This window comes from Poeciliopsis prolifica, unplaced genomic scaffold, assembly GCF_027474105.1.
Source record: "Poeciliopsis prolifica strain line A6 unplaced genomic scaffold, Auburn_PproV2 SCAFFOLD016, whole genome shotgun sequence".
NCBI classification, from domain to species: Eukaryota; Metazoa; Chordata; class Actinopteri; order Cyprinodontiformes; family Poeciliidae; genus Poeciliopsis; species Poeciliopsis prolifica.
The window spans coordinates 7,030,547-7,172,596 of record NW_026562391.1 but is presented as its reverse complement, the minus strand read 5'-3'; the positions used below and the strand labels follow the sequence as shown (position 1 = coordinate 7,172,596).

General features: G+C 40.0%; 8 protein-coding genes across 13 annotated transcripts in view; 5 read left to right on the top strand and 3 right to left on the bottom strand.

The window, feature by feature from the left end:
* LOC129367211 (neuronal acetylcholine receptor subunit alpha-3-like) overlaps window positions 1–16,825 on the bottom strand; it is a 17,179-nt gene extending 354 nt beyond the window's left edge. Inside the window, exons 1-8 of the mRNA XM_055041514.1 lie at window positions 16,595–16,825; window positions 8,362–8,501; window positions 7,575–7,619; window positions 6,170–6,279; window positions 5,678–5,885; window positions 4,477–5,088; window positions 3,258–3,530; window positions 1–1,992 (exon numbers count right to left, since the gene is read on the bottom strand). The exon at window positions 1–1,992 is cut by the window's left edge and continues 354 nt beyond it. Coding sequence (XP_054897489.1) covers window positions 1,867–1,992; window positions 3,258–3,530; window positions 4,477–5,088; window positions 5,678–5,885; window positions 6,170–6,279; window positions 7,575–7,619; window positions 8,362–8,501; window positions 16,595–16,652 — 1,572 coding nt within the window. The 5' untranslated portion in view covers window positions 16,653–16,825 and the 3' untranslated portion in view covers window positions 1–1,866. The remainder of the gene's footprint in view (window positions 1,993–3,257; window positions 3,531–4,476; window positions 5,089–5,677; window positions 5,886–6,169; window positions 6,280–7,574; window positions 7,620–8,361; window positions 8,502–16,594) is intronic.
* Window positions 16,826–23,225: 6,400 nt separating this feature from the next.
* Window positions 23,226–36,097, bottom strand: LOC129367294 (neuronal acetylcholine receptor subunit beta-2-like). 2 transcript variants are annotated; one of them, XM_055041631.1, is made up of 8 exons: window positions 35,896–36,097; window positions 32,040–32,185; window positions 29,068–29,112; window positions 28,869–28,978; window positions 28,206–28,732; window positions 27,125–27,594; window positions 25,858–26,003; window positions 23,226–25,045 (listed from the first exon to the last, which is right to left on the bottom strand). In XM_055041631.1, exons 1-8 carry the CDS (start codon window positions 35,939–35,941, stop codon window positions 25,030–25,032), a joined length of 1,506 nt encoding a protein of 501 aa, XP_054897606.1. In that variant the 5' UTR covers window positions 35,942–36,097; the 3' UTR covers window positions 23,226–25,029. The 2 variants fall into 2 exon arrangements, with proteins under 2 accessions (XP_054897606.1, XP_054897607.1); XM_055041632.1 differs by lacking the exons at window positions 32,040–32,185; window positions 35,896–36,097 and adding an exon at window positions 30,921–30,966.
* A 6,594-nt stretch (window positions 36,098–42,691) lies between these two features.
* On the bottom strand, window positions 42,692–65,600 carry rnf38 (ring finger protein 38). Its single transcript, XM_055041415.1, has 13 exons — window positions 65,530–65,600; window positions 63,949–64,630; window positions 53,175–53,236; window positions 48,175–48,377; window positions 47,103–47,484; window positions 46,849–47,013; window positions 46,438–46,602; window positions 46,042–46,218; window positions 45,852–45,955; window positions 45,658–45,742; window positions 45,459–45,580; window positions 45,268–45,367; window positions 42,692–45,132 (listed from the first exon to the last, which is right to left on the bottom strand). The coding sequence occupies exons 2-13, from the start codon at window positions 64,544–64,546 to the stop codon at window positions 45,070–45,072; spliced, it is 2,226 nt and encodes a 741-aa protein (XP_054897390.1). The 5' UTR covers window positions 64,547–64,630; window positions 65,530–65,600; the 3' UTR covers window positions 42,692–45,069.
* An 8,419-nt stretch (window positions 65,601–74,019) lies between these two features.
* On the top strand, window positions 74,020–80,378 carry LOC129367043 (cysteine-rich protein 1-like). The gene is made up of 5 exons (XM_055041249.1): window positions 74,020–74,082; window position 74,731; window positions 79,492–79,586; window positions 79,695–79,761; window positions 79,846–80,378. The coding sequence occupies exons 1-5, from the start codon at window positions 74,020–74,022 to the stop codon at window positions 79,854–79,856; spliced, it is 237 nt and encodes a 78-aa protein (XP_054897224.1). The 3' UTR covers window positions 79,857–80,378.
* Window positions 80,379–83,150: 2,772 nt separating this feature from the next.
* pi4k2b (phosphatidylinositol 4-kinase type 2 beta) lies at window positions 83,151–95,311 on the top strand. Its single transcript, XM_055041530.1, has 11 exons — window positions 83,151–83,707; window positions 87,972–88,123; window positions 88,420–88,500; window positions 88,717–88,836; window positions 89,618–89,749; window positions 90,850–91,003; window positions 91,226–91,290; window positions 91,453–91,555; window positions 92,673–92,806; window positions 92,900–92,959; window positions 93,950–95,311. The coding sequence occupies exons 1-11, from the start codon at window positions 83,350–83,352 to the stop codon at window positions 94,121–94,123; spliced, it is 1,533 nt and encodes a 510-aa protein (XP_054897505.1). The 5' UTR covers window positions 83,151–83,349; the 3' UTR covers window positions 94,124–95,311.
* An 822-nt stretch (window positions 95,312–96,133) lies between these two features.
* LOC129367339 (serine protease HTRA3-like) lies at window positions 96,134–103,182 on the top strand. 3 transcript variants are annotated; one of them, XM_055041703.1, is made up of 10 exons: window positions 96,134–96,866; window positions 98,412–98,517; window positions 98,727–98,949; window positions 99,325–99,519; window positions 99,716–99,748; window positions 100,563–100,677; window positions 100,792–100,842; window positions 100,930–100,978; window positions 101,064–101,159; window positions 101,873–103,182. In XM_055041703.1, the coding sequence occupies exons 1-10, from the start codon at window positions 96,338–96,340 to the stop codon at window positions 102,039–102,041; spliced, it is 1,566 nt and encodes a 521-aa protein (XP_054897678.1). In that variant the 5' UTR covers window positions 96,134–96,337; the 3' UTR covers window positions 102,042–103,182. The 3 variants fall into 3 exon arrangements, with proteins under 3 accessions (XP_054897678.1, XP_054897677.1, XP_054897679.1); XM_055041702.1 differs by having other exon boundaries at window positions 100,774–100,842; XM_055041704.1 differs by lacking the exons at window positions 100,930–100,978; window positions 101,064–101,159; window positions 101,873–103,182 and having other exon boundaries at window positions 100,797–100,842.
* An 8,782-nt stretch (window positions 103,183–111,964) lies between these two features.
* gpr78a (G protein-coupled receptor 78a) lies at window positions 111,965–114,517 on the top strand. Of its 2 annotated transcripts, none has more exons than XM_055041385.1 (4): window positions 111,965–112,539; window positions 112,702–112,815; window positions 113,783–113,936; window positions 114,067–114,517. In XM_055041385.1, exons 1-4 carry the CDS (start codon window positions 111,967–111,969, stop codon window positions 114,234–114,236), a joined length of 1,011 nt encoding a protein of 336 aa, XP_054897360.1. In that variant the 5' UTR covers window positions 111,965–111,966; the 3' UTR covers window positions 114,237–114,517. The 2 variants fall into 2 exon arrangements, with proteins under 2 accessions (XP_054897360.1, XP_054897361.1); XM_055041386.1 differs by having other exon boundaries at window positions 113,783–113,979; window positions 114,067–114,213.
* Window positions 114,518–115,847: 1,330 nt separating this feature from the next.
* Window positions 115,848–124,983, top strand: cpz (carboxypeptidase Z). 2 transcript variants are annotated; one of them, XM_055041508.1, is made up of 13 exons: window positions 115,848–116,123; window positions 116,603–116,638; window positions 117,045–117,096; window positions 118,205–118,527; window positions 118,640–118,855; window positions 119,700–119,896; window positions 121,659–121,820; window positions 121,905–122,063; window positions 122,162–122,297; window positions 122,388–122,527; window positions 122,647–122,746; window positions 122,880–123,025; window positions 123,262–124,983. In XM_055041508.1, the coding sequence occupies exons 1-13, from the start codon at window positions 116,030–116,032 to the stop codon at window positions 123,463–123,465; spliced, it is 1,965 nt and encodes a 654-aa protein (XP_054897483.1). In that variant the 5' UTR covers window positions 115,848–116,029; the 3' UTR covers window positions 123,466–124,983. The 2 variants fall into 2 exon arrangements, with proteins under 2 accessions (XP_054897483.1, XP_054897482.1); XM_055041507.1 differs by having other exon boundaries at window positions 119,700–119,935.
* Window positions 124,984–142,050: the final 17,067 nt, after the last annotated feature.

Here is a 142,050-nt window from a genome sequence, read left to right as displayed (position 1 = left end):
TTTACATAAAACATTTTTTCTTCTTTCTTTTTCAAAACTTGGTTTGACAAACTTTTGTGCTTACAGGTAATTCTCCACACTCACTGGCCTTTTTATTAGGTACACCTCTCCAGGACCAAGTTGGACCTTCTTTTGAAAACTGAAAGTAAGACTCAGTGGACCAGCTAACACTTTTCCAATCGATTGTGTCCAATTCCAGTAAACCTGTGAGAATTCTAGCCTCCTTTTCTTTTTTTTTTAGCTGGCGCCCATCTGCATCAAGGATCAATGTGTTGACCTTTCAGACTGTAGTTTTCATTCGTTAGTAGCTGCAAGGCGATGTCAGAGCTACCTTTACCTTTCTGTCATTGCGAACCAGTCTGAACATTCGTTTCTGAATTTCTCATGTTCATCTACTACGTTAATGGCGCCTACTTGATATTTTTCCGACACTATTCTGTGTAAACTTAAGAGATAGTTGTCACCCTCAAAGTAATTAACATCCCCTTTTATCGCCATTTGGACGCTGATCTTTTAGCAAGCCAACTTTACCACATCTAGAAACCCAAACACATTGAGTCTCTGTCTGTTGCATTATTTGTGCTAATTTTAGTAATCAAATGAAAAGATGGACCTACTATAATGGGCTGTGAGTACCTTATCAAAGGTGAATGATTGTATTGCTTTTTGCCTTTTTAATTTCTCTTCTCTTTTGGTGCTTTTTTGCAGAGTTAACTGGAAACACACATCCTGAAGTACAAATCCAAGCATATTCACTCATAGAGAAAAGATAATCATGGGTTATTATTAGTTACAGTAATCATTAACTCACTGTATCACCGAGCTCTGGGGTGAAAGGATTCGTCATTTTTCTCATGCATGCATCTTATACATTTTTGAGTTCAGTAATAAGACTAATCCTGAGCGTCATAAAAAAAAGTGTTTAAATATTAGCCATGGAATTGGGCATCAGGAGCCCTCTGATGGAATCATAAATGGGCTGCTATTTTAAGACAAACTAATCAAGCATAATTTCACTGAGCATTTACAAAGCCATTCAATTAGCTTATAAAACAATAACCAGACATGGCAACAGTAATGACATATTTTGTAATTACTGGAAATAAATAAATAGCCAGAAACAAAAAAAAAAAAAAAAACGCCTGCAGGAAATGCCTGAAATGTAAAAGGAGAGCATAAATTATGCAAACCCACAAATAATTAGAATTGCCTTTCACAATAGACACTTGAGTTGCTTGTGTTACAGTTATCCAGTTGTGTACCTCATTGGACGGTGGATGCATGGTTGAGTTTGACAGGTTAGAGAGAGTTTGTGTCATGTGCTTGTTTTGAAAGTTTCACTGGAAAATACTGGATGATGTTCAACTTCTAAGTATCATTGAATGTGCTGCTGATTTCAACCCAAACCAGAGTAATCATCTATTAAAATCATTCATTTTGTTTAAAAGTATATGTTCTGATCTCATTTAAAACAGAAGACGAAGGTCTGATCATTGCGATTTTGCACGATTGGTGTCAGAGGCCTGCAATAAAACCCAACTTCTAAGTCGTGCTGCTGGTGCACTACCCTGTTATTTTACGTAAGCCAGAATTAAGATAATCTACTTTGGTAAAAAATAAGCAGTCATCAGATACATACATATTATACATATTGTAATAACTACATTACAATTGTCGCTACCATATTGCAGTACACCAACAAATTAAAAAAAGATTTTCTCTTGACTTTGCGATGCTTTTATTGAGGAAAGGCAGCACATCCAGTGATGCTTTAAGAACTGCATCCAGTAATGAGTTGACTGAGAAACACAGTTCTCCTAGTGTTGGTTGTCACAATGTGGCTGAGAACCCTGAGTTTTACAACGGTTACGAGACGAAACCAAAAAGGGGCTGGATGAAGAGGCCCAAGGTTCCCAGGATGCACACCGTCACAAAGACCCAGAGGAAGATCCTGTCAATGACCATAGCAACATACTTCCAGTCATCTTCTACCTATAAGCAGAAAAAGACAAAAAAGAAAAAAAAAACACTTGTGGTATTATGCATGAAATAATATGTACATATTTCTTTTGTAGACAATCTGTTTTGCACAGTAAGCAGGAACCAGGCGACTCAAGATTGAAATATCAACTTTGCAGCAGGACAGAAAATGTTTAAATCAGGAAAGGAGGAGAAAGTTTCTAAAAATTTCATGAGTCAACATAAATGTGATACATTATTTACACATGAATTGATAAATATGATAATTTCAAACACAGGAACAGGCATTTTGAGAAATCCGTCTGAGCCCTGAGTTTTTCGTATCTCTCAATGGGAGACTCCATCCTCTTTATTTATAGGCGCCAGACAGTGAAGCTGAAGTGCACACTCTGCTCTAACCTGAACCGTTGTTAACTCTCGGAGCAGTTTAGGTTCTGCATCAATTCAGGGAAGCTTTTGAATGCTGTTCTCCCACAGGCCTTCAGTGCATGTGTTGTGTTTTTGCATAAAACATTATGCAAAAGAACCCCTGCAGTGTGTTTATTTTCTACCACCTTGTACATACAAACAATGTATTTAAACAATAGAAAGAGCTGTATCTCTTCTACACTGGATCATTTTTAAGACTTTTAAATTTGCACAGTGCAGTTTTGCACCAGGAAGCTGTACGGCATATGCTTGGATCTGAAGCATATGCTGCACATTGTAACATCATTGAATTGATGTTACAATGTAAGGTGAGAAAAAAAGGGAAATGAACTCACCTGTAGAACAAATAGAGAATGGTGAAAACAGCAACATGGCAAGATGGCAATATGTCAGAAATGCATGTAAAATAATGCAAGAAAACTGTTTTCCTGCATCCTTCATCAGCATCTCTCTGACTTGGTTCATAGCCTATTAATTAACATCTTGGAGTACTTAGTACAAGATGGTAATACATATTTTAATAAATTTTTAAAATAAATTTAAAATAAAAACACTATTTTGACACAAATCTGGGAGTTTTTGTAGCACTATGTCACCCTACGCAAGTTGTTTTTCTGCATTGTGATAGACAAGTCCCATAGCAAAGCACTGTCTCCTGTTTATCATTAAAGATTGAATGTTCAAAATTTACGATACAAATTCATACAACCTTCCATCAGTCCACCGACAGACTCCTTCTCCAGTTTGTAAACCCATATAGTACCAAAATAGACCACTTGAACCATAAAGGCAGTAAAGAGTAAATCCTACGTCACCCAAAATTCAGATAAGCTGGAAAAACACATCACCTCCTTGGCCTTGTTCCTGCTCCTCATGTTCTCAGCTATGTACTTGACGCTCTCGATGGCCTGCCTGATCTCGGGCGACACCACGGAGAAGGCCATCACCGTGTTTATGTTCTGTGGACTCAGCTGATGAGGCACCTTTCCGGACTCTGGTGTCTCTGGGGTTTCCCTCATATGCTGGCAGGGGCAGGGACATTTCTTGAGAGTGCAGTCCTCCATGGCGGTGAGCGTACTGTCGCCACCGACCTCCAGACAGTTGAGAGGACTTCCTCCAACCTGTTGGAGGGACACAAGCACAACTAGAAACTAGACTCTGTTTGGGAAAGATCTTGGATGGCAACACATCACTCATTTCAGATTTGGTAAAACCAAATGACGCCGTAACACTCCCTTGTTGTCGTACAACATCAACTGGGGAATCTTAAGAACAGATTTTTCTGAAATACTAATAAGCAGAACCTTCTCAACGAGCTTATTGAATATATCCCTAGAAAACTATTCCCACCATTGTCTTCTGCTTAAACAGAGAATAATAGCACATTATCAGAAATCCTTCATTTACATGTTACAGTATGATTAAGTGCTAATTTATTTAAATGAAATGCAGAACACACTTTTATTCAACAACAGGCTGAATGTGTAGTGACATGAAAATGTGTGCACACCTTTTGGCTGAACTACTGCACAAGAAAAATCGACCTGCTGATTCAGTTTCACAGAAACACTAAAGAGTCTTGGAAAGTAAGAGCTTTAGCTTGATTCATTACATGCTGATAAACTGTTTACATTCTCATTGATTAGATCACACCTGACACAAGAGCCTCTGGTGTGCAAGCGGATGATAGGGAGAGCCAGCTTTGATAGGAAGACAATAAGATTCAGACTTCTGTCTTTAAACATTAATTCCCTGCTTTGTGTCCAATTTTCATCAGTAGGTACTTCCTGGTGAAACTCTGGGAGGGGAGATTCCTGCTACACTTCATAAAGTTTTTCTACCTTTCTGGTGAGTTAAAACTTGAGCAAAACATTATATTTTAGTCTAAACATGTAGGTTGATCCAGTGAGCCAAAGTAAACCAGGACGTGCACCAAGGACTGGTTGAGAAATAAGAAATGCAAAGTCTCGGGCCGAGTCAATGGCCAAGGTCATGTCAAGGACTAATAGTTGGATACAAGGAACCTCCTGGACATTATTCATCAAGAAGTAATAATTGTGTTCATACCTTAATCAAGCTGTTCTTCCTCTTCCTCTGTCCTTTCCCTCCTCCGCCTCCTCCTCCCCCTCCACCTCCTCCTGCTTCCCCACTGCCGTCCAACCACCCGGCCTTACCCTCCTCGTCTGTCGGCCTACGCATCAGCATGATCCTGGGCAGCACTTTGAGGAACACGGAGCGCACCCAGCATGGCATGGTGTGCGTCATGGGCGTGCGGTAGTGCACGTTCAGCACGAACACGGTTATGACAATGCTGAGTGTGACGAAGATCATCGTGAAGAGCAGGTACTCTCCGATGAGGGGGATGACCAGTGACGTTGAGGGGATGGTCTCTGTGATCACGAGCAGGAACACAGTGAGGGAGAGCAGGACGGAGATACAGAGCGTGACCTTCTCTCCACAGTCAGATGGGAGGTAGAAAACCAGCACTGTGAGGAAAGAGATGAGGAGGCAGGGGATGATGAGGTTGATGGTGTAGAACAGCGGCAGGCGGCGGATGTAGAAGGAGTACGTGATGTCCGGGTAGATCTCCTCACAGCAATTGTACTTGATGTCATGTTTGTAGCCTGGAGCGTCAATGATTTCCCATTCCCCGCTTTCCCAGAAGTCTTTGAGATTTACCTAGGAGATGAGTGGGATTTCCAAGCTGAATGATCTACTACCAGAACAACAGAAATTCATTTTTAAAAATGCCGTAAATCGTAGAAAAGTTTGATGTTGTTGGATGTTAAAAAGAAAGTACGATCAAAGTGAAGCTACTGAATAACCCACAAGTCTCATGAAAAATATTAAAGCGATACAGTCGAGTGTGAGCCGACTGACTAATGATTCTAGTAGGCTTCCTTGGTCTTCTCCTGTATAAGGTATACATGAAGTCATGTAAAGGGTTGCCAAATAAATGGTCTTTTGAGTTCTTTTGAATTCACTAACTACACTGAATCTGGACTCAGATTAAAACTGCAGAAATTAGTTTTAATAATTTTATAAACCTTTAACAAGGAGGTTTTGTCAACAGCTGATTGAAGACTCATGAAAAACTAAATGGAAACAAAGCAGCAGAGTCCTGACAGAAGAAAAGAAAAGAAAATCGATGGATTTAATGTTTGGAACAAAAATGTCTGTCTTAAGAGTCCCTTTAAAAAAAAGAAGAAAATAGTAAATCATTAAATATTTTCATGACATAATATTGGAAATTGACACACGTACTGACCTTGGACCCAATGAGTACAAGGTCAATCTTGGCTTTGTCATAAGTCCAGGAGCCAAACTTCATGGAGCAGTTTTGATAGTCAAAAGGAAAGTAGGTGATATCCATTGGGCACGAGGATTTAAAAATGGCAGGAGGAACCCAAGTGATCGTACCGTCATACTTCAGCAAGGCTTTGGTCTTATCCTCCACCAGGAAGTCACCCACAGCACTGCAAGGTAGCAGTATCAACACGTTTCCAAGACAGCAAGGGCATCAAAGGACACGACACAAGTGTGGTTGAAATAGGACACAAAGATGGGAGGAAGGGGATCGTTTCAAACAATAAGAGGAAAAATAGTAAATGGAGGCACGGAAGAAGAAATGTTAGGCTAGAAGTTCTTCATAGCACTGAACAACTGCCTTTGCTTAATCAATAAGTAATCATACACACATAGTTCTTTGTCACTTCAACGTTATGTCAGTACAGACAGATGATGATGAAGAAAGCCTCACTTGTTGTAGAGAACAATATCAGGTCTCCAAATCTTGTTTGATGGAACTCGGATGAATTCAATCCCATCAAACTCTGCTGGCGTCCATCTTAATTTGTAATCGTTCCAAATCTGGAAGAGAAAAATCCAACAGTCCTGTTTCTTCTTTTTTAATATACCTCTTAATATACACCTGTAGTACAACAGTTCGCTTTGGGAATAATACAGTTCGCCTGTATAATTCCAGAAATTCTAAGAATTTTTCTAAAATGATGCGACGAGGATCTGCTGAAGTGTTGGGATTCTTTGAGAATTTGTGAATTATATTTTTATTGCTGGTCTTCATATGAAGCAGGGTAGTTGACGAATCAGCTAAGGACATTAAATATAATTAATGTCTGAAAGATGAAGATCCAATTATGATTATGTAACCAGTGTGAAGCCTAGAAGTTGACATTCCAACAAGGTTTTAATCTTTGTGAGAGATTTTTTGTTTACATAAAAAAAACATATTCAGGAAGTCCCAAACCACATTCTCACAAAACCAAATGATAATATTGATACCATAAACATTATACATTTTCTAAAATTGTTTATTGAAGATGTTGCATCTCTTTGTAAATGAGGAAAAAATACTTGTAATTAGAACTTTTCCTCTGGCGTGGAAAGCCATGTAAGTACAACACCTTGCAGTAAAACTTCACTGATCATCACTCTTTCTTTTGCCCCTGCAATACTTTCGAAAAATGATTTTCTTGGTTCCAGTTTTTTTTTAAAGAATGAAGCTACCGACAGTAGTCATGCCTGCACAGACAGTATCTTCTTCACTGGCAAATAACAGATCATAATACCTGCAGGTAACGTTTTATGAGCTGTGGATCCATTAGTCTTGGCTATTTGGATGTCGCTGTAGATGATTTTCTTTTTTTTTTTTTATTAGCGAGACGGATTAATGCTCAGTCATGACCTGGAAGATTTTTAATTAACCAGTTTATGCTACACCGGTTTTTCCATTTATCCATCCACCGAGTTTGCATTGTGATTGCCAGGATAATTCTCGATGGACTCCGGTATTGTAGATTATTGTGGCCTTGAGATTCAATCAAAAGGCAAATTTACTGTCACAGAAAGCAGCTGGTGTTTTACTTGAGATTAAAACAAAATGCTGAGCTTGATTAGCTAAATTGTTACTTGGAAGTATGTACTGTATAGATCTGAAAAATCTAAATAAATGACATTAAAAATGTAATTAGAGATGTAAATTTAAATTCATCATAAAGTTATCTGTTTGATGGTGAGCTGTGGTACGTTTTCTTATGCATACTTAAGTAGTATTATTATTTATTTCTATTTTTGTAATACAATATGAGCATCTGACTTACAGTATGTGATAAACGTTTTATAATCCTTGTGTATTGTGAACTCACATGTCGGAGCCATAAATTTGTTTCCATGATTTGATTCACCTCATCCTGCACAGAAACAACAAAGAAAAATAAGAAAGTTAGATGTTGTTGTTGTGAAAACCCAACGACAGCATTGGAAATTATTAGGAATTTACAAAATTTAAAAATGACAAAAAAAAAAAAAACTTTTTTCAATTTGTGTTTTCTGGTGCAGAGGTTGTTGAGCTGAAAAGGTCAACTTAATAATGCATAGAGGTGCAGGTGTCAGTGCCTCGCTGCCATTCTCTATATTGACCATTCAGGTTTGACTTACAGTCCAGTGATTCTCACGACTGTACACAAGCCACCCAGAAAAGCCCATCAGCCAGAATCAGACCCACATTTGTCAGAGCTCACACACAGGTCAATACTCTCGCCTTCACCTTGCTGAGCATGCAGATACACCTACATTTGAGTCCAATCTGAAAAGTTTCTTCCAGGTATTTTTTTCTCCTATTCTGAAGATAGTTTTTGAGGGATTTAAACAAAAAAGTGCTTTCAGCCACCAAGTCACAAATTGCCATAGCAAATTCCAGATCCGCATCAGCCTCTGAAATTGGACAGACTATAGAAAGACTAGAATAACATTGAGCGTTTTTTTGCAATGCTTCTATTTTTTTTTTCTACCAAAAGCTGGGCAACGTGACGATCACGGAGAACACATTCCTCTTCACCAAGACCGATCATGACACAGAGTTTAAGTTAAAACATGACACGTGGATATACTGAATTCTCTGATATGTGTGTCTCCAAAAGAGGAAAAACTTACGACTTTAACAAGCTGTGAGATGGAGACCTCAAACTCCACGGTAACAGGATCAGAAACATTTTCCACTGGTCTGATGAACGGGTTGTACCGTCTAAAAAGCCTCTTGAAGAGCCGGTCCTCTGCTTTGGATGCGACACAGTCTGAAATTAGAAAAAGAAATGAAGAGTTGACAGAACAAATTGTGACCAAAAATGTAAAAAAAAAATAACAAAAAAACAAATTAGTAAAGAAAAGGGAGAGTTCAATGAGAACCTGATCAGTTGCAGCTATCCTCCACATCCCTCTACTGCCCATCTAATCAGACTCAGTCTTGTTGGGGACGACTTTGATTGAAGCCAGGCTTCGTCTTCTTCTAATTTTGATGCAGCTTCTCATTAATGAGCTTTTTGAGTTTCTCCCGTTAATGTTTCACGACATTTGATGAACCGTCTGCAAGCTTTTCTCTTTAGAGTATCTCTTCACTGATGAGATCAGAGTAAGAAGTTTTCTTTGAGCAAGTCTGAGATGAGGGATAACTTTCAGTGTTCAAGAGCCAAACGGATAAAGATATATTTACTTTCTTTGATAAACCATCTCAGGGAAATTATCGCCTCACTCAGTTCTTGGTGCCTCATTATATTTTATGTAAATGTAGTTGATATTTTATCCAAGTATAGATTCAATGGGTTAGGGTGACCCAGCTTTATCTTTATCCTAAAATTTGTTTAGTTTTTCCTTTTATTTTCAACATTTACTTCCTGCACTCCTTCCATGTTTAGCTTCATAACAGCTCCAAATCAAACCCTGTCAAACCAGGAGACTCTGCCTTGCGTAGGCACACATTAACTCTTGGATATATTTATTTGAGCAGGTATTAAAATACCCAGTATGTCTGGGATTAGTATTTACAAAAGAAGTAAATAACAGTGAAATAAGCTCTGACAAGCATATCCGCGCTCTCCTCCCGATTAATCCTGTACGGCGAGTTCATCCACAATATTTCACAATTAACCTAAAATAGGTGTGTATCTCCCTGAATTGCTCATTTCATGACTACATTTAGCAAAACATATTTGCAGTTGTATTTACAAATTGTCCTGACATAGGTTGCCTGAGGGACAATGTGAGGATGTCAACCAAGGGGAAGAAGTTATTTTGGCCCAGCGAAGAGAAGTTGGCTAAAGCTTGTGGATAAGATATGAAAGATTTGTTTAATTTGGTGCAGGCATAGAAGGTGGGGGGACCAATTACTTTCTCAGGTTTTTCCATAGTGTTTTAGATTTCTTTTGCTTGCTTTTCTTTGAGCAAAGCTTAAAACTTTTATGTGTGTGAAAATGAAATGAATGCTCAAAGAAAAGCCTAGTAATATTTTTAGAGGTTTCTATACAAATGATCCATATTGTAAGTACTTTTTTACTGTGTGTAAAAGCATTGGTGTCCCTATTATTTCTGGATTGATAACAAAAAACTACTCTGGTGGAAGGATTTGAAAGGCCTGTTCCTTTGACGATGGGCAGCAAAGAGCAGAGAAAACTAAAAGAACATACGAATAGGAAGCATGATATGAAAAGAAATCTTGGGTCGCTTTCAGTGCTTGGCTCCATAACTGTTTAAAATACCATCATCATTTGTCTAAATTAAGCTGGGGAAGAAAAAAAAGCAAAAAGAATAGAGTTAATTGGAATGGACTGCTGATGAAATCCTGCCGAGCCTTTTTTCATCAAGTTCCCGCCTTCAAACACAGAAGATAACCTCTCGTCACTGCACACAACAATGACACCATGAACCCTGCTGATGATGAACTCTCGATGGCAGGCCTCCAGAGACAACACAAGAGTCACCCAAAAATAAAAATGAACACATATGAAAAAAATTATTTAAAAAAACTAGATGAAAAGAACAAGTGAAAAAGGAGAGAAGCTGAAAGCAAAGCCTTCTTAAGATGTCACTCAGGAGACTCAGGAGCCTGCTGTCTGATAGATGCTGAGTATGTGGCAGCGCTGCTTTAAATGGAGTTTTAAAACGCAGGAAAACTTCGGCGGTGATTCCAGCTCTGCAGAGAAAAACATTAAGTTGTCATACAAAGTTACAGAAAAGAATTTATAAGATGACACCATATAGTGGGAAACATAGTCTGTATTTTTAAATCAAAGAACAACAAAATGCTGTCATGATGCCTAATCTTTGTTTTAACATATAGAGGAGAGCATCCACTGATTAAATCCACACACATCATATTGGACAAATAACATTTAATACGGCAGGATATTTATGTGGAGAATCAAAAAAGACCATATGAAGAACATCCACAGGTGAATTACTTCTAACCATCAATAATTCATATGATGAAGTATCAATAATTACGCCTAGATAAATATACATGTTGTGATAAAGACTGTATATATATATATATATATATATATATATATATATATATATATATATATATATATATATATATATATATATATATATATATATATATATATATATATATAGGCAAGAAACAATTTTTTTTCTACAAAAGCACTTGAAATGTGAAATTATTTGCCAGTAAGCAAACATTAAAAATAGGAATACTGCTTTTAACATATTCCTGTCCGTGTACCTATATTGAAGAAGTTAGCAGCACTAACCCTCCTTTACAACTAGTCATGGTTGAGCTGCTGAACAAATTAATTTCATCAAACGATTTTTTCCTCTACTGAAGAGGCGATCGAGGGAGAAGAGCAAAGGAAGGATGAACACAGCATAAACAGCCAATCTCTGGCATTTTCCCATAAAATGTTACTTTTAAAGCTGAAGGGGAATAAAAACAAAAGCAGGAAATGATATATAAATACGGATCTTTAACATTTCAGAATCTTGGCCAACAGGTAAGATGAAAATGAACAAAGTGCGTTCTTTCCTCAAATTTTTCAAATTGTTCTTGTAATTTTTGCCACAATTTTCGACAAAGAAATGCCTCACAAAACTTGAGACAAAATTCAGATTTTATGTCTCCCTTGTTTTATATTTGTGATAGTTTTCTATGCAGGGTCAATTCAGTGTGTGTGTTTAAAACTGTGGAGAGTTATGAGCACGTTTATAAAACCTTTAAAGGTTTTTGTTTTAAAACAAGAGAAGCAACTTTGCTTTAAACTAGGCTGAAATATCACCAAAATTATTCGAAACAAATTTTGTGAAATTTGTTGTCACAAAATGACAAGAAATTTCTTACACTTTGCAAGACTAAAATCCAACTCAAAACCCCAAAAATAGTAACCATACAAGGAATGTTATTTAGTTGGTCTAGTAACATAAACAGTTTCAAATTGCATACATTTTGATTTGATCTGTATTTTATTGACATTTTCTCCACAGACTGAGAAAGAAGGGTTTTGTGAAAAGACAGCAGTCTGACAGACATAATCCGAAAATAAGATCGTTGCACTAAGTTTGATTGCCTTTAATGAAAGTATATGGAAAGTGTTGATGTTTTTGTCATTTTTAAAAACTGTGCAGGTCATTGCTGTCTTTGTGATTTTTTTTTTTTAATGGCCTTCAGGAGCTCAGATTAGGATGGAAATGTTTTGTGGAAAAGATACGTGGAGGAGTAATTAGTAAATCAAGGAAATGCATTTCCATTTGATTCCATGAGTGTCTCACTGTAAATCAATTAAATGTTTCCAGACAAACATTATGTATCTACCAACCTTGAGCTAGGAGCTAATGAACCACTGCTAAGACTCTTTGATTGAATTACAGCTGGGCCTTTTGCATTGAGTTTATGCGTTTCTACATGACTGTGTAGGTTTCTAATATTGCTCTGGTTTCTTGCCACAGTGGAGGTTCTTCTTATAACCTTTGATTTTTAGCAAAAATCTCCCAAATTTGCAGGTCACATTAACCGTGTGCGGGCCTTTGAACTTTAATTATCAATTTTTATACATGATGTGCTTTACAAAAAATAAAAACCTGTATCATTTGAACTATTTCCGGACTGACATGAATGGGCGATTAACAGGCTTCTGCAGCACATGATGGCACGCAATCATTTGAATCATTTGTGCTGGAACAGAAACATGGAAATACGCACATCTTTGTCTGAAAGGAAGTCTAATTGTACTTCCATTGGACGCTCCAATAATAGTGTGTTTGGTGTGAATATACCATTACGGTGTGTTTCCCACAAGGCAATAAACTACTTTAAATATGCAAGATTTACAGTCCTGTCACCACTAAGTTACCGGTATGACTTTCATACCTGTATTGACCACATTTCAAGCTGAAAAAACAGGTCTTGCAAATATCGGCAGGCTCATGATTTGCTGTGCCAATATATGCATCCCTGCTAACTCAGACAAATAGTAAGTCTTTCTACATTAGCACACCTATCCTGTGAACTACTGAGTTTCATGTCAATAGGATTGTATTTGTGGGAAGTAGACAGATTTACTGTTTGAAAGAGAATTTACAGTTAATGCATTCCACTGTATATTTTCAACGGTTCAACTGAACATGCAGGCAATGCCAAAACCAGTGCAGAAAGCCAATCTAAGTTATGGAGGCTTCATAAGCAGCTTAGTTCTGGATCTAGATGTAAAAACTGATTCAGACAAGAAGACGTTATGCCAGCATTTAGGCAGCAATTATAAGAAGCATACAGTGTAAGTGCTGCATCCTTGAGTAGATGCTGTTAACATTCCAATTTTAAAAGGGAAAAGAAATGTTTTCAGCTCCAATTTGACCTGAACTTGACCCGAAGAGATTAAATCACAAGACGTGTGGAGGTCCGCCTGCATCTTTGGAGCTTTTACTGGGAGGAAAACGTGGTTTACAGTCTTGCTGGCATTTGAGAGTGGGGGTGAGTTGCAGCAAGTGACGGAAAACAAGAGAACATTTTATGGGTTGTGTTGAAGGGTTGCATTAGGGAGCCATTTGGCCTCCATTCTCCCCTGAGCATGCAAATGGTTTCAAAGCAGACTGAGTAGGAGAGACACAGAGAGGAAGGGAAACATAGATGGGCATGAATGAGGAGGTCTTCTTCTCTCAAACAAATAATGCATATTTATGATAAAAACACGCCGGTAGCAAACGCAAGGAATTCATCTGAAGACCCGAAGAAAAGAGAACAAAGCTGAAGAACAAAAAGACGACAGCTTCTGAACCTTGGAAACTTGTGAGTGAAGAGTTGAGCTGGGATCTTAAGATTGTAAAAGAAAAGTAAAAAGAAACGGAGAAGGTAAATAAATGCAGCACACAAACTCAGCAGGTTAGTCTCTTAATATCCTTCCAAGAAAAGCTGTCGATACTAGCTTTTCTCTTTTGATCATTAAAGACAAATACTGCTTCTATTATCAGGAAGAAACTGGTATGGAAATCAATAGATAGATTTGTTTTGGTTAAATGCAAAAAAAAAGAGAGATCTTTGCGATATTTTTAATTTGTGTTTTACTTTCTTCAAATTCAGAAGCTTTCAGTTGAAACCAAATGTTTATATGTCGTGAATAAATAATACACACATTTTTTTTTTCTTACTGTCTGAGGAGAACTCACACTAAACTTTTTTTTTCAGATCAGTCAGAGTTACCTATTTGCTAAATGCCACAAATTATTGATGACAAAGTGAAATTTCCCATAAGCTAGCTTAGCTGAATAGTAGGTTCAAAAGTTTTATGAAAGCTTTGCATTTTATATATTTTCTTTTTGTTATATGGCTGTTTTGCTTTTCCCATTGGAAGACCATAATTACATCTACATAAAACCTGAAATGAGTCAGAGTCCTTATTCTTTGGTTCCAGAATTTTCTGCAAAGTAAAAACCGGTCTCAAATGTGGCATCTAGAGAAGTTGTGTTGAAATGTAAGCTGATATAACCAGCAAGTTCAGTGGCAGTGAAACTGTGAGGGCTGCAGCAGGATATATACCTTTGTGACTCAGTTTGTAAAAAATAAAATAAAATAAAATACCACACACCCTTTTGTTCTGTGTTGCTGTTTTATAAATACTGTGACTTTAACCTTGCTACCACACAACTGCACAAACACACATCACAGCTCACCAGATCATCAGTCATGCATTTAAATCTGAATGCCTCTGTTTCAACACAATGAGCAGTTAGACAAACACATTGCTTAACTTTAAAATCACCTCAGGCATCGTTGCAGTGCACCATCTATGTATATTCAGTTTTTTTGGGGTCTTTTTCTGTAATTATATGTGCATAAAAGTCACCGATAAACATCCTCCATCTCTACATCAGGCTGTGAAGAACAGGATGCGATGTCTATTTTCATGTAAGGAACAACCCTCACATTGATCGCTGCATCGCAGTGCATCAGTCTGTGGTCTGACGTTGCATAATGCATGAGCGTGGCATACTCTCCCATGGACTTACACAAACATTTTCCTGCGGTGAAAAAGTTTGTTGAGTGCACAAGTTCTGCTTGAGGAGAACGAGGGACTGTCTGTTTTCTACAGTTCTAAAAGAAAATATCTCTATGTTGCTCCAAATTTATCTGTAACACCACTAACTCTGAAGAGCAGCTTCTGCATTCTGAGTGTCAGTCGTTCGTTTGTGGTCATTACCATTAATTAAATAACTGGATCACTGCTGCGACCTTAATTGCTTTTGTCAGAAGAAATTATTCAAATGCTTTTGTTTCTCTCTCTTTGGGATGCTGCAATGATGTGTATCATGTTTTCTTCTTCGTTTTAGTGGCTATAATTTGATAATAAAGGCAGCAGACTGAAGAAAAATCAACACTTATACGCTGTCAGTACAGTTAATTCATTATAATCAATAATTTGTTGTTTTAATTATCCCAAGAGGACTTGAGTCTGAAGTCAGAGGGACAACATTTCAGTTATCACGCTGATGAATGAATCATTCTTTTCATTCTTTTTGTCTCTGGAGAAAAGAATGAATCAAACCACTGGAGACAGAGAAAGAAAGAGTGAATATTCTTTTTTAGGGTTGATGTGAAAGATGATAAACCAGAAGAGAGACCATATGAGGCCACCATGATGAATCTGCTGTTTTTGCCCCAGGAGCAAATGTTTACCATGAGACTTTGATGCGCCATGCTGTCACAGTGCAAACATTCCTGCAGTTCAGAACCAAGTTTTCTCCAGCAGTGGTCAGCGATTAGGATCCTGTGTGGTTTCCAGGATCCTGAGATCATTTTCCCTTTATCCCACCTTTTTGCTAAAATTCTTCTCCAGACCCGAATCATATTCATTTCCTCTCATTTTTGACCTAATGATTCAGTTTATTTTCTACTCTTCCCATTGATCCCTTCCCTCTCTTCATCTCTGCCTGCCATCATCAGTCTATTTTTTTTCCTTTGACTCCTCCTTACATTTGCTCCTCTTTCATGCTGTGACTTTTTCCAGACATTCTTCTTTTCTTTCTTTGTTTTTTTTCCTTAATTGTTTGTGGCCCTCTGTCATCCCCCGAGCCCCCTGACAAGTCTCAATTTTCTTGAAAACAAAACCAGCTCGTTTCTTCTCCTGACGAATAATTTCACAAAAGATTCAAGGAAAACTGTGTGTACGTATCCAAATGACTTAAAAATCCATGTGCAAACACTCTCACCATTTCAGAAAACTGTTTATATATATATAACTGTGAGTATAACTAAGGTCATCATATTTATGCGGTGACATTCAGCGCTGTGAGAAGGTTTTATATGGTGTGCCTTCAGCTGACTCAGTCTCCTGACTGAAGACATCCCATCTACTCCTCTGCCAGAGTAAACTATGTGCCCTGTATAAATCAGCACCTCATCAGAGGGGCTGGCAGAGGGGGGGACATGGAGAACACGTCCTCTAAAGAGATTATTAATCTGCATGGCTTCATAAAATCTTGCCTCCGAGCAAAATTTGCATTCATCAAAATTCATTTGCCTTCACTACCATTCTATATTCCAGTTCAGTGACCCAGTTTGTGTCAATGGGAGGAGTTTTAATGGTGATAATTAGGATCCAAACGGGGCAGATTGGTGCGCGGTGATGGAAATGACATTTTGAAGAGATTCGAAAAGAAACGCAAAGCAAGAGGCTAAAACTTCCAGCCACTAAAACGATTCAAACAAAACTTCAAGAGGAGGGATTCTTCATGGAGAAAGGATGCATGCTGAACAGACTCCAGCGCGCAGAGCGCGCAACGTATTGCTAATTAACCCCATGCATTTCATCTGAACTCGTGATCGCTCTTTTAGAGCTGAAAATCTAGCCGATCTGCAGTCCTGCTTTAGGCAAAGACCACTCACCTCGAGTCTGCAAATCGATCAGAAGGAACAGCAAATTCAACCCCAGGGAAGGTTTCATCCTTCTCTCCTGTGTGCCCAATCAAGGATCCACCTATACTTACAAAAGAAAAATGGAAAGAAGAAAAAAGAGAAAAAAAGAACCAGGACAGCAGTCAGTGCAGTCAGTGGGGGAGACAAATAAGATGGAACAGGATGAGAAGATGTTCCGTGTCTCCCCTGGTGCCGTCGCTCTCACTGTGGCCGCGCGCTCCTGAATCCAAACTTGACTTGGTTCGTCCCTCCCATATGAGCGCTCAGCTCCCCTCTGGCGCATCCACTCTGACTTCAAGCGCAGGGAGGAGATTAGATTCGGGGAGCGGACAGATCTTTAAGATTATATCTAGGAGTTTCACAAAACAACAACAAAAAGGATTGACTGGTGTTTTAAAACTTTGAAGAAAATCGCATTGCTTCTCTCCTTTTTGTTGTTGTTAATATTATTCATTCCTAAAGTGCAGCTTTTCTGATGCCATCGAGTTCTTGAAAGTCTCTTCAAAACGTGTCGACAGATGTTAAGATTGATGACTTGCAAAAGCAGAGGGAAAAAATCAAATAAAAAGCTCATTTTTTGTGCTATGGAAACGCAAATGTTTGTGGTTTGTGGACGGACTTTTGAACTTCTTTTCACTTCACATCCGCGATGGGTAATTATTAATAGTATCACAATCATCGTGCGTCACACAACTGTCACAAGCTGAGGTTCAACGCAGAGTGCTGTGTCTGTTCCCAGCCACTAAACAGCAGCACTGCGCCGCGTTGCGCAGAGGAGGCTGCGCGTCTCATCGCTCGCTGTGAGCTCCCCTGGTTACAGGCTCCTAGATCAGGATGACTGGGTTCATTTTAGTCCCTGACTTTTCAGTCAGAATGGCTGCGTTGCACTGAACCATGTTCAGACAATACTTTTAGCAGAAAAAAAAGCACACAGAGCACAATCAAATCACTATTTTAATGCCGCCTGTAATTATTTTTTTAAAGAAATACTGAATATTGCTGGAAGAAAAAAGAAACTGCACCATCCTCACTGTAAGACCTGGGGATACTTTTCTTGAGCAGTGACAAGGCAGCTGGTCAGAGTTGATCGGACGGTGGATCCAGCTGGATAATCCTGAAGAAAACCTGTCAGAGGCTCCAACAACTTGAGACTGGAATCGAGGTTACAAAGTATTTACTCAAGATCTGAATACAAATACATTTGTCATGGTTTCATCTAAAAACCTACGGAGAAATATTGAAGATTATGTTTGTAATGACGTAAACGGAGAGAAACTTTAAAGCACGCGTACACTTTTGCAAGGCATTGCAAACAACATTTGAAATTTAGAGACAAATTCTGACTAAATGTAACCAATAAAGACACATACTTTGATTCAATAATGGCAAACTCTGTGCTAGCAGCAGAGCAACTATATTGTCTTTTTCCAGATGAATAATTTAGCCTGTGGTCATCTTCCTCCAGTAAGAGTTGACTCTCTTGAGGCCATGTGACGTGAATTATAACTCAGCCCAGAAATCCTCGCTGAATGTTCACTAGAGGTATTACAGTGTCACATCTTCACCATGAGGCTTTAACTACCAAGATGGACATAGTGGAGAAAAATAACACTGTAATATGAAAAGAGATTTCCTGAAACAATAAACTTCTATTAAGGTTGTGGTTTCGAAACATTTCTGATTCCCAGATGTTAGCAGTGCACATCTATCACCCCGTTTCACCACTTCTTTAGCTGCCCATTTCTTCTCATGTCAACACATCCAGAACTATCAAAACAATGTTTTTTTACTTCCCTTTGTTCAGCAGGAATCACTTTACGCAGTCTGATCCGGTGAGACGGTAGCTGCACAAAAGGGACGGATGAAGAAAGAAACAGGACAAGCGCAACGTGGATAATGTGCTTTTGATGTCTCCTGCTTTTGCCACCCGACGATTGCTGTGTTCGCAGTGTGGCGTCATGACACACTCATCTTTGCCAGCCACATTACAGAAGCGGTATAAGAACGGGGGAACTGGGCTCAAAATCAGTGTTTCTGCCAGGACTCTTTGACACGTTGCCTCAGAACCTGTCCTGCTGCCCTGCCATGATATGTTTAATTCACATCTGTTGTGAAAGCTAAGTCCCGAATCCTCAGATCCCCTGTTTTTCGCTGGATTTTCTTACAGTTCATGCTTCCATCTCCTTCCACTTTGCATACCTGCGGCACACTTCTGCACCTGCTCTCGTTCGTTCAGCTCAAATGTGTGCCATCTTTCTTCCTCTAGTTGAACACAGCACATAAAAAAATATCCATCTGCCTCGCTGGAACTTTTAGCCCGTGCTGAATTATTCACACCCACATATCTGCACCGCATCCCCATGACCCAGAGAAGAGCTTTTATTTTGAACCCTAAGCAACAAAATCCAGATGGGGTGGTCCTCCCTCCCCCTTGGTATGATTGTGTCACTGAGGAGAATTTAATGGAGTAAAAGGCTGAGGGGTTTCGAAGAGATTCGAGGAGGTAAGAATATAAATATCTATACTTTACTATGAAGGTGAGGAGGGAAATACCAGCATTGGAGTGGTGAAGAAATAAGGTTGGGTCTGCCACAGGGAGAGCAGGAAGTGTGATTCTCAAAAGAGATCAAAAGTTCTCCATTCAACACATCACATCAGGTAACTCAAACAGCTGTCTTCTCCTGCAAACTGCTGCAATCTGATGCAATAAATGGCAGATATTCAGTTTGCAGGAAGAAGACAGCCTCTGACAACAAGAGGAGGATGAAGAAATCCTACCGGCAGTCACAACAAAACAAAATACAACAGGCGACTGAGCAATGAGCACAGGCACAAGAAATTTCCGTGTCCAAGAAAATGATGAAGAGACAAGAAAAAAAAACATGCAAGAAAACCTGGTAAATTAAAACAGCAAAACTGGAATAAAGAACAAAGTGAGACTCTGTGAGACCCTGTACACAGTTAATAAATGAGGATCAGACGTGAAAAGGAGGCGGAAAACATAACTAATGAAATCAAACCAGAGTGAAAGAAAGCACTGCAGCAAACAGCCAAGACAATGTCATCAATAGCTAAACAATTATCTGTAGTCAATGGCATCCACAGTCTGTTCTTATTTGTAACCACACCAAAATTCAAATCTCTTATGTTGATGGTCCAAAAAAAAAAGTAAAGAAATTAGTCATTCTAAGCCAAATGAAATTGTTTTTTATAAATGTCTTAGTTGTTGCTGTTTGGTATAAATTAATCACTAAAGGCTGATTTTTTTATCCCTCTCCTGTGTCTTATGATCACTGCAATTCATTTAGTTTAAGATTTTTTATTTTCCTTTTACCTAAACTTGATCCAAACTTTTTTGTGTTTTTATCAAAACACTCGCACCAATCTCGCTCCTGAAAAGAGGATTAACGGTCTGATGCACACACCTACACACACATGCATATGTTCATTTGTTTGACTGAGTAAAGCAACGATTTGTTTGTCTCTGCCCACGCAGGCCTATACGGAGTTTATTGCCTCTTACGACGCTTTATACAGACCCAAGTAAAGACGTACATAAGAATGATTTACATCCCAGCAGCACGCATCATATTTTCCTACCCAAATGCAAACTGAACACTCATGGACGTTCATACTTGTGTGATTCAGTGCTTCTTCTTCCTTTCCTTTTTTTTTTGGTACTTGTTTTGAATTTCCCTCAGGACAGAAAAATGTGATGTCTGCAATATGTTGTCCAAATGTAGGTTTGCTCACTCTCACTTTAACAATAACAAATCAAACTGGTGACACCAAGTTTCTTTTTTGTTTTTTGTTTTTTTGTTGTTGTTTTGTAACCACAATCATCTTGACATGAACATGCAAAGAAATTGCTGAGCTTTGCATTGGGACTAAAATAAAGCTCATTAGTTTAGAAATTGATGGCTGCATTTTTGTGAAAGAGATGCTGCTGAAGCATAACCAAAGCCCTCAAGTAAACTTTGCTTGTCTACATTGAAGTAAAATTACATCTGAAACTTTCAGACAAATACAACAAATACATCCTGTGAGACTCTTCAGATGCTTGAATAGAGAAGAATTTGACATTCTGGGATTTGACTAGAGTACAAAGAAAATGAGATGTTTGTTTTTCTTTGTGGACTTCTGTCTCAGAGCTGTGTTTTGTTGTTCCTGGTCATCCAAGAATATGTCATTCTCACCCTAATACACACACACACACACACACACACACACACACACATACACACACGCAAGCTGACATGCAGAAAGATCAAATGCCAAGTAGAGCTGGAAGGGGGTTATCCAGAGAAACACTGACATAAGTCATCATGCTAACCTGGCGATATGTGCAGGGGACACAAAGACACACAAGAGCTCAACTGGGCGAGAGAGAGAAAGAGAGAAAGGGAGGTGGGTGGGGGGAGGGGGTTCTGTCGTCTGAAACTGGAGTGTACATGCTGCACATGTCGAGTGCCGCATCATTTTTCATTTTCCCTTTTCGGCTTTTATCTGTTTGAAGCTGGAAACTTTGCGGTCCGTGTACTGAACGCCACCGTACACATCTGCATGCACACAAATGAGCAAGAGTTCAGATTTTCCACGCAGCTTGTCCCACGTTTTCAGCTGTTTGGGTGTGCAGCGTGAAAAAGGACAGATAATTGGGTTTATCACAGGCATATTTTTAGTCCCCCGTTTCTCCACACACAATTTACAGAAGAACGCAAAAGAGCAGAAGGAAACTGCAGGGAGAAAGAAAAAGAGGAAGGAAAAGGAGAAGGAGGGAAAAATTAAAGACGTCAAACAGGGTAGAAAGAGATGGGAAGGAAAATGGATAGCAAAGATGGAATCTGGCAAGTGTTCAAGTTTTGTGGAGTGTGTGAAGGGAATGCTGTTCCCACCCTCAGGCAGTGTGCAGGTTGATAGATCTGACGCGCCCTCTGGTTTACCGCAGGATATGTTGGTGGTGGTGTGTGTGTGTGTGAGGGGCTGTGGGGGTATCAAGGGGGGTAATGTGTGCAGGGGTCCAAAATCCTGCTTATTAAGGAGAGCAGCCTTAGCCAATGTAAGCAGCACAAGGATCTAAATTACCCGGCGTGATTCAGATGTCAGCTCACACTGACACATAGCAGAAGACGTGGAAATCTAAATCTCCTGGTCGCTGTGTTGGCATCAAGCATCAACGTCAACTCCAGGGCAGAAAAAGAACAAAAAGTATCTGGAGCAAAAAGAGATTTGCTTTCTATCTGTACTTTAGTTTGGACATTGTTTTTGGGAGTGTCTGTCCGTTCGTCCCTTCCTTCCGTTCCTGAATGAAACCTCAGACTCAGTGACATTCTCTTTTTATTTTGGAGATCACAAGATGAGCCCGTGCTGGAAGGGATATGTCGTGTGTCTGACCATGTGTCTCCTCCCAGACATCAGATCCACCTCCGTTCTGCAGCTCCTGGCGTGGGTTTCCCATGCAGCCATGTGAAGGAAGACAACTACCGGTATGTCTTTTATGCTTTAAGCTTTAAGCGCTAAAATGCACTTTTATGTATTTTTTCACATGGAGTTAAAAATCAGATTTCTTTGTTTCAAAATAGATCTGTGATTTTCTTATATTATTGAAAGCTTGGAGATTATTTTTTTTATCCTTTTGAATTTTGTTAACTTCCACTTGAAGAAACAAATCATTTAAACCCTTTTTTCTTTCGACCTTACATGACACCAGAGGCCCAGAAGAAGAGAGACGACGTTTAAGGGTTTTATGGCTGGAGTCATCTTCAAAAGAAAAGATTCATTGTTAGTTTTTCCTTGTTTTTCAGAGGTTCTAATAAGACAAAACATAAACTATTTTATTCAAAATCCCTTCCACAAAATGATTTGAAGAGGAAATGCCAGAGGTACTTATCTTATTGGATCAACTGTGCCTTACTCTGCGGTTCCAGGTCAAAACTGATTTATCGCGGACAAACAACTATTACATCCAGTTACTCAAACATTTTTACTGTAAAGAAGATGAGTGTAGAAAACACTCCTTGTTTTCGTGGATAAATGACCCAGGCAGCAATTCGCCAATTCAAGCAGAATCATAATGTGGTAAAAGCAATAATCTGTAGCACACGGCTTTCCCAGCGAGTCTGAATCCGTCTTTCACTGACACACAGCAACAAGGATCTGTCACTGTCCTTCCCCTGCCAACCTTATGCTGATATCAAACACACTTACACACACGATATATACAAACACACAAACCTAGAGGGGCCACAATAAATATGCGGTTGGTCGATAACTGTCGACCAGAGCAGAGACTCGTAGTTTTTTGCTGATGTGCTGACTTCAGGTCAGAAATCAGTGCTCCACTTTTGCTGAGATAAAGAATTTGGACCCTTTAAATCTTACCATCATCCCCAGTGTGTGTGAGTGTGTGTTCATCCATGCAATAGTGCATTAAAAGTAACTGTCTGTCTTCAGGGTGTGCTCTGAGACAGAGTGTCATTATTTTCACCATAGAGCGCCTCCTGGTTAGCTGATTGGGTTCATAAATTGGAAAATGGACGCTCACAGACTCACAAAAGCACTCGGCTTCAATGGAGCAAAGAGCATTTATTGTTTTTGTCGATTCCAACTCACCACCTCAGCCATTAACACACTTTCTGAACCTAAAGACCGAGCAGGACAAACCCATGAAGCATTTCAACATCTGCAGGAAGAAAGCAGCCATGGGCACATTCATAAACCTTCACACACACGCTGACTGATGCTGACGTTTTCAATCAAAACCTGCACAAAACAACTGCGGGAATGTTAAAGGCAGCACACCATATGCCTTCATTTTGGTCGCTATGTTCAATTTTCCAATGTGGGAATTTACTTTAGCCACTTTTTTGTCAACCTTGTCAGCCCACCTGAGCCCTGAGCACATCGTTTAATGTCACCTTGTCACAACTCATACTTACAGAGTCTGCAGAAATTACATTATGACATAATGTGCCCTTATTTCTCACCCCCAGGCTCTTAATGTGACAGCAGCTCTTCCACATTTACTCTGCTATCAATATTTAACACCAAAGAAGTGTTGGCAGACATGAAACCTGCTCTGTGATGCAAAGATTAAAAAACTTTGCACGTGACATAGCATGTCAGGGTGGAGTTTTGTTCACAAAGAGGGCTTGTGATTAATCATAAATCTTGTCAAATGAAAATCTGTCATGCTTGTGTATTATACATGGAACACTTTGAACAACTGAAATAAAGTAAAAACATTTTGTCAGCACGTCATTGTAGAGATTCAACACTGATTTTTTTATTATTCAACATATTGTATTAGAACACAGAGTGAAAAATCTTTTAAAATCCAATCATCATATTTTACACGTGCAACATCGCATTGTGTACATTTGCATCGTTCCAAAAAGTGTATCTACTACCCTCTGTTTAAATCCAAAAGGTAAAAAAACAAAAGGAATAGACAAGACCCTTTCAAAACTTCTTCTGTCTGTAATGTGTCCTACATCCTGCACAACCAACTTGTTACAAAAATGTGCCGCACACACGTCAAATAATTTCTGTGGATCAATCTTAAGAAAGTAGCCTCAAATCACAAATCAGCTTCCAACGTGTTACTCTGTGGGTACGGTGGCTGCAGCCAATCACTCTTTCACTGCTTTTACATCACTTTTTGTCATGTAGTCTTTCGGGGGAAGTTTTTGTGAGTCGACTCTGAGATTGTCTGACAGGCTTTTTGACTTAACATGTCACAAAATGACAGACAGACAAAAAAAACTAAGTAGAGAAGAAAAACGCAGAGACGGAGACCAGTAGCAGAACAAGTAACATCCAAAGTAGGACAGACGATGGAAATGAAGATCTCTCTACGGGAATGGTGGAATAACAGTTTTATAATAAAAAAGAAAGGTGAAAAAGACACAATGTTCCAGTTGTTTGTCATTAAATATTGGTTTGAATGGGCAGAAGAGAAATAATTATCCACTGCATCATCTCACCGTGAACAACAGGCTTACATGTTCAGAGAGTTTCTATATGCGCAACGTAGCAAATGGCAGATGACTTCACAAGTGCCACAGTGTGAATATACCAGTCTGTCTTTGACTTGAACCCAGTCCAAACTTTCGCAGTGGTTCAAAAGTATGAAAATCTGTCGGAAAGTAGTCATTTCTGGCCAATTCATCAGTTGTAAAATCTGCCCTTCCTCTTGGACGTGTGATCAAGCTTCAATCTTTGCACAAACACTGGTTCACATTTAAAGTCCAACGTTGCGAATGCAACAAGTGCAGCAGGCTGCCCCGATCAGGCTGAATGCGCTTCAGATCTGACCAGCAGCCGAATTACGTTTGACAAGTGTTCAGCTTCTTTTCTTCTTTTGATGCCGATTCGACTGTTTCCTCTTTGGTGCCACAGAAATCCTAGAAATCTCCATATCTGCAGGGAGAAAAAAACAGCATGATAAATGCATTTGTGTTTCTATATATAACTTTTTATGCAAGAAACACTTCGAGTTAGATATTCCTGGGAGTATTTGGCATGAAGAATGTTTGAATGATACTGTTTGAATGTTTTCTACTGAGTTGCGAATGAAATATTGAATGTGACAATTACACCTGCGAGACTTTTGATTCTACCAAAACATAAAAACAGTTTTGTTTTAGGCCATTCTTCTTAGCTTCTTCAACTGCTTTGATATTTTGTCAACATCAATTGTCAAGTCTAGTCAAAAATTTTGGATTGGCTTTAGGTCTGGACCTGGAATGACATGATGATTTTATCTAACATGTTGCTATTGTGGCTCTGCCCGGCCTTTCTGTCTAAGGGAAAGGAAAGAGCATGCACAGCCTTCCTCCATCTGTATTGTTTGGCATGTGGGCTGAAAAGTTCAATTTGTCTAATTTGAAAGCATCCCATTCTTCATTTTATTGCACATTTAATCGCAAATATTAGATTGAATCTGCTTTGTTTCTCCGTCATTATGCATTCATGGTCCATTCATATGCAACTTTACAACTGTTAAAAGTCATTTTTATTCCTTCGTACCACTACCCACATCAGTCATAAAATGGATGATCTGAAGAAATAGATATTTAGGAATCAGTGGGGAAATTAAATCTAATGACAAACTGTTACTCACATTGAAGACTCAAAGCACTTTATTTTATGTGATTTTAAGTCATTTTAACTGGAGCCTTGCTAGTTAGACATTATGTCAGAGTTCATCTGAATGAGTCTGCCTGACTTACTCTGTGTCATCAGCTGTCGGCGTGTTGTAGCTCTGGAAGAGAGGCTGCATGAAGAGTCCCAGAGTTCCCGCCACACACACCAGGATGAAGATCCAGAGAAAGAGGCGATCTATCACCATTGCAACGTACTTCCAGTCCTCGATGATCTGGAAGCCATGTCAGAAAGTCAAAAGTCGTGACGGGTTCATTTGAACGTGATCCATAAGTTTTAAACCAATCACCCTGAAGTCACTTTTGATAGATTTTTGCACCAACAGTTTGTCTGTTTTTAACATTACTTTAAAATACTTGCTCTAAACAATAAACTCTCTGCTGAGAGGTTTATAAGATAGGAAAAACAGACTAACAGGAGTTTGAACATCTGATGTCATGAAGGTTTTCAGGTCTGTTGCCAAAAATATCTGTAGCTATAAAACATATGACTGATATTAAGAGGCTGGCTAAAAAAAATTCTGTCATGATCAACTGTGGCTGCATAACATGCCGGTTGAAAGGAAAGTTCAAAAACCCAAGGCCACAAAAAAGGGGTTGGTGCCAGCTCCTTGGTAAATCTTTATGAAAGAAAGACCAGATTTCTATTTTTATTCATCACTTTAAGCATTCTGACTGTTCCAGACTGAGACAAAGGTTCGCAGAGAGCCTGAAGCTTTGACTTGAACAAAATTACAGCACCTTGGAAAGGAATTGATGCCTTTTTAACTTTTTACCAGTATTCTGAAGATAAATTTTATTAGAAACTTATGTGATAGATTGAAACAACATAGTGCATTTGTGAAGTGAAAAGAAAATTACACACAAGTTACAGAATGTTGAGAAGTGAAAACCTGAAATGTGTGGCATGCTTTTGGATTTCACAACTTTTTATTAAAATTACAGCAAAGTTTTTTTTTTATTTTGCCCCTAAGTTTATAATGCAACTGTACTTTAAACTTTACTTTTTTTTTTTCAAATTTACATTTAAAAATTCCCCTCATCCCCCAAAAATGCTAGATGTTCCCCAACTTTGCTTAATACAGTTTTTTGTGGAATTGCCCATATAAATACATTGAGGTTGTTATGTAAAATAGTTCAGGAAGTAGGAATATTATTTCAAGGCACTGTAAACACTGTATGTTTAGAGAGTCAGACTTTTTCTATAGATCTAAAATGTCACACATTAAAATTAGTTTTTTCATCTTTTCTTCAGCCCCAGCGTCAAGAGAGGAGCTGACGATATAATGACAATTTTCATTCTATCTCTTTATTTCTCTGTACTTCAGCTCCTCACCCCTTCATTGCTGTCTTCCATCTTCATGTTTTCAGCGATATATTTCACTCCATCCACTGCTTCTTCCAGCTCCGCATCGGCTGTCGGCCTCCCAAAGTCGGGGGAGTCTCGGGCGTCGCCCATCATCCAACAGCAGTTGTACGCCGAATCCTCATTAACGTAGAAAGAGTTGCAGTCTGTGGGGATTCCTCCCAGTCTGCCGTCGGTGTGCTGCCTCCTGCCTGCGGCGCTGTGGAAGCTGCTTTTACTGACGGGGTTCCTGCTGGTGAGCCTTTTGTGGAGTTTACTGTGGACATTGGAGGAACCCGGGCGTCTCATGAGGAGGAAGGTTGCAAGGCGAACCAAGAACAGTTGCTTGACCCAGTCTGGCATGTAGTGAGTAGACGGGGAGCGGTGATGCACATTGAGGACACAGGCCGTACTGACAGTGGAGAATGTGACCAGAACCATGGTGAACATCAAGTATTTACCTTGAAAATGTTCAGAAAAAGAGAAAAAAGGGGTAAAACAAAGACATATTAGTACTACTGTATACTAATGTGTGGGGTGAGAAGCTTAGCCCTCGACTGACACGATTCAAAGACTTTAAAACATGAATTATACATAATTGAAAAGTAATTATCTCTAACAACATAAATCCTGTGTTAAGGTACAAGGAATTAGCTCATAAAGAAATCATTTTAAATGATACTCCCATCCCAACATCTGGAACAGGATGTTTTACATTTTTCTTAAAGAATTTGTTGTGCCTCCACTTCCAACATTAGTGTGCTTTTTATTTCTCTTTCTTGTTCTCCTCTCTTTAAGAAGGACATGAGCCTCTTAAAGAGACAGAGGTCCAATTTCAAGGTGTCAAATCACAAAGTCAAGTTTCTTCTAAGTCACAGTTATGATATACAGCATTTTTATAACAACTGAAGGAAACATAGTTATTTGACTGTGCTATAAAATGGAATATGTGCCTGAAAAATGCATGAAACCACCACTGTAAAACTCTGCAAAGGCCATCGATATTGTGGAAGTGTTTGGTCTGGCCTTGAATCAATTCAAGGAGCAGCAAGCAAACATAAACTAAACAGACCTATGAGCGGCACTGCCAGAGAGGTGGGTGGCACGATCTTTGATATCAGGAGCAGGAACACGGTGAGGGCCAGCAGCACCGAGATGCACAGCGTCATCTTCTCCCTGCAGTCCGAAGGCAAATAGAACACCAGGATGGCCAACGACGTGATCAACACGCACGGGATGATCAGATTGATGGTGTAAAACAGAGGCTTCCTCTTGATGACGAAATCGTAAGTGATGTCGAGGTACGTGATGTCGCTGGGGTCCTCGTTTTTGCGTGCCGGGAGCGAGACGATGTCCCACTCCCCGCTCGGCGTGAAGTCGTCCCGGCTGGCGAAATCGCTGGTGAGGATGAGGTCCACCTCTGTGTGGTCGTACGTCCAGGAGCGAAACTTGAGCGTGCAGTTCTGTTGATCGAAGGGAAAGTTCTGCACCTCGATGGAGCAGGCGGACTTGTAGATGGCTGGGGGGAGCCAGAAGATGTCGCCCGTGTTGGAGACCACAGCGTTGCAGTAGAAGGAAACTTCATACACTCCGTCGGCACTGTGACATGTTTAGAGATAAGCCACAAATATTCAACAGTGAGCAATCTGTCCGTTGAACCATACAGCCATGGTTATCTAACATTTTCTCTGCACCTTCAGCTCATTTTATCGGTTTACTTTTTCCCCCTACTCACTTGTTGTAAAGCACTATGTCAGGAAGCCAGATCAGTTTGGAAGGTATTCGCAGTTTTTTGATGCCTTCATATTTTTCCGGGTCCCATCTCAGTCTGTAGTCATTCCATTCCTATAGAGAGAGCAAGCGCTCTAATCAGCAAACCAAAAAATGTATGAACTGTGATGCAGACAGGGAGTTAGAGAAAGACTGTGCAGTACCTGAAACAGCCACACATTGGTGGTCATTATCTGCTCCCTTTCATTCTGCAGAAAAAAAAAACACATTTATTTGAAACATTGATTGGATTTCTGCCATTTTTTAGTTTATCTGGTCGACTTTAAGCACTTTTTAGCAAAATATGTGAAAGTCCAACCCACCGTAACACAAGGTCACAGTTTGATGTCGAAACACCACATTTTTTAATAGTTCAAACACAGAGTAATTTAGACACATAGTAATAACATCACTCTAACCGTATTCACTGTGTTTCATAGCAACAGTTTTCTAAGTTCAGGTCAGAATTATGAACCATCAAGTAGGGGGTCTGGAGATGATCTCTCAAACTTAAAATAAATTATTTTCGTCATTATTAACAGCAATAAAAATTAAGAAAACAGTATATTTGCGGAAACTTTGTTAATTCTATGCTCTTGTTCAGTTGGTTTTTAATGAATGTTTTGCACATTATGACCACAGGTAATCAGACAATCAGACAGATGAGAGAAAAACTGAACTATTTGATCTGCATATAAAGCGTATTGGATGAAGGCATGCTCTTCCGCACATTAGGCTGAGCACATCATCCCAACAAGGAACACAGAGGCATCATCAGGTAGTTTGAATTATATTCTTTGGGCCCTCTAAACATATTTATGATTTAGAGGGCCTCACTTTCCACTTGAAGATCACTGTTAGCAAATGTTCTCTATCCAACCTCATCTCTTTGCAAAAAAGGAACACACAGAAAATGTAGACTTAGGATGAGCAAGGTTGGTTGAAAAAAAACAAAAACAAAAAAACATTTCAAAATAAAATAACCACCTCACAGCCCAGACGGACCATCAATGAGTCATTCGGTTTTACAAAAACCCAGACATCCAAATAAAAGAACGTGTCTACAAATTCCGCCTTGTATTCTGGCAAGTTCTTGTTCTGCGTCGAGTTTGCAGCCAATGCAAAAATCAAATGGGCTGTCGCTGTTCGACCTCAACATGTCAGTCACGTATCACCGGGAAGACTCAAAGAGACGGGCAAGAAGACTCACACTTGTTCCCAGCCAGCGGCAACTTCAAGCTGTCACTTCATCTAACCCGCAAGCCTTTTTACTGAGACCCTATGATGCAGAGCTTGGAAGTTTGCATGATCACATCTCCATCCTTGTTTTACTGTTTTTTTGTTATGAAATGATTATATATGTATGTGTGTGTGTGTATGTATGTGTGGTTTTTATTTTGTTTGTTTTTTTTTTTTAAAGAAAAATCCAGTTAATGCAATGTAACCATATCTTCTGAAGAGGTAAATGACCCTCATTGGCCCAATGGGGGGGTTCAGGTGATGGAGCAGTGGTTAGATTTTATGCCATGAAAACTGTGTAGCTATTTAAACCAAATAGGTTTTTATTAAATATCTATGCAGTCAGATACAGAAACAGAGCAGGTTTGTTATAGAGATCTCATCAACTACAACTAGTAAAGCAGCACAGAGTCTGTTAAGCTGTATTTCATACTAGAGATATTACCTAACTCAGTTTTGCATAATCACTCGTCTCACACCATAATTTATATTTTGGACTTTTTTGTCTTCATAATTCAGTGGAGCCTCCTGAGAAACAACAGAAACTCTATTTGTCTGGAAAGGTGCTTTTCTAGTATATTAAACAGAAACCTATCAGACATGATGTAATAATGGAGTGGGAGGATGAATGATCATCTTAATATCAAATTCTTCAGTTCGATGTTTTGTTTCATAAAAAAACCCAAAGGATTCCACCAAAGACAAGAGTGTAAAAGAGCTGATTAAAATCTGTTTCCATTCCTCTTCTCTCTTCTTGTGTTAACAATGGTAAGCTCACATTTTTAGTAGCAAAAACAATGTTGCAGTCGGTTCTCGTCTGGAAATTAGACGCTCGGCAGCCTCTCCGGGTCCAAGTGGCTCCGTGTAAGATGGGCTCAGGGAGAGCAGCTGATTAAAGATGCATTGCATCAGAGACATTGGGAAGTTGTCTGCTCAGAGCCCAAAGGGTTTCAAAAAATAACAACAGCAGAGCCCATTCTGCTATAGTTTACTCACGATGCTGCCTTATGTTGGATGATAGGAAAGGATCGGCTCTCATGTCACCAAATTAAAACCTGATTTCTGGGTTTTTGACCCAGCATCACCTCGAGTTGAAAAATCTGGATCCACTGAAGTAAAGTTTAGCTCTCCTTCACAAAGAGTGGCCCATTTTGTGGAAATCTGGAAAATTTTACAGATGACTTATGGAGAAGTAAAACTAAAAAGTCTCATTTAAATATTAAAATACTTGTTTACATTGCAGCATTACCATGGCCTCTTGGCTCCTGGTCTTATTGGAGCGCTGAGTCTGTCAAGACGGTGATGTCTTGGAGGTTTTTCAGAACAGAGGTTGTATAACTCTTTGAGGACAGCTTGAGAAAAAAAGGCAACTATTTGCAAAATTTATTCATGTTTATTAAGCAAGACTATTCTTTGTTCAAAGTACTTACTAATGTTGTGACATGGAAAAGAAAATCTAAATAAAGCTAACTTGATTTTGTCAGGTAGAGTAAACAAAGCTAAAGTTTGTATAAATTATGAAAGGTTTAATGTAGTAAATAAAATTTGCAAGTACACTTCTGAGTATGTTGTAATTCTTTAATCACCCTTAAGAAGAAAATGCTTTATTGAAACACTTATATGGGTATTTGGTGTTTTGAAATACCGAATGAAACACCGTAAAGATAACAAGATTGTTTTTTGTTGTGTGGAAGAACTTAAACTTAAACTTACCTGAAAATTATTACACATTATTGGCAAATTAGGAAAAAGTTGAAGGGGTAGAAAAACTTTTGCAAAAGCACTACATAAAATCTTCATACTGTAGCAGAAGTATTATAATCGGTCTTCATTGTACCAATGAAACTTGCCCCAAAACCCAACTTTAACGATATTGCGTAGCACAAATTATACTCACAACACTGATGAGCTGTGACAGGGAAACCTGTATGGAGATGGTGACCTGTTGGCTTTTATTCACCGCAGGTCTGATCAGCTTGTTGTAGCGCTCCGGTCCAAACAGGTGGTTCACCAGCCGCTCCTCAGCATTTTCTGCTCTGCTGTCTGCAGGCAGAAGAGCACAGGCAGCAAATACACTCTGAGTGTGTTTAATTTCACATGACTGCAGGTTGTTTTTTCTAAACAGCCACGAGAAAAACAGACACAAGCTCATTTGAAAATATTACATCAGTCAATCAATAAATGATGTGATAGATAAATGCCATTTGCTCGTCCTGCAGTGAACCGCAACGTCAGGAAGCTTCATTTTACAAAAATAAAATCCCATAAAATGAATCAGCTTCTCTCATGTGTTAGACGCCAGTTGGATGTGAACAATAAAGCTATCAATGCCTAACCCTATCACTATTACACCATATTTGCTTTGTCAATGTGATTGGCTGAGCATTTTGCAGACTCTCAGAGAAGAAAACAAAAAAAAAACCAAACAGAAATCCAGTCATGCATCCTATGAGACAACCTCTCGAAGCTTGTTGTTTGCACAGCTTTAAATGATTGGTTATGTAAAAATAGAGCCCAGAATAACTTGCAGGCAAAATGTTTTTGTTTTTTTTTTCGTCTCGTGACATTTGCTGCCGTCGTGCCTCCATTGTCAAGCAAACTTACAAAAGCAAAGCGGGCATTAAATATCTAGATGGCTTGCTTCATTGTGCCACATGAACGGTCTTTCCCTCTTTTTTTCAGCAAATTGAGTGCAGCAAGCGCAGACGTTCTTGTTACAGATGCACCATGCCGTTTTGACTTTTATGTCAGGCTGGGTGTTATTTGTTTCAGTTCAAATGGGGCGAATGAATGCATTAAAGCTAAATGAAACAACCAGTTGTCAGCTTATTTCAACCCAAAAGGACAAATAGTTTGCTGTACCGCTTGCAGAGGAAAAATTGGGTTAAACTTAAGGATGACGTATTCTAGTTACCCTAACATAACTAGAATACTGAGCAAAAACTAAATTATCTCCCATTTCTTTCTATATTGTTTGCATGGAAAGAGATGCCCTTGCAATTTAATTTTTTTTTTTTTTTTTTGCACGTTCATCGTCCCTATTTCATTAACTTTTGCAACAACAGATTGCCAGAGAGGTTTTTACTGAAAAAACTGCCATCAGGTTGGTTGAAGTTCTCTCAGACTTTTTGCGTTGAATGATAACAGCCTGATGTAAAGTGAATGGCCCAGATGGTTACCTGTCTTGAATCCCATTTAAAATATATGAAAAGAACTGAAATGGGAGTAAAAAGAAGACTCAACAAGAACGTCCCGGATGAAAGCATTTTCTATAGAGATTGGGTCAAAATCCCACCTGAGCGATGATGCATTGATCTTTATGCTGGGTTTTTTGATCAGAAAAATGATTTTGAATTACACGATACTGAGACATTCAAATAAACAAGTGTTCAACTTGTATTTCCTGTTCTCAAACACATAATTTGTGGACTCACTTGTTTTGATTTGATTGTATTTGTTGGTTGCCTTTGGCTGTTAGAGACGTCTGCTGTGAATTTTCTATCAAAAGGCAGATTCAAATATAAAGTACCTTGTTCATACTTTGCTGTTTGTGGCTTCAAATGCCTTAAAGCAGCACAGAAGGACAGAATCAGTGAAGTTGTAGTGCTGCCGTTCACAATCTGTGCATTTCACCACAGCTGCTGTTAAACACTGCCGCTTTGAATGAACACTGGTGCCAAATACAATTACGCAACACTAATCCAGCACAAATCTTCTGGCCTTTAAGGAAACACAAACACAGAGAGCAACACTGTAAAGGACACAGAAGGCTGCTCAGTCTCTCTGAGTTGTACAGTATTGCATCCTATAAATTATTCAAAACCCTGTTTACAGAGAATATGTATCCTGATGGATCCAATAGAACAATACGTAACCATTTTTTTTTCTGTTATATTTAAACGTATCAGCTGTAGTGAGTTGTCTGTTTTACTCAGTTATGCTGGTAAGAAGCCCTCGCTGTTTGATTCTGACCCAGAGGAAAACGCTAAATGTGTCAGTTTAGTGATAAAAGAAGCCAAAAACACAACACTCCACAAAACAAGAATCCAGGGCAGATTATTAACAAAGAGATTCTTTTTAAACAGAGAGCCACTCAAGTGTGCTCTCAGAGAGAAACGACGCGAGGCTTTCTTGGATACATGAACAAAAGTAGCCCTCAGTGAATTATTCAAACGGCCCGTCTGCTTTTACTTTTGAATATTTTTAGAGTCTGCACACAACAACTGCCCAATCTTCCAGGTAGACGGAAGAAAACATCTCCAGGCTGATGTTACCCAACCTTGAGCTTCGATTAAAAATTAAGTTAGGAAATAATTATTTTCAGCAACATCTTCGCATTAAGAATTGTTGGAAATTCTGCCGCTAATTCTTTGTGCAAATTTCTTTTTGTCAAAAGGACAACACTTAGCAACATGGATCTTTAACCACTCAATCTATTTCTTCTAAAGTCTTTTTGAGGAGGTCTGGATGAAAATGAAAGAGGTTTTTGTTTGGGTACCAATCCTGTTTGAAAGACCTAATGGCAACTCATCTTTAACTTACGGTCAAGGTTTTCCTATTTGTATGAAAATATTTTTCTCATAATGCATTAAAAGCAGCTATAATGCCATTGCAGCATCTCCACTGGCTTAATGGTGGGCATCCCTTGTTTTATACCAGACTCACCTGAAGTGTTTCTTGCTGAAAAGTTTAATCTTCGTCTCCTCTGATCAAACACAATGATCCAGTTAAAAAAAAAAAAAAAAAAAACATTTTTTATGACATTACTCTCATTATGGGCCCTCCTTCAACGAGCTCTGGATATTTATTTTACCTCATCCAGTGCATGGTGGCACGGTGTGTTATGGCTGCTTCTCCAACCCAGAGGCTAAAAGAAACTGACCTCTGCATCACTTTCTTTTTATACCCCACAAACCAAGACAGTCGTTGGTTATTGAAACATTTCTATCCACGGAGATCAACTTTAAGATTAAATTATTCAATCAAATAATAGATTGGCTCACAGATATTATTTTAAGCCAGGATTGATTTTCTTTAAAGGATAGTTTGTCAATGTGAGAATAAATAAACACTGGGAAATCATGCCACAGCAATAATCGGTTAATTGGAATGTAAGCTTTCAACACATCTATAGCACTGCTGCCAACGAATGTGTCTGTGTTTCTAAAAATGGCATAATAGTGTCTCAGTTTTAAAACCGTGCACCTGAAGTTGGTGACTGAAAGCATTTCTTTAGCCAAAGTGCAAAAAAAGTTATTAAATGAACGATGAAGAAAAAGAAAAAGATTCCAAACTGAGCAGTAAGTCCCATAATGCGTGTCCCAGTGTCTTTGTTTTTGTTTTTTTGGGCGTGTGTGTGTGTTTGTTTGTTTGTGTGTATGTTTGTTTGTTTGTTTTTTAAACTGACAAAAACTCAAAGAAAGTGAGGGATTTTTGTGCAAATCAAGGCTGTGGTGCAATTTTAAAGAAACAGAACCTGAACATCGTTCATGTACAAACTTGTGTGTGTGTGTGTGTGTGTAGGTAGGTGTGTGTGGGGGGGGGGGGAGAGGAGGGGGGTTCAGAGGGGGGGCAATAGTCCAGAGATCTGTGCGCTCACATTGACATCAGCACCACGGTCAGCGTCTGTTTCCTCCCTCGGATCATAGCACTAAATGAATTCTCCACTAAAACGCTGCTGGACTCTAAATGCATGCTCTCCGTCGTAAAGTTGTTTTTTTATGCTTCAATGCGAGGAATCGAACATGACTTACTTGTAAGCGACAGAATGAGGAGCAGGAACAAAGGGCTGGGTGTCATCTCCTCCCCGCTTCTTGGCACAAAAAACTTGTTACTTTCCGACGGCGCTCTTCAAAACGAGAAATTTAAGTCCATTTAAAGACAAAATTCAATCTGTGTAGTCCATCGCGATGAAATGGGATTTTCTTTCCCACAGTTTCGGGTTTAGATTCTTGAATTTTTTTCTTTTTTTTTTTTTTTTTTTTTTAGAATATTAAAAAGGACAGCATGGGAACATGGAGACCAAAAAAAAAAAAGGGTTCGCAGCCTTAAAAATTGATTGTCAAAATAAAACACGTTGTAAGTCGCTTTATCTCAGGGCGTCAAAAGCCACGCTGTATTTATATATATATAGCCTATATATTTTCATTATAATTATTTTTCCCGCCGCAAGCAGCCACTGTCACAACGTCGATCCAGATCAAACAGCCAGAGATGAGATCCACTTTGGCGTCGCTGTTGTCTCCAGAAATGTCAAAAGCAAACTTCTGTCCCTGTGACTTGCTTCATCTTCAACCGGCGGAAGTTTGCGGATCTCTAATGAAGCCTCAGACGCGCTCTCGCTGCACCCGCGGCGCGCACCGGGAGCGCGCTTCAGCTATCAGGTCCGACGAACAGAACCGTTTGTAGCCGCTTGGAGTCAAACTCACTGAGACTCACTGAGACTCAGTGAGGGGACTGAGCTCACTCAGAATGAGCAGTCACCACTTGACTTTTAGTTTGCGTGCGTGCGTGTGTGCGTCTGTGCGCGTGTGTATTTACAACTTTGACCTTTGCAAGGAATCTGGCAATTTAGATTAACATCAACAGAGCTTTTATTTTAAAAACACATTTTTATATTTTCTATTTTTCTATTTTATATAAAAAGGAGGATGAGTCAAATGATAATCTTGTGGTAACAAAGGTTGATATTCTCTCACATTCTCTCTTTTCTGTTTGATAAAGGTTCAACAATCCAGTTCAGAGGACGTTTAGTCCAGCAAGTTGTTTCTGGAGCAATTAGTTTTCCACTCACCATCAATCAGGTGCCAGGTGGGGCGCACTCTGGACTGTCCTCCACAGGGACACACAGAAAAGACAACCAATTTACACGCACACACACACAGCTAGGGACAAATTACACAGACTAAATAACCTATCAGTCATGTATATTCACAGGGAAAGGAAACCAACTCACACAGGAAAAACCCACGCAAGCAAACTCCATGCAGAAAAACCCCGGGTTGGAATTTGAACCCAGGACCTTTTTGCTAAAAGGCAAGAGTGTCACCAATTAGACCACCATGCAGTCCAAGTTCTGAAGTCCTGGTGTGAAAATAGCATGCGAGACTACTTGACTCCAGCTTATTTTACTCACCATTATACCTGACAGGAGCTTGAGAGACATTCTGATTCATTTGCCTATAGTTAGATGGGCTGGTTCCTTTTTGGGTTTTTATTTCATTTTCCGGACTGTTCAGAACTGGTCAGTCATTAAAAGTGAGTCCCATTCTGTCTTCAGATGTTGGTTTATTTTTGAGCCAATAGGAATGGATCATGCCTGGGCCAGATCTTCTTACCTTCAGCTCTTTGTTGGAGCCATTCAGGAGATTCACATTCACCATTTGAACATGCTCAGAGGCTCAAAGCAGAATAGAGCAGAAAGTTCTGCACCTTCTCTAGAGCTCTTCTGCATATGGATAAAACATCTCGGATTCAAAACATCTCGGATTCAAAAGTACAAAAGTGTCTTGATAACAGGGTATGTTTTCATGCTGCTTTTTCCAAATGTTCTGTCTTTTTCTACTTTTAATGAAAACATGGGATTCGTACCTCCAGATCAGGAAACAGAAGATTTACTTGGGTGACTTTATGGACGTAGTTTGGATGTGCATATATCCATCCCGGATGAGGCCATATAACCAGCCTTTACACGGCCCAGTGGAGATTTCAATCTGCTTTAATGGAAATCCGTGTCTGCTTCAGTCAAGTTAACTGGCACAAGGTTGCCACATTTCATGGCAGTTCACAGCACACTCACTCACTAAGTCTCCTTCTCCGTCATCACTTTCCACTCATCCGTGCAGATTTCGGGGTGAGAAATAAGAGCAGAGATAGGGCGAGCCATTTCTGTCGCCTTGCACTCAGGACACAATGCATTTGCTACCAATCAATACATAAAACAGGTGAGTAGCTACAACAGTAATGTTTTATGTTTGTTGCTCTCTTTTCTCTCTCTATTTTTTTGTTTCATTGGTCTGTTCTGTTTCCTGTTATAAATATAATAGTTTTATATTGACATGTGCATCTTAGTAGTTTAGAATTGCATTGAAAACTTGCATTTTTGTCCTTCACTTTAAAAAGTAAGACTTGTATTTTCTAGATTCATTTCTCACAATTAAAATGTTTATTTAATTTTGGTGATCTTGGCTTGCAGATTATAAAAACTAATTTTAGTTTCAATAAAAATTGAAATATTACATAAGACCGATGACTTTTTATATGGTAAACAGAAGTGTGCAGTAAATCGGTGACCTTGCAGCTTTCCAGATTTTGGTCACTTACATTTTATATGAGGAGGGTTACCCATAAAAGACGCAATGAAAAACTTCACTGGAAGAAAAAGGTGCGGTTGAAAAAAATGTGGACAAGTCATAAGCCTAACAGCAACTGTGAAAAACGATGCAAAGCAAAACCTGTGTGAACTGTTATCGATTCACTGAGGCTGCAGCTGGAGCAACTTGGAGAACCTTAACAATTCAGGAATAACAGAAGAAGGAAGAAGTATTTTCCTTCTTCTGTCATTCCTTTCTTTTTTTCCAATCAGCTGTTGGTCACAGCAGGTCGTCACTCTGCGTTTAAAAAGCAGTAATGCGAAGGTTGGTTGCAGGTCAACTTGATAATTGTTCAGAGATGATCTGAGGTTAGCTTACTGACGTCCATCGCCTCAGTTTGAGGGTTGGCGATTACAATGTGGAAATGTGGATTTGAGTCAGACACGTCGACAGGAGTGGGATGTTGTGACAAACTCAAGATGCAGATGGATTTCATTACGGAGAGGAATTAAGCGCCCCCCACCACCACCACCACCTACATGATAAGTGCACCGATACAGATCTGCCATCCATCATCAGTGAATTAGATTCCAGCTTTTATGTTGTCAACAAGTGTCTCATTTGTGTGGGGGGCTGCAGCTTGGATAATTTCTGAATTTTAAGGAAAGACCTGCCAGACCTCTGCTGCGAGTTTGCATTTTCAATATTCTTCATTTTAGATTATATATATATATATATATATATATATATATATATAATATATATATATATATATATATATGCCAATATATATATATATATATATATATATATATATATATATATATATATATATATATATATATATATACTGCTCAAAAAAATAAAGGGAACACTCAAACAACACAATATAACTCCAAGTAAATCAAACTTCTGTGAAATCAAACTGTCCACTTAGAAAGCAACACTGATTGACAATCAATATCACCTGCTGTTGTGCAAATGGAATAGACAACAGGTGGAAATAATTTTCATATTTATTTCATTCATTCAGATCTAGGAAGGTAATACATTTACCTAAACAAGAAAACACTTCCAGTGTTTAAAAAATGCTGATTAGTTTAATCTTTTAATTTATTCAGTAACTCCATGTAACATTGTCCAGTAGTTAACATTTGAGGATGTTTTACCACGTTAAAAACCCCTCTGAGTGAATTTTAAGGGTTTTTTTTGTTTTGTTTTTTCCCTCCCGAAACAAGAAACTGATGTCCAGTAGTTTTAGGAACTGATGTTCCTAAATTTGATCCTATTTGACTAGGCTAACTCTTGTCAAATTTAACCAGAGCATGCTTTGGTTATCCCTCTAAGTCTGAAAGGTCTGGCAGATGACAGACTTTACATACACTGGCTGGGTGTCCGTCCAATCAAGCTTACTGGTGTGATTGGCATTTTTCATTACAAAAGGCTTAGACTCTCCAATATGTGACAAGTGACAAAAACAAGAGAACTGCTTTTGTACTTTTTCCAGAAAGCAGACTTCTGTGTCTTTTTATGAAGAACAAAAACAATTATCTCAGATTCCCAGAATGCCTTTCTTTCTATTAAATGTCTAGTAGAAGTTTCTCTATGAAGTTATTTCATAGTAGTTAGGGTTTCACTTTGTGAATGGCGTTACTGAAATGAACTAACGTTTCAATAATATTATAAGTCATCACATGGGTCTGTAATCTTTTTCTTCCATTAAAGGGGAAAAAAGGTTTTGGAGAATCATGCAGTCTGATAAAACTAAACTTAAAGTTCAGTGCTGCAAATGCTGGTCAGTTTTGACCCAAAATCTTTCGGTGTCTGCTCAAAAGCTGAAGGATCAGGGTGAGTCTAAGCATTCATAAAAATGACTTTATTTGAGGAAAATTATGCTTTTGAAAAGGTCAAACCAGAGGGCAGAAATGCTGATTAACTCAGTTAATCCTAAATGGCATTTATATTCAGCTGAATTAGAGCAAGGTTAAGTTATTTTTATTTTAAAGATAAACACACAAAAACATAAGCATCAATCTTTTCTAGAATCTGCAAGTTGACATATTGGAAATAGTTTGATTTTATTGAATCTTTTTGCAACAATATAGACTGTAACGCAATAATACCCTGAGTCGAGGTGCACCATCATAGCTAATATGTTTAAGTCCAACATCAGAAGACAGAAGACATGCTTCTTCAGACCCCGTTTAGTTATTGTGGAGCAGATGCTGCAAAGAAACGTCACACTTTTCAGCACAATCTCATTTTCCCTCCCCTCTAATTTGTTGGCCTATATTTCCAATACTTTCAGCTTTATTGTGCGCTCCGCTTGGGTTCAGTCTGGGGCCACAAGTGAAAACTATGTTTGTCTGGTCTCAAATTGCATAAATCAGAGCCTTTCACGGGTGTTTTATGACAATAAATCCGTACCGTAAAAAACGGTCAACTAGCATGAGACGACATTTCTTTAGATGTCATGAATGAAAACGTGCATCTATAGAAAGAACAGCTGATTGAGCAAAGACAACATTGCAGTTATGTCAAAAATATCATCAAAACATAATGAAAGCTGCTCATGTTTATCTTCAAATAAACTTGACATCCATCTTTTATCTCTACTTGCTCAAGATCCGTCACAAGACAACAGAGTTAGGAGCAGGATCTGAAGTTTTACAGGCTTTATTTTAAAGTGATTACGAAGTTTAGTAGGACCTAAAAGCAGAAAAGTGACTCACAGATCAAGTGAACAATGGAAATAACATAAAAACCTTAAATACAAATTTCTGACTATCATCTATAAATCTTTGCTCTTCAGTGCAGTAAGAATTTTAAAAAGCTACAAAAGCTGTTCAGTACATGTCAGAGGTCTTTTTAAATATCCTAAAACATTCTTCACTAATCAGTGAAGAATTTAATTTAAAGTATAAAACTGCTTTCAAAAGAAATGTTACAACAAAAGGTTTTAAATTGGCATTAATAAGAGAGTAGAAACAAAAACGGTCTCCCAGATGGCGCTGTTTAGCTGGACTGCAGCACAAGCTTCCTGGTTAGGGGTAGGGTTAGATAAACATAATGACTTGGTGCCCAGGCAAGAGCCTGTTTCATAATCGAATGCATGATGTTTTATTTTTAGCAAGACAGAGGCACATCTCAATATCGTGTCATCACTCATTTCAGAAAGTGAAGCTCATTTATTAAACAGATTCAGATTAAACAAATCTCTAAAGTTGGGTGTATTGGTCTGGTGTGTCTCTGATCAATCTACTGATGCCACTCCTTAAATCAGTGGTCTTCAACTCCGGGCCTCTAAGTCTGGTGCCAGGCAACTTTTAGATTTGCCTCTGCTTCTGCAAACCCGAGGCAAATAATGAGGTCATTAGAAGGAACTGAACTGTACATTGAGGAAGCGGGTCATTTGGTTCAGGCGTGTTGAACGTCACTAAGTTAAGGGACACTGGCCCTCAAGGACCGGAGTTGAAGAGCCCTGCCTTGGATTCTCATGTGTCAAGTCCTGCTGGAAAATAAGATGAGCATCTCCATAAAGCTTGGAGAGAGAAACATCAAGTTCTGAATTTGGATTTTACCTCAAGTACCTTGGATTGTGTGCTGCTCCACTCTTTCCAAACTCTGGGAACTCATTTTTTAAAATCTTTTGACTTATGAATCTCCTCAAAACCCTTACGTGAATTTTTGCTCTATACTCGTCTCAAGGCTGTGCTTGTCTGGGTTATTTGAGCACCTTTCTCCTCTCACACAGCTTTTCCATTATTGTATTTAAACACAACACTAAGAACAAGTATTTTCTTTAGCGGTGCACTTTTATGGTTCAACCTCCTTGTAAAAGCTTTTTGCCTCCTGCTGGATATCCGTCAAGCCAACAGGGTTAAACTGTGATCCTTAAGCCACATGAGGAGCTACTGCTACCATTAACGTTACAGTTTATTGAGCAAAAATAAATAAATTACTGCAGTGTTTGTTGTCTCCTCAGAACTTTCATGAAAAAAAAAAAAAACGGTGGTTTTGTGCATCAGAGCAATTCACGAGTTTCGCATTTCGAACAAATTAAGTTTTCTATGATGTTTTAACTTTTTGAGAGGCATCTAAAGGGAGCCATCAAGGATGACAGAACTACACTGCCACCAAGAGCTCTCATTGTGAAATTACTAACAGCTTTGAAAACCTTCACTGATGATGAAATGCAAAACATGAGCTCAAGACAAAATTCACAACAAGCTAGAAGTTAGAAGAGGATGTTATACATTTATTATTGAACCAGCTTTTGAAATCCAAAAGATGGGGGTTGGGGAAGTAAAGGTTTAAAAAAAAAAAAAATCATTGCACTACTTAATAAAGTATTACCATAAGTAACTCTCATACAAAATGTACAAATGTTTGTTAAAAATTTCATCATCATCATCATGATCATCATCATCATAAGCCTTCAAATGGTTTTGGTTACAGATATAATACATAACAAAACTAATATAACACCATTTGAATAATACAGTTTCAGAGTTCGAAGGAAAACTTCTCAAACAACCCAGCGATCAGAATGAAAGCACAAATCATACCGTTTGCGCCATTTTCTAGTAGATAAAAATAGTGGGACTGAGGTAATTTGCTAGTGTACCAGAAAACAAAACAATGCAATCGTACGACAAAAAAAAGGATGGATAAAAATCACACATTAGACAACTACAAACGATGCAGTCCATACTGATTCCAATGATTTTTCTAAACGGACGATGCAGAGGAAGAGCGTACATAAATAACAGATTTAGACATTACTGTAGTTTGCACATAATGGAAAGAAACAAAACAAAACACAAAAAAACACATCTGGTTCGAATGCGTTGGTTGTCCTATGATGCGAGTTGGACCTGGAGAAGACGCATTGGTAAGAAAAAGGCATTTCTGATGCCAGCCTCTAAAGCTGGCTCAACAAACTTTTCAGAGCACTTCATGTGGTGTCTCCACTTCATGTGGCGTCTCCTGCACATGTTGTGCGTTAAGATAAAATAGGCAGCGAATACAACCTAACAGTAGTAGTTTGAATGGAACATCTTTTTTATATCATTATGACGAACCAACGTAAGGCCAACAGGAAACAAGTAGATTAACCCCAAAATGTTCCAATGAAGGGTGGGATGAATAAATCTGAAGCTTTTGCTCCTAAATCTAACCTCAACTGGTGAGCTGACAAGCATAGAAAGCAATACTTGCCTTTTTTTTCCCTTTTTCTCCTGAGAGTTATTCTGAATTGTTACCATTACCAACAAAAGGACGCAGCGTAATCTTTTACTTGATCTCTTTTGGACAGATTCAGATTTAAAACCCCTTTGCCTGCATCTCAAGCAGAACAGGTCAATACATAAAATAAAAAGAGTCAGAAATAAACAGGTGTCTCAAGGGAAAGCCAAAGCCAGTTTTGATTTAACTCAAAACTGGTTTGTTCAGAACGCTAAGAAAGCAACGCAGGAATTCAATCACTGTAAAGTGCTGAAGCCTCAGATCTGCCAGTGAAACAAAGTGGAGCCACTTAAAACCTGAAAAGAGAGTTAAAGTTGTTCCTGGTAGATGATGAAAAAAATTAACTGGATCGCTGCCTGCACAGAAGGTAACCAGCAGACACAATAACGTACTTAAATGACTCGCTCCAACCGTACGGAGAATAAATTAAGAGTTTTGCAGAACATAAAGCTCGATTTGAAATTCAACTGCATTTAAATATTTCTGAAGATCTGTTCACAGACAAGACTGAATCCATATCTTAATATCAGATGCAACGTCAGTGTGAGCTTAATGTTTATGATTTCCAAAAACCAAGAAAAGTCTACTTCCCAGAGGATAAAAACCTCACTTCAGAAATTTCCTAAAATTTTCCAAAGTATTCTCAACTTCCTTTGAGTTCAAATCAGTCTGAGAGGGGAAAACAAATTCTGCAGGTGTGGTTTATTTAGTTTCCCTTTGGGATCAAGAAAGCATTTTTGAATTTGAATTATGAACTGTTCCAATAAGGAACTTTACTTTTCGTCAACAGAACCACAGTGACTTGCACAGAAAACAGTGTCTGTGCAAAGTATTTTATCATCATTCCACACAGTGAAATAAATCTTTGTTTCCCTCCAAACAGGCTGCTTTAACCGTCAGGAAAACAAGAATAGTGAGAGATAAATCTCTTGCCTTCAGTTCAACTGCCTCACAAAGAGCAGTTTTGTTTTTCACAAAATACAAAGGCTGGATTAAAATAGCAAAAATGTTTGTCATAATCCTTAGAAAACCAACTTTTAACAAAGACATCCTTGAAAACAATAACACGTAGGTCCTATGTGGAGAAATGGAAAAGTGTCCATGATGATGTTAAAAATGGATTTGCAGCTGGGTGAGTTAAGAAGGTAATTCACAGCAACCGTCAGAAGATGGCAGACGAGAAGATGAGTTAAACGAAACATAAGTCTTCAGAAGTCCAAGTATAAAGTAAGCAAGATTAAGCAGCAGGTTTTGACACCTAAATGCTGTTTCATGTGCAGTGGTCCCAGTCGTTTGACAGAATGAGTCGGTTCACTTTTTATGGTTCACGCATCCAAAACAGGGTTTGGGGATTGTGGTTGTCTGCGGTCACTCAGAGTCCCGCTGGACCTCAGAGGCGTCGGCTCGACAGATAGGGCAGGTGCGGTTAGCCTGGAAGGAAACAAGGACGTTCCGACAGTGAGAAATTAAACTTATGACTTTGTGTAGAAAAAAAGGAAATAACATTAAAGACAGTTGCATTCAAAACTGATTTTTCTGTTTTACAATAGCGAAAGCACAACTAACCTTAAGCCACTTGTCAACACATTTGGCGTGGAACTCGTGATTACAGGGGAGAACCCTGAGGAGCTGGCGGGACTCGAAGTCACACATACAAACGACACATCTGCAGTAAAAAGAAAAAAAAACAAAAAGCTGTTAAAACTGCTGCCTGCTGGGACTAGAGGAAAAGAAAAAAAAAAGAAGAAGCTACGCACAGTGTTTGCTCCGACTGATGGTTGTTGGGGTTAAACCTGTATGATGGAAGCTGTTCTATATCTGCCTTGGTTAGACCCCTGGGTTTGGCTTCCCCCAGACGCTCGGCGAGGTTCAAAAGGGCCTGAAGGTTTCATATAAATAGAAAATGTTCATCTTCTAGTTCACAAATACATTAAGTTGCAGAACTGTTTGTCCTACCTCATAGTTTTCCACCTCTCCATCATCCACGTCCAGCTCTAGGCTGATGGCAGGAGCCACATTCGGGGGAACAGGAAGCATTGACCTACGAGTTAAAACAGATATCAAAACATGCTGCTGCTGACGTCGTCACAATGAAGTGTTCACCCAAAGCATGGCTTAACACGAGGAAGGGGGGGGGCGAGAACACTTACAAGAAGTAAGGCAGGAAGCTGGGGTGGTAGGGAGACGGGGGCACGGCCTGCTGTGAGCGGTAACGGCGACTGGCGAATCGCCGAGGCATAAAATGAGGATATGGCTGCAAAATGAGAGACAGCAAAGCAACAGTTTAATCGTTGGATCGATGTGGGATTTAAAAACAAAAGCAAAAAAATATCCCCCTACCAGTGTGAAAAGGTCTTGCGACAGGGGGTCATGGTGTGAGAGGAACTGGAGCGGCGTGGAAGGCGGCAGGGCAGAGGGAGGCTGGTGATGGTGGTGATGGTGGGCGTAGCTGAAGCTTCCACCAACAGGGAGCTGCTCTCCCACTATATCAACCTCATTTTCAATCCTCTGTAAGGGCTGAGATAAATATCCACAAAACCAAAAAAATGCATTAATATGGAACAAACTGCTTTATTTTGTGGTAAATCTGAGCAAAATGAAGTACTGTTGTGAAATTTATTATATGACAATTTCATATTACTCTGGAGTATGCTATAATTCTTGCATGGCTTGTATCGCAATTTTCAAACTATACAAAATAAGCAAATGTAAAAGGTAAGCAGATTGTTCGCATACCGATCTTGGCTGTTGAGTCTGAAAAGGCAGGAACTGTGTAGGCAGGTGGGGTGGATGGTGGGAGAGATGAGGTGGAGGAGAAATCAGGAACTGAGGGTCACTAGACAGTAGGGAGGGAAACGCATAGGAAACCGGCAAATGATGCATTGAACATGCCTGTAACATCTGGAAAAGAGGTGAGTAAGAGAAAAAGGAAGTCAGTCAAAATAAAAAGACACTACTTTTTTAAATATCAACTGTAATGTGCCATCTTTGCCACAAGGTGGCAGCTGTGACTTAGAAAACCAACTTCCTCCTCCAAACTGGGAAACATTAACACATGATAAGCCACTTCCTTTAAAGCGCAGAACCATGGAAACTGCAAACTGTACAAACAATGCCACATGTTGTACACTGAGGAGTTTCTCTCACCGGATGGTAATGTTGTCCAGCGCTGAAGACCACACTGCAGGTGGGAACCTGCTGCTGAGAGGAGCAGGAGGGAGGAATGTGCTGACCGCTACACAGAGGTGCTGCCAGGCCATGTGGAGGGACAGGAGTCACTGTGTAGGAGACGGGTATGTTGCCCTGCTGCAGCTGAACAAAATACAAGCAGCTCACATTAAAACACACACACTAATCAACACAAGTAAATGTCTCCAACAGTTCGACAGATGCAAACTAACCCGATCGTGCAAGTCCAACACCATGGCTCCTTGCTGCTGTTGTGTTGCATGATGTTGTTGCTGATGGTGAGGATGGTGATGATGGGGGTGATGATGGGCAGCCGGGTGCAACAGTTGCGACGACAACGTGGGGGGGTGGAAGGCCCGGGGCTCCTCAGAAGCTCGGCCTCCTCCGCCGGCTGTGGGGGTCTGAGGATAAGTGCTTGGAGTGTGTGCTGGGTACGTCGGATGTGCCGAGGGAAGAGGGTTGTGGTGGTAGTTTTCGTCCTGACGCTCAGACGGTGATGGGCGAGGTGTAGGTCCTTGAGCAGAGGGATGGTGATGAAGAGGCGGGTGGCGGGTCGGCCTGGAGAGACGGCCGCGTTGGCGCCTCGCGGGTGGACTGCAAGAGGGGACAGCAGATCGTTCGTTCCATTCAGAGTCTTACAAAGATATTTACACAGCTGGAGATTTTGCGCATTTTGTGACGCTACAGCCACAGAAAGGAGTACATGTGTAGGAGGAAAAACACGATTTTCAAACTTGTTTTAAATCCAAAAAGTGTGGTTTGTCAGCTTGTCGGCCATGTGTTCATGGGTTTACAATTGTACCATATTTGAGTTTTGAATGATAAACTGAACAACCCTCAATGCCGTTCAAAGCTTGAGATATTATATCTCACCCTGCTACAAACTTTTATTTCTGCTGTGTTTATTGACAAATATTTGATTCCTTCACAGAAAAGCTGAATTTGTAACAAAACAGAAGTACACAGGTGGATTTACAGATTAGAGGCCTACTAAGCCAATTGTTTTTTTAAAGGGATAAAAGTGAAAATGAGTGGTGAAAACCAACTCCTGCCACACTTTAGAGATTTACATTTGCAGTACAATTTAAAAACCATGGATTTCAAACCTTCCATTTCAAAATTATTTTCTGCTTTGCGTTGATGTATCAAATAAAAGCCCAATGAAATATGTTAAAAACCAAAAGCATCAATGTTACAAAATGAGAGAAAAAGCTTAATGGCTGTAAATACTTTTGGAAAAACACTGTAGTTAGGAGAGTGGTACAAAAAAAAACAAGATTCTACCTGCGTCTAAGTCGTGGAGGAGTGAGGCACCTCTCCTGGTGGTAGTGTGTGTGAGGGTGAGGTTGCCGCCGACTCGGAGGTCCTGACTCCCATGGGCGGATGGGCGGCGACGGCGTAGATGGCAGGGGCGCAGATGAGGTCAGCTGCTCTAAAACGGACTGACTGGACAGCCTCTGGCGCTTCGGACTGGGGCTTTCCTCGCTCTGCACAAGGGAGGGGGGGAAAACAGGCGAGTATTGTGTTTAGTGACCCAGAGAACTCATATCAAATACATCTAGTTCACCACTCTTTGTCCCTCTGGGGTACAGTCCAAACTGCTAGAACCTAAAAACCTTTGCGGCATACCTATATGGTCCAAAGCATGCATCTTTTTCCAGGTTTACTGCATCTACAAAGGGGAGCTTTTTACACCACGAGCACACAGTGGCCCAGGGGGTTCAAAGTTACTTCCTCTCAGAGTGAGGAAATGCAAACAGGAGACAAGCGTGTACAAGCCCGTGTGCCAATAGCAGGAACACACCCTCAGCTGGACATGTACTTTCTTGAATAGTCAGACTAAATACAAAAAAAAAAGACAGTAATGTACGCAAACACTGCAAAATAGCTGCGTGTGTAGTCATTCAGTTAGCACTGACTCAAGAGTTATCATATAGCGTTTCCATCCCTTCGACTCATCTGTGAGTCACGTCACTTACAGTCAGCCAATGACTCTCACACTTGGCACATGGTGAGGCAAGAACACACACAGACCTGCCCGTGTTTCAGTTGTTACTCATTCTCCCTCACGATGAGTCTTGTGGTACTCAGCAGGACAGCAGGTTCTTACACACATGATTTCTACATCTACCTTTCCCTCATGCTCCCCAAAGGACGCCCATTTCAACAAACCTTCACTCAAAAGTAGGTAAGTCATACTGTGGAGTTTTATTTATTTATTTTTTTTAAGTGACTCAGCGAGCAACTTTTTCTTGCACCAGATCAAACACATGTACAGCTCAGCAGCCCTGAGAGCAGCAGTACGATAGCTAACAGGAAACAGCTGGAGAGCAGACTGCAGAAACACGCGCAGTTATGGAAACGCCTACAGACATGCGCAAATTCACACGAGAGGTTGCCACTGTTTCTGCAGCCCATAAACACGACCTTATGAAGATCTGCAGAGGCAAAAAAAAAATCTAATGTGTTTGAACTGTGAGGCCATGAAGAGTTTATACTAATAGTTTTGTCAGAGTGCTGTGGTTTGATGAGAGCCTGAAGACTTTGTTGGATGTAGCAGAGCAATTTTCTTCAGTTGGGGCCAGATGGCAAGAACTAGGAAAGTATTGAAATATAAAGACTTAGAGATGGATTGAGTTACAGAAAAAAAAAAAAAAAACATGAAGTAGGGGTCAGAGATGTAAGGATCACATTTGAGAGACCTTTTCAAGCCTTTCTGGTTGTGAGCAGTTGCCACGCTGGGTGTGTAAGTAGTGGCTGTAAAAGACTGTTTTACTGTTTTTAAACAAGACAAAATGATTACTCTGAAGTAAGCTTCAGGACAATTTATTCGTTTCTATTTTAAGAAACACTTTGTAAAATTACATTTCAGGCCATGTGGCTACTTTTAGCATTAAAAAAAAAAAACTGGCCACAAAAATAAAAAAAAAACTCCAAAAACACAAAGTGGCGTGGGTAAAATGAGTAACATCAGTAGTGCCTCTGTTTTACCACCCTAAATTAGCAGCTGGCATCCCTCTGTAGAAAACTTCCTTTTAAATAGCTTCCAACAGCTTTTAAGATGCATGTTTTTTTTTTTACCCCTCTTTAAAATATATAACCCACTGAAAACAGTCAACTGAGTATTATTCCAAAAGCAACGACTTCCACACTAAAGAGTGTTGTGGTTAGTACAAACGAGTACTGCTAAGATATGGTGAGTTTACTGTCCAGGGATTTTTGAATTTCAGACCTGCTGCTCACCTGTCAGGATGGGCGAAGTTAAAGATGATGCATGAAAGATCGGAACAGTTCAGTTTTCTTCTTCTTATTATTATTTTTCCTTAAAAATAATAAGTTTAATAATAAAAATAATAATAAAAAATGTATGTACTTTCCAGGCATATCAAGTTACCTTCATTTGTTATGAACGGTTGTATATATCAAACATAACTTAAAATAAATTTGACACCTTGTAATTGGCCTATGTCTCTTTAAAAAGCTCTTCCCAAGACTCTCCCCTTCAGCACATCATTACAACAATTCTTCTCATTATGCCATTTCCAACAGTTCTTAGAAACTTTGCTGGACTGAGAAGTAGTTTGTATGATAAGCTCACTTGCAGGTATGCAGTTTGACCAGGTGCTTCCTAATTGCTGCTGCCAATAGTCTGGGGAGCAGCTCCAAAGACAAGCTTTGTGGAAATAGGTGGCACTTTTTAAGAGCAGAAAAATCAAGTATTCCTCAAACATGACTGAAAGAATCAAAGCAACACTCCAGGTATGTTTTCAATGAGGGAATGATATTGTAAGATTATAATATCTTATAATATCATATAAGAGCTCAAAAAAATTAATTTTACATAAAATTGCTCCTTTAAAACATGTTTTAAAGGAGCAATTTAAAACATTCTAGAGTCAAGAAACAGGTCACTAAAACTGCAAAGCGTTTGCCTGCCTCTAACTTCAGCGACGCCTTCAACTTGCGTTAAATGACCTACTTTTGCTTTGGTGAACATACTGAAGAAAGTAACGGTATCAGAAACAAATTTGCACTTTGTAAAAGGACAGAGAACACCTGTTTAGGGTGATTCAATTACAGCCAGTCCAGAAAACAACATACTCATCTCCATTACAGAATAAAACAGCATCCTCCTCTGTTCTCCGTCCTTATTGGTTCCTCTTATCCACCCCATCACCCCACAACCTCTTTACCAGCCTCGGCCCCAACCCCAAAACCCTTGGGACATGTACTGTGCCCATTTTCATATCTGAGTCAGACTCACCAGCGCACTCTCCCTACCCCGTTCAGCAATCTCTACCCACCCCACCCCCTTGCCCTTCTATCAGATAAACTAAACCCATCTTCACCTCCCCACCTCCCTTATTCTTTTGCTCCTTCTTCTTGTTTTATTTTTTCTTGAGTCTACCTGACTTGTCCCGCACTCTGACTTGAAATCTGATGGGACAAGAGAGGTTGAGAAGAAGGACAAATGAATAGGTTCACTCCACAGACATGCAGACTATTTCCCATTAGTATGAAAGTTTGATGGGCCTGTCTCCCTCCGTTAGAGGGAGGGGAACATCATCAGACAAAGGAGTGTACGTGTCCTCAAGCAATATGCTATAATTTGGCCTCATGTTCCAAACTGCGGGTTTGTTTGCTGTGTTTCAACATATTTTCACAAGGCTAAAAAAGGACACAAGATGAAAAGCTAAACCAGAAGAAGCAAACTAAAGTGCTCTCTGACTGATTTTAAAGCAAGTCTTTGAAACTATGCACCCATCCATCCACTTCTCTTCACCGTCACTGTATCCAGTGCATGCAGAAACCAGGCGGGTCAGATATCCTGACACACCCTTCCACATTCTATTTCACAACATCCCCACTCGGCGTACATGCTTGCATCGACTTTCTCTGGCCTCCAGCTGTTGTGGCTTCCCCATCATTGCTTGGAACCAAAATAAAGCCGGGCCTGCCGAGATCATGCAGGACGAAACGACCGAGTCCACGGATTTTGTCTCTTCAAGGGAGTCGATTTTCTTTCACGAAAGCGCACACTGAGCAAATATGGCCGTTTTTTGTTTGAGATTCATTAATATTTACAGACATGCTTCCAGTAACGCTAATCAAGACGATTTCAAAGCTCGTCTTTGGCTCTTCCACCACTGTCCCTCCCTTCCTCATCCTGCTTTTGCTTCTCTCACTCCAACCAAGTTCCACAGCTGGAGACTGAAATCATTAGCAACACCCCTCCCCTTTCTTCCCTTCAAGCTTTCTGCAATACTTCAGTGTCCAGCCTCTCCACTTTCTCTATTTTCTTGTTAATATATGCATGCTTTTAAAAGGCGTTTACTTGTGGTTATAAAAATCATTTACTGAGTTCTACTTGAACTCCTTCAAACATACATAGCAGGCTTTTTTTAAGACACATTAGGTCAAACAAGCGTTGAAGCAATGTTTCTTTTTTTTCCAAAAAAACTTGAAAGTAACTAAAAAAAAACTCCTTCACTGATATAGAGTAACTAAACGTTGTATTAGAGGAAATTGCGAGAAGAACTTCACATAGAGCTATTGTCAACATCAAACCTGATCTTCTCAGGATGGCATTGTTGTTTTCAAAAGAATGACGTTCCAGCTCAAGCAGTTACAATATCCAGCACGTTAAGGGGGTTTTTTTATATTAAATTTATTGCTTACCATAATTTACTACTTTGCTCTTGTGAGATCGTCACAGGTAATAGAGGTTTAGCAAACTATTTTGTTTGTAAATAATTTGTCAATATATTTAGAACTACTCAGTAATCTATCATTCATGGCTCTCTTTGCGAACACTTTTTGTTTTCAACACAATCATGTTTTTAGCATCTCACACACCGCATACCTGCAAACCTCAGTCAGATTCTGTCACATTACCATATAAATTGCACACGTTTGAGTGAAACAATTGTTTTACTTTTTCCTTTGATCAACTAATTCAGAATCGAACATTGGTCCACTTTTCCATTCACAACAGATTGGTTAAAACATTATAATGAGCGGTTTGATTACGTTACCCAGGAGTAGATTTGCTTAGGTTGGGGTGTTGTGATGTACACCAACCAATCTCTTGGAATGTAAAAGATAAAATCTCTGGATTCATTCTTTACTCAAATGCCAATTCCAACATTCTCCTGAAAATATTCTTCACTCAACTACCATAATATGATTTCTTATCCATATTGTAGTTAATTATCCAAATAAGCCCTAATGATAACCTCTTTGTTGAATAATTTGGCCTCAACAATTAGTGAATGTTGGCTTACCTTATCCCTCTCCTCTCCATATGCATGGTCAGGGTGGCAGTGATATGCTCCACCAGAAGTCCCTGCACATAACGAAAACAAAGCAGGTCATGAGCTGTGGGAAATCATGATTCAAACATGATAAAGTACAGTTCGCAGATTCCTTACAAAGATTACATACAAATCTTGGAGTTTTATTCTGACATTTATGATAGCTGAATGCCCTTTTTTTTCATCTATGCCAGACTGTCAACCTACAAATGAGCCATAAAATGAGTTATTACTGTAAGGGGCATTATGGAAATAATGTAAATATTTGTATATTGTTGGACTTGATAGATCAATGTACCCAGTTATTGTGCAGTGAAATCCGTTTATCTGCAGTTTACTTAATCCTTTTGTTGTCATTTTCCTAACACCACCTGGAACCGGAACACAACAATGACAACATGTTTGCGAGAAAGGCCACTGACCACGAATGCAGCATAAAAGTCACTGAACCACATATGGTGTTCTCTTGGCTCAGTACGTATACATACACAAACAGAACAAACACAGTAATCCAGGATTAGGGGAGCTTTCAGATGATACTGCCGCTTGCATCACCGCTAAGACGTTTACTCTTTTGTTTTACCACAATCCTTTCATCTTTTTTATCGTCTTTGTCTATTTGCTTTGACTTTTTGTTTTTTGGGGGGGTTTGTTTCCCCCTTTTGCGGTGGCTAAATCTTTGGTCGGGTACGTCCTGATCACAGATGGTGGCACCGGTACGCGCTCCAAGGGTAAACGCTCCCAAGGGCACGCCAAGCAAAGCAACCTCTACAATAAAAATGAAGAGAGGTAACCGAGAAGGCATGTGAGAAGAGCCCTTTATAAAAGAGCTTTACACCCATCGGTTGTTTGTGAAGATTTTTTTTTTCTGATTCTAGTCTCCGTCTTTGAAGAAAAGCTCTGACTGACAACAAAGTAGTGCAAGTAGAGGAAATGAAAGACGAGGCAGACAGAGTGAAGGTTTTCAGAAGCCCTCAATCACTAAAAAAAAAATTCTTCTCGTTCTTTTATCTGGATGGGAAGCAACATAAATAACGTAAAGCTTTTCTTAGTGAGGTAAGACTATAAAAAATAAATAAATCAATAGCTAACAACCCAAATCCAGTGAGACAATTCAGGGCCGGAGAACTGACGAAGCATTCATGGGACTCGCCGGCTGCATAGCTCCCCTCTATGCAGCACTCATTCACTGATCACAATGCGCCAAAAACCAGCTTCCTCCCTGAATATGGTCTCACTCACACATTGTCAGAATCCTGTAAATTGAGTCAGAGGCGAGTCATTCAGTTAGACTCACTCTATAGAGGCAACACTGAGGCAACAGAACATGTTTGAATGACATCATACCCGCTGTTGGGGTAACAGACGACACACTATTTAGCTCTGCAGTCTGGGGCTGGAGGACGGCTGAATAATAGGACTGCAGTGTCAATTATAATATGTGGGGAGACCGTCAGTTCTGTCCCTAAATCTAAGAAAGTTTAATCAATACACTGAACTCGGAACAAAAGAAGCAGAAAACACAGTCAGCACAAAACTAGAGGTTCTTGAATTGCCTGTACTTTGGTGAAAGTAGACAGATGTCAAGCGCAATAACAACAAAATAGTCATGTTTGTCTAGTCTTGGGTGTAATTCATGGGTGAACATCAGAAAAAGTAAGAACTGGTCTAAGAAGAAAACAAGGAGGAGGAACAACAAGGTCCCTGTGGACGTCAAACATAAGACCTGATAGCAGCAGATGTGTCCGCTTATGATCCAGTGTGTGGATCCACACACTGGAAACAACTTGTCCAAACATCAAATGGTAATACAGGGTAGGTTTCAACACAAGCCAATCACACATTGTACACACAAACAATCCTTTTTTTGCTGAAAAACTATTATGAAAGCATAAAGTTACACATATAGTGTAACTTCAAAATGCAGCATTTCTATTTTCAGTCTTAGTTTTCTATTTTTTCCCCTCACTTTGTATGACATTAAGAGCACAAAAAAATGACCTGCTTGGGCTTTATTGCCACCAATCACTAAATAACTCAGTTTGGTGGACAGTGTATCTAGTCCAAAAGTCATTAAATATCAATACTTTGATAACTGTACAGTGAACTAAAACAATTACGTAGTTTAAGCTTGTGGTACAAATTCCAGCCAGAAAAAAAATAACATTTAATTCAGTTTTATTAATATTGCAACTATTCACAAATAATGTCATCTTCAGGCACTTCACAAAGAAAAAAAAAACATTTCAGTTAAATTATACATAAATCCCAATTGATTCTAGTGATCAACCAATACAGTACACCCAATTAATTATTCAAAGTGGTTTAAAAAGTTTCTATCCAAGTTGTGTTATCACAAAGTGACATGGACAAGTAAAATCAACGTGGACATACTTAAGGAAGCCTACTATTTATTATACGTCAAGAACTCCGCCTTCTCTCTCAATTTTGAAAGTCAATTTAAAAATATGTTTGAGTTTGCAGACAGGAGATTTTATTGTCTAAGTACACGTTAAACTACCACCAACTTCATTCTGCAGCAGAAGATGCAGAGCAGCTGTGGAGGAAGGAAAACGCCGGTGACAGGAAGAGGGCAAAGCGGAGGTGAAGAAGAGGAGGAAATGGATGCAAGAGAACATTAAAAAAGTGTGAGAGCTCCGAGGAGGAAAGTTTGACAGGAAAGGACGCGGAGTGGAGGAACAAACACGAGGAAAACGACTGGAGGAAAAGCGGCAGTGGAGGGTGTGGAAACAGCCAGACGGAGCAGAGTGGGGGTTGTGGCTTCTGCTCTTGACTGCTATTGATTTTCTGTACGACTCGGAGTGCATCAGCTATTTCTATCCATTTCCTCCACTTCTCCCCTCCCTTTCTCATCCCTCCCCCTTGCACTGGCCAAGGTACCCTCCTTCTTCGTACGCCTCCTCCTCCTCCTCACACTTTCCATCCCTTCATTACATCCCTCCCTGCCAGCGATCCATTTCCCTATCAGCCAACCTGTCTGTCTCCCATATATTCCAGCCACTTTATCACACAGCATCCACATTTCCTGTCCTTGCCCTATCGCGCCATCTCTGTCCGTGATCCCCATCACCCCCCTTTTGCGCTCCAAGGTAAACTACCTCTTCCCGTTCCGGGCGACAAAACCACTGGAGAGAGCAGCTGGTTTGACGGATAAGAGCCGAGATAAGAAGCAGGCTCTACTGTAAGAACAAAACAGCCCGACGGACAGAACACCGACTGATGCAGCGCTTGTTGAAGAAAACTGAGCATATGTGAAACACAGACCCACACATATATGCACGCACTTCTCACATCACCCCGCCTCCTGAACACATGTCACTGCACATTTCACACTGAAGCGGAAAGCTGTCACAGAACATGCTGGTAAAGATTGCCCAGATATTGCTTGTTTTGAATATTTGATGACACAAATATGTGTCCATATTCCGCTTTTTGTATATTTTCCTGTCAAGTAACATCTCTACCGTCGACATGTTCCTTAGCTGCCACATTAAAGTTGCTTATCCGTCTTTTGTTCTTGGGAGTAAAATTAAGTATTAAACAAGCTGTTTGTGAGCAGAAGTTTGTGCATTTCACATTGAGAAGCCTGAGTGCAGAGGTAGCAACTTGAAGCTAGCACACAAACCCATTTAAAGGAAAGATAAAAATAAAATAAATCACTCTCCAATTTAGAAAAAAAAGTTAACAGGGAAGCTCTAATCAGTTGTGTGCGTCCACTACTACTCTAAGGAAAGACAATTACCACAAATTTGACATTTTAAACCATTTTTAGCCCCTTATCCTGGTAATTAGCAAAGTTAGCACACAGCTACCAATACTAAAACATCAGTCTTTGTGTGCACTTTCAAGAAAACACAGATATTCATCTCAACTCTGAGATTTCCAAAAGACTACGAACACTTCCAAAACCACCCTGACTAAAAGGTTTCTAGCTCAAAAGGATAAAACAGAGCAGCTCTTACTGCATTTCATTTAGCCTTCCTATTATCTGCCAAAAGAACCACAGTCAAGCCTCCACATTTCAGAGAATAGCCTCTTACATATCTGTGCTTCAACCAACTTCATTGTGAACTCCTGACTGATGCTGAAAACGGCTCATTTCGAGTCTTCCTCTCTCAGCAACATCTACACAGAACAGCAGTTGTAAGCTAAAACAGACACAGATAGGAAATAGATTCGATTTTTTAATTTGCGACTGTGCCATTTCTCTGAGCAATTGTAGTTAATAGTAGCTAATTAAGTTTGTTATTTTTTTTTAAATATGCATCAATCCCATATCACTTTTAAAGTTGGAGCCAACTTTAATGCCTAAATTGACACTGTGTATTCAAACTGAAACGATGTATTTGAGTATAAACAAGTCTCATTTTGTGACAACTACTCTTGACAAATCAAAAATATTCCCTGTCCAAAGATGACAGATTTAATTTAGAAAGCACCTTTAACAATAACACAAGGCCTAGCCCTGGCAGAGTGCATGATGAGGCTCATCCAGCTTCAGAAGAAAATCTATGACAGTATTTCCACCCGTCATTCATGATTTCCCCCCCCCCACTTGAACTTATTAATTTAACTGCAACATGCTGCTGCTTTCCCTGACATCTTTTCAGAGATCTGTCATTACGACCGTTTTAGAAGTAAAGCCTTACACCTGCAAGCACAAGGTTCTTACAGTCCCCAGCAGCGCAAGTCACTGAGGAAGTGTGTGATACATGAAACGCACGAGGCTAACCACTCCTTCAGACCATATGATATTACTCACTCTAAATTCTGCATTCACAGCCATAATCTCCCTTCTCTATCCCATAGATACAAATATAAAACAGCTGATGAGCTGTGTTTTTAGACGGCTGTGGTGGGGAGGAGACACCACTAAAACAAAAAAGAAGTGCTCCAACTAACTTCAACTCTATTGTTAAAACACAATTTGAACTTGTGTCAGAGTGTTTTTAAACCACAGCGCAATTTATGTGCTTTAAAATTGAGTACATGAGACCTCACTGCATATTGAATTTCTCTCAAAATGAATGGATATTTGTCAAAGTGGGGTAGGTGTATGAATTTATAAAATAGTAAAAGAAAAAAAATAATCTTCTCCCGTAACAGTCTGGTTTTAAAGGTTATACATCGGAAACTTGTGATTATTTGACCGTTTTCTACCATTCCTGCAGCATGTTGGGCCATATGCTCAGTATGTTCCGCTGTCTTTATTTTTTTTTCTTTTGGCAGCAATACAAACACAAATTTCTAAAACTTTCTAAACTGGGTGATATCTGCCATATATTTACCTTGTTAGCTTGTGTCATAGCCATGGATTATAATACAGGAAGGGCTTGAAGAGGGAAGAGTATGTTACACTTGACTAACTTTTTAAAGTACTCTGTTGAACTTGTTTGAATAGTAGAGTCCTTTCTAAATTATTCACACCCCTTGAACTTTTTTATGGTTTGTCATGGAAAAAAAATCTGGTATATTTTACACCTTCTAACAAAAAATTGAAGAATTTTGAAAACTTTTTTTTTATCTTATTTGTGTTTTTCCCCGCTTTTTATGGTTTTTAGTCATATTTTGGAGGCGTGGTGGGAATATTTAAAATATCTACCAGCTCCTATGTTGTATGCTCTTTACAAAACTAAAGTTTATGGCTCTTTGAGAGAGCAAGATTGCATTACTTGCTCTCTCAAGTAATGAGAGGGCAAGCCATTGCCATTATCAATATATTACTTGAAAATGGTCTCAAAACAGCATTATTGTTTATCACAATGATTTCTGTCGTCATGACAGGCCTAGTTGCCGACACTACAAGAAGAGATTCTAATGCTAAACTCGGACTGCTTTGATTTTCTACAACCTGAAGATCCACTTGGATGCCAGACTTGCTAAAAAATCTTTGAAAAGTCACGATGTCACTCCCATTTCATGTTTTATTTTATTTTATTTTTTATACAACATTAGGAAATTATGAGATACGTTTCCCAGAATAGGGTTATAAAACCAAGTGAAATTTTTAAAGACCACATCTCAGTCATTGTCCTTCTGAACTCCAGCCAACAAAACAGAACGCAACAGATTTGCTGCCATGACAGAACCAGGCCTCCTCTCCCAAACAACTGGCCTGCTTAAATCAACAGAGACAGCCGGTCAACATGCAAACAGTCGGGGCAAACAGCACCTCCTGCCCATCCCTCTTCCTCCTCTCGGCGCTCAGTCAGGGGCTGCTGTACAGGTTGGAAGCTCAGAGGTTGTTCGCAAGTCAGGTTTCCTCTCTGTGCTTTGCTTACAGCGTTGCCCGCGATATCCCCCTCCTGAGAGCTCCGGTTCGTGAGGTTTGCTCACATGCTCCCTTTTTTAATACTCCCAGACTTCCATCTAATTAGTTCTCCCTTTTCTCTCCTCAACCTCTTTCTGCACCTGACCCTTCCTTTATAAACAGAAAATACGTGCTGCGCTTCCTCGCAACTCCAGTAAACCTGCCAAATCCCACACATGACGTCTTTTTAAACTAACCCCACTTTTTTTTCTGGAACATTTTTTGCACTCTTACTGGCCTTTCTCTTCTTTTTATATTGACATTTCTTAAGGCTTCAACTGACCTTTGGCATTCTTTCCCTCTTAGAAGTACTTTTTCCAAACCACAACAAAGCCCATCTCTTAGATTTTAGGCCACATTTAAGGTCACCGGTCCACTCTTCTAGGAATCCTCTCCTCTTGACCAAAGTGACTTCTTTGTTGTTTATTTGAAGTGAAAGAGCATCACGAAACCCCTACTAGTTGGTAAATCAGAGTGAAAGGGTTTCTCTTCACACTGCAGGGGGTTGCCTGGGCACCAAGACAAAGGAAAGTAAAAAAAAGCAGGAGGGAAAAAAAAAAGAACTTAAACAATGTGAATGTTTCCCGTTCTGTCAGTGACAGAGGGATGAGAGGTAAATGTAGAGTGGCTGTAGTGTCTGCCTCTCTGCTGCTTTGGGCAATCCATTAAAACGATCCCTCCATTAGACAAATGTGAGGGAGGAGGCCAAAGAAAATGGATCGGAGGGGTACAGAAAGGGTTGAACGATCTGGAGGGGAGGGAGAAGGGAATGTGGCTAAAAGAGGACAGGCTGTGACAGAGGTGGGACAGAATCAGGACAGGATATCAAATGCTACAGAGAATGTTTTTTTTTTTTTTTTACCCTTTTTTTACTGGCAGCGCTTTTTGCACACTTTGGGAACACTTATGTCAGTGGACGTTACAATTCGAAAACCAGGTGGGCGCAGTCATATGCGCAGCAAACAAGACGGTCTGTCAAAGAAAAAAGGGAGCACTCAAGACAATAAACAAGAATGAACAAATGAGGTGGGGAGGACAAAAAAAGGGACCAAAAGAATTACAGCAGGCTACAAAGGGAAGAGAGGAGCGAGGGAGCGGGGAGGGGACTGAAGAGTTACAGAACAGCTTTATCTTTCATGTCCAATGCAGGTGACTAGCATGGGAAGGATGGATTAAGTATCTCTTCTTTTCTTTCACGCTCAGCCAACAAGGAAGGCCGATTCTGGGAATGAAGCGACGGTCTAATAAGGGGTGTTGTGCTGGGAAGAGTCCAGATAACCAGCTGCTTTACTCTGCTAAAAGAATAGTCAACTCCTAATTATGCTGAAACATTTCTATCGTCAAATGAGTGATTCAGATATTACTCAGCAATAATGCCCTTTCTGTGAAATAAATTTGAGAAGTTTCAAATGCTAAGTGAAAAAAAAATAAAAATAATGCTATTAAAATGTGTTGACAAATTTGTAACTGTTGTTTAGCATATTGCCTGTTCGTAATGTGAGAAAAAGGATGGAGGAGGAGCCCCGACAGGGAGCCAGAACATGACGGGGAAACTGGACTTTGGTAATACCCCTGTTTTTATTACGATAAAAACACACCAACAAAAAACTAAGTTTTACCTTAATAGAACCATTTTGAGGCTGATCTGTCCTGTCTATCCATTCAACAGGATAGACAGGATGAATGGATGTCAGAAGCTCAACACACAAATCCTAATTAGCACCAAGCGTTAGTCTGACAACACCACTGCTCACTGTGGAAGTTGCTTCTGAGGGAAGGGGACTAAATGTTAGATATTGTCAATATCTAACATTGAGGGAGTCTTCCCAAGGGATCAATAAAGTCAAGTCTAAGTCTAAGTCTATATGGGAGGTTTTCAAATCAAAGAAAAAACAGAAACGTAAGAAGCTATTGATGAAGGAAATATTTTCTACTACATCAACCATTCATTCAGGCAGCAAGAGAGAGCCACACCTTCAGGAGATAACAGGAAGGCATAAAGCAACTTTGCTGCTCTTAAAACATGCCAACATCTGTGTGGCAGAGTAAAAAAATTTCAAAACAGGTTTACTCAGCTAACCAGAGGTAAAGCTTTGTATGAAAATTACCTGCAGGCAAGTTTCTGATTAATGGTACGAGAGACCTGAACTGCATGAACTTCCTCACCCAAGTATAGATCAAAAAGAAGAAATAAGTTTCTACAGAACAGTGACAAGATAAAATAGAATAACAAAAACATCACTGAGAAAAAGATTTCAATCACTAAAGGTAGTTTTTTATGTTAGCCTGATAGTTGTTTTTTTTTTCTTTAAAACATATGATGCTGCATGACGCTGTATGGACTAGACAAGCAAGCCGAACACACAGGGAAATGGAAAAGCTCCATGTCTGTGTCCTTAATTGCAGCACTGCAAAGATCTAACAAAAAAGAACAATGTCTTTTCTCCTGTCGATACTCAAAAAAAAAAATAAAATAATCACTCTTTTCAATATATAGTCAAACTTAAATAATCCTAATTTCAGACAAAAAGCCTCGACCAGAACAGCCCTGCCACCATTTTTATAAGACATCTACAATAGAAAGTAATGAGTGATCGTCTCCCCTGCTGATCGTAAAGAGATTTTAATAGAGACCAGGGGAGGAAATGACACAGGTAATCAGGTTTAAATGCTGCAGACATTTGTGTTATTTGAGTCACAGCTATGGTAAAACTCAAGTGCAGCCCTGTGTGCAGGTTCTGGTTCCCAGCTCAGACACTCTCACCAAACATCCTAGCAATGCCGCCTGCCTTCAACTGAATTCAGCTTGGATCCAAGAACAGTTTATTCATTCCATCCATTGATTCAAGCAATCCCACATGTCGTAAATAAACTATCTTGACAGTAAAAATTACAGGCTGCTAACTCTGATGACGACAAGAACATAAATGATGCAGCCTAGTGCGGCAATTTCTTAATTGTCTTTGAATCTCTCTCCCATGTCACTCTAAAGAAATACAGACAACTCCTAGACAATCAGTAGGCACGACACTGCTCAGAAAATGTGCACGGGTCGGGGGCCTGTTTGCTTAGAGAGGTTCAGCTGTTTTAGTCTGGCTCAGCAGGACAGGTAATTCCAGTCTCAATTAAATGCTGCAGGGTTCTTTGAACACACCAACAAGCACTTTCTGTTTAAAGGTGCTTTTGTTTTTATTCTAATGAAGCTTCAAAGACTGATTTTATATCATTTTTAATAGGAGGTTTTGGTAAGCTGAGGGCTGTTTTGCCAGATAATATGACTGAGGAAGCAGAATTTAAAAATAAATGAACATAGTTCAATATGAAAATACAAACAAAAAAAAATAAAAAATAAAAATAATATATATATATATATATATATATATATATATATATATATATATATAAATACACAGTTTCCAGCTTTAACTTTATGACAAGTTAGTTAACAGCCATAGCATCAAGATTCAGGTTGATGAAATGTGTTCCCTCATAACTTTTTGGAGTAGTTTGTGTCTGAGTTAGACAAAAAAAAAACTGAATCGTTAACCACGCTTCGTAGAAGGTGAAACTCTAGCCGAGGTGTTTCTATGTTACATGGTTCACTGCACTTGAATTGCTGTCTGAGAGTGACCCTGCATGTACACCCAGCAACAACCCCACACTCAAAGTTGATGTTTGTCAAGGAAAACGTAAAAACATAAGTTACCAAGGCAGCTGCTGGTAAAAACATAACTCCAAGCATCTTTAGAGCCAACACAAACTGCAAGTGAACAGAACTTTTTTTGTAGACCTGGACACAAACAAAACTGAATGCATCATAGCCAGAGCTACATTTTCAGTTACATTCTTTCAATAAAGTTAATACAGTATGTAAAGTGTCTAATCGTGCATAAACAGCCTAATATTACTCCATGTACAAAGGCACAACCCCTTTCTCCTTTGGACAAACTTTAGCCTGTGCACAAGGAGTCTTGTTACCTAGCTACAGAAGTATTTGCAGAATTGACTAAATGTGGAGGTGCTGCACCACTTAAAAAAAAGTCAGGTTTACATCCTGTTCTCAGCTGTTCTGTAGGCTTGAGGCTACCCCAGTCTACACACACACACCAACTAAAATACGGATGCTGTTCATTAAACTACTGGATGAGTGTTAACTCTGCACCGCCCAGACAAGCCCATGTAACACCCCATCTAATTAGAGCACATCAAACGTCTCCGCATATACACAAACAGTACTGTCATGCCAGCCCTACAGGGCAGTCACCCCCTCACTGTTTCAATTTGGCTCTAAAAACACCCCCGCCCCTCCCCAGACTGCCATTCATCCCTTGAAGGCAGAGGCTCTGTGAAAACAAAAGTCCAATAAACGTCAGACTTCTCTATCACTGACAAAAGTCGAGTGGGGACATGTACCTGTCATCGGGATGTGATGCGCCCCGGGCACCGAGGGGAGCCGGTGAATGCCGGGAGGGGCGTTGCTTCCCGGTGCTCGCTGCTGGTTCTCCGGGTGATTGCTGTGAGCTCCGAGCGGTGCGCAGCCGGCTCCGAGCTGCTGCTGCTGCTGCTGGTGGTGGTGGTGGTGATGTAGAAGGTGGTGGTGGTGGTGTTGGCTGGATACCGTAACTCCGGTGTTGTTACTCCCAACCCCGTACTGCTGGTAGTATCCAGACCGAGAGCGCGATCGAGTCCGAGGGGGTTCCATAGTCATTTGGTGGGGGTGAGAGACGTGGAGGAGGAACGAGGAGGAGGCGGCGGTCGGGGACTGCGGCGGAGAGCCGCTGGTCGAACCGGGCTGCACAAAGCTCCGAGCGCCGCTGTGGCTGAAACTGAAGCCCCCGAACCTCGCTCTGCCCCCCTCGGCGGCCCCGTACTCTGTACGCTCCGCCGACTCCGCCGCCCCCGCCTCTTCGAATAAATCAGCCCCTTTAGGGACAGGCTCCGGGGTGGAGGGCAGCCGGGGGCAAACTCTGGGCTCCTGAGTCGCTGGCTGTCCAGCGGTTGCGATTGGCATTTCCTTTCGGGGGATTTCCTCTACTTCTTTTTTTTTTTCTGAGCTTTTTTTCTCGTTTCCTCCCACAGTAGCAGCTTTAAGGGGCTGTTGGGAGAAAAAAAAGTTTGAGAATGAAATAAGTTAAAAATGTACGTTAGGAAAAGTTCATGCTCAGTAGAGTTTCGTCCACTACACACAACAAAACCGGTTCAACAACTGGCGATAAATCCCCTTCACACAAACTCTTGACACAGAGACGAGCCACGATTTTTTTATCTAACACAAATAATCGTGAATGTAAGGTTTTAAAGTAATAAAACAGCCGCTCTGAATCGACATTTGTCAAACCGCTCGCTGACAACGTTTACTTAATGGGAGTTTAACTTCGGGGGAGGCTAACGCTGGGGGAGATGCTAGGGTTAGTGCGCAGAGATAAACGCGGTGTTACAATTTTCTAGCCAGTTTAAACAACCGCGTTTCTATACCATTTCACCTCGTCCTCATTGTGTCTTCTCCTGAGTTCAGTTTACATCCACTTTCCACTTTATTTCAACTTGTTTAGCCAGTGTGCGTAACGTCGCTCGTTAGCTTGGCGAGCCTCGCCGACCAACCGACCAACCCCTCCTCCAGCAGCGACCGACACAAGAGAGGGGGAAAAACATCCCGAAGCTAACGAGCAACGCCACAAATCTCCTGAAAATGCAGGGTAACTGGTAGCAAGACGTTAAAGAAAAAAAAAAAGAACCAGAAATGGTTTAAGTTTTGGTTCTTGGCGTTAGGTTGAGTCGCCGGGTGGCGGTGAGTCCCCCAGCTGTGAAGACGCGAACAGCGAAGCGCTGAGCGAAAGATTAGAGGGGAAAAAAGTGGAGAATCTCGAACTGGAAAGAAAGAACCGGGGCTAAAATTAACACGGTCAAGAGATAAGACCCCGCCTCGGAGAACCCCGCTGAAACCAGGTCAATTCCCCCCCGTCCGGAGTACGTACTTTACCAGAAAAGTCATACCTTCAACGCGCTCCTATCGCTCGATATTATTGTGAGCCGTGTGAGTGTGAGCGTATGAGCCCAGTGTGAAATGTGACAGACCGTCAACGCTCAAGTCGGATTTCACCACGCTCGACCAATCGATGCCAGAGAAAAAGATCGCGTTTGAAGTCTTTCTCTCTCTCTCTCTCTCTCTCTCTCTCCGCTCCCATATCCACAACAATTGCTATGCTCAAAGAAAACCAGCGCTCAGCTTATTTATCTTGCTTTCTTCTATTTTCATTCGTTCTGACGTTTATGCTGCACGTTTATTTCTAATCTGCCGAATCCGAGTTCGGCAATTGATTCATCTCCCCTGTTAAATCAGACGCTATGGATAGCAGAGAGGTTGGCTAAAAGGGGCTTTAAATTATTTATTTACAATTGCTCAGCCTACCCATTGCAGCTGTTTCCTCAGGAGCCGAAAGTTCGCCTCAAAATAAGATTTTTTTTTTTTTTGCTGTGCATGCAAAAAAGTTACATGCGAACCAATTCTCAGTACACATAAAATAAGAGGGTTGTGTCCACCTCAGAGCGTGGAACATATGCACGTCTTGTTTTACTTCACGCCACAGAGCAATTTATCTGCCTCGAGTGGGTTTGTACGTTGGCAATCAAACTTAAGATCGGTGTAATCCTTTTACGCGTAGTTTTGGGACTGATGATAAAGTGATGTCATCAGTTATAACAATGAGCTACTCATTCACTAAATGTAATCTTCTCCTCGCCTGCATAAGTTGCCTGTCTAGATATTATTGACTTTTTTTTTTTTGCTTTGTTGCCCGAAGGTGAAAGCCAAATTAAATACACTGAATATAATTGCAAAGTTTATTTATTTCAGTGGTTAAATTTAGAAAGTATAACTGATGTTTATGAGGAATCATTACACAGGGATATATTCAATGTGTTTACTTCAGTTAATTTTCATTCAGGAATATGAAGAAGAAAAACAGCTGTAAAAACGTTTTTAAATAGAGAAATTTCAACCCACTGAAAATGATAAAGATGTACTTTTACAGTATACACACTCAATACTCGCTGCTCCTTTTGCACGAAGTACTGCATAAGCGCAGCAGGACATGGAGGTGATCAGACTGTGGCTTTGTTGATGAGCTATTTTGCTGTGGGTTATCTTCATTGCTGGGTCTGGTGTTTCATCTTCCACTTGTCAATGCCTTATAGATTTCCTGCAGGGTTTAGGTCAGGTGAGATGCTGGTCATTTCAAAAGTAATTATGCCTTAAATCAAGTACTTTTGTCAGTATGGAGTTGTGCCAAAGCTTGATGGAAAATGAAATTAGCATCTCCATAAATATTGACGGCAAAGGAAAATGTGAAATGTTCTTCAAGTTCTAAGCTGGTAGCTTTGTGGACCTTAGACATTATCAACACTGGACCCCAAACAAACTGGACTCTGTGTCGCCTCGCTTTTCCTCCAGACTCTCAGATCTTGACTTCCAAATTAACTGCAAAATGTATTTTTTTTTTTTGTACAAAAAGATGTTAGGCCTCTCACCTGAGCTTTTCTTCTAATGCTCAGGTGAGAGGATTATCTGTTTTAGCATCAGGAATGCAACATTTGGAGTCTCGTACTTCAAGAGTCACACAAACGTATCCAAGGGACGTTTGTGTGACTCTTGAAGTACTCACTCCAGCTGCTGTCCAAACCGTGTAAATCTGCCCCAAACTCTTGAATACATTGTGCTAAGAAGCTCTTTCCTAAAAGCTGTATAGTTTTCTCTTTTGAATATCCATATTTCCACCAAACTTTTTCCTTCCACCCAACTTTACACTAATATTTACTCTGTAAAATGTCAGCTCAATAGCGTTAACATTTCCCTACTAAAAAGCATTATTTATTAATTTAGTTTTTTGGTCATTCATAATCTTAGTGTTTTCATTTACTGTGAATTATAATAATCAGAACTACACAGTCGAAGTACATCACTCAGTGTGTAATGCATAATCTACTTAACACGTGTTTATTTATTTATTTATTTTCAATTTACTGAAATAAATCACATTTTCAAAGATTTTTTATTTTTTTTCTAAAATGCACCTGTACTGCTGGTGCTCTTTGCATGTTTGTGTATCTATAGAACTGATTGCATGTGAAGAGTGTTCTTGTTTTCAGACACACTCAACCCTGAACCTATCAACACCACTCATAACACTCACTTACAGCCAACAGACACACACACTTTCTCTCTCCTCATTACACTCCCTTTCTCTACTTTGATGATATGCAAATATCCCTCCCACCTTCCTTCCTCCCACCCCACCCTTCCTCTCTCTCACACAAGCCTCTACACACACATACACACTCTTGCATATACACATTTCACATGCAGGCTAATGCGCTGTGGCAGCGTCCACAGACAGGCGGGGAGGATCAATTTTTCACCCAGTGTGCTACCGATATTTATAAGATAAGGCCACAGAAAATATAGAGAGGGAGACGGGATGGAAAGATGGAGGGAGAAAAGAATGGAACAGCACAAAAAGGGGGGATGAGAAAAATATTAATAAGTGAGTGAAATGAAGGAGAGGGCCCGAGGAGGAGAGAAGCAAGTGTGTCCAAGAAGAAGGGTGAGTGGGATGAAGAGGAAGAAGAGGAGAGAAGAAGAGCAGGGGGAGTAGTTACTAGGGAGGGTGAGCCACGGGTGAGAAAGTATCGAGGGTGGGGATATCTCGTGGGTGTGTGGGAGGGTGGAGGCAGGATGAGTAAGTGGGTTAGGGGTTAGTTGGAAGGGGGATGGGTGTATTGAGGGCTCTGGGGGATGGTATTGGGAATGGATAAAATGGTAAGGGAAAACGAGGGATGGTGTGGAAGAGAGGAGGGTGGGGGTTATTTAGCTGACATGCTCTCTTATTGGCCTGTTCAAATGCTGGGGGAGGGGCAGCCACAAACCATACTCTCACCAGCTGTAGGGAAGAGCAGGGAAACAAAGAGAGGGAGAGAGGAAGGAGGGGTGACGGGTTATGTGCTTCAATGTTGATATTCTGCTCTAATTAGATTTCTGTCTGAGTGGCGGAATGAATGGCAGCAATCTTACTGGGAAAAAAAAAAAAATACATTATACAATAGGAGGTAGGCTTTATTACAGTCTCACAAGTTTGCATGTTGTTTGTGAGAAGTAATTGATCCTTAATTGGGATCATTTGTTTGTCAGCATGTCTTGTATACATGCCAAGACGCACATATACTAATTTATAAATACTAAAGTTCTCGGTGAAGTTCAGGAAGCCACACTTTAAATTCAATGTTGCTTCAATGTAATGTAAGATGTTATCAAAGGTGACAATGGCAATATTTTAAAATGATCCATGCCAAAGGATTGTGGAGAGGCTTTGCTAAAAACGTGTTATCTTAACGTCATATCTTGCCTGCAGTAGCTGACTCCCTCGACTTCCTCGAGATTGGCTGGACTAGTTTGAGGAGGCTGCGGACCAGAATGTACCCCGTCTGGGCTTTTCCTTCTCCCATTTGTACCCATGTTCTTAACCATTGCAAGTTAAGCGTTACACTAAATTCCTCGGATTACAGAAAAATAAATCCTCAAACTTCATGTGTTATTTGAAATAATTGATCCTGTAAATGTTTTTCCCCACTATAACAATGCATTTCTTACCTTTTTTCCAAATTGTCAATGTGCAAATGAATTGTTTGCACCTACAACCTTGTCATGTAGGACACTGAAATGCTGCTGAGCAAAGTCAGACTTTCCTAGTTAGGATTCTGACAGCGGGAGGAGTTTTTGTTGACCTTCCCACCAAAGACTCAGGAAATCCAATATTTGAATACAAAGAGATTGCATCAACGATGAGTGGATAACCACCTACTGCAAACGATCAAAAGTTCAGCAAATAGCATTAGCACATAAACCATGATATATTTGAGATTACAGTTGTTTTAAAGACTATACAAGTCCACTTTAGTCTTGTCCTCTGTCTGACTTGACATTAGCTCCAGCCTCCGGGTCCAGCTAATCAGAAATCAGGCAAAATAAAGACACCTAAAGAGTTGCCTCGTGAGGGTAAGATATTAACTTCTTACCTACTTTTTAAAAAAAACTCAAAAATCTCAAATCACCCAATTGATCTATTTGTAGGGAGAGCGAGATCAATTTTTTTTTTGTCTTTAAGCCTTCAAGCAATTGACATTTTGAACACTAAATCGAGAGAAAAGCTTTTACAAAATGTAAACTGAAATATAATTCCAGCACACAGAGGAAGGCAGACTGAGTGCCATGTGTTTGTGGAGCCCAGCTGAACTCCGCCTGCTAAACCAGTCGCTGGCTGTGACAGACTGTCAGGCAGGGGAGTACAGAGGGTGTGCGTGTGTGTGTGTGTGTGTGTGTGTGTGTGTGTGTGTGTGTGTGTGTGTGTGTGTGTGTGTGTGTGTGTGTGTGTGTGTGTGTGTGTGAGTGTTTAAATAACAAAAAAAAAGCATGAGAAAATGAGGCAGAGAGTCAGGCTGACCAATCCAAGGAAACACAATTACACTTGAGACAAAAAAGACACATGCAAAAGTCTGTGAAGGGAAGAATCATAGGACTGATAGTGAGGAGAGTGCATAAACATGAGGAATGAAAGAGAGAGAGAGAGAGAGCAAAGAGAGGAGGAGGCCAAGCTTTCTGTGGCTTAGCCAGACTGGAGCGGTGGGACTTGGCTGCTTGTGGACCCTTGGCTTCTGTATTAAAGCAAGGAAAGGAGGGAGTGGGTTTGGAGGTGGTGGGGAGAGAAAATCACAGTTAAAAAATGAAAAGGGCAACAAGCTATGCCAAGAATGCACAAGCAAGAAGTAACACATTGGGTTCTTTCCTTCTGCCTGCCTTTCTGTTTCCCCAAGCAGATCTAAACAATAGGTGGGAGCAACCTTGAGAACCAAGCATTATAAAGTCAGAACCCTGCTGAGTGAGTTGGGTTGATTCTTGTATAATGAGCATAACATCCCCTAATAAATGATATAAGGCTCCTTTGTTCTATCTCGTTAGAAGCTTGAAAGTAGACAAAAGGCTTTTTTTGCCCCATCTGAAATCAAAAGGAAATATGACACATTCAAGCATAATTTCAGGCACACTTATGTCTTGGCAATACTTAACAATTATTATTATTATTATTATTATTATTATTTTATTATTATTATTTATTATTATTATTAGTAGTAGTAGTAGTAGTAGTAGTAGTAGTAGTAGTAGTAGTAAGTATAGTAAGTAATAATACTTACTATTATTTTGGGTTTCTTCCATATTTTCCAATAAAAACAATTAGATCTTGAGTTCTAAGACTTGCTGCATTCAGCACATAGTAAACTCTTTAATAAATGTCAGAGTTAGGAGCTAAATTCATGACTAGGGCAGTATTGATATATTTATATTAATATCATTTGATATCGATGCAAGAAGAGAAATGTAAATGTTTAGACATTTCATGTTTTGATACTTATAGGTTTAGATCCCTATAAACCCATATTTGATAAACTGCGTATTGTCGTTGACAGTGCTTCACGAAAGCTTCAAATGTCCGTAAAATACAAGAAGGCAGAAGATGGGACATTTCCAAGACTTTTCATCCTGACCCAAACCAACTTGTTGTTGCTGGCATGACATAAATGTGGAAAAATTGTCAGCTTGTCATCTTCTCTGCTTAAGCTGTGGTCACACTGGTTCTTATCTTGCCTCGTATGCTGGGGTACCTAAAACCACGTCTTATGTGGCTGCAACCAAAATGACGAGTCAAAGAAGGACAACTTCTAATTTGCAAACTTAGGTGTATAAATACATGCAAAATATTTTAGGTTTCAGACCAAACAAAACATCAGACTTTCACAAAACAGTTCCTGAAGGACATTTGGGTCAACAGGGTCCATACAAAATTGCCAGTAATGTTGCTGCTTGTGCAGATTGAAGAGATTTATAATGATTAACATACTATGAAGGAGTTGATCATATTCTTGTAAAAATAAAATGAAATGGAGCAATTGATTAAAATATTGTTTTGTGAAAACGGAGATGTAATTTTATTGATTCATCCACCAGATCCGGCCTGTAGTGCTGTTTGCATTATAACTTTAATAGTTTTGTTTGTAACCCTTGTGATAAAAAAAGTCATTTCTATAGTACTTAGACTCAGTCCTATTTGCACGCAGGGTCTTTTACCCCTAAAAACAGACTGAACTGAAATTAAAGACTTTATACATTTAATCCAAAACCAACTTAAATATGACCTCATCACTAATCCTTCACTTAAACTTTACATCTGATCAAATCAGGACATGAAAAAGTGAAAAACAGAGGCATATTGTCACACGCACCAACAAACAAAAACATTCATCCAAAGGCTTTTGTTCAGACCTTCCAAAACAACAAAACATCCCATAACGCAATCAGACTGACTCAGCCACTCATGACTGCTAATCGTCTAATAATGGCTGCCATGCTGTAATCATATCACTCCACAGAAGCATGAGAGGATTTAGGGGCTTTCCCAGATTAATACAGGAAAAACAAGGAATTATTACCCTGACTTTTATTCACTGATATCTTCAGTAGAGGATTACGGCCTTTGGACCATCTGACTGCAGGAAGACTAGCACAGCAGGGGTAGATTTGTGGGGTGAATGAAAGAAAAAAAAAACATCCCAAATATGGGTCACCACATCACAACATATAGAATTCAAGAAAAATTCATTTGGCAAGTCATCATCAAAAAGGCAAATTGAGACGAGCTATGCCTTGTGATAAGGAGGCAATATAATGTAGTAATAAAAAAAATTCCATATCAAAGAGGGCAGTAAATGCAACTCAGAAAAAGTTTAATAAAAAAAAAATGAACATGATAAAAAAGTTTTGAAAAGTTATCTTCACATGGTCTTCACAAGCGGATGAAGACAACGTCTTCATCCGCTTGATTTTCTCCACCGCATGTCACGTACTGTGAACGCAACAGCGAGCGTGTTGCTGAGACGAAACCCCAAAGCAGTGTCATATTCTGGGCTTGGAGGTGTAAGGAGGATGCCAAGAGTTGAAACAGGATGACTCGTGACTGTGTGAGTGCAAGGTGGAAAAAAGACACCTTTCGAGGGCTTTTTTTCTGTTATGTCTGTGTGTGTGGTGTGTGTGTGTGTGTGGCTGGTGAACATTCATGTGCATGCATATGTGATACATTCAAAGTGTGTGTGGGAAGAAGGAATCCTTCCAGCCGTTTTCTTTCTTGAACCTCTTCCTGTGTTCCAACCCTTCAACTCCTCCCAGCCCACATGCAGTTCTCAGAGCCACACCAGAGGACACAGAGGAGAGAGAGCAGCTTGAGTTCTCTCTCTCTCTCTCTCTTTCTGTCCTCCTCCTTTCCACCAGTCGCCTGTAAATCCCTCCAGTTCCTGCCGACACCTTTTCCCATGTCTCTCCATCCAGTTGGTGTTGCTGTTTCTCATATGACTTGGCAGAAGTGAACCGTGCGTGTAAGTGAGCGCCAGTGCGGGAGTGTCTGTTAAGAGTTTTGGCAGTTTTCTCAACACGGCCTCAGCTAAAGATCCACTGGGAAATGTGGTTTTAACGCCCCCTCTCTTCTCTCCTCCTGTTTCCGTCCTCTCTCTCTCTCCCTCTCACTCTCTTTCTTCACAATTGCGTGAGTCCCCTTCTCAGTGCTTTGCTCCCTCTTTTGTTTTTTGGGTTTTTTTTTTCTTGATTTTCTCATTATTCCCTTAATTGTGTTTCAATTTTATTTGAAAGCAACTGGTGGAAATCTTCTCTCTCAAACGGCACCAGTCTCTTATTATTTTGTGTGCATATTCAGTGGCTGTTCTTTATTTAAATCCCAACATCATAATTTGCATCAAAAATCATTGTGAGTTGTGCATGCATATCAGACGCCAGCGATTCAGGATGTAGCTCTCCAAGTGCTGCCTGTCCACACACAATGAATGCTGATGGAGAGACATGATAGGTTATCCTTTAGGGAAGCCTGGTCAAATGAAATAACTGCTTGGTATTCTATTCCTCTGCAAAGCCTGGCACACAAGAGAAGGATGTTGGCAAATATGCAAATGAAGACATCCTGTATATATCAAATGGCCCTATAAAGTTCAGTGAGAGCCACATGGATTTTTGGAAGAAAACCTGGGGGGCACAAAATCTAGGACATATGTTTTTGATGTGTACAAAATGACAGCAATGTATTTCAAAAGGTGGATAAAGCTAAAAAAACAAGTTCCTATTGCAGGTTTTATTTCTGGAAAAACTGAAAGTTATATTTGAACTCATATAAATTATGAAAAAAAAGAAGAAGTGCTGGCTCGTTCTCGAGCTACGGAGAGCGAGCGGATGAAATATTTGTTCAGAGACATAGCATGTCTTGTGTTTTCCTTTACAAACTCAGTAAAAACTGGACATACTTGAAAATGTAGCTTTCCTGCGAATCGCGGTGCTATTAATTATCGTGTAACCCTGACTCGACTCTCCGCTTAAGTGAAATGACTGTCTCCCCAGAGCGGCAAGGCCTTGGGGCACCAAAAGCACTGAAGGAAAAAGAAAAGGTAAATTCTTTGGTTGTACCCCGAATAAGTTTTCTAAGGTTTATTTGCATGTCTGATGAGTAGGGAATGGAAATCATTTCAAATTGTGTGCATTATAGCACAGAGTGACTGGACTATATTTTCCACAGTATCGCCACATTTATCATATTTATCTCTGAAACGTAATTATTAATGTCATTCTGAATGTTTTCTATAGAATAAAAGTCTGGAGATTAGACTGTCTGGTGTATAACACAATTCTTGTTGGCCTGGAACTGAGATGGTGCTGATTTCTTTGGAGTGATTGTCAGGTTCTAACATTTCAACAATATAAACACTAGAAACCTGTAAATGACAATAGCCAATCACTATTGTTTATGTTATTATTATTATAATTATTATGATTGTTGTTATTTGAATATGGTTTGCGTTCTCGTTTTCTGCCCTGTTGTACGGTTTACAGCTGTCATGCTGCGTGTCAAGATTCCTATCTAAAGAGTTGCAACCAGAAGTTCTCTAATTTGAGATTCCACTTTTAGCCTCTGTTCTGCTCTGTAATTGTTAGGGCTATCAGCTGAAATCCATGGTTAGACCAGAAATGGTATGTATTCAGTATAAGATGTCACAAAATAAATGGAAGGTCAAAAATAAATAAATAAATAAATAAAGGGTGACAAAATGCACATTTAACACTTCTCCTGGGTTTGGAGTGTTGTCATTTGATGTGAGCATTGCCCACAGAAATAGCCCAAATAAAGGTTACGATTACTCAAAGAAAACCTTTAATGGCTGTAAATCACAGCGTGCCAAATTCTGCAAAATTCCAAACCACAACACCCCAGCACCACTGAAATGACAAAACTTCAGAACATTTTCAGCGCGTCATCTTCCTGGTACATAGATTATAATGGTGTATGTAGTTTATACACATTTAAAGAAATAAAAATTGTTCAAGTGTACGTCAAGCTATTCAGCTTAAACTTATTACTGGCAAGCTTGCAGATATTTCAGACCTTCAACTTTGGAGACGAGCTCCGAGTCAATGAGTTTGGAAGCCCTTCATCTCATCATTCTAATTTTTAGCTACCTTTAAGGGTTTTATTCAAATTTGATTCAAGTCAGTTGATATAACTTCCAACCAGCAGAAGCTTGCAAGTAAAATTAAAACATTAATCTTGCATCACACATTTTTACTAACAAGACTGTTGTCTACTGTCTCGATATGCCAAACGTGTGTAATCCATGTTTTGTCTTGTTTTTCAGGCCATTAATTCACAATACCATTTCCATATCTATGGATCTGCACTTTGAAAACAATATTTGTTCATGCAGACTCCTGTAATAATAAATGATAGACACTTTAAAAATGAAGTCAGGTCAGCGCTGTTGTAGCTGCTGGTGGGTTTAAATGGAAATGGACCCCAAATAGATTCCTGCTTAGAGCCTCATCCACGATTGGGTCGGCCACGCTTGGCGGCTGTTTTTTTTTTTTCTTTTCTCTTTTTTTTGGAGTGGCGGGGAGCGGATATTACCTGCTGGAGAAATCCTAAAAGGTGATATCACTTTCACTAAAGGAAAGCACCTGAATGTTTCTTCCTTCTATGTTTTCATGCGACCAGCCAGTCTTCCTCACTGACTTCACCGATCCTGTTCCACTCCGTTTTTTTTTTTTTTTTGTTTTTCAGAAGTTTATGACAGTTCGCCTGCTCTCCCCCAGCTGAGCTGTTTCTGACTACTGTTACCTCGCCCTCCCTCTCAGGGTCTGCCTCCATCACCTGTCTCGAGGGGATAAACGCCACCCCCATCCGCCCCTATCTACCCCTGCAACCAACCCAGCCTCTCCGTGCCTCACCCTCTTTTTGTGACGTCATTGAAGAGAAGTGCAGCCTTTGTGTGTGGTTTGTGTCTGTGTGAGTCATTACACAGCCAGTGTGCTTGTGTGTGTTTAAGTATGTGACATACAGAGAGAGAGAGAAAGAAACAGAGAAAGAGTGAGAGAGAGAGGGGGGGAATGGACCGACAGGAAAAGAAAGGGAGAAGTATTAGGTTTCCCATTTTGATTCAGAAGCTCAATTCGTTGTTTGGAATCTAGAAAATAGGGAGAAAGGAGCAAGAAAGAGGAGAAGATAGGTGGGAATCTAAGCTCCTGACAGCTGGTTTTTGTTCCTCCTTTCTTCACTCCTCTTTCATTCCCTCTTTACAACACCATCGCTGTGTATTGGTAAGAAGCCATAGAGTAAAATATCAGCATTTTAGACCCTTTGATGTCTTTCAAAATGATTGCAGGATGTGATCAGACACACCACCTGACTCTTTTTTTTTTTTTTTTTTCACAGGCGCCAGCTTCTCAAATCTGAAATCTCAAACTTTACTCTCTTCCTGTGACGTCTGGCCCACCGCATCCGGATCTGACTTCACAAGATGCTGACATACTTGCAGTTAAACCGTTTTCCTGTCGAATTTTCAGTTCACACTTGCACGCACACGCATGATCTTTGTACCTGCACGATAAATAATTACAGACCATGGTAGGCTACTGTCCAATTTGCGGAAAGCCTGTCTACTTTGGTGAGTCTGACCTCTTTAAAATTTTACACTCTGTCTCCCTACGCCTTGGCCAGCATAGATGTCTGTTTTTTTCAGTTTTTCATTTTTTTTTTTTTTTTTCCGGGTTGCAATGTGGTTTTGTCCCTTCTTAATACTTGAGCCTAATATTGTGGAAAGAATGTGTTAAAAGTAGGAGTATGTGGACATTTTAAGCTCATGCCTCCATTTCCAGGTTATAATCATGTGCCTGTAGAAGTGAAATTGATATCATAAACAAAGACAAATGTAAATGGGCCACGACCGTTGTCATGTGTTTGTTTTTCTTGTGTTTATTTAGGGCGACAATTAATGCTTTCTTATTTTGTGTTCTGATGGAAAGCCTAAATATTTATTGTTTTATTTCGATCAGGTTTTTCTACTTCTCTTTGAACCGCTCACACACACACACCTAGATTCAAACCCCGGTATCCATAATAACAACAGGATGTGGGTCTGCCCAAACGAGCTTGCACGCTGCTCTCAGGGTTTCCTCCTCACCTTCAGTCTCTTTTAGTTTGCCGCACGCAGAGCCCTCGCTACATGTAGCCACGCAGCAACGGCTGCAAGTCTGCTTTGTTCTTTCTCGAAACAGTTTTTGCTTGCCCATCCATTTGCCTGGGAAAGTTCAGATTTTCTAATGTGACCCAGCCTTCTCATCTCTTTTCCCCTCAATGGCGCAAAGCCTGGCCTATTTGTGTTGGGGGACGGGGAGCAATCACTTCATCTGGATCAATTCCCTTTTTAAAAGATGTACAACTAGTCATTTGATTCATTCAATGAATTTTTTATTTGTAATTTTCTAAAATATCACCTGGATTTGCGGAAGTTCGTATTATGACTGACGGATTGCACTTTTTGTGTGCAGTGTGGTTTCCCTATTGATTTATCTGGTTTTGCTTTTTTGTCACACTTCAATGTTTTAAATAATCACAAAGCGAAATTCCCGACAAAGATGACCCGAAGGAAAACAAAATGCCAGAAAAAGCTGCCCAACCCAGCCTGTCCATAGCATGCTTGGGCCAGTTGTGGTCTGATAATTGGCCTTTTACATCACTTTAGAGGAATTCTGACCCAATCTGCTTTCTTGGACTTTAGCGATACTGGACGCGTTTCGAGAATGAAAATCACTCCAGTCATGCAACAGCATCTAATTTAAGTCTAGGTCCTGACTCCTTAATTATTATTTTTTTCTCAGTGTTTCATATGAGAACTTGCTGGTGTGTTTCATAGGAGGTTCTTTTCGTGAAACGTTTTAGAACAGGACACACTCCTTCCAGAAAGTTCCACTTTTGTCTCGTCAGTCCACAGAATGTTTTCTTGAAAGTCTTGGGCATCATTAAAATGTTGCCTGAGGAATGGGGGATGGGCTTTTGTCTTCTTTAGTCAGCTGTAGTTTTGGCCCATGGATGGCATCTCTTGGTTTTAGCTCTATATGAAGCAGTGACTGTAGCTGAGTCACTGTAAATGTTGTTCTGCGTTCTTTGGAGAAACTTTGGCAGTCTGGCAACTCCTGCAAGAGTTCGCCTCCGATTCATATTTACTTAATTCTCATCTGTTCTTGAATTTCCTTAAAAATCCTAATGATTTTTTTAAAAAAATATATTTTTTAGTGTTCTACATGTTGTCAGACAACTTCTGTTTCAGTGATTTCTTTATTGTACAGTACAGGGAGACATTAAATGCTGTGGATGTGGCTTGGGAAACCAAACCAGAAAATTGTCCTTGATGGCACTTATTTCATGACCAAAAAAAAAATGCAACTGTGTTTTCGCATAAGGTTACATATGACTGAAAAGCAAGAACAGATTAAATTTGTAGAGGATGGAAATAGTTTCTAAGACCTTTCCCAACCCAAGGATATAAACTGTATGTAAAAAAAAATAAATAAATAAAAAATTATAATGTAAGTTCACTAAACACACTGACTGTCTAAGATATCCCACTTAAAACACACTTTCACCAAAATATTTAGTTTTAATACTTAGTAGTATTGTTAATTATTTTTTGCGACTCTGAACGACCAACTTTGTCTTATTTACAATCAGTTTTTCAAAATATGTTATGCCCTGTAAACATTTGAAAACAACACTCCAAATCTCTGCTTCGTAGAAGTTGCATGCAGCAATCTTGGATATAGAAATCTTCCCAACATGTTGGAAGACAATGAGTCAGGTTTTTGGTTTCAAAGGTAGATGTCTGACAAACATGCATATCAAGAATTACAAATTGCTTTGTCATTAAAGCTGCATTAAATCTGTTCTGTATTTAGATAGACAGATAGATAGATAGATAGATAGATAGATAGATAGATAGATAGATAGATAGATAGATAGATAGATAGATAGACAGACAGACAGACAGACAGACAGACAGACAGACAGACAGACAGACAGACAGACAGACAGACAGATAGACAGATAGATAGATAGATATAGATAGATAGATAGATAGATAGATAGATAGATAGATAGATAGATAGATAGATAGATAGATAGATAGATAGATAGATAGATAGATAGATAGATAGATAGATAGATAGAATTTATTGTCATTGAACAGGATTCAACGAAATTTCTATTGCTACTCCCATGCAAAAAGTCAAATATATACAATATTAAATAAACAAACACACAATAATAATAATAATATATACAACTAAAATGAACTAAAGGCACTCAACCACACCAAAGAAGAAGCAGCAGGTCTAATTATGGTAAAGTGCAGTGCAGATGATGTGAAGCAAGTAAAGACATATTTCATGTGTACAGAAAAAAATATGTTCCACTTTAATAGAAAAAACGCATAAACTGCTCCTCATTTAACTGCTTTTTGTCTTTGGTGCAGGGGAGAAGAAGAGGTCCTTAGGGAGGGACTACCATCCTCTATGCCTGAAGTGCCAGAAGTGCAACAGACAGCTGACGGCTGGCCAGCATGCTGAGGTACATAAGGAAGATAAATGAGAGAATTTAAGAATGAAAAATGAAGAACACAATCTGACTAAGAGAAAACGATGACGCAGTAATCATGTACCGATGATTGCATTGCAGTACGATGAGAAGCCGTACTGCACACACTGCTACTTGAAGATGTTTGGCCCGAGATGTACACTTTCAGGTGACACTAAGAACACACATGCACACAGTCGCACACACACGTGATTTCTGACTCTTTCTCCCATGTTTGAATCGTTCCTCACAGGCAGCAGGTGAAGGACGTTTCCGTAGGACAGGGCCGTGGTCTTCATCTTTGGTCTTCATCGCCCAAACCAGACGGAAGCTCTACTAGTAAATACTGACGTCTAAGACCAGGCAGCTGAAAAGCCACAAAATGTAGAGGCTTTAATGATAAATAATGATGAGCGTAAATCTTACTGTTGTTCTCTTTAAGAATTGAATATCTACGAATAAGGGGTGGTTGCTTGAGTTTTATCATACTGATTGTAAATTTAAACTGACTTTTTTGCCTTACATTTTCAGAACTTTGTGACTGTATTTGTTTTTTGTTTTTTTTTTTTTGCTGTATTTGCGATTATATTTTTGGTTTTGAAATCACAAATCAATAACGCCATGCAAAGTATTCACACATCCACAAACCTTAATGTATTTTATTTAGATTTAATGTGAGGGACCAACGCAAAGTAATGTCACATAATGGTAAAGATTGTTAATTACACATTGTTTTTGAACTCTCTAAAATAAAAAAAATGTGGAAATAAAGCCCTATATGCAACACATTGCCTTCACAACTCCCTGTCTCCTTAACAATTAACAATACAGAGCCCTCTTGTGTGTAATTTGATTCAGGTGTTCTGGGAAGGCTTTGGAGGAAAACATCAGACAGGTCAGAGAATTTTAAAGTGGGGTAAAAAAAAAATGCACAAGCTTTACAAAAAGAGAAGTGTCCAACCCATTAAATGCAAAGTGAAAAAAATAAAACTAAACTAAGACGATACATGTTGGGAAAGGTTTAATTGATTACTAAACATTGATTGGAGAAGCAACCAAGAGGCCCCATGCTAAGAAAACAACAAGAAGTTCAGTTTTCTGTTTACCAAGTGATGCTCAGTTTGAAGGAGAACAAATCTGAACTTTTGGGACTACAAGAAAAAACAAAAGTGTACAAGAAAGAACTGAAACCATGCCACCGCTACAATGAAACGCATGATTACTCATGTAAGTGTGCTTTTCTTCAGCAGAGAAACGATGAAAAGCTAGATGCGTAGACGTGGGCTCATAAGTGAGTCAGGCGGAGGTTCACATTCCAGCAGGACGAGGCCTCCTAACATACATCCTTACCCCTTTCTAAAGTCAACCGAGAATCTGTGACAAGACTGATATTCACTCTCCCTCCAATCCAAAACACACAATTCTAAACAATGATACTTGTAGTTGTAGCAATACAAAATGAAATATATATATATATTTAAAAAAAATCTTCAAGGGGTATTAATACTTTTGCAAGCCAACGTACATGCTGGCACCTATTTGGACATGCAGTGCACCTAGATTCTCTCAGACACACTCCAATCACAGATAAAACCCATGCAGATGAAAAATGAGTGGAGCTGTAGGGCTCTTTCTCTCTCCCTCATCAGGCAGCCAAGGGGGGAAAGAGGGAGAGGATAGAAGCATGGGATGGATACGGGTGGTTTCTGTTGGCAGGGTAAACCACATCTTTTGCCAGCAGAATCTGCTGGAATGAGCGCTACAGGGGAGGGAAGGACAGGTCTCTCACGCTCTCACGCACGCACGCATCGGGGCAGTCGTGTTCTCACTGCTGCGGGGGCTTGTCACCCATATTTCCAGTACTCGCCCATGAAGGAGAAAGGGATATTGAACTGAAGAACGCATAAACGATTGAATGTGAATAAAGCAATAAGATTAGACCTTCAGAAACAATAAAACAAAAGCTACCAGTCATGTTTTATTACTGTCCATCTCCCTCTTCTATCCCTCACTTCCCCCGCCTTGTCTCCTTCACCTCCAAACCCTCTACCTTGATCATTTGGCTGCTGTGTTACCAGCTGGCTGGCTGCTTATTTGCATGAGTTTCAGCTAGCCTGCCTCATTAAAAAAAGACAAGCACTTGGTGAAAAGGCTGAGTTTCAGTCCTGACCGATACATTAGTTTGGTTTAAAGAAGCCAGGGCGTCTTCTAGTCTTTTAAAATGCTCTGGAGCAGTAGTTCTCCAGACTTTTGTCTCTACTTTCAAAAGTTTATGTGGTCTATGAAACCTATTTGGTTTAAAATGGCCTATAAGGGATGAACAAGTACTGTAAGTATGCACAAAAGAGATATCAGTACCAACAAATACATATTTAGTATTAATTTTCACAGAAGGTCAACTCGTTATAAGAGTTTGTCCGACACCAACACAAGTGGACACCCATTTTAGTTTGTGAAATGTCAAAGTATGACAGTTTTAAACACACAAACAAAAAAAAATTTGAACAATATGGCTAATCATAAAAATCAGATCGGATAAGCCAATATTTTTGCGTCACAATACGATACATGGACGTATTTAGGAAATTAGACAAATGGAACTTTGAGAGGAGCATCAGACCCGAAGGGGTGAGAAAATACAAATGACACAAAGTTCAAGTGGTGTAAATACTTTTGGAAAGTGCTGCACATATTCAAGTTTTGCTGGTGTTTATGCTTTAATGACGCATGTATTACTGCTCGTTGGCAGTAATACATGTGTAATACGTTTTACACAATAAGGTGTGTAAAACTAGTCAGAGAATGGATTTAAATGAAAAACTCTGTTATAATATGGAGCTAGTGAGAAAGACCTAGAGGCAGAATCGGTCACAGTGTCTACATGTTCTTGAAGCTGATGCTAGCCAAACATTGAAAAACATGATTGCCTAGATAATGAAAACAAAACAAACAAACTGAAACCGTAGGGTTCTATGTCTGGTTTCACTTGTGAATCAACATCGACATCTACTGGTCAATAATAGTAACTCGCTTTCAGTGAGCTTGCTTTGCCAATGACACAAGTATGGGAAGCCATGTGTGCACATATTGCGTATCCTGACAATCACCGCCGTTTTGATCAAATGTTGTTTTTTTTTGTTTTGTTTTGTTTTGTTTTAAACATCAATTAACAAGTAGGCCTACGTGATAATCCTGGATGACGGGGCCAATGTTATCGTCAGTTTGCTTAGTAGCGGAGTTTCTACTAGAAAAGATTAATTCAAAAAAATTAATTCCTAGCCTACTTGTCTTTCTCAATGTTGCACAGTATTGAATTAGAGCGAACAAACGTAACATGTGTAGGAAACTAGTTGAATAATTTTACAAACAACTTGCTATGATCTCGAAGAAACTTCAGAATTGATTTAAGTTATTTTTTACACTTGTGATGTTGATAAAGTGAAAAGATAATAAACAGATTCATCGTGGTTATTAGAAACTTCGAGTTCTGATGTTTTATATAGCACCTGAAGGCATCTCCAACCTACGACCATCTTGCACATGCGCAAAGAACAAGGAAGGAAAGGAAAAGGCTTGACGACGGATTATGTTGGCACTCTGGGGGAGCGAAAGCAGCTGCTATCAGGTGATAACGTTTAGGATTACGTCCTCACCCAAACATGGAATTCGTTTTAAAATGAACGACTAATAATTCGAAGAAAAGAAACTGCAACCAATCCTTCATTAACTGTAAAATTACACAAAGAAGGAGCGAAAAATGATGACAGAGTGCGATCTAACAGAGACAGAAAGCGGCTTGCCTGCGCTGGACACCGGGGCGGCAGCGGCAGTGCCCGAACTGGACTCGAACTTTCACTCCACGGGACCCTTGAAGGTGTCATTTGACAACAGTAGAAGAGGACTGGGATTCGTGGCCAATCCCGGAGTCGCGGTCCGTATCTCGGACTCTCGTGAGAGCGTGTTGACCGAGCTCGAGACGGACGGCTCCGGCGAAGAGGCGCTGTTGTTACCCTGCTTAGCAGGAAGCTCGACGTCTCCGAAGGGCGCCCGCGACAAGAGGAGCAGGCGGAACAGACACAGCTCGTCGTCGGATAAAGACACTTTGGCTTCCCCTGGTAATTATTTAGACTTAAACGTAGCTCCCGCATGTTATGGAGAGCAAGAAATGTCGTCCTTACTCCGTGGCATATGGTTGTAAGTGCTACTTTTATTTTTTTTTAAGAGATAACAGTGAATGCAACGTGGGCAAATCGATGTAATGTTATGCAGTCACTCAGGAATATTGATCCAGTATCATCCGACCGAGCCCTACGGGATTTTAAAGGCCCGATATTTTATGCATTTCCATTGTTGTTACGTCTAGTCAAGACACAGTTTTAATAAAGTTTCTAAACTTTATTAAAACTGTCCTTTTGACTTCACTGGTTATTTGGCTCATTGCAAATCCTTTGGGAGTTGATTATAATCGCACGTCTAGCACTTTGCACCTTTGAACTGATCTTTTGTTATTAACCTGTAAATGATGTCACCCTAAAGATTATGTATCTGCTATTCTACAAAATTAAAACACTACAAGGCGCAGCATGGCTAAAAAAGGTTTCATGTTGTTTTCATGGTTTAAAAAAAACATTTTGTTGAGTTGTCAAAAAATAATGTTGGAGTAACCATAGATTTATCTGGCTGATTGGTGCATAGAGTCAACAAACTGTGCCCCTCTCCCAGGTGTTGCTGAAGGAAACATGTGTCTCTACATATAAAGCAGTTTCTATGTCAAAAACATAAACAGTCACCATGTAGATAGTGAAGGAACATGTTTAGGAAACACCATGCTTGTGAAGTGGAATGGTGCAACATGATATTCTGCAAAATAAACAGAATATACTAAATTTATCCGGCGTTCTGGGCCCCACTACTCTCTGCTAGCTTTTGCCGCTCTATCTGTATCTATATATATATATATAGATATCTATATCTATATATAGATATAGATATAGATATCTCTCTCTCTCTCTCTCTCTCTCTCTCTCTCTCTATATATATATATATATATATATATATATATATATATATATATATATTTTATATATATATATATATATATATATATATATATATATATATATATATATATATTCATCAGGTGGGGACAATTTAGACAGGTGGGGACAATTTAGACGAGTCCCTCAAACTATCCAAATATAATTTTGCTATGCAGAGTATGACTGAAGTACTTGAAGAATAATCTTCTACCAAACAATTTATCCAGGCAAATACAATGTTTCAAAGATGACTGCAACCTGAAGTGCGGCTCTACTCGGGGGTCTATTCTGTATTTTTGCTTCGGTCTAAAGGTGGAAAGCAAAATTACAAAGTTAGGACTTTATTTTATAAACAACTGGTTACCCATTTTGTACATTTTTGTCCTGCTGATACTGTTCTTTAGGTCGCTCCAATTTCTATTTTTGAGAAAAATATCTTTATTCCTACTTAATTGAATTAGCTTAGCAGTGCAATGTTTCAAATAGATTGTCTTTTTTTGGCCAATTCGTATGTCCAACTTTCTTGACCTGTTGAATCCAACTTTGTTTCAAGGGCTGTTGCTCATAAAACAGTCAAAATGTGATGCAGTGTTTTGAGAGAGGTAACATTTTTGAGGACTCCTGGGAATGAAAGGATTTGTTTATCCATCTTAGCATATGTCCTTAACATTCATCAGATTTAGTTTTTTCTCAAAAAATTGCATTGCAAGTGTGTTCCTTCAGCTCTGTCATTTCTTCAAAGTTATGTTTTTGGCACTAGGGGTCTGTAGAGGCAGTGTTTAGACAGGAAACAGGCAGAGGAAGAAGCAAAAGTCTCAGGGTCGGGAATCAAACCCTTGACAACTACGTTGAGGACTAACATAGTCTGGCTCTACACCACACACCACCCCTGTCAGCATTCATAGATCAAACCAGTCCAAAATGATTTGAACAGAGTCTAACACAGGAGGAAACAAAGAATGAAACATGATGCAGTCTGCATGGAAGCGGCACATTCAATTTTTTAACTCGCATGATACTGCCCACCTTGTTTCTTTGTGTCTTTTTTTTTTTTTTTTCTTCCAGTGCTTGTTATCTCCAATTGTTGGAATCTATTGTTGGACCATTTTTAATCAGGGTCAGATATCTAGGCCACAGGTAGAGAGAGAGAGAGAGAGATTGAGCCACAAATGGCAGGTCTCTGCGTCCCAATTTCTGTGTCCTTTTAACACAAATGCGGTGTAAAATTACAACATCGCTCTATAAAATTAATACCTGTACCATTTACTTGCTCGCTCTCATTGGTAATTTCTGCATGCGGTTGAGCTCCAGTCACAGCAAAATACTAAAAGCAGAAAACAGTGTTTCAATTGTACTTTTAATTAAATTTTTATTTTTCATTCTGATGTCCTGTACTACTCAATTTCACTAACAATCTTATTTTTAAATGTTTTTTTTTTTTTCTTTGTTTTGATTTGATGCGTCACTCTTCACTCCGGGTCTCCTGCACTGCAAACAAAGGAGTTTTCCATTCCCTAAAAACTGAGCTGGACGTCTGAGAGGCTGCGATCAAATATGCATCAGGCCACTTTGCAGGTCGCCTCACAAAGAGTCTGTGGTGCAGTGCTGGTGCTCTGTGCTGAAAACGTAAGGATAGGAGAGAGAGGAAGTACTTCAGCTGTTTCACGCTCACTCAGGCTTTCTGTCAACTGAAGTCAGTAGAAAGAGATTAAACAAGAGAAGAGCTTTGCTTCTTTCTGCTGTCAGACTCCGGGATGATATAATTTTAGACTTTCAACGCAAATGCAGACCAGGAAGCTTTCATTCTTATAAGATGGCAGCTAAATATATGGACTGAACACCTTACAGGAGTCGCCACGTGGCTGTGCACCAGCTACAAACACTTTCTACTTTGACCTGTGGGTGAATCGGTCTTTCTTTGATTTCCTGCATGGTATGCAGATCACTGTTACTGGTGAAATAGTATAACACAAATATTAACAGATCTTTTCTCCGAGTTATCCTTTTTTAATTGCCACCTGCTTTGTTTCTTCAAGTAAACTAGCGTCAAAGTTACGTTTTCTTTTCTTTATATTTCTCTAGCAAATGACTGGTTAAGTGTTTGTCTAGACCCTGCATCTGCTCCTCTCTGTCCGGCATCTGTCCCTTTCTTTTCTCCCTGCATCATGTAGTAACATGCTGTGACTGACGCAGAGCACACACAGCCTCCCTGTCAGCTGACTGCTCTGCTTCTTGCAAGCTGAAGAGGTAGGAATGTGTCATGTCATGTGAAAGGGGCCTTTAACGGAGGAATAATTAGCAGGGCATATTAACCAGAGAGACTTCGCAAACAGATCTGCAAAGCAGCTGAAATATTTTGCCAAGTGATGAAATGATTCATCCAGTTTTGTTGCTTCGATGGAGAAATGTCTGCAATTCAATTCCATTAAAATTGATGTACATTTGATCATTTTCTGTGACTTGGGCCGCCGAACATGCTTTAAGTTTAGAGTAATTGTGACTTTCAAATACCGATATCGCATTCAAGACAAAACTAGTCATAACCAAGTGTCTCTGTCAAGTCTGAGCTAAATGGAAACTTAAATGATTTATTTTACTTATTGGGAAGATAGCAGAGGAAATATTCTCTAGCATTAGCTTGGAGATCTAACAAATTGACAACTTCATCAGGGATTTAACTGCAGTTAACTATAGTGGCAACTAAACTGGTGAGGAAAACTGCATTAAAATATATTAACAACAGAAACATAGTTTCTACCAGTTACTGTCTTAAAACTCCCTTCTACTTTAGATTGAGCAATGCAGTTGTTGTGCAAGTCTCACTTTTCCCCACATAATCAGCCCCTGTTCACTCTTGGGTTTAAAACTTCACCACAGTGATGTAGGTGCCCAGGTGTCTGGAACAGCTAGTCATACTGCATTGGTTGCAATGAGTTTCCCCACAAAAATGTGTTCTTTGGTCATAATAAGTCAATTTAAGGTATTTAAACACATGACTGGGTTGGGAAGTAGCTAAAATACTTAACAATTACAATTAATAATAAAAGTTAAACATACTGGTGGAATGCTTTTAAGAGAGATGTTATACATTTATTAGATAAGACAATCCGTGGATATCACAATACATTTTGTACAGAGGATGAATTAAAAATTAAGTCAATGGTACAAGAATCTTGTGTTATCTGATAAACTTTATGCTCACAAACAACACCTGCTGTTGCCTAGTGAGTCTTGTCGGCTTCCTATCCTGCTCGACCTTTTTGTCGTTGCCAAAGTATGAATCTTGTCGGGTCATTTTTGTTTTTCCTCATCAAACAACTTTTTGTTTTTTTCCAACCAGGAACAAACAGTGGGGACTTCAACCATTTTCCAGACGATCCAGAGTTTGCAGATTTCATCCTGAGGGCAGAACAGGCCATTGAAGGTGGTGTTTTTCCTGAAAGGATTTCCCAGGGGTCCAGCGGGAGCTATTTTGTCAAAGACCCAAAAGGGGTAAGGTTACAGTCATTTTTCTCAAAACACAAAAAGTACAGGAACATTTACTGCACAAAATTCTAGGATATTGATCTATGATCTATGAGCTGTTAATTATTTTTAATTGACTCAACTTTCACTTTTGTCATTGTCACTTCACACTTTTTTTCCCCCTTTTTTCTTTTGAAAAATAATGAAGCAAAAAAGATTTTGTCTTTGATGTTGTAATTGTCTTTATTCGACAGGCAACAAATGACTCTCAGCTGATCTTTTTGAGCATAAACTTGGTCAATGTTGACTTTTTATCTCTTCAGAAAATCATTGGCGTTTTTAAACCAAAGTCAGAAGAACCGTACGGTCACCTGAACCCAAAATGGACCAAATACTTTCACAAGGTAAACTGTGTACCATATGGTTGTTATTGATTTTGAAAAGAAAACAGATGGACTTGTGGATTTAATTTCAAACTTTTATATGAACTAGTATTGCTTTAATTTATTGAGTTTAGTTTTGTTCTTTTGATAGATCATGATGTATCAATGGCTACAGTCACGTAGGAGTCATTTTTAAGCCCCTACAAATGTCTTTCTGTGTCCTGTCTTTGTCATTAGCTCTGCTGTCCGTGCTGTTTTGGCCGAGGCTGCTTGTTGCCCAATCAGGGTTATCTGTCAGAAGCCGCAGCCTCCCTGGTTGATACGAAGCTCGGCCTTGGAGTGGTGCCCAAAACAAAGGTAACCTCTTTCAGTACACTCATTAGCTAGGCATCATGTGCCTGAAAATATGGGCACACGACCATCTACCATCTCAGAATGGTCGCGTGTCATTGAAAAGTTAAAGATTTCAGTAATTCAATAAATATAAAGCCTTAACACGCAGAGATATATTTCAGTAATTTACCTATGATCTTATTGTGATCAATACGGCTTGGTGAAAACTCTCATTTTCACCTAAATTAGCTTTCCTTATGTTAACATGCTTGTTTAGCGCCAGTTCTCTGTTTTCACCGCCTCAGGCACTGATGTTGCTGCTAAAAAGTGTTGCCGTGCCAGCGTCAACTCTGTGCTGGGCATAAATGTGATTCTCAGAAAGTTGTATTATTACATAACAAAAAAAACAAACAGAAAAACTTTAGCATTCCCATTCCTCCTGACAATATCCTGCAATATCCTGTGTAGTTTCGGTCAGATGAGCGTGCAGACTGGAAGGAAGATATTTATGAAATTAAAAAAACACCAGAAGGATGCTCTAAATAGAAATCTGCAAAGGGGTATAAATGATTTGAGATTAACTTGATATAACAAATAAATTTAACTTTCAGTTGATTAAATAAACAAATGTTTACATTAAATACAAAGTAACCAAGAAGTTTTAAGTTTTTTTACTTTTTTGTTCAAAGCCTTGTGTTTTAACTTTTCATTCTGTTTTTCAAAGTAAATGGGATTTGTGTTTTATTTTTGTGTTAAGAAATGCTTTCTTCTGCTGGTCCAGGCTAAATATAGTTCTTGCCTTCAGGTGGTGTATTTGGCGAGTGAGACATTCCACTACAGCGCAATAGACAGAGCGAAGTCCAGAGGGAAAAAGTACGCCTTAGAGAAAGTCCCGAAGGTGGGACGACGCTTTCACAGAGTGGGCCTTCCTCCAAAGGTAACAAACAACCACACCTGTCAAAACACTTTTCTTTCCTGACGTTAACATGCTTGTTTAGCGCCAGTTCTCTGTGTTTTCACCACCTCAGGCATTGACGTTGCTGCTAAAAAGTGATGCCGTCTCAGCGTTGATTCTTTGCTGGGCATAACTGTGATTCTGTTAACAAGATTGTTAACAGAATCCTGTAATATTGTTGATGTTAATAGATCCTGTCTTCAGTGTTGCTAAGTTTACAGTCACAGGGCTGCTGGTACTCAGATCAGGAATTGGCTTGTTAGGACTAAAATAGCCTTCATTTGATCAATAAATGATATTGTTTGATAAGTTAAGCTTCCATCTATCACAAATGCTCAAAACCAAGAGAGGATCAAACATTAACTGGATGATATGTTTTTATAGTAGTGTACGAACTGCTACTTTTACCCTTTAATTCCTTTAAATTTTATATATTTATACTTTATGCTTGAAAGTCAAACTCAAATTCCTTGTTAGGACATACAGCTTTGGCCGATGAAGATGACTGGTTCTGACATAATGACGTGTCAGAATTAGATCAATGATTCCGAGGTTGAGCCAGTTTTGAACCAGTTTTGCAGAAAACCCCTAAATATTCTTAAAATATGTTTTGTTTTTTTTAAAAACAATATGTTTTATTAAAAATAACATATATAAAATATGTTCTATTTATATAATCTTTATATAATCTGTGAAAAAATCCAGCTCCCTTGACTCCTGCTAGAAGCAGCCAATCATAGTCAGGGGGAGGGTCTTAGCAATGCCAATCATGATTGTGTACTCGTCGTGGAGAAACAACCTGATGTTACAGGAAAACTATCAGTGTTTGGTGTTCACGGCAGGCTCTGCATTGAGGGAGGAGCTGTAGCACTTAGCCTGTTGTTACTATCAACAGGCTAAGTTCACGGTTTTCTCTAAAGAAAAACACCCAACATCTTTCAGGTCTTTGTTGCTGCTTTTCCGCAGTTTATAACATCATCGGTGAACTTCCTGTTTTTATAAGCGGAACTGCTGCCGCACACTCAAGCATTTAGTTTATTTGTTTCGCGTGAAGACGTCATGTTCTGCCTGTTTGTTTGCAGGTGGGCTCGTTTCAACTGTTTGTGGAGGGTTACCGCGAAGCCGACTACTGGCTGAGGCGCTTTGAGGCCGAACCTTTGCCGGAGAACATCAGGAAGCAGCTGCAGTCCCAGTTTGAGAGACTGGTGGTGTTGGATTATGTTATCAGAAATACAGGTGAGGGCATTTGCCTTCATGCAGTGGAGAGCATTTTGTTGTATTTCCTATTTTTACTTCTCTTAATTTAATTGTTTTGCAATATGTCTCCTGACCCTGGAGGATAACTGCTGCTTCAATTGTCAGAGTTTTTTAAACTTGGAGCTTTAAATTGTTGTCTCATGTGCTTTAAGCACTTGCGTCATCCAGGCACGGCTAATGTTCTGTTTTCTCCCTCTTCAGATCGAGGCAACGACAACTGGCTGATCAAGTATGAGAAGCCAGGAGAGGGAGACGAAAGTGATAAGGTATGCTGCGTTAGTAGTAATGCTTCATCCTGGACGCAGTTACGCTACAGTCAAAGTAAAAGCGATTATCGGTCATCATCAGCCACATGTTGACTAATAAGTGTAATTAATTAACTTAGTTTAAATCAATCGTGTTCTCGATGTTCTCGATGGTCGTTTCAGGACGCTGAGTGGTCGGATAACAGCACAGATTCCTGCATCAAGATAGCAGCCATCGACAATGGCCTGGCCTTCCCCTTTAAACACCCAGACGAGTGGAGAGCATGTATGTCTGTGACTTGTGCTTACTAAGTCTATCTCTAAATTAACAGTTTGAAAGTCTGACAATTATTATAATTATAATGGAAAAAAAAAAATTAATAGAACCTATCTTGCAGGGATTACTCATCGTGTTTCATGTTAAAGAAATTTAAAGACAAGTTAGCCAGTCTGTCAGAGAAGCTGCTTGACATTTTGTCAAATGTCTTACTTACCCTAATCTGTCTGCTTGTAATCAGAAACACACAGCAGATTATTAGCTTAGCTTCAGCTCAAGACAAAGGAGGAAATTATCCATCCTCCTTCCTCTAAAGCTGATATTTAACTTGTTCAAATTCCCTCTTTCTTTAGTGTTTTGTTTTTACTGCAGTGCTTCACAAAGCAAAGTTTAATCAATGATTGTTAAATCAAGTAGAGGATTACACTTTTTGTCTTGATGAATGGTTGCATTAACATTCTTCTGAATTTCATGCCTTCCTATACATCTTACAATTTTACTTGTTTTATGTTTGTGTGTGTGTGTGTTTTGGAGACAAACATCTCTATTCTCTACCTGTAAAATGCACAATACAAAACACTGCTGTGCGATGCCTCACTGTGAAGTGTGCAAGATATACTGATACGTAGGACAGCTGTGAAGAAGAATGGCTCTGGGTTTGGTTGCTGTCTAATGTTGGCTGCCATCCAAAGTTTTATGCTAATGAGGTATTCAGGAAACAAATTTCTGTCTGTTCTGAACCTTGTAGTTTTAGGGATATTGCTGAAGATTCTCCATTTATATTACGTAATGTGCTCATTTTGAGTCGTGGTCACCTGTGATGCACTCAACAAGAATCCTTAGGTTTTTCTACTTTGACTTGAGTTTTGTTTGAAAAATATCTATTGTGCTCTTTTTTTCCAAGCTTCACTTAAATCACTTTTTTACACTAGTGTTCAAACGATACTTTCTATTCCCTGAAGTTCTAAATCAATAGTGATGCTCGTAAAGTTTATAATCTTCACTGCTAGTTAGTCACTTGGTTTATCAAACAATAAAATAGTTTTGATGGTAATTTCTTGTCTAAAACACAAATTATTTGTAAGGAATGAAGTTAAAGTTGATTGTGCTTGTGTCCATCTTTTAGACCCCTTCCACTGGGCGTGGCTCCCTCAGGCCAAGGTGCCTTTCTCCCAGGAGACCAGGGAGCTGGTGCTGTCCCGCATCTCCGACATGAACTTTGTCCAGGACCTCTGTGAGGACCTCTATGAGATGTTCAAGGTGCAAATCAACATGTTTCCAAACAGAGCTGTTGCAATTTTTTACATGGCAGTGCTTGTGCTCACTAACAATAGTGATTTTCTCTGGTTTCAGGCAGATAAAGGCTTTGATAAAACTATGTTTGAGAGACAGATGTCTGTCATGAGAGGACAGGTGAGTTGACAGACTGCTTGAAATAGGTTCTTTTACTTTAACACACACACATATATTGTTTTTATAACAACTTAAGGTGACACTGTTACTTTATCGTTCTGTCTGGAAAATAAACAATACTACTCCTTTAATGCATAAAAAGAAATACAGTGTTACGACTTTGCAAAGCTAAAGGTTCTCAGTCCTCCTGTCCTCCCTTCTTTATTGTTTTATATTATGTTTTTGACAGAGTAAAACATTTTGGTAGTCTTTATTTGTCTAAAAAACACCACTATAATCTTTTGAAGACAACTGATTAAAGTTTTTGTCAGGTTCAGTGTGACAAGCTAAAAAAAAAAAAGTGATCAAATTAATGCTAGTGAGCTGGAGAGAATCAAGACACAGCGAGGTTATAGTCATTTCTTTAGGGATCAATCAAATAATCAGTTTGATAAAGCGGCAGCAAAAGATAAAAGAATGTGGGGGAAAAAGTATTGAACCAAGATCACAGAAAAAAAAAGAATAATTACAAAGCTTTTTAATTAAAATCTGCATGGAATGCAAACGACACGTGGAATATTGCTGTGATGAATTTTAGTAGTACCCGGAAAAGCTAAAATTGCAGCTAACATTTATTTCCGTTTGTTGAAGAATAGCATGACGAAATAGAAAATAAGTACATATTTTGGCTTCAGTGTAAAACGGACAAATGAAATCTGTAATGGCTGCTTAATGTTGAATCAGGTTGATTCTACAGGCTGCAAATTAATAGGTTTGCATGAGTGCAGGCCAGACGACGTATGATACACATTACGGTTTTTCATTTTATGTACAGCTTGATTTTTGTTGTTGTTGCTAATTCTGCCTCCTTTTGAAACATTTCATTTTTAAAAAAATAATATGCACGCAAACAGGACGCGCTGTGTAGCGGCATATTTGATTAACCTTTTCTGTCGTAGGTCCCCAGTCGGCTGCTTCTGCCGTTCACACTGTAACTCTGTGTCCCTGCAGGTGTTGAATCTGACTCAGGCGCTTAAGGATGGAAAGAGTCCCATCCAGCTGGTGCAGATGCCCCGTGTTGTGGTGGAGCGCAGCCGCTCAGGCGGCCAAGGACGGGTGGTCACTCTGGGCAATGCCTTCACACAAACCTTCCACTGCAAACGGCCATTTTTTTCATCTTGGTAAAGCGAGAAACCCGAGGATGAAAGCTAAGGGCAGACTTGTTGGACAGCCTGTTGTTCTGTACCGACATCAGTTTTTGTAATAAGGGAGGATTAAATGAGGGCAGAGATTATGAGACTGGGAACAGTGCAAATCTGTCTTTGGAGTGACGGGAAAGTGAAGGCAAGCATGGATAACAGATCATGCATTGAACTGTATGAAGGGAAGCTAAGTTGAGGCCATTTAATTTAATTTTTTAAGAGAGTGCAGCAAAACGTGGAAGCTGCAGAGATTAACATACCTCGATTTCCTGTCAGTGAGACCCTTTATGCCATTTTGGCGCGGTTGAATAATCAGCTTTTCCACAGAGAGGGCTTTGTTCATTGTTTGGAAAGCAACCTTCTTTTTTTTGTTGTTGTTTTGCAAAAATCCACTCAACTGCATCTGCTGAAGTTTCACATTAGGTCTGTTGGTGGGGTAATTGCCAAAAAGCAGCACTTACACACCGCAACACACCACTTTAGAAGTTAAACAGTGTTGGGTTTATCTAAGGACTGGTCTGTAGGTCTCTCCATTATGGGATTTATTCTGCAGTTTGGAATTTGTCCTCACCTGGAATAAAACCCCCGAATTCTTGCTTTGCCTTAAAGGAATACTTGGTGTAATGTACATGTGGATCTGCACTCACATGGGTCACGCCACTCTGTGCCCATTGTTATTCATATTTCAAAACTGCAATGTCAACAGTGTCTTTAAGTCTACATACTGCCAAAAGTTCTTTTTCTTTCTTTTGAAGAATTACGAAGCCTCACGCTGAGAACCGTGACGAAACTTGAATCTATAGGACCGGCCTGGGGAGGGAGGGCGCTCGAATGTATTCTTTTCACAGTTTACACACGGATTCTATCTCCGAAACATTTCAGTACAAGAGAATGCTGTCACAAATGGGACTTCTCATAACAATGAATGTATTTGTTGTTTGGCATGTGATTTAATTGCTGGCAGCTTTCTCTTGAACCGCGTGCATTAGGGGACGACAAGTCCTCTTTGTAAAATGTTCTTTGAAAAACATTTAGGACAATATTTCTCTTTTTTGCTCGATGCCGTTGTGTTTTCTTATGTATGAATCTTGAAGTTTTTATTCGAACTTGATGATTGTATGAGAGTTGTATATTTAACAAACAAGAAGTAATAAAATTTGGGAAATTTGAATCGTTTAGGGTCAGGTGTCTGTCATACCTGAGGATCCTCAAACTGGAAAAAATGTAGCCTTTGGGTGTTTTACTGGACTCTAATATAAGCTGAGTGTTTGATGTTTAAAAATACATCTGTGTACGTGTGAAATTCATAAGGTTAAGTACACATTCGTTGATATCATGTAAGATTTAAAGTAGTTCTTAACTTGATCGACACGTTCCATTGGAAAGGAAACAGATGTGTGTCACTATAGATTATGGCAGGAAACATTTTCTTTCTTTGTCTTAAACTTTGTCAAGTCTAAAATTATCTATACCTTTAAACACAAGTTTAAATCTACACACATGACTGTGAAACGGAGACAAAATACCAAGAAATGATCACCTGCAAAATAACCATCATCTAAAGGTTCAATTCATGTCCCAAAGCTGTTGCATACTTAATTCAAACTGATCAGTCATTAATTTATATTCAGATCCAATTACTACACATCCAGTCCCACCTGAGGTGAATCTCCATAAATTAGAATAGCATCAAAATTAATTTATGACCTCAATTTGAAAAGCAGAACTCGTGGATTCGTAGCACTGTATTTCAAACATAAAAACATACATATTTAAAATAAAATTAACATTTCATATAAGGTCACTCAAACACTACTATTAGAACAGCAGCTGTGCTGTTGGATTTTATGCCTCTCATCTTTAAAACACTTCACACATGTCCTGGTTTTGAGACTGTCGCATTAGGTTTAAAGGTTTCAAATTGAATCAGCTTCCTGGGATTTCTAGGATATTTTTGCTGTGTCCACTAGATGGCGCTTGGTTCCTAATGCGCTCCCTGTTGGAGGAAAGCCGCACAGGACTGTTTTTTTTTCCCCCTGAAAAACTTAAGTCGCAGCAGTGAAAATATAGACTATGCGAACACGCATGACTGACCGTGAGTTTTTAGGAGCTTCATATAGACGTAGACATGACTCTTAGCAGTCAAACCACAACTTCTTGGGCTACTTAAGGGAAACTTGATGCTGATTTTTTTTAAATGTTTTTCCATCAAATAAATTATTCTGACTTTATGAGGACGAAAATGTTTCCGTTCGAACTTCACGCGCCTGTTAAGATGCGTTTCTTCCCAGCTCTCGTCGTGTTTTTCTTCGTCTTCTTCTTCACCCACGGCCCGTCTGGAGCTGCGCGCCCGGGAAAATGCGGCTCCCGGTGCGACGTGAGCTCCTGTCCGAGCCCCAGCTGTCCCGGCGGCTATGTCCCGGACAAGTGCGGCTGCTGCCTGGTGTGCTCGCCGCGGGAGGGCGACCCTTGCGGCCGCAAGAACGACCTGCCGTGCGGGGACGGCCTGGAGTGCCGGACGCTCGCGGCTTCCGACGCGGGCGGGGAGCGGCGGGGCTCGTCTCGAGGGGTCTGCCGGTGTAAGCAGGACCACGACGTGTGCGGCAGCGACGGGAAGACGTACGGAAACGTCTGCAAGCTGAAAGCCGCCAGCCGGAGAGCCGTGCAGAAAGGGAGAACCGCAGTGAGCCAAGCGCACAAAGGACCGTGTTCGACTCCCGACACAGGTAGGACCGCGGAGCTAAATATGCAAAAATAAAAACCCTTAGGTGATTTATTTATGTGTTTATTTTTTAAAAATGTGCGGTTTCATAACACTGCTGCAACATTGTTGTTGATTTATCATAAAAATATCGAAAAAATAACCCATTTTCAGACGGTTTCAACAAAATAATATTATAGCAGATGCAAAAAAATAAAAACATCTACTTCATCCTTAGAACAAACATTAATAGAAATAAACTTCAAAGTACCAGAGAAGAAGGAAAATAAGTTTTTTTTATTTATTTTTTATGATCACCTTGTGATGATTCCAGGAAAACATGGAAACCGGTGTACTTGTGCAGAAGGGACTTTACTGTCTCTGCCCGTTTTATTCCTATTCTGGTGAAACTCAGATGTTTCCAGAGGGTGAGAAGTCTGTAAAGCTGGAGGGTCAACTTAACACCTGACTTTTTCACTGAGGAGCCATTCTGTTGTCGTAGGTGCTGAATGAGGTTAAGTCATGTCTGACTCTAGTATCCTTATAACAACAAGCTGAGGACTCCTCTTCCTGAGCCTCATCTGGTTTCTAGAAGAATTTCACAGTTTCACTCTTCAGGCCACAAAGTGTGCAGTATTGCTGCGCTACATGAGGATGGAAGGCAGCTGGATATTTGGATTTTTATTTTTCTTTACATTAAAAGTCATGGTAGAATTTTAATTGACATTCAAAAAAATTCAAAATAAAAATAAAAATTGAGAAGGATTTTTGAAGAAGCATGAAGGCCAGTGAAGTCTTTAACTCGCTTGAGCAGAGATGGTCAAACGGTTACAACAGTAGGCATGTATGTACAGGCTTTTACAGGCTGTAAAAGTGCTAACTGGCTTAAATTGTTTTCATAAATATCTCCAGATTTGCCATAAAACCTCTCTAATGAGGTGCAACCCTCACCACTAGTCTTGTGTTTTTTTTTTTTATCTCTGGTTTTTGAGATGTCTGCTTATGTTTCTTCGCAGTTTAAGATAAGAAAATATATTCCAAACCACAAACGTTTCTCTTTGCAGAGGTTTGATATATTTAAATGAAACATACAATAAGGCTAACATGCAAATATGTTTTCTTCCCAACTTGTAGCCTGAATGGTGATGTGCAGCCTGGCGGTATTCATACTCCCTGAATTTCTCCATAATGTGTCGTACTACAACCAGAAACTCCAGTGCCTCCCGTTTTTGGATTTTATTCAGTTGTTCAATAATAACTTGTCAATATTGAAAAGAGGCTTCAAAGAGGCAGAGCAGGACCACAAGAGCAGAGAGAAATTCAAACCATTTCTTCCATCGGTCATAGTGAGGAAGGATCATATTCTCAAGTCCAACGCGTCTCTGCCCGGCTTTCTCACCGTACAGCTGGACAGAGATTTACAGAAGAACAGTGAAAGCAAATGAGGTGGCTGTGACATGTCAAAATATAAAAAGGGTTGCGAGTATTTTTACAAGGACAGGGATGATGTGACTTGTGTTTGCTGTACTTTCTTTGTATTAATACAGCTGGTTTGCTCATGTCGGCGCAGGTCGTTCTCTCACCCGTCCCAGCAGCCCTCGGTACAAGTTCAACTTCATCGCCGATGTCGTGGAGAAAATAGCTCCCGCTGTGGTCCACATCGAACTGTTTGTCAGGTGTGAAATGTGTGAGTGTGTGTGAAGTACAGAGCTGGATGTTAAATGTTCCCTCCAGATCCATCTGACTGGCTCCATTCTTCTGCTCTGGTTTAGTTTGGACTTACTTTAGTCCTTCAAGTGTAGCCTGCCTCACAAGCTGCGTTGACGTCCACTCGGAAGACAAATTGAGAAAAGCAGTTTAATTTTGTTCCTCCATTTCTCTCCAGGCATCCTCTGTTTGGTCGCCACGTGCGTCTGTCCAGCGGGTCCGGCTTCATTGTGACTCACTCAGGTGTGATTGTGACCAATGCTCATGTGGTAACCACCACCGGCACGGTGACCGGGAGGCCGCAGATGCGGGTCCAGCTCCACGACGGAGACGCATACGAGGCTGCGGTCAGGGATGTAGACAGGAAGGCAGACATAGCGACCATCAAGATCAATCCACAGGTCAGAGCGACTCCATGGATTCTTCATGGTCTTTTCTTTCTGGTTATTAAATGAGCCAACGTGAAACATCCTGACACACCCGTGTGACAATTTATAGAGTCTTCCTGCTAGACATTCAGAAAGCTAGCGGAAATACTTTGATAAACACCAGCTCTGCGGCTCACAGATGCAACGCTGATGTGCGTATTCTCGCACCCGCATCCCAAATTCTTGGGCTGCTTTGTTAGCTTGAAAGTGTTCCTCTTTCTTTACTCCTCTACAGTACGATTTATTCATTTTCCTTATTTTGTTTTTCAGCTTCACGTGCGTTTTTCTGACATCTATTTTTCACTCTGTTGTGTTTGCATTTATATGTGAACGTTCCTGTGGGAGCAGAAGAAGCTTCATGTGCTCTCTTTGGGCAGTTCGGCTGATCTGAGACCAGGGGAGTTTGTGGTTGCCATCGGCAGCCCCTTCGCCCTGCAGAACACGGTGACAACGGGCATCGTCAGCACGGCTCAGAGAGACGGCAAAGAGCTGGGCATCAAGGACTCGGACATGGACTACATCCAGACTGACGCCATCATCAATGTGAGAACATTTATAGGCTTATACACCTCTAATTGGAAGAAACATGTTGGTCAAATTTTCAGATTTCCTTAAACATAACTGCCAGGGACAGCAGCCATTTTGGGCTTAAATGTATGACAAAGAAAAAATGATTAAGGTCATGCTTTTTATGTTTGCATTTTTTTTTTTGTTCTATTTTGCGTCCACATGCAACAAGTATGGCAACTCTGGAGGACCTCTTGTAAATTTGGTAAGTTCTATTTTTGTGTTCTCTATTTTAGTAAAAATCTTATGAAAGTCTTTCTTTTTTTTTTTTTTGCCATAGCAAATACATATTTCTTCTAAATATATTTGAAATATGACCTGACTGCTATCAGGACCCTTTGCTATTGAGGAAATGATTGCTTGTCGAAGGCATGGACTGTGCTAAAGTTTGAAAGGTTTACACAATTGCTGATGTTTACCCATGAAGTATGTAATACTCCAGCCTACCAGAAACTGTCTGCAACATAAACAACCATCCTCCACTTCAAAGACAGAAGTGCTGGTCCAAATAAGATAGCTGTTAATGTTAGTTCAATACTTGGAGGCGTGGCCAACATGGACTGAACAGTTTGATCACTTCCTCCGCTGCCATTCCTAAAACAACTGGCAGACTACTATTCTAAAACACTGCAGAAAATCAATGTCATCATTCACAACTTCTCCTTATGTTTGCTGATTCGTCTGGACGAAATTCTTCTGAACAAATCCAAGTCAATAGGGGAAAGCCCAGATGAAGCACTGCAGAGAGTTAAGAATCGAGCAGAATTGGTGGGACGGCAATTGCCGGGCTAGGTTGGTTTTTAACGCAAAACTCCCTCCTCTCCTGAGTTTTGAACATTTCTTATGCCTGTTTAATTTATGGGTCAAAGTTAAGTGGATTAGCAAACTAAATCTAGTATTGGACAGTAAGTCCAACATCACTGGATCACATCACGGAATTTCAAGACAATGTATATCTCAAAGAGATGGGGGTTGATTCAGCAACATGTGCACAGTACTCTAGATGGATTGTCTTGCAGGACGGTGAGGTCATAGGCGTTAATACTCTGAAAGTGACTGCAGGAATCTCCTTCGCCATCCCCTCAGACAGGATCAGTCGCTTCCTCACAGAGTCGCAGACCAAATATAGCAAAGGTGAGAGTCTTAGGTTGATGGATTTCTTTATCAGACAAAAATTGTTCTTGTAAAGTATCCACTACTTGCTGATTAAAGTAGTTAATCTCACACGAGCTGTTGCTTATGTGACAGAGAAGACCCGACTGCAGAGAAGACGCACGGAGGAGCCTCAATCTGACACAGGTGAAAACTGCTAATGATGAAAACATGATATAAAATCTTTATTTTAAAATAATATTAATAAATGTAGCACTTTTCTGTTTGTTTCAGAAACAAAGAAATACTTTTTAGGCATCAGGATGATAACGATCACAAAAGTGTGAGTTAAGGACAAAAACACATGATAGGTTGTGTAAGAATAGACTTGTTTTGTTTCGTGCTGATGGGCTTTGTGTGTGCCTCAGTTTAATGGCAGAGCTGAAACTTCAAGATCCGGACTTCCCTGAAGTCAGCAGTGGTATCTTAGTGCAGCAGGTCATCCCTAAAAGTCCTGCTGAGAGGTATGAACACACACCCTCTAACGGATTCACAGTATACACAGTTCCTTAAAGCTCGTTATGTTACTTGCTATAGAATATTTAGACCTTTGAGATTAAACTATCAGGATATTTTGAAACAAAGAACTGTAAAACTATTAGGTTAAGGATTGCTATCTTTTACATAGCAAATCTAGGGAAATTCACCCTTTGAACTTTTTCACCTCAAAAAAAAGGTGAAACTTTAATAGACTTGGGATAATGCGTATCATCACCGTTATAGCATAATGGCCTGAGTTATTTTTCTCCAAAACAGATTTTGGCAAAAGAATCACCATCCCTTTATGTCCAAAAATGTTTTATGCAAGAGAAAAACAAAACAAAAAGACAATTTTGGCAAAAAAAAAAAAATCCTTTGGTCATTATTTTAGGACGGTGAGGATGTGTATAACATAATATATATCACTTGAAGTAAAGTGATACACAGTTGTACATGTTCTTTCACAAACAAAATTAGGAAAAGCGTAACAACGTGTGTGTTCAGCCACTTTTATTCTAATGCTCATAAATACTTTTGGAAATTAATTACTTGAATGATTGTTTTGTAATATTTATAATAATCCAGCTGGTCTGCGAAGTTTAACTTTAAGTGTTTATACTTTTGTAAGGTGACATAAGTGACACGCGTCTTGGTAGGAAGATTAATAACAAGGGTTATGTCCTTTGGTCTTGAACAGTGGAGGCATTCGGGCAGGTGACGTTATAGTGAAGCTGGACGGACACCCGGTGCACACCGCCGAAGACGTCCACCAAGCTCTGCAGAGCGATCTGCCGCTCTTGCTTGAGATTCGCAGAGGAAACAACGATTTACTGTTCAACGTCCGCCCTCAGCTGCTGGGGCATTGAAAAACGGGACGGGACTTTAATTTTTCAGTTAGAGCAGTTCGGTGAGAAGAGTGAAGATTTCAGGAAATACAGCAAGCAAGCAACTTTTCCAGATGCATTGATGTATATTGTGTTTGACTTTTACTTTCAAAATGTTTGTTTTGATTTATATGCAGTGTTGTGTAAAAGTATTCATACTCCTTGGACTTTCTCATATTTTGTCACGTTACAGCAACAAATTTTAATTCGTTGTTCAGTCTCACATCTTTTGCAACAATAATCTAAATTTTATACCAACATCACCTTTAAATAGATATTTGCTCACCAGGTTTCCTGTCCCTACTCGAGAATAGTCGTCCCAAAGCATAATCTTGCCACCATCTTGCTTCAGCATGGCAACGTCGCACTCAATATGACTTTACATTTTTTCTGCGCACAGTATTTTTTTTCTTAACCAAAAAGTTTCAGTCTCATCTGACTAGGCTTGCAACAAACTGCAATCAGGACTTTTATGGCTTTCTTAGAACCATGTTTTTTTTTTTTTCTTACTATAAAGGCTAAATTTATTTGATAAGGCTCTCGCCCCACGTTGCTTGATAACACCATTTTGAGCTTTATCCCTAAAATTATACAGAGCTGTATTCTGTTTACAAGTCAGTGATATATGGGGGCAACTGGTTGAACTGGATTGTACTTAGGGGTATTAGCATTAGCAGAAAAATGAAAAACTGAAGGCTATGTTTATTTTTTTTTTTTCACTTCGCAATTGAAAAACCAGCATTATGTTGATCTTTCACTAAAATAAATTGCACTGAAGTTACATAATATGTGAAAATTTAGGAGATGTGAATACATTTTGACAAATACAGTATGGTTCAATACTCATGGTGCTGCTGCTGAGTGAAATGTGCCTCACTTCATAGTGAGGATGCTTCAGATTAAAAGCTTTTTAATCTGTGTCAGAGCAGCGGTCTGTGTTTATCTGTCTGGTGTGCTGGACACCAGCTTTAAACTCGGTTCCACTGTTTATGTCTTCTTGGCCCTCCTCCTTCCTCCCTGGTTTGGAAAGGCACTCTGTTAATTTAAACAAGTCTTAGCCACCATATTACAGAAACAGTTCTCGTACACATAAAAGGAAAAAGTCCTGGCAAAGTCATTTTTATTCTCTCATGTGGAGGAAATGATCTGGCAGAACATCTTCAGTCCTTCAACCCACAGAAGCTGAAAATTGTACCAGGGTTGTTCGGCTGAGAATATTAAAGAAATCAAACTTATTCATCTGGATATATCCAGTTAAATCTGGTTTAAAATACAACCAAAGAAGACGTGTTCACAGACGGTAGCAGTTTCTCTCCGCATTAAGCTGAATGGGATTGTGATTTTACTTAAAGTGCACTGGCACCTGTGCACTTGGTTGAAGGAAAGATAATCTTTCTGGCCCGTTTGAACAAAACTGGGTCACATTAGCGGTGGCTGTAGCTGTGCCAGCAAAAGGAGACAGAAAAAGAAAAGGTCGTCTGTTACTACTCTGTAGATGCAGTCCTTGGACACCATATTTGTGGGTGAGTTTGTGTCGAGGGGGAAGAGAGCAATCCTACACCCTTGGGTGAGGGAGTGGACGCAGCTCTTTATCCATATAAAGACAAACCGGCCCATTCAAGCCGTTTCCCTGAGCTCACATTATATATATAAAACACACTCACTCAACTGCAGCGAAGTACCAGTGTCCATGATAAAAGGAAAAAGAAAATACAGGTATGTGTTCTGTTTATACTGTGGATGAAGCCAGGCTTTGCCAAAAGATAAACATTTAACGCAGTGCCATCTACAGGCCACGTGCAAAACAAATATGGTTTTTCAAGCTGCTTGTTTTAAACTTGGCCACTAGATGGCGCGCTGGGAATAAAGATGGGCTCCTGACGTGTCATTTTTTTTTCTTCCATTTGGACGCCTGCTACAAAATGCTCATAATAAAAGGAAACAAGTAATCAGATGTTGGACAATATTTATTTACCCCTCACAGATAAAGTCATCTTCTAATTTTGGCAAGTTTATTCCAACGAAAAGCGGTATTAAAGTTGCTAGTTCACTCTAACAAACCTCCGAGGCCTGATACTCGGATTAAATTACAGCCACCCCGGTGGATGCCATGTCATGAATATGTGACTTCTGGCTGCACTTTTAATGGTGGTTTTGCTTATTTTCATGAAGATTTTAAAAACCATTCATTCATTTCTTTCTACTTATTAATTCACATGACAACTCTTAGTCATGGACCCCATGAATCTGGGTTTATGGAGGAGTGGCGACACAAGAGCAAGCATTTATAATGTTTACTCGTTCAGTATTAGTTTAATTAACAGGGCCTCACAGAGTTGTGGAGCTGTAGGGTTGCAATCAAAAAAATCAAACAAAGTCCGGATGTTATAGAGCTCTTATTCGTTTTATCTTTTTTTTCCAAAAACATTTCCATCCAGTTACATCATGACAGGTTCACACACAAGAGGGAGAGACCCTCTGATCTAACACACCTGCCTTTTAAAGCATTGGCTCTTCCTTGACTAATTAAGGGGTGGAGTCAACACTTACAAGTGAAAACAACATTTGTACTACACTATATTCCTAGAAAGAAATTTACATTTCAACTAACAATCTTCAAACTAAAACAAAAACAATCTGGGCCCCAAATTAAATCCAAAAACATCTCCCCTCTCTCTCAAACAATAGATTCTGAGGTTGATTGAAAACACCAGGTCCTTGTCAGCACTGCTCATGGGCACGCTTCCATTGCAACACCTGACCAGGTGACCTCAAAGAGAAGAAAAATGATTAAAACAACACCAAACAAAGCAAGTTGCTTCCTCCAAACAAAATACACTTAATAAATAAATTGGAATATAGCAGCACGAACACATCACCTTTTAGGGAGGGGTTAATCCCTCACAGGAGCACAAATCAGAGAGGAAAGAATCATTTAGACGCGTATCACAACGGATGTCACTGTACAGTTTACCAATATTATCGCCACTGCAAGTTGTCTTAATACAATGAAGCCCTAAAAGTGACCACAAAAAGTGACCAATAATATTTTGTCAAATTAATTTTTGTTATTATGATTTTCAAAATTAAGCCGTGCACGCAATCCCATGGGTGTTTAGTCAGATTATACCTTAAAATGACCTTAACCTTTCTTTTTTTTTACCCCATTCTTCTCTAAATTGTAATACATGAAATAGAAAACACAAAAAATAACTCCAGAGGTTATGCTGGACAGCATTTAAGTCTTGAGTGCAACGTCCAAATTTCAAGATGTGGTCAGCTGACATCTGAAGGCAGCTCTTCCTGTGCATATTTCTTACTTACATGGTGCCAAATAGTTTTTTTTTAAGCTAAATTGTGTCAGTGAAACTAACATCACGGAGAATGTTTATGATTCCAATCATTTTATTATTTTTTCTCCTTGCCATAGTAATCGGAGCCGAGCAAAGTTCATGCAGCACCACCATCCGTCACGACCCTTGACCTAGCAAGATGACGCCAGCTGTGCAAGCCAACTAGTGATCCAGGAAACTGAATTGATCTTCAAGGATCAGACAACATTTACAATCCACCTAAGGGCATCTCCACCGACAATCCGAGATGGATTCGTCTGTTTGGTTGCACAGTTACTTAACAGGTGAAATGCCACAGCTGTTTAATGAAAAAGAAACAACTAACTTGAACTATAAATGAGGTGGAGGACACAGAGAGTGGCCCGCAGAGGGACGTCTTGCTGCAGTGTCTTATTTCTCTGAAAGACCGAGAAGTTCCAGACTGAATCTCAATAAAAACAAATTCGTGCTTTCAGTGGAATTCATGGAATTTCAGACCTCGTTAAATCTCAAAGAAGAAAAAAGAAAAAAAAAAAAAACTATGCAGCCCGAGGAAAGCATATATTATTGCAAGATTCCCTGAAGTAGCTGTCACTGACAGTCTTGTGTTGCAAGTCCAGCTCTGCCCCTCAATGTGAGATAGAATCAAATATGAAAACAAAGACAGAAGGCAGAGATTTCAGCAAAAACAGTGATCACGAGGAGAAATGACTGTGCCAAGCTTTGTCCAGAAGTCAAGGCTGTGAGAAGTGTGATGATGATATTTTGCAGCAGGATAATGCAGGCTGAGGTGGACAGCAATTTAAAAACTTTTGGCCGGTTTGCGTTTCCTCTCCTCCTGCTATTGCACACAGTAGCTCTGATCAGCAAAGCAGTGAGTCATTTGGGGGGAACTATTATTCCAGACAGATGGAAGTAGTTAAGGCCTGTGCTATTGTAACGCCTTCACTAAATCAAATTCTTTTTTTTTAGTCCAAGCTGTCTGAGGCGCTGCAGCAGCAACATATGTCCGATGAGTTCGATGAGTCGAACTGGCAGCGACTTACTGCCAGTTCGCTTCCTGATTAACTCTTGAAATATTTTCTCAGGCAGCAAACTTCCTTTACTCTCTTTAATTTTGTTCAGTTCAACTCATTTTTGTTTAGAAGGCACAGATATTACTTTTATGAGCTCGTATGACTACACAAAGTGGCATTCTGTCCTTTCACCATCAACAGAACTGGGAAAAACGAGGTAATAAACTGTCAGCCCTCTTAAGCAGTTTGGTTTTTGTCTTGGATTTAAAGGCAGGGAGGGAATTAAGGTTTGTTACCCAGCCAGAGATCAGGAGTCAGGACACGTAAAGTGCTGCCTCCTATCTGACAAATGTTGGAATGAAAAGCAGAGCTGCAGTGTTATTGTGGCACTACGCAGAATAATGAGCTGTTTTCAGATGGAGCTGCCGAGAACTCTGTCCTAATCAGAACAATGGATTCTTAGACTAACACCTGGCTGGTTTACCTGTCGGCATCCCGGCTTCTGGTTGAACTGGAACTGTTTTTAGAGCAGCGCTAGCCCAGCGTTGTTCGGGCCACAACCTGGTTCTGATTGGAGGCCTTTCAGCTGCCATTGCTATCCACAGCCCAGCAGACACCTCCATGTTTGAATCTTTCTGGAATATGCTTTTTATCACACCTAATAACATTGTTTATAATTACACGATTTCTTAAATTGATTGAATGTACAGTGTCTACATTTTCAGAGCGGGTAGATCACTTGTTGCAGAGAGAGTTAAACCCATACAATCACATAATCACAACCTACATGTTTGATGGAGAACATTTAAAAAGAGAAAATCCTGCTAGATTTGGCTAGAATTGCAGTGGCTGTGGCCACATTGAGATGCTCATTTTCATGTTTGTGGTTCAAGGAGGATGGAGACAAAGGAGATGCTAAGGAGGTTGATTAAAAATAAATTTAAAAAATAGACAGAGAGTCAGACAACAACACAAAGCTGAGGTCATTTGGAGTGTCTCACATTCCATCAGTAATGAACCCCGCCAAGAATCCTGCTCGCCAAATCTTGACATGATCCAACAAAACTCTTACTTTAGGAGAACTACTTTTGGGTTTGAATTGGGAGTTTTCTACATGCTGACAGACGGTAAACAATCTAATAAATGTCAGAATACAGCCACAGTCTGTCCAGCAGAGACTAAAACCAGAAAACATTTGTTTCTTCCGGAAGGCAGCCAGCTCACTCCCTCAGTTTTTGTCTTTTTCTGTCCCGGCCTGCCACAATTCCCCTCATGTCCTCCCTTTTCTTACACAACCGTTGCGTCTGTGGATCTTGAATAATGCAGCTACATTTTTCACATCTTGTGACCTCTGCGTGGGTGGAGTTTGTGCTCACACTGGCGATACGACAGCCAGTGCATGTGCTGTTGAATTACGTGTGGGTGTGTTGTTATGGGTGTTTCTCAGCCTTAGTGCTTGAAGGAACAGGCTAATTGGCTTTGGCCTTGCAGCCATAAAGTTGACTGAATCTTTTAATGAGGATAACAGCCGCTGTGACCAAACTAGAGGTCCAGATCTTTTGCGGACTGAGGGCATATACACACCTTGTGTGTGATACATTAGGTCTTGAACAAATGTGTCTGAAACCAGTTGGTAGCAAATGCTGCATAAAAATACACACAACAGTATCTTTCTACCTTTGTTGACATCAAATCAGACCAAACCGGTCAATTTTGATAAAACATGAATCATTTCCGTTTGCTAGCTGCTTCAACAAAGAGGGGCAAACGTCTTGTAAGATATCGAGTCATTTTTCTGCTGATGTAGAGGTTTACATTGTATTTCTTAGAATTGCCTTTAAACTGAATAACTTAGGTAAATAATTTTCCACAAGCTTCTTACAGTTTATCTGTGAAATTATCTGAAATTCCTACTGGAAACTACATTTACACAAAATGCCCTTTCCTCGTGATGCCATTAACTTTGTGAAGTGCACCGGTGAATCATCTGAAGTGCTGGATGAATACATTCTAACTCTGATTTTATTAATTAGTAAAAGTTCCTCATTTTATGCATCATAAGAGCAACACTCGATCACCCTGACAGATTTTGCCGCTGTGAGTCTCTGAAGTCGATGGCGATGACACAGTGGGGCATTTAGCTTTATTAGGAGCTGGCAGGACATAAACCAGCCTAATTAATTGTTTTTAAGTAATAGAGCAGGGTAGTGTCAGTTTAGCATTTTTCTGCAAATGATCAAAGAGCTAGAGAGAGTGCTATCTGGTGTCTTTGACAGAACTAATGGGAACATCTGGAAGACACATTTGAAATTAAAAAAGAAGCTCAGCCAAAAAACAAACACTGGAACTGTAATCTTCAATAATTGAGAAGAAGGGAACCACATGTTCTCTATCGGTCTGGGTGTCAAAGCAAAACAAGAGCAAGTAAACAACGTTAACACTGAGGTCTTCTTTGGGCGTCTAGGACAGCAGCAGCCCCAAAAAGGGTGTGATTTGAATGCTGGATTCCTCAGCTATGGCATAAAGAATAAAACAATAAATAAAAAACAAAAAATACGGCGGCCCAGAGGCGTCACATTGACAGGATTTATTTCGCAAAGCTCTGACGTCTTAACTGACATGTATCCTGTCTTATGCTGAAATGGAGGAGCGTTTTAATCTCAGAGAAACTTCTTTTATTACAAAAGAAGTTCCTCTTCTGTTTTAATAAGAGAAGAGTTAAGAAAGTTAACAAATGACTTTTTTAACTTTCTCAAAGAGCAGCAACACGTGATCACTCAGCTGGGTTCACCACGAAAAAGGGGGAGTCATCCCTCTCTCTCTCGATTACTTTTATTTAGTTATTTATTTAGTTAGTTATTTATTTATTTTTTGTCAGGGTGCTTTATTTTAAATGTTAGACTTGGATCACCACATAGTACAGTCCAAAAGAAATGAAACATTTTTGCATTTCAAACAATGTACCGAGGAGTATATTTTCCATATTTCCTCAATTTAAATAATAATTGGTTTCAACAAACAGGAAGCCAAATGGCTAAGAAGGGACTCAGAGTTGACTAAAGCATAGAAACCCAGGGCGGGACAGCTTCAGTGCATGGATGAAAGTGTCAACACATGAACAAGTAAGCTTTTGTTTCAGTCTAGAGGAATTTTTTCCGTGGCTTCAAGGACAAAGAACTCCAACACCGTAAAAACGAAACAAAACAAAACAAAAAAACAACAACACTTGATGTTTTATTCCACTTTGAAAAATATTTACACATCTCCTCTGGTGACCATCAGTGGAGTATGTTTATGCAAAGGCATGACATCAACACCACATCTCCTCCTCTCAGCTATTTGAGAAAAAAAAAACTGCTTCTGATGATGCAGACAGAACAGGGTCAGCCTTCCTCCTCGTGTCACAAGTAGTCGCAGTCGGGATGAAGTCGGAATCTATCACCAGGGAACTTTCATCAGATGAGAAAACTGCTTATTTATCCACTGAAACTGCGGTACACTTCAAAGAGAAAGTAAAAAAATATATATAGAGAACCCAGAACAGCAACACGTGATCACTCGGCGGGGTTCATGAAAAAGGGGGAGTCGTCCCTCTCTCTGTCATTTCACTCCCTTTTCTGTCTCTGAAACAACAAGTTGGGTTTCCTTCATAAACGTGCTCAGTTGTCAGCAGACGTACTGGGCAGAGCAGCATGACAAAAAGAGGGGGGAGGAAAGAGGTATTAAATTAAAGAGAAACACGCTGAACGCAATCCTCTGGAAACTGGTGAAGATTAAATGACTGGAGACAGAAAGAACTGAAAACATGAGGGGAGCTGGGAAGATTAAATGCAGCGCAGCAGGCTATCACTGCACTCCCCCTCCTTCCTTTCATACATATATACATATATACACACTCATATTGTATGTCTGTCTATCTTTGCAAGAAGTTTGCATTGACTCCCATTCATTTCTAATCAATTTCTATTGTCTAATGCCAATCCTTGCTCTAAACTGGACCTAAAGTCAATCCACAGCGTCATCCTAACCTCAAAACAGCATTTCTTCTGATGGGGCCCAGATTTGGACCCCTAGAGCAGCAGAGGGTGTTGATGTTGCAGGCTTGTTTCTTTTCCAGTTGCTCTGGGGACTCCGCTGGAGTTCAAGACATGAACCTTTTAAAATACCAGAAATTTTCAGCAAAAAAAAAAACATTTATGTCAATAATTCCAGAGGAATCTGGTAATTCAGCTGTGAAGGAAGTACTTACAATGATACTTCACTCGAGAAAATATGAAAATATTTTCAAGCTATGTACAAAAAAAAGTCCTTACATGTGAAGATCTGAAAAAAAACTACAAACAGATGAACTGTTCAAATCACTTATTTAAAACAATCCTGTGCCATGAAAACAAAACAAAACAAAAAAACAGTAGTAAAGGAGTTCCTCGGTGCTCATTTTCATACTGCTGTGAGTCAAAGTGTGTGAATGTGTCAGGTTCTGTGTTTTTTCTGTTTTTATTCCGAGTTTCTGTGTCCTGAGTCTCCTCGTTGTCCTGTCTTCCCCTTGATTGCTCCCAGGTGTGTCTCGTTCCCTTGATTACCCTCAGTGTATTTAGTCCCTCCTGTGTCCTTTGTTCCTCGTCGGGTCCTTGTCGTTGTCGTATTGTTGTCAATTGTCAGTCGCTGTTTGCCGCACATAGTTGCTTGTTTTTGTTTCCGCCTGTTAGACCAGTGCTACCGGTGTTGAGCCCTGGCTTCCGCTCAGCCGTGCTGCCTGGCCGCGGACTCCGTTTGTTTACTGTGTTTCTGTGGACTTTATTTTATATTAAATTACCACCATTCACTTACCTGGGTCTCCAGCGTGCTGCCTCACCACCTCAAACACCACCAGTTCATGACAGAATGTAGCTTTGTGTTCATGCTGAATAAGCCATTTTCACCAATAGGGCAGAACATTATGACCACTGACAGGCTAATAGAAAAAGTGTTATGTAGCAGGGTATTGTTTGTCATAGGGATGTTTGTAACATCCATCCATACGCATGTATACATGCATACATACACTTCCGCCTTCCGCGCATGCCCCGTGATATCCACGTCCATCTGCTTAACTTTAGCTTCTGCGTGAATATTGTTGAAATTCACGAGCCAACCACCGGCCACACGTGTCTCGCGCACGGTACTTCTGGAGATGAAGGAGGCGCCGGGCGGCCGGCTTGCCAGTGCGCATGAGCGGGAATAAGCGCAGAAAGCTCTGCTTGGAATCTCATCTGCAGTAGTTTTTCACTCCGGGTTAAACAGAAATTGTTACTGTTGGGATTAAGGAGACTTTTGTCAGCAGTTCTGTGACTAAAAGCACAGCTGGCGCACATTGCATTTTTAATGTTTGGACATTTCAGCACTGGACAGCGGTCCGCGCGCGTGAGCAGGACGTTCGGCATGTGGCAGGAGCTGAGCGCGTGGAGGACCATCCACAGCCCCCCCTCACACACCCACTGAGACAGCTAACACGGAGCTGCAGGGCTCCGTCGTGGTTTCGGCAGTCGTCGCGCTCCTGACGAACTTTTCGGTGCTGCTATGCTTCACGCAGAGTTACGATCCCACGTTCCGGGGATCTTCACCCTCAATCTCTCCATCTCCAACGTCGTCCTCGCTCTCGTCAACATGCCGGCCACTTTTCTCGGCGTGGCCAGCAGCGCGAAGCCCCTCGGGGACCCGCTGTGTCGCGCCGTGAGTTTCACCGAGACCTTCGTCAACGCCATGCTGAGCATGGCCGCGCTCAGCGTGGACACGTGGGTGGCGGTGGTGTTTCCTCTCAGGTACTCCAGCAAGATGCGCCACCGGGACGCGCTTGTGATCGCGTCCTGCTCCTGGCTCCACTCCCTCGCTTTTTCCCTGATCCAGCTGTCGATGGGCTGGGGGGCGTACAGCCGCACGTACGCCTCGTGCACGCTGCACCTGGACGCTGAGACGGCGTCGCGTCGGAGCGCCTATGTCGCCTTCACGGCGCTGTTCCACTGCAGCAGCTTCGCGCTCTGCCTCTTCGTCCTCTGCTTCGCCTACCTGAAGGTTCTGAGAGAGGCCCGGTCGCAAGAGGATAGATGTCGTCACAGTGCAAGCTCTGCTCCTGCTGGTGGATATTCACCCCAGGTGGAGAATGGTGGAGAGGGAGGGGGGTGGTGCACCCCCCCCCCTCACCCCCCCCCCCCCCCCCCCACCACACACACACAAAATATGCACTTGCTTTTATCTAAGTAACTTTTGTGCCTACTGATGTCAGTCATGTAATAATTCTGTCTGTCTGTCTGTCAGTGTAAAGGAGAGGTGTCTGGCCCAACAAAGGATGAGAAGGCGGCGAGCTGCCAAGAAAATCTGCACCTTCATCGGTTCCTTCATGATCTGCTTTTCGCCGTATGTCATAACGAGGTAATAGCCCACTGTGGAGCTGATGTGTGTCTTCAGCAAGTGTTTCTGTTCTGTTACTGTGGTACAACAGAAGCGTCACGCCGGGACCCAGGACAGCCTCCGAGCTCAACATCCCAATACCAATACTGCTTTATAGATCTTGAAAATAAAATTGTTTGTGTCAGGTCAGATTGGATTTTGTGGCCGGTGCTGTTGAGAATGGGCTTTGCCTTGTAAATATTATATGTGCTTAAAATTTTAATGACTTAATTAGTTACTTCTGCAGAGTCACCAAGGGCTATGAATGACAAGAAATAGATTATGGAAATCACAGGACTTAAAAGCCCCATATACAAACAGGTGCATTAAATCTACTTATACAGAGGATAAAAATAAGAATATGTAAAGTTGAACAAGTGACATTTACTCCTAAGCATATGCTGGACTAGCTGCTTTGTTTCACTGGCAGCAACCTATAAAGGTGTGACCATAGCATCCTCAGTCCTCAGCTCAAGTAACTTTTGATCTGCAACGCCTTCCTGCAAAGGCTTTATGATATTGTAAAAGAACACAAGTTCACTAATGGAAAATCTGCTTTGTTTGGTGAAATGATTTAGAATCCCCAAAGAGTGGGGGAGATAACAAATATTTTTCCACCCCAAGGGATAGTAAAGGTTTTACTCTGTTCTGCTATAATTTATAGGTGAAACATGCATTTTAAACATCTATCACTAACTTCTGGTCGTTTTCTTTCTGAAATTAACCAAAAATCTTCGTTAACAAATCAAAACAGTTTTCTCTAAGCCCTGGCTAGCATCTTGAAAAAATTACGATCTTTAATATTTTATGAAAACTCCCTGAATCCTCCACTTTACCGGCAGGAAAATAAGGACTGAGAGGGTTTCTGCCAGCTTGTTTTGACTACAAGTAATATAGTATATAGCATAGCCAGCATCAGTCTCTTACTCCTCCTTCTCTCTTCCTGCAGGCTTGTAGAATTGTTGCCCTCGGTGGATGTGCCCCGTCATTGAGGCATTGCTACCAAATGCCTGGTCTACGCCAAGGCATCCAGCGATTCATTCGTTCACTGTCTTCTGCGACACCAGTACAGGAAGGTCCTGGTGAGCGTCATCTGCCGCATGGTGAGGAAGGACCACCACTTCCTGTCGGCGCACAGCACCAGCAGTATGTGGGACACCACGGATGTAAACTTTTCTGAGAGGATAACTTGAAATCACCTGGTTTGAGTTAGTTGGTTCTTCTGTGCCTTAGGGCAGATGTTATGTTTGGAGAGGAGCCGGAAGAGGTCAAGGCCTAGTCCAGGGAGGTCACTTGAACAAAGACGAAGTAAACCTTGGAGTGTGCCAGACCCCACCGCTGTCTGCGTGGCTGCAACGTCAATGGGCGGAAAAACTAAAGCGTCCTGCTTATCGCAATCTTGAAGTGTCTCTTGAGTGATGTGACAGTGAATTTTGTAAGAGACTGTTGGAAAAATGTCACAGCTGATATTATTTCTTCTTTTAATTGTTATAGTTGTGCACAAAATGAAAGTAAATGTGTGAAGCTATTAAATCCCAGCAAGAAGGCGATTTAAGCGCCCCACCCCCACAGCCAGAGTCACGCTGAGTCAGGCATGAGCTCATCAAACAGGCATTATGTGACTCATTATGCTCCAGTTGTCACCGCTTGTGAAAGTGAACCCAATGCAGAGTTTTAATAAAAAAGCCAGAAAATGTGATATCAAATTTTGAGGTCAACAGCAGTAGCTGTTTGTTTTTTTTTTTTTAAATCTCAAGCCATTCTTGAATCCGTTTTGTTTTGTAATAAGCCAGGTCACGTTGTTGAACGAGCCCACGGCCAAAAGAGAATTCTGTTTCTGCAAAAAGAAGCGCATGTTTTTGTTTTTTTTTACATTTATTTATTTATTTATTTATGTTTTAATGCTCGGTAAGTCAGAATAATATCCACATAACTGGGGAGACTTGAGTCTTGTACTCACGATAATGGCCAAATGTCACCCAGTCTGGGGTGGCCCAACTCTGCAGGCGATCATCCACTGGATGTTGAAGAAGATGTGATTCATTGGACCGGGCTATCTCCTTCCACTGCCCATGCTGCCGGTTTTAGTTGAGGTCAGGGGATCAGCTTTTCCATCCTGACCGGTCTGCAACTTCGTAGCTCAATGATCGAACAAACACCCTTCTGTCTGTTTATCTCTTCAACACTTTGAGCGACAACATTGGCGATGCGCAGGACTACAGGCGGCAGTTTTAACTACCCATGATGCTCTCGCAGCTTCACCACTTTTGATACTGACCACCGTTCACCTGGAACATCCAAAACGAGATGCGGTTTTGAAGGTGCTCTGACAAAGTCACCGAGTCGTCACAGTTTGATGCTTATGCAAATCTTTACACTTGAGCCTAATCTGCACTTTATAGGAAGAGGTATGGTGAAGCCCAAAATGACTCATTACACTGTCAGATTTAATTGAGTCAAATTTTAGGTTTACCAGCATTGATCTAAAGATCAAAAGGTGACAATGACCCTTCGGAGTGGCCCAAACAGAATCTGGACTTGTGTCTGATAGAAAATATGTGGAGAGCCCTAAAGCTGAGTAGACTTTCTAACTGTAGGCATGTTTATTTTTTTAAAGAAAAAAAAAAGAAAATCCAGAGCGCTAAAGTTCTCCTCTAAGCGTTACATTGAGCTTATTGGAAGCCTCTAGGTAAGCAACAGCTACACATAATGGTGCATTGTTTTGAGGACATCAAAGACTGGAAAGAAAGCGTAGAGGAAAGATGGAGGAAGGCGGGGATAGGGTAAAGGCTCGTTGGATGCCTCACAAGCTTTTATCCACGCGTGTACGAAATAAGCATTCATCTTAACTTTCGTGACCACACAAGCCACGTTCTTCTACTCTGTCGTTCTCTAGCACACGCACACACACGCAGACACACGCGTGCGCGCTCGTACACATCCACCTTCTCTCCCCCCCTACACACCCACACACCCACACCCACACACACAGACGGAGTGAAATATGATCGGCGCAGCAAAGAGCCGCAGTCCCATGCTCGGGTCAGGGATGCGCTCCGCGCAGCAGACAAAGGACGGAGCTCTGTGCTGTGGGTGGTAATTATCAGGGAGCTCAGAAGAGGAAGGAGAAGGAAAGGCAGTTGCTTCAACCAAACTTACTGCCACATCACACGAGCTGCCTCCCCTGACGCGCAGCATGCATCTGGAAGCTTTGGCGCTGCTGTGGTCCTTGGCGTGGAGTTGCCTTTGCGCCCCGCAGCAGCCATGCCATCCAAGAGACGAATTTTTAGGTAAGGGGAAAAACAATGGCCGCGCTCAAGCTTAGTCTCATCGCAGTCCAGAGGCCCGGAACGCAAAGTTCTCCAGGGGCCACAACATAGGAGACACGGGATCGCTTTTTTATTCCGGACAGGATGATTTTGACACTTCTACACTGTTACCAGCATTTAAACCTGTGTTTAGAAATAATTTACTGTGTGCTAAAAAAAAAAAAGTTGAGTTGAACTAACTGATTGCGTTGCTCGTTGTTTTCTCTCATTGTTTTGCAATGTTTCTCAGCCTTATTTCGGGACGTATAAAGTTGGAACCTCTCGCGGGTTTCTATTGTTTTTACCCACGACTCTCTTAAGCGTTAACTCGCAGTAAACTCTTCCAAGTTTAGGTCATCGTGCTTTTGAAGATGTCGCCCCCTGGCGTTGAGTTTGGGATTCATAGAGTTGTGTGTGTGTGTGTGTGTGTGTGTGTGTGTCATTCTCGGTTTTCCTCACAGGAAGATGCAGCAGCCGCAGCGCACACGATGAAACACGTACGTGTTTGTTCAGCTTTTCTTTCTGCACGAAGTTTTGTTCATAAAACATATATATTAGCGCAAAGTAAAATCAATCTTCCCTGTGGAGGATCTTTGAAATGTGCTGTGTTCAAGCTGTAGTTGTCCTTTGTTGAAAAATAATCTGTTTCAAATACAAAACGCTGCTTCAAGGTAATCACTGTTTTGAAAGTCTAAAAAAAATAATAATAATAAAATAAATCTGAAGAAAAGAGCCCTTGAGTTCCTTGTTACTGTTTTGAGGAACAAAATATTTGGGAGATCAACCAAGTACTGCACTAAAATTTAGAATTATTATTATTAGTTATTTAATAAACACAATTGAATTTTATTTTTTTTGCTCCATCAGATCTGTTTTTTTAATAAACTTCCTGTGTTCCAGCAGCTACCTGCACAGAGCTGAACCTGGGCTACTGCAACGATCTGGAGTACTCAGCGTGAGTCATACCGCTTAGAAAGCCAAGCAAATGACAACTGGACAAAGACATTACCCCCTATTTGTTTTTTTTTATTGTTTTGTTTTTTTTTAAGCCACTGACTCTTGTAGTTATGAACCACATTAAAGTTTAAATTCACTCCAGCTCTTCTCAGCGATTGTGCAGAATGAACACTTCTATACATGTCGGTACAGACATGGCGAAGAATTACTTTAGAATTTTCTGCCTCTATGTTTAATACATTAAGCAGCAGGTGGATGCTGCCAACAAAATGAACTCAAGCACTTTAAGACTAAATAGGCAACAGTGGCCTTTTCTGTAAATTGATTTATTTGTCAATTAGGGTTTATAAATGTCTTTTTCAAACTGATTGAAGTCAATTATTATTTACCTCTGGAATAAATATTCAGAAGATGGAATGAATTGGAAATCTTCCGAGGAGTAGAAGTCCACCCCAAGGTTAGACTTTACAATGCTCAGAGAAACTGCAAAAAAAAAAAAAAACAAGAGCCACGTCTAAAAGGCGAAAGTTTCCCAGCACAGTTATAACAATACAAAATATGTATTGTTTTAAATATGTCTTGCAACCAACTAAGGTTTCCTAAGTCGTATCTAAATAAACTACTTCCAGTGTCTTTTGCACATAATAACAAAGTAGAGATGTTTGGCTATAACTTGCGGCACTATGTTACCATGTAAGGCAAAAAACTAAACAGCATCTCATCAAAAACAGTTCATCTGTAAAGATACAAAAGTTTAGCTCAGAGTTTATTTAAATACGACAATGATCTCACCATCACATCAACAAGAAGAAAATAATCATTTTGAAGGAGGGTTGCAATGACATAGTCGAATTTCAGATCTTATCCTGACTGAAATGCTCTGCTGAGTCTCAAGAGAACTGTGCAGAGACAAATGTCTGGGAAACTCATAGAACTGAAACAGTTGGCCAAGATTTCTCTAACAATAACATGAGAAATTGATGGAATCTTAAAGATTTAGAGACTTTATCAAGTTATTGCTTCTAACCATGGCTCCACAAACTGTCGTTGCGTATGGTGCATGTAATTATTTGCATAAGAGCATTCTTATCCCCCCATTTCTACAGAACCATATTCCCCAACATTCTTGGTCACCGGAGCCGTCTTGAAGCTGAGTCAGGAGCAGAGTATCTCCTCCTGAGTGTCATCCACGGTCTCCTCAATGGTGAGTGCTCCCCCGAGATCCGTCTCGTAGGGTGTTCGGTGCTGGCCTCGCCGTGTCGGGACAACAAGATGATCAAACCGTGCCGCAGCACATGCGAAGCATTGAGAAAAGACTGCATGCACGCCTTTGAGGCCATAGAGATGGCCTGGCCCTACTTCCTGGATTGCGATCGCTTCTTCGCCGCAAACGAGGAGGGCTGTTTTGACCCCCTGTCCGGGCTGAAAGGTAAAGTTCAGAGTCTTGTGCCACTTGGAATGTTTACGCTGAGGTAATGTTTGAAACCAACACAACCAGCCCTCTGTCATCTCCCACATATTCTCGTCATTCACCCCTCCAGCCAGACAGGAGGTGGCATTGTCCAGTATCTCTCCCGAAGAGCCGAGCACCATCATCCAGTTCATCTACGCCTCTAACGCCCAGATGTACAGCTTACTGAAGAGGACAGCAGCCAAGTGCTCCCACATCTCTCACGTCTACAGCATCGGACGAAGCACCGAAGGCAGAGATCTGTTGGTGATTGAATTCACTGACAACCCAGGACATCATGAGCTGCGTGAGTGAACAGCATCCACACCGTTCCGACTTTTACAGCAATTCTGCGAAAAAGATATGCTTCTGTTTCTGCTTTTTAGTCACATGCAACTGTTTCTGATCATCAGTCAAATCATCAACTAAATTTCTTTTTAGTATCAAAGATAACCAAAGTAAATATGGAATGCTGTTTTCAAATAATAACTGTATTTATTAGGGGGTAAAAAAGTCATTCAGGCCAGATGGGTTCTATGTAACTACTTCATTAAGCTACACGTTGTAGCAATAATTATTATAGAATATTTGCGATATTTGGCAATGAGTCTTCTACACGCTGTGAATTAATTTTGACCCACTCTTCGTTGCAGAATTGTTTTAATTCAGCAACAATTGATAGTTTTTGAGCCCAAATGACCTGTTAAATGTCATGCCAAAATTACTTCTTCATCTGGATTTAATATTCCACCATAATGAGGCCAATCCAAAACCTTTATTTTTTTGTGTGTTTTTGCTCAGTTAGAGTTAGATTTTCTAACAAGTTCTGAACCGTATTACTGCTTTTTAACCCAATCTTGACTGAGCTCAAGGTCACAAACAGATGGTTGGATATTTTCCATCAAGACTTTCTGGTTGAGAGCAGAGTTCAATGTCTCATCACTAGCAGCAAGTTGCTCAGGTCTGAAGAAGGGATGTATTTCAGAACATCAAACCGATTTAAATATTAGTCAAAGACAATGCAAGTCAATACAAAATGCAAGTTTTAAATGAAGGTGTTTACTACCAAGAGAGAGAAAAAAAAAACAACCCATATGGACAAGATTCAAGTGTGCTTTTATTGTGCTCATTTCCATTTTCATTTTCTGCAGTGGAGCCAGAGATTAAGTTGATTGGCAACATGCATGGAAATGAGGTGCTAGGACGTCAGCTGCTCATCTACTTAGCGCAGTACCTGTGCTCGGAGTACACCCTGGGAAACCAACGAATTCAGTCCATCATTAACAACACTCGCATTCACATTCTGGCCTCCATGAACCCTGACGGTTACGAGGTGGCCGCCTCAGAGGTAGAGGAAAGCAATGACCCGGAGCTCTCCAACCAGGAAGTAAATATTGTTAACAAAACGAAGGACAAACCACCATTATCCGCTCTCGATCCTTTTTGGCTGCTGTGCTGCGTTTCTTTTGCTCGTGCTTTGAACGCTGAAGAATGCAAACTTCTTTCAACTATTTTTTTTTCTGACAGTGTGATCATCCCATTAGTCTGGGAACGATCCCAGCCTCAAGTGATCAACCAGTGAGGTCAGGATAAGGACAAATGAAATTCACAGATGACTCTGTTTTCATTTTCAGAAATGTCTTCCAGCTGGCTCTGGAAATTGCATGTTTCCAATGTGGCCACCGACGCCTTTTGTGTTTTTCTGATGTTCTGCACATTCACTCTTATGTCAGACCTAATCATTTGTCTCTAATTTCTGCATGGACATCTTTGCATTAACTGGTCATGTGCATGCACATGACCATGCATTTATAAATTCAATCAAGATTTATCAGGTCAGATGGAAGCTACTATTTGGAAATAAGGTGTTCCGCCCAGTTTTGGCCAGAACTGAGCCTCACATTGCATGGTTAAAATATTAATTTGATTTATTCCTCCTGCTTGATGGGCTGTGATCAAATTTTTAATTCGTTAAGAGCAGGTGCTTAAATTTTGTCTTTTGACGAGCAATGCATGTGTGCTGGTAATTCCCAAAGAGTGTCTTAAATGGAAAAATTTTGCTTTCTAGTCAACATCTGAAATATAGAAGAGGAAACTGTTTCTATATTTTTGCATGTAAATGGCAACATGCAGGGCTGTCCGACATGACGCCTCATTGGTTTGTATTTATGTTTTCAAAGAGCCAGAGTTTTTATGATCTTTTAAAGAGGCCTTGCTCAATAGTCCTCCAGTGTTTTTACCTCAGCGCATAAAGTCCAGTTATTAGGCTGGCTCCATAACGTGAACAATAAAATAGAAGCTTAGCCCTTTATGCATAAGCTGAAGATTTAGTGCTCCATTAAATGTTTGTAAGCAAAACATCTAAGTCAATAATAAGTTATCCAGAAGATTGTACTCTGCCAACCCGAACAAAACAAATGTGTCTTTGCTGTCATGTTGTTGTATTGGTTAAAGTTGACATCTTGTACTCGGAGGCATGTTATTTTACAGGTAGTCAAACTGATGGTAATGTCAACTTTGGCATATTTCACTAATTGTGTGTTTCTGCATCAGACTGCTACTAAAAATACACCTCATGACAATTTAAAATAGATTATTTTCTTAGCGCTCAATGTAGAAACTTGCGTTTTGAGCTAAGATTCCTTGTTAAATAAATCTATCAGGCACATACACAAGCTTTAAAATACATTCAGAAAACCTGGGAATGCATAGATCAAGGCAACTTTAAATGACTACAGAGAAATCTGGTTCTTTAAAAGGAAAATATAAATGCGAAAAAAATTAATGTTTTAAAACACAAAACAATTAGCAGTGACTGAACTCTACAAACGTGTAACCATGCACATAAATGATTTTTTCTTCTTGAGGAAAAGGCCTTAAGTAATAGCTTCATGTTTCTTTTTTCTCTTCATTATTATGGATACATGGTCTTGTCTTCATGTTAACAATAGAACTAACAAAGAGGTCTAAAGTTCATCTAGTTGAAATTCTGACTAATACAGTTTAATTTTCTTCACATAACCTCTGTTGCTACTTATGTTGCGTTATCCCCACAGTTATCTTCCACTTTATGCAAGACTTAACACATTTTAATGGCGCAAATCTTTTAGGGTCCTTTGCTAAATGGATGGACGAGCGGACGGGCTAATGCTCAGAACCTCGACCTGAACCGCAATTTTCCTGATCTCACCTCCGTCTTCTACCGGAACCGTCGCAGCAGGCACTACCGCATAGATCACATCCCAATCCCTGACTCCTACTGGTTTGGGAAGGTAGAAGAAAATGAAGCAGCTTTTCACATCTTAACTGCCTGAACACCCAACCTAAATCATGTAGTTCCAACTTTTGAACTCCAGGTGGCACCAGAGACCTATGCAGTAATGAAGTGGATCAGGTCACTGCCATTTGTTCAGTCCGCCAGCCTCCATGGAGGTGAACTGGTGGTCTCCTACCCCTTCGACTTCTCCAGACACCCGCAAGAGGAGAAGATGTTTTCACCCACTCCAGACGAACAGGTGGGGACTCACAAAAAAACACTTTACTGACACAGCAGGGCGGGCAGATTGTCACTTTGTCTCGGCTTTTCTACTACCAATAATCTTCCAACACTCAGATCTTCAAGCAGCTCGCTCGCACTTATGCTGACGCTCACGCCACCATGTCAAACAATGACACGGAGCGGTGCGGGGCCTCTTTTTATCGTAACAGAGGCATCATCAACGGCGCTCTGTGGTACAGTTTTGCTGGGGGTGAGATACCTTCAAAGTGCATCACATTTACCAACCCTAACCCTAACACCTGTTCCCAACATTACCCGAACACCTTTTGTCCATCTGCAGGTATGTCTGATTTCAATTACTTGCACACTAACTGTATGGAGATCACAGTGGAGCTTGGCTGTGACAAATTCCCTTCAGAGGCTGAACTCTACCCAGAATGGAAAAGGAATAAAGAAGCTCTGCTCAGTTTTCTTGAGTCTGTAAGTGTCCACGGAATAAAATTAGCCTGTTAGGAGGTGCTACATTTGCTCAGTCCAGAACAAATGTACTCGGTTGTGAGGGAATTTTGGTTGTGATTGTGCTCTTCCTCTCTGGACAGGTCCACAGGGGAGTTAAGGGTGTTGTGAGGGACACAAATGGAAACGGTATAAAAGGTGCAACTGTCTCAGTCAGGGGGATTAGAAAAGATGTCACTACAGGTAAAAACACAAATCCAAAGTTACAATAATATGTTTGCGTTTCTGTTTGTGCAGAAAACCCCCCAAAAAGCAACGTTTTGTGGAATTGTACAATTTCACCATTTCTGTTCATTTCACCTTAACTCACTTGCAGCTGAGGATGGAGATTACTGGAGGCTGGTGAATCCAGGAACTCACATCCTGACAGCCACTGCCAAAGGTTACTCAAAGGTCAGCAAGAGGGTTTATCTGCCTCACAACTTGAACAAGGCTGGACAGGTCAACTTTGTGTTAGAGAAGGTTTGTATTCTTGACTTCTTAACGTTGTATTTTAAAGTTCACTGTTTCATTCAAAGGTTTCCAAACTAATTGTTTGGGGTGAACTAAAAGAACAAATAATAATAATAATAATAATAATAATAATAATAATAATAATAATAATAATAATACATTCTACAAGATTAAGAATAATTGATAATTTTCTTTAGTTTTAATTCATACATTTCAATTGACTTCTCCATTTTTCACACAAACAGCTTCCCGTGGAGCCAGACATAGATGACCACCTCTTCCCCATGGCAGACAGCTGGGATCGATTTGACCCCTATAACCAGTTCGAGCGCCATGGCGAGCCCGTTGTCACCGAGGAGGGAATAGAGCGGCAGGAGAAACCGTGGTGGTGGAACTACTTCTCCCAGTCTGGCATGTCATCTCCAAACTGGCTGCTGAAAAATGTATAGATAGAAGTTGGAAATATGAACATCCAGATGTGCTGATACATAAGAATGAATGGACCTACATCCAATGTCATCTGTCCTTCCAGGAGTTGTAACACTGATGTCATCAGTCACCAAAAACTTCATCTGTGCATTTTCAAAAGATTTGAAATGACATACTTAAGCTTTTTAGCAAATATTATTCTGCAGCTGCATTTAACTTGGGTTGAAAAAGTTATATAAAATAGAAAGGATATGCATACTAGAGACATGAGTAGAAACAGGCACCTGATAGGATAGGATTTTTATTTCCATTGAGCAGCAGATTGAAATATTCTAGATTTTAAATTCAGGTTGGGTAATATTTCTAATTTCTAATATTGCCAAATGCAAAATTTTCTTCTGTTTTTGTCTGTTGTTTTGTAGCTAAAAGGCAACAGTGGCACATTTAAAACCATTTGAACCACTATTAAGCTTCTGCACTACTTCTGCTTCTGATAAAAGCAGTTCTGCACCATCACTGTGTTAAATGGTTTGCTTTGAGTCTTGTTTCAGGTCATAAAAAAATAAATCTAAGTCTATACATATAAAATTCTGTCACATATTTTATCTCAAGGTTATTTTGTGAAAAAGTCTAAAGATTCTTGAATTGCCTCACTTTGGACAGCAGAGGGCGAGAGCGAATAAGTGATGACCTCAGTTATAGGCGCAGTTATTGGAGAATCAAAAACGTCAAAAGTTTAGCGCTTCAATGTTAATTTAAAATCTCACTGTTCATTGTCCTTATTATTGGGTGTCTGACAAACTGAAGATGAAGAAGAGCGTAAAAAAGCTTTATCCATTGCTGTGACTTACCCACAACGATCCTCTGGGTAAAAAAAAAAAAAAAACGCAGGCGGAATATTATGTGCTGATGTTCCTCCTTGAAAGCAAAGTGTTCTGTTTGGTGTGCAAAATGTCTCCTGCACCCAATTTTCAACTTTTTACCCGAGGGATCTCATTGTTTCAAATAACTGGATACTTTGTGAAAAAATGAACACGTTTCTCCCTTAAAAGCACTTCGACAATGACTTGAAAATCAGATGTCATTTTCAGCAAACTGTTGCCGCAACAGCTGATAGTTAATGTATTTAACATTAAAGTACGAGTCTAAGTCTAAGTCTATTTCATGAACTAAAGTGAGAAGCAGGAATATGGTTTTGTCCATGATGTTGATTTGTATCCTGTAAGTTTTCCTTTGGATTCTTTCATATTGAGATTGGCCTATTGGCTCAAGAATCCAGTTATTGTCGACTGAGGCCTCTGAAACCTTTTTTCTTTATATTTTTTGTTTTTGTTCATGTTTCAAAGATTCTGTGATAATGACGTGGAGCCATATCAACCACTGAATTCTCAGCATTCGGTGTTCTTTGCACGTACTGACTTCAGTCACTTCAATTTTGAACAGAAGTGATTTGCAGTAATAATATGTGACTCTGTATTTGTCCTGTCCTGGAAAGTAAAATACAATGTAAGATATTCCAGTAAAGCAGTAAAAACAAATCTTCCCATCCTCACACCAGGTGAGGTAATCAAACTTATAAATCATTTGACCAGATATAAAAGAGGTTGTTTCATCTCAAACCTTTCATGATTCACAGAAAGAATTTGAAAAACTGCCCTTGCATTTTAACTCACGATGATTTGTTTGTGCCACAAAGGTAAACCATCATGGAAGAACACATCTCACAACAGTAAAACATTTTAGAAACCAAAAGATTTGAATCTATTCTCTCCCTTTTCTGAGTAGATATCTTCATATTCTTTTCTGCTTATATTTTTCAGTCTTACATTTTCTCTATTCCCTATTAAGTTTTCTTGATTATGACATCACCACATTTGCTGTGTAACTGCTAAACAAAGTCATAACTTCTGGCTAATCGGTTTTGTGAATCTGTCACTTTTTTTTCCTCGCTATGGTTTTCAAGTCAAAATATTCCGCGATAGCGTCTATTAACAGACTTGATTACTTACATTATCCCCTGGCATCAGAGCCTCTTCAAAGTGTTTGGTTAAATTGAATATTTCTTAGGAAAAGTCAGTGGGAGAAGTCCGTTTTTGGAGCACTTATCGACCACAGCTTCAGCAACCGCAGCCAGTATCAAAAGGCATTTTCTGAAATACTTTGTCTGAGTAAGTTGTCAGTTCCTTCTCTTTATGGAAATGAGGAACACGGCAAAGCTGGAACCTGCTAGCGATGCTAAAATGACAGCAAAACCAATTTTAGACACAAATTTTGTGTTTTGATAATGACATCTTAACCACTGGTTTGGTTGCATTGAGCCTTCTGCTTCTGTTAGCGCTGAATGCTATCTTTTAGCTACCTGGTTGAGAATATAGCTCAAGAAGGATGTAGCTCCCATGTTTTGAGAATAATACATTTTGTTTGTTTTGGGGAACATATGCATTCAGTGACTTTATTGGCTAACTCCTTAATTATGTCAAGGCTTGTTCACTTCATTCATATTGCGGTAGCATTAATATTCTAATATGTGCCTGACATGCTACCGATTCACTATCGATAAACTATGCTCCATAGGGCAGGTAATTGGTATGAATGGAGAGGATGTAAATGAAGTAAAAACACCATTGTGATGCATTCATTTGAAGGCGTAGTTCTGCAGGTTGTCTTAATTTTTGTGCTCTGGGTCAGACTCTGGCTCCAACATGTAAGGTTGGATGGATAAGTCTTCCGTTGTTGACACCTTTGATAAACTTGAGAATGAAAGTTTCTCTTCTGGTAGACAATTGCACTGCTGCTTCCAAAACTACAAAAAATGGCTGAACGAGGTGGAGTGGAACTGAGTTCTGTCAGTTTTCAGGGCGTCAGGTTAATCTTATCAATCTTAACTCGAAGGAACATCTCTTGTCATTTATCACGCTGGCTACATGCAGACGTATAGCAGACCTACTGCCAGTCAGTCATACAACAGAGTGAACGCTTGTTTTATAATATCAAAGATCGCTACAGAGAATGAGGGAAGCTGTTGAGGCTTTTCTGTTGTGTAAATCTTCGCTGATGTTTCCAACATGTCATTTTTTTATTCTTTTGGTTTCCTTGAAAAATAAATGTCTTTAGTGTTTATTAGTGTGTGAGCAGCATTTAATTTCCTGTTCTTTTTTAGTTTTTTGCATCATCAACAAAATCTGCTTTCAATATCAGAGCTGGGAAAACATAAAGATGCATTTTGCATTTGTAGGTTTTCTGTGAAAAGTGATTATTTATTTTTTTTTTTTTTTGCATCATGCTATAATTATCTCTGTTCCAAGGCAACATGCTCCCAGATGTCTCCTCCTTATGTTTCTGAAGTGAGTTTTCCATCTGGCACACTTCCACCAAAGCTACAGACTCTCCCTTTCTCTCTGGTCTCCCCACTACACTCTCTAGTCACTTTCAATCTAGCTGCATTGGTTTCTCTTACACAACACTTTTTAACACTCTGCATATATAATGCAAATACCACACCACTTTGCTCTGAACCTCTTCTATTCCCCTCCTTTACTTTGGCGTCTTTTTTCACGTCCATCTCTGTGTCCGTCTGTCTTTCTGTCCCGCAGCTATCTAGCTGCTATGCCCCAGGAGTAGACGCCTGCTCAATGTGGCAGAGATGATTTGTTTGCTTTGCAATTATTTTCCATCAGTGGAGACAAATGGATTCATATTGCATAGAAAACCCACATAGACAAGGCCAGAGTGATGAATGCATTTGAAACCAACTGATGTCCACTCCCCATAAGACAAAGTCGAGCCTTTTGATGCAATAATGAATTGCTTTATGAAAATAGGTACAGGATAATCACAGTGATATACCGAGTTTGCAAACAAGACAAAGTTCATATATAGATGTTGTTATCTATCAGTGGTGTCATTCCTCTGAAGTTTAGCAATACTGTTCAAACTGTAGGTCGTTGTTTTGTTTTGGCAGAAGTTAATGTTAGAATTTCCTAAAAGTAAAACAATACAGCTATGGTAAAAAAAAAAAAAATCATCATAATGTGTTAACCCGTTATAATAGCACTTTGTTAAAACTACAAAACATATCTGATGTATTACAAATGTAGTCATAGTTTCGTCAATATCAGTCTCTATTATCAGGAATCTGAACACTAACGTCTTTCAGTCAGGATGTCTAATTACGAGCTTTACAGAAAGGAATGAAATGAATATTGATTTCAGCAACTACTTGAACAAAAAACTACACAAAATGTTACCTATTCTATATATTTTCACAGCTGCTCTGTTTGGGTTTGAGTTTTGTTGCAAAGCAAACGGTGAAATTAGAACTTCTTGGTACAAATTTGATCTTGCTTCCAAATTCTGCCGCGGTCAAATCTTTGAGACAGTGTTCCGCAACCCACTTCGTAAAGTCATTCTGATATTCTTCTATTGATTTTCTTTATCTGCTACATTCTGCCATTTATTTTGCTCTGCTAATTCGCTAAACCACAGAAACGTCTGCCAAACAAAGCAGTTGTGTACATTGACGCTGTTATGGCTTTTGTAGATTTCCACAACATAATTTTATTTTTCTAGATTTGGGTCTAGATTTTCTAGATTGTGTCCTCAAACAATACTTGGCCATTTATATGTTTATAATTGTACTCAAAAATTACTGAGAAAATGTTTTCTCCAATGTTTCTAACCTTTTGCGTTTTAAAAAGAAGCTTCATAAACAGACTTGACATGATTAGTTCTTTCTGTTTGTTTTATAGAACTGAAATACACAACTACACTGCAGGCCTTTGCCTATGAACTTTCAAACTATCCTCCGTTAAAGAGATTAACCTTTTCCTCCTGACTCATGTCTTCTTGATTTTTCCCTTTCTCCTGCCTCTGGTCTTCGTTCTGCTGTTTAGCCTGGCCTCCGCATTTGGAGTGTCTGGTTTGACAACTCCTTGTCCCGTCTCTCCCCTCCTCTTTTTGCCTCTCCTTTGCCCTCCCTCCCTCCTTTTATACGAAGGGCAGGTTCAGGGGTCACCAATTACTCTAAGAGGGCTGAGAAAGTTGTATGGGCTCTGCCCTCGGGGCTGCCATGTTGTATTATCATCAGCGAGATTGCAGGTACGCTGCAGCCACTGGCTCCCGGCACAACAGCCACAACCTTAGCCTGAGCACAAGATTGTATAGCTAGATTCAAACTCTTCTCATGCCTGAGTGGTTGGCTGGCTCCTCGTCTGCCTCTTTCTCTTACTGACCTGCTGGGCAGAACTAATACATGCCTGGACTTCAGAAAACTCGGCTTTGTGATCATGAGCACAAGGACAGTATGTACATATTTCACTCAGCCTGTCATGATAGTGCAGATAAGAGTGGATTTAAGTCTTTATATGTTTTTATAGTTTTTCAATTCATACAAAAGGCACAGTAAAGAATGAGAATAATGGGAATCAAGGAGTATAAAGTTGGTCATGGAGCACTATGATCAACTGGATTGCAAGTACGCTGCATAGGTGCAAAAACATTGGGGGTAATGTTAACAGACTGCTAAAAAAAAAGGTCGTCAACAAAGTTCAGCATATTACACTAAGAATCATCAGCTCTTCATCAGCCCTATTTGTTTTGACATTAGGCCTGTGCAGACACAGCATTAACACAAATCCTAGCTGGTCCACATGTAAATGGACAGATTTAAACCGGAGGGTTTACACCTGACATTAAAAACCATCTAGAGCACTTAGACCTGCTACCTGCTCGGCATGCAAACAGACACGTTGCCATGTCCCGCGGGGGACGTCAAACAAATAACAAATGGTCCATCAGGACATCTCGTGATGCTTTGGTGAGATCACGAATACATCTTGTCTACATTAATAACATGATACACATTTACGTAATCAGAAAAGTTATCAGCCTAATTATTTAACAAAAGCCATGCAAAATGAGAAAAGCAAAGCGTCACAAAACCTAAGTGCCTTTTCACATAACACTTTGAGCGGGCACTGAACTTGTTTTCTGGAAAGACTGTGGGAGAACATGATCTTGAAGTCTACCTGCTCTGATGTGTCTGAGCTGATGTTTTTGCCCAAGAGTGTGACATAGCACCCATGGTAAACCGTGCAAAGACACATCAGGTCAGCAGACTTCATCCATGGGCTGTTTCTTCAGCAGCATTATACTTCATCATGGAACTAAAATGGGTTCTGCTGTGAAGCAGGGGGCAAGTGAGAACAAAAAAACAATAGATGTGTTTCCATTACAAATGAGGACAAAACTTTTTTGACATTCTGCTAATGTTGAAAAAGAAACAACACAATTTTGCAATTGGGGTGTTTCCATTCAATGAAAAACACAATTAAAATCACGTGAATAAGTTTGTACAAGCTTTGAGTCATTAAAGAATGTTCCAGGCCATCATCCTGCCACTTGTTGTCTACTTCATCTGTTACGCCTGTAGTAACATCTGGTTGTTGATTACATGTCTGCAATGCAAAAGAAAGTATTTGCAGTTTTGTGGAATGCATAAATTTTTACACAGCTGAAAAACCACCACAACCTAGGGCAAAATTATTTAACAAAGAAATATGAGTGTTTTCAAAACTGATGTGTTTCTATTGATCAAATATATTTTCAGAATTCCAGTCTGTGCAGTTATATGGTCAGTGGAAACCCAGGTATTCTTGAAAGACATAGTTTGCAATACCACAAAAGGATAGTTATTTTCTTTTGTATTTAAAGGAACAGCACCTAATTTTAACAAGGGTGTAAAAACAATTTAGATCAGATGTATTCTTTTTAGTGTGAACTGGCAGGATTTGCTTTCATAGCGAAGACAGTGGCGTCACAAATAATCAATGAAAATGACTTGACTGAAGTTCTGCTCTATCTGTCCTAAAGTGCATTCACACCTGTGGTATTTTGGTCAGATAGTACTGTTAAGTCTGAATGGGGAATTAAAAAGATTAGACCACTCAGTTTTCTTAAATGTCAAACAGAAAATAGCAGTTTTTGCCTCCAGCTTGAGTAAATTTCTAGACTTGTGGTGGCAGATGGTGAAGATGTCTAAGCCCTTTCAAAAGCCTAGAACGTGCCAGTGTTTGTATCATACCTCCAATGTTTTTATTTTGTTTGTTTTTGATTTTTCAAATGTCCACCAGTGCAAATCTTCTGGTACATTTAGAGGCCCAGCCCAATGTTGTTTTGTCCGGGGCCAACAAAAGCTGCTCAGCCAGTTGGAGTTGAAATGGCTCCTGAACAGAGAATCCCAAAGTCTGTTTCAGCACGCTCAGCCAAACCCCTCCGTAATTGCAAAAACAGCACTTGGTCCAGTAATAATGGGTGCACGTCATCTCCAATCCCTAGTCGACCTGTCTGTCCACACCACAGTGGCAGCAATTACAGACTCAGGCTCTACCCTGGATGTGCGTAAAGGCAGAGAAACAGTAGACTTTGTGTATGTGCATGAGGGGGAGGCAGGTTACAGGGTGCATGAGAAACTGAAAGACGTGTTTAAGTACACTAGAAAGAGCAAATACAGACATGCTTTCAAGGGAAATTAAATTTTTTTTTTACAGACATTCATATTTTACTGTGAGACGTCAACAATGAGACCTTTAGTAGTTTATCTTTCAAACAGCTGCAGCATTTGCCTTTTGGATTTTCCAGCTAGTTGACAACAGAGTCATGAAATGTCAGAATTAAGTTGGCGGATTAAATCCAGACAAGCAAAAATAAAGGAATATGTTTCATCGGCACTAATTCAAATACCAAGAAAGCTTTGAAACCAATGTGGCCAATTTCTTCCTAAAGTCTCTGAGTCACTTCCTTTACTAAACATCCTCCTGGCTACCCATCCATGACTCCTACAATAGCCATCACATGGATTAACTGAAACACTGACTGATCTTTCCTGTCACGCTGCTATTGTTTTATTTGATTTTTCCCACAGGAGCATGACGAACTGGTGTCGAGGCAGACAATGGAACAGAGCCGTGGTCTGACCCCAAAACTAATTTGCCAGCTTCGCTCTTTTAACCAATGCCAGTTTCATCGGTGCTGAGTTTGTTTATCTCCTCTCCTTCCATTTATTTGTTGTGATGTTCTTCATTCTGAAGCGCAGACTTGTAAAAAGAGATTAGGATGTTTCGAAAAAGTTCCTGACCTCCTCCCTTTGCCTGATGCTATTCATGGGTAGTCTTTTGCCAACAAATACAGTAGATGGCATACTTTTTATTTTCATGTCACAATTTTGATCTAATAATTCTAGCAAGACAGACAGGACCAATTTAAAAGAAAAAAGAAAATTGGCTTTTCAGCTAGCAAATTAGGACCTGAGCTTCCCATTCTGTGCTCACATATTTCTGATAATCTCTTTTTCATATTGCTCATGATTTCTAAAGACAGAATCTGCTTTTGATTTGGTAAGAGTGCCATTTTTTCCATATCGTTGTACCACAACAGGCAGTGTCCGGTTTCCGAGAGGTCAGAGGTTGGGACGGAGTAGCCGTAAGCACCAGCGATACGTGTGAAATTTGACACAGCCCTACACCATTTGTGTGCGATTATGCTGATTTCCTAGGGCAACTTATGTCACGGCTTCTCACAGACAGATAGCTACACTGTGTAGAGATATGGGTTTACAGGAAAAACTGATGTGCCAGTTTAGAACCTGATACTTTCAAATAGGCTTTAAACTAAAGGTTCATGATAGTTTTATTTGTCATGTTGTCTCTGCTTTTTATGGTTTTGCACTAGGCTAACCATGTGCATGACTGAAAGTAGGCAAACATTGGGTCCAGTCGTGGAATTATGTAATCTATGCAGGCAAATTTATCTTTGGTCTGAAATGACTCAGGAATGAATGGCTGAGGCATTACTGAGAACTAGGGCTGGGCAATATGACTCTAAAACCTGTAACAGTTTTTACAGGTTTTAAAACTGTTATACTGATATAGATAGTTTATATCAGGGGTGGGCACTCCAGGTCCTCGAGGGCCGGTCTCCTGCAACTTTTAGATGTATCTCTACTTCAACACACCTGAGTCAAATAATGAGGTCATTAGCAGGTCTCTGGAGAACTTGATTGCATTTAGGAGGTGATTCAGCTATTGGATTCAGGTGTGTTGGATCAGGGAGACAACCAAGAGTTGCAGGACACCGCCCCTCGAGGACCAGGAGTGCCCACCCCTGGTCTATATCAATCATTTTTGATTAGCTTTTTGTTTTCAATGACAAACTGGTGTTGTGACCTCTCCTCTTTTATCCACAATTTCTTTGTCATTTTCTCGTTTCATTCCATTCCATGTCGTTCTCTTTTATTTTTAAGCAGTTATGTGGCACTCTGACGAAACTTGAAACTGCTCCCACGTACTCAGGCTTAACATGTGTATTCTGTGAACCACGCAGACTCCATGGACAGTCGAGATTTTATAGTCAAGTGTATTGATTTCCTACATTTCTGGTGAGAAACTCATTACTTTCTCACAATCCACATGGATACTGGGAAGTTTGATGAGCTTGTGGGGCATCCAGCCCTGTTTCAGCCCCAACACACCTGTCAGTGTGGTACTGAGAGTCGCAGTCGCGGTACATGTTCTTGTGAGTGATTGCACTCGCTTTGTCTCATCAGAAACAGCTTGTTGTTTCTTGCCAAGCAGTTTAAAGCGACTGATTGTCGGGTGTCGTGTCGTCTGTGGTTCCTTTGCTCTCCACTGGTTCATTCTGTTACACTCCATCCATGATTGCCTCCCTGCGCATTACATATTTGAATCTTTGTAAGTTTGTGTTGGTTTTCTTAGTTAAATAAGCAATTTTCATTGAACTAGCTGCCTCTTTTTCTCTGCATTTGGGTCCAATTAAATCTGCATTATCAAAAAATGCCTTAGCAATTTCACTACATATTGTAAATGCAACCCAATAAAAAGCATTATTCTTGTACTTCTCATTGCAATTAAAAATAGAAATGAGCAAAACTAATAGAGGAAGAAAAGGAATAATTGTCAAATGGTGCATTTGTGGAAAGGAAAAAAAAAAAAACAGATAAATTTGTCCAGACATTTTCCGAGCAAATGGGATTATTTATTTTGAATCCTTACAGGCATCTCTGATTTACTCATGGTTGGACAGTCAAAAGCTTCACTCGAGATAATTTTAAATATGTCTGATTCACTGATGTTAAATCAGGGTGACAAAGTCAAATGCTCGAGTTGAGATGTCATTCAATATAAATGTCAGTACATGCAATAAACATTTTAGGCTATTCTCAGCACTCCACTTGGTATTGTCTCTCTTATCTGCTCTTAGCTTATCTCTGCAGTGTTCAGTCATAACCGTTTCATCTTTCCCTCCCTTCAACCTTCATCCTTTCAGTTTTCATAGTTGGAGGTGAAGTAAAATGCAGCTGGTTTAAGTGGTTGTGTCCCTCTGGCATTAGATGTTGTGCTTCGTTCTGTTGTAGCTCAGGACCATTTTACTTCTATTCCTCATGCAATGCTGAGAAATAGTGCATGCCATATTGCTGTTAGGTACACAAATGTAAGTGCATTTGTGCTCTGCCTAGAAAAGAAGTGGAACCTAGCATTTTTACAAAACTTCTCCTTTTCTGTACAAAAGTGTGACTATTTCAAGATTGTCATTGTCAAATTGATGTTTAGGTGTTCTCTTATCCAGAATTCATCCTTATTTGGATTCAAATAAGGAATCCAATCATACATATCACTGTGAACTTCCTAACTGGGTGCTGGTTCCAATTTTGCTGCCATAACAACTCTGGCCCATCGAGGCATGGACTCTGCAAAATGAATGAAAGTGTGCTGTTTTATCTTGCACTAAGATGACAGCAGAACTTGAGTGGGCCCTCCACAGATTGGACTTATTCGTCCAACCATGGCGACATCCTGGTGGAACACTGGACCAGCTCTGCAGCCTCTGTGGGGTCCTGGAGGGTGTAGCTGCCCAACCAGTCTATATTGTTATGTGGACTTGAAAGAGGCATTTGACCGTGTCTCTCAAGAAGTGTTGTCGAGGGAACTTCAGGAGTACAGCAGTGGTTCCCAAATATTTTCTGGGCCCAATAAAAGAAAAAAAATCAACTGGGCACACACATCGTTCAACCATAAACCTATACACATGTTTTGTTCTCAAACGCCACTGAATTTTATTTCACACTTCAAGTTGCAACAAAACACACTACAAATCATCTTTACAGTTAAACACGATTTGTTTTGTTTTTCATCCATACCCCCAAACACCTCGGCCAGTGCCAGACCAGAGCTTGGTCCATATTGCTGGCAATAAGCTACAAGTTACTTTCATATGACTTAAGCTTTTTTCTGGTAAGACTTGGATTTCTAAGTTTACCCTTTGTCATCGACTCAGTACACACCCTTTGTCTCTCTTAGACTAGGGTGAGAAGCTTGGTCATTCACCTAAGCTGACTCTAAGTCTAAGGACTCTTCCTTTGAGAAGAGTCAGCTTAGGTGGTTCGGGTGTCTGGTCATCACCAGGAGAAGATCCAAAGGAAGCTTTAGAGACTATATTTTTTGGCAGGCCTGGGACTGCCCGAGAGTGGGCCCAGGTGGCTGGGGCAAGGGAAGTCTGGGCCTCTCTGCTTAGGCTGTTGCCTCCCTGAACAAACCACAAAAAAGCATAAATAAATGGCTAGGTGGGTGCATAAGAGGCCACACTGTTATGCCTGATTAGTGCATTTAGTTATATTGTTAGTTGTTTGAACATACGCCATAGTGCCAGATTGTATTTTCCTAAAAATAAGCTGTTTGGTTACAAAAGTAGGTCACTTTCCAAGGGAAATGTGAAAATCTAGCTTTTTCATTGAAAGAAATAATCTAGGTTTTATTTTGAAATGGTAAAAAGACCAAGCTGATTAGATTAAAAATATTTAGTATTGAAATAAAAACCACTGAGGTTCATTTCAATTTATTCCAGAGGACAGTGGGTGACCCTCCTTGTCCTTGGTAGAGAATCTGTACTTTTTAGTTCGTATGTTCTGCTTCCTTATTGAATGTTTTATTAGTTTATTTATGGTAAGGAGATTGTAAACAGCGTGTAAATAGTGGGATTCAGAGCATTAAATCATCTCATATTGTACCTCGGCACAGTCACAATTGAGATCTCGTGCAAGTGGATCTAAAAGTCTACGGCCATTATGGCTCTCTAAATGCACACTAAGATCATTGGCCTTGGTCTCTGTAATGCCAGGCTTTGTTGGTCATGTTTCCTCAGGGAGAATAGGAAAAAAAGCAGAGGAACATTTTAAAAGTCAGCAAGGAAGAGAGAGAATGAGAAAAAAAATCCCTGAAGGCAAATGGCAAGAAACATCAGGGCCGTTAGACGGAGCTACTTTAGCTGTCATGCAAGAGTATGTGAACGCACCAGTGAACGCACACTGTCAGCATCACTGAACACACACAAACAGCCAAGACGGGGACAAGCTTTATTATCAGCTCTGTGGTGTGTGAAACATGCTCACTTAAAGCTCAGATTGTTGTTGGGTATCAAAAATCTGCACCAGGTCATCTTTACAGCTTTTTAATTTTTTTTTGTGTGTGCAGGTTTTGTCATCATTCATGACTGTTAAGGCAAATAACCTTAATCCTGCACAATTTGCTCTGTAATTTGAAGTCAACTGACAAGTTGAACCAAGCAGCGTAAACTCTCAAGAGGTATTTGCTTTGTCAGAGGCGATTAGAGGGAGGCAGATGCTCTGGGATGACATGAGATGCCACTGAGCAGAGCGTTTGGCCGGCGCCTGTTTGCCCTGAGACGCGTAAACACAGACAGAATGAAGCTCGAAGTATTGAATAAAGAAAGAAGAGAGAGAGTCGTGTGAGAGAACCCAACCGTCTTCTTCAGGACTCTCATTCAATTGCGCTGCCAGATCTTATCTTGTACTTTTGTTTGCTTGTCCAGGCATGTGTGAAGCTTTTGTTTAAAAGCCGTGTATACAACCGTGTTTGTTGTAATGGCAGTATGCTGGGGACACGTCTGCATCGTTTATGTACAGCATGAATGCGAACGAGCCTGTGTTCCTCTTTGTGTGGGTGTGTGCGCGTGCGGAGAAACACTTTGGTGCTTTTTGTCGTTACTCATCGCCATGGAAGATCACACAACACAATGTGACAACGCAGAGCACAGCTCAGCAAGTGGTGCTGGGATTTTAATTGATTTTAAAACCACCAAGTAGTTGAAGCATTAACGGAAACACATACTGAGGATATGATCGTTTTTACAGGAATGTTTTATACAAATTGTTTATGTATAAAAAATAAAAAAAAAAACACAACAAATGAATTGCATTCTGAAAAGGAAATCTTAATTTAATAGAATTTAGCCTCTTGTGAAAGTCTTAACAAATTCCCTCATATTTCTTTCCTAATTTTCTTCAGTGTTAATCATCTTCACACAATAATGTAGAATTGTGAAGTCTCAAAAGCTCTGCATACTTTGTATGAAATCCTCTTTATCCTGAGACCCCAAAGTAAAATCACTTCAACCAACCGACTCTGGTCAGATGAGGGGGTAACAAAAGTTGCAATATTTAGACACTTGCAGACAAAATTCTAGTCTGTATTACCACTTGTAACATCAGCTATTTCAGTTTGGTAAAGTGTAAGCAACACCATTACAGCTGTACTCTTCCATTTCACCCTTTTCAGTTTTCCCTTGAGCTGTTAAACAAGTTAAAGCAAATCCTCTGCATATGACCTTCTTTAATCTTGCATTAGACCAAAGTGAGCCTCTGTTAGCATTAGGCATTGAGCTTATTACATGATAATACATCTCTCATGCTGAGTGAAATCATTTGAATTGACAATGCAGAGGTTCAACAAGGCAAATAAGAATAGCTCTACCTTAGCCTGCCAAAGCTTAGCCTGCCAGCTATTGGAAAGGACACCTTTAGGCTCACGACAAAGCTAATATTAGCTTAGCATTAGCGTTAGCAAACAGTGGGATTAATCAGGCTGCTGGGCTGTCAAAACGCATAACTGCATGCTTCCAAGGGTTCCTTTGGAGTTATAATCCTGGGTCTCGGCAGGCAATGACCTCATGGGCTGGACTGGTGCCTGTGGGAGGATCGCCTCGCAGGCCACGCATAGAGATTTGCAGTGTCTGTGTGCGTGTGTTCTTCGTGGCTGATGGTTTTATTGAGGACTATGCCACAGAGAGAACAGCGAAACTGGCGAGTTGAACTTTTCAAACGTGTACTGGAACAGAGCTCCAGCTGTTTTGTTTGGGCATTTTTATACTGTGTCTCATAGAGATACAGTGTGTGCAGGCCCCAGGATATGGGTGCAATGATATTTCAATTGTCCCCATGCCACATTGCATCAACAGTGTACCACGTTTTTCCTCACGGCTACAAGATAATTGAAAAGGTTAACCTGTCAGTTTTAACTTATGTTATTTGTCTTTTCTCAGACTGAAATAGTGGTGAGACATCTGTGACTGCCAAGATGGCACGCTCACTTGAGTCCTTAATGACCATAAGGCCATCACTCAGAAATGACAGTGCTGCTGTAGAAAAAAAAAAAGCACATAATATAGGGGAAGGTAACCATTATTCTGTCCACTTGTGCCACGATTTGAAGCATAAAGTAATGCATAGAGAAAGACGAGGCTAATCTCAAGGTACGGATGTTGGACATCTTTTATCTTGCCCCATCACTATCACTCACAGCCCTGGAGTGACAATCTATGCTGGGAGATCTATACCTCAGGCGAACCACCAATTTATAAAACCCTAGATTCACAGACGTGGGTCTTTGAAGTTAAAATAACTCCACATCGTCTGACAGGCAAACGCAGATTGGAAATTAAAAGTCAGTTGGCTGGGTTAAATGCACACACATAATGACCAATACACATTTGCTGACGGTTAAACCGGAGACTTTAGAGGGAGATTGCTTTGCTGTCAGGATAACATATTGTCAGTGGCTCCAGTCAGCCATGGACTTCATCAGCTAGAGAGACCCAGGACTGACTGACTGCATTAAGCTCTACAGCTGAGGTGAACAGCCGGTTTGATACAGAAGGCTGCTCCAATTAAGACTGAAGGTTTTATATGCAACACGGTGTGCTTTTATAAAGGCGTCTTTCATGATTTCATGAAGAATCGATTTAAGAACTTAAATTAAAACCCATCCTTTTAGAGCTGGCTTCAATTTCATCGTTGATGGTAAATGGACTGAAGCGCTTTTCCAGTCATTTTGACTGTAGTTCTTTACACTACAGCCACATTCACGCATAACAACATGCATTAAACACCGATACGCAGAATTTGGGGATAAGTGCCTTGCCCAGAGGCACATCGACATGTGGCAGGAGGAAGCTGGAATCGAACCTTCGGATCGCAAGACGACTACTCCACCCAAACGGCCACAATCGTTTTATGTTGTGAAGCAGTTTGAACCACATTGTTACTGAAATCTGCTAAATAAATAAACTTCACTTGACTTGATTCCCAAGATGACAGCTTAAAGCAGACATAAAGAAGCTTATGTTTTGCTTTTATGAATCTCTTTAAGAGACAGGAAGAGAAAGGAATGTGCATTTTATGTGTATTTTAAGTGCAGTGATCACAATATTATTTGTTTATGGCAGCAGTTTGCTTCTTGGCCGTGCCCCAACACAAACAGCTGACTGGATATTTACTTTAGATCCAGGGCTTCTCAGAAGAAGCTGCCCTGCTCTTCTAGAGAGGTGGGATCTAGGTGCAAATTCCCGTCCCATGCAGCCTGTGGACAGATAGAGGAGGAAGTCTTTCCTCTTCCAGTTCTATACTTCCAATGATGTCACAGTTTTCTTTACTGAAATTACTCCTCTTTCTTCTCCTCGAAACTGAGAGTGGATCAATGCAGTGCATTGTGGGATTGAATAGTTCTTATTCCAGTCTCTTTGTTTCCTCTATGCAGTTTAATCCTTCATGGCTGGGACCAAACAGCAGTGATGCTGCTCCATACACAACCTGCTGTGGGGCTTTGTGTATTCCAATGTATTTCTATCAAAACCAGGATTTACTGCTCCATCAATCTGAGCTTCAGTAGCTTCTCTACAGGATCAGCCCACAGGCGCCAACCTTCACTTCCCACATGCGTCAATGACACTTGACCTAAACCTAGTCCATCACTTCTCCTCCATGGATAGATGACTGGGAGGTTCTCTAATAAATACCTGAAAAATATCTCTTGAATAAATTTTCAGCAAGATTCATAACTCCAAACAAGAACTGTCAAACATGAATACTCATACAATTACTGTAGCCGAGACAACATGGTTAACACCGACAACAACAGGGTGACCCTGGGAGTCAATGGATGACAGAGACATATTGTTTGTTCTGCCAGAGCATCTGTGCAGCTGGTTAGGAGTAGAAACACTTCCAACTGGCTCAGTAGAGATTTTTAAATGTATCTAAAGCGTTCAATCCAAAATTTAGAAATTTGATCGATTTAGCGTGAATTTTCTTTCACGCTAAATTTATGTTGAAATGTTTGTTCACAGTTGAGATATTTGGAAATTTTTCCAACCAAGTATAGTTTACGATGTTAGCTAGGCAGGCGTATATCTAGAATATTTCACTCATGGCACAGTAAAATCTTTTGAAGGAAGTGTTGTTTTTTTTTTATTTAATGTTAAAGGTAATTGTTATATTGATTGAGCAACATTGGGGATTGGTAATTGTTCTGCATTCACTTAAATCTATTTGTATGACCACATTGAGGACTCTTTCCCTCCTCTGTAGAATATTTACTGGACAAAGTTCTTCTGACATTCATCATTAAAACCATTAAACTATAGATTTGGTTAGGATTTAGGTTTGTGCTGGTTTATGAACTGTTACATAAGCAGGGGTTATAATTTGGATCAAGAAAAGTCTCGAGGAAATCAACCTCCGAGGAGACAAAAATGCAACTCTGTATGTGTGTATGTGTTTTGTAGAGTGTGTATTCGTGTGTCAGTGCTCTCTCCGTGAGAACCAGTCCTGTTGCCTTCCAGCTGAGTTGATAGATCCAAAGTCGAGCTAATCTGGTTTTACCTTTAGCCCCAAAAACAACACGAGTAATCCTGGAACAGCTGCGATCAACCATGAAACGACTGATGGCTGCATGTTAGCTGAGGTCAAGGAGCCCGACAGGCCGAGACCTTGAGAGAACGACAGGATATTGAACTAATCATCAAAAATCATGGCAAGAGTTCTGCACAGGAAAATGCATAATAAAACTGTCCCTTTAACAATTTTAGCAAAACACAGGCCTCCTTTTTCCACCTTCATCTGATGTTCTGATGATACTTTACTTTCAAGACACTCAAAACAGTTATATAAAGATGCTGAGAGCCGAGAAGAGTGATGGGATGAGAGCTGAGCTGAGAGAAAAGAGGCTGGGAGGGGGTTACAAACAGATGAATAAATGAGTTAAGTGGAGAGTAGGGAATTTGTGCTTTCCTCCTCCCCCTTCCTGTTGCACAGTTGAGTGTATAAGTGCACTCCCCCTTCTCCTTTTGCTCCACTGCATCTCTGCTCAACTCCCAACAGAAATTGCTCGGTGGCATTAAATATGTAAAATTAGCATTTTAAGTAGAATACGTTTCTGTGTCACGCCCCGCTCTCCCCAGTCGTCCCCTCCGCCTGCTGCCCAGCCCTGAGCGCATCAGCCACACAAATGCACGCATGCATATGATATGAATTTAGTCATCTCCATAGTAACACCCGTGGGGGTGGGGCTTTTGATAGAGGGATGAAAGGTGTTGGCACTAAAAGTGGATCTGATTGTATTTATTCTTCATTTAGTGAGTTTGTTCAAGGAATTAAATGTACAAGAACTCTGGAAAATCCTCATTTTTAAAGTCAAATGTTTTTTTTTTTTTTTTTCCCCACTGAGACAGTTTTCCATTAGACTCATGGTATAAATTATTCTAGATGTGACATTATTGACACAGATCAAGCAAAAACATCTAGTCATGGGCAAAGTCAAAACTCAGAAATATTTTGCACTAAAATTTTGTATCTATAGTATTTAATCTGTGCAGACATAAGTGTCACATAAGTGTCACATGCAGAAAGTATATTTGAATGCATTACTTATTCTTGCATAACTCACTGCATAATTACATATGGCTTTACTAATATGTTATAATATAGAGCTCAGTATATGTACGAAAGAAAGTCTCACTATATGAAGCATTACATTTTAGGAGTCATTCACATTAATTTTATAGATGACACTAAACGTAAGTGAATTTGCATAAAAGATTACTTTTATTATTGCTTTCGTTAAACGGACAGTTTAATTTGTTTTTATAGGTTGGATGTTATTTAGATGTTATGATCATCTTACCTCCAGAAACTTTTAGTATCTTGTTTTGATGAAACACATAAATAGTTCTGTCAGAGTAGGGTTAAGATCAATCGAGCTCTGCTGTCTGTTTTCATTTCCAGCAACAGATATTTGTCCCATCCAGAGTTTCTCAGCCTCAATATGCATCGACAGCACAGGATTGCATATGCTAACACAAGCTACTTGGTATTAGCATGTACCCTGGAAGAAGCAATGATTTAACTAGACTCATTCAGCTGCATTTCTAAACCCAGTAATGTCCAGTTCCTGCTGGCAGTG

What these genes read in the sequence shown, in the direction of transcription:
- LOC129367294 (XM_055041631.1), bottom strand. Translation starts at nt 35,941, where the DNA reads ATGACACCCAGCCCTTTGTTCCTGCTCCTCATTCTGTCGCTTACAA. An exon ending in CCAATGTGTGGCTGTTTCAG is followed by an intron (nt 28,979 to 29,067) that starts GTACTGCACAGT and finishes CTCTCTCTATAG; the next exon opens with GAATGGAATGACTACAGACT. An exon ending in GACATAGTGCTTTACAACAA is followed by an intron (nt 28,733 to 28,868) that starts GTGAGTAGGGGG and finishes AACATGTCACAG; the next exon opens with TGCCGACGGAGTGTATGAAG.
- rnf38 (XM_055041415.1), bottom strand. Translation starts at nt 64,546, where the DNA reads ATGCCAATCGCAACCGCTGGACAGCCAGCGACTCAGGAGCCCAGAGTT. An exon ending in TGTTGGACTTGCACGATCGG is followed by an intron (nt 47,014 to 47,102) that starts GTTAGTTTGCAT and finishes TATTTTGTTCAG; the next exon opens with CTGCAGCAGGGCAACATACC. An exon ending in CATCAGTCGGAGCAAACACT is followed by an intron (nt 45,368 to 45,458) that starts GTGCGTAGCTTC and finishes TTTTTACTGCAG; the next exon opens with ATGTGTCGTTTGTATGTGTG.
- LOC129367043 (XM_055041249.1), top strand. Translation starts at nt 74,020, where the DNA reads ATGACTGTCTCCCCAGAGCGGCAAGGCCTTGGGGCACCAAAAGCACTG. An exon ending in CGGCTGGCCAGCATGCTGAG is followed by an intron (nt 79,587 to 79,694) that starts GTACATAAGGAA and finishes ATTGCATTGCAG; the next exon opens with TACGATGAGAAGCCGTACTG.
- pi4k2b (XM_055041530.1), top strand. Translation starts at nt 83,350, where the DNA reads ATGATGACAGAGTGCGATCTAACAGAGACAGAAAGCGGCTTGCCTGCG. An exon ending in TTATGTTATCAGAAATACAG is followed by an intron (nt 91,004 to 91,225) that starts GTGAGGGCATTT and finishes CTCCCTCTTCAG; the next exon opens with ATCGAGGCAACGACAACTGG. An exon ending in ACCTCTATGAGATGTTCAAG is followed by an intron (nt 92,807 to 92,899) that starts GTGCAAATCAAC and finishes CTCTGGTTTCAG; the next exon opens with GCAGATAAAGGCTTTGATAA.
- LOC129367339 (XM_055041702.1), top strand. Translation starts at nt 96,338, where the DNA reads ATGTTTTTCCATCAAATAAATTATTCTGACTTTATGAGGACGAAAATG. An exon ending in CACATCGAACTGTTTGTCAG is followed by an intron (nt 98,518 to 98,726) that starts GTGTGAAATGTG and finishes ATTTCTCTCCAG; the next exon opens with GCATCCTCTGTTTGGTCGCC. An exon ending in AGACTGACGCCATCATCAAT is followed by an intron (nt 99,520 to 99,715) that starts GTGAGAACATTT and finishes ACATGCAACAAG; the next exon opens with TATGGCAACTCTGGAGGACC.
- gpr78a (XM_055041385.1), top strand. Translation starts at nt 111,967, where the DNA reads ATGCTTCACGCAGAGTTACGATCCCACGTTCCGGGGATCTTCACCCTC. An exon ending in CTGGTGGATATTCACCCCAG is followed by an intron (nt 112,540 to 112,701) that starts GTGGAGAATGGT and finishes TCTGTCTGTCAG; the next exon opens with TGTAAAGGAGAGGTGTCTGG. An exon ending in TGAGCGTCATCTGCCGCATG is followed by an intron (nt 113,937 to 114,066) that starts GTGAGGAAGGAC and finishes TCTGTGCCTTAG; the next exon opens with GGCAGATGTTATGTTTGGAG.
- cpz (XM_055041507.1), top strand. Translation starts at nt 116,030, where the DNA reads ATGCATCTGGAAGCTTTGGCGCTGCTGTGGTCCTTGGCGTGGAGTTGC. An exon ending in CACCCACTCCAGACGAACAG is followed by an intron (nt 122,064 to 122,161) that starts GTGGGGACTCAC and finishes TCCAACACTCAG; the next exon opens with ATCTTCAAGCAGCTCGCTCG. An exon ending in TCAACTTTGTGTTAGAGAAG is followed by an intron (nt 123,026 to 123,261) that starts GTTTGTATTCTT and finishes TCACACAAACAG; the next exon opens with CTTCCCGTGGAGCCAGACAT.